This window comes from Equus caballus, chromosome 23 (genome assembly GCF_041296265.1).
Source record: "Equus caballus isolate H_3958 breed thoroughbred chromosome 23, TB-T2T, whole genome shotgun sequence".
NCBI classification, from domain to species: domain Eukaryota; kingdom Metazoa; phylum Chordata; class Mammalia; order Perissodactyla; family Equidae; genus Equus; species Equus caballus.
This window is the reverse complement of record NC_091706.1, coordinates 54,848,227-54,992,405: the sequence shown is the minus strand read 5'-3', so window position 1 is coordinate 54,992,405 and position 144,179 is coordinate 54,848,227. Positions and strand designations below refer to the sequence as shown.

At 35.2% G+C, this 144,179-nt stretch overlaps 1 long non-coding RNA gene across 1 annotated transcript; it reads left to right on the top strand.

The window, feature by feature from the left end:
* Positions 1–40,314: 40,314 nt before the first annotated feature.
* Positions 40,315–127,853, top strand: LOC138920384 (uncharacterized). The gene is made up of 4 exons (XR_011431479.1): positions 40,315–40,682; positions 74,966–75,072; positions 76,993–77,204; positions 122,869–127,853. It is a non-coding gene; the product is annotated as an uncharacterized lncRNA (long non-coding RNA).
* Positions 127,854–144,179: the final 16,326 nt, after the last annotated feature.

The following is a 144,179-nucleotide window of genomic DNA, read 5'->3' as shown; positions in this document are numbered from 1 at the left end:
GTGGTTATTTAGTTTTAAGAACAAGTTCTATGCTTCTTAAAATTGCAATAAAAGATAAAATGTGGATGAGCTTTCTCAGGAAGAATCTTGTCAATCTGTCCAAAAAATAAATAAACCAGACAAACAAAAGTGATGAAGATGAAAAGCTCAAGGGAGAAATACAATTCCACAAACCCATAGGGACATGTCCTCTAAAAAGATTATTTTAGGGTTTAGAGTTTATTTGTGAGATTTGAGTAATTGTTGAAATAATGCATGTCTAAAATTTTTAAAATAAGAACAAGAAGATTGATCTATATTAGATGTTTTTGTGAGAACTTCATGTTGTATTTCACCACCTGGTACTAGGCTGATCAGCACTGTTGATAAATATTTAACATTATAGGGCAAAGTTCACTATTTTAGAATAACAATGAGTTTTTCTCTTATTGCTATTCTCTTATCAAGTTCAATCTGTGTGCTATGGTAAGGTGGAAAAGGTATTTTTGATCTAGAAATAAGTACCACATTCTTTTCCCCTGAGGCAAATTAATTCAAAATATTATTATTTTTCTCCATAAGATTTAATGCTACGATAATAAGCAATAAAATGTCTAGAGTGAGACACTAGCACTATTATTTGTCTTTATTCATTCTCCAGGTATAGGCTAGGCAGAGAAAGAGGTCCAGAAATCTTTATAGGGGCCCAATTGAATTTTTGCCTGGATGCAAGTCTGTGCATATACAGGGTAAAACCCAACTCTGTCGGATAAGAATAACTTAAGAGGAAAGAACAATGAGCACAATTGTGGTATGGAAACAATTCCCAGAGTAAACACAGAGCTGGCAATTATTTATGTTCCTTCTAAACCAGAGTGGAGATGTCTCACTGACCATACAGAATTAAGTAGAGACTACAGAAGGCCACAGAAGAAGTGAGGATGAATTAGTTCTAAGACGAATGCTAAGTTTGATCTCCTCAAAGCAAAACATTCCAAAATTTGTGAAATGCAGCTAAAGGAGTGTTTAGAGGAAAATATATAGCATTTGAAACTTAATTTTTAAAAGAATGATGTAAAAAGCGCTGATCTAAACTTCCACCTTAAAAAACTAACAACACATTTTAGACACAAAAAATCAAGAAAGTAGAAAATATAATTTAGTAGCAAAAAGATCCCATGACATCAGAAGTTGATTCTTGGAAAAGATCAATAAAGTTGATAAATCTCTAGTCAGACTAATCTGCAGGCAATAAAAAACACAAATTTTAAAAATCAGTAATGGAAGAAGAGACATCACTATAAATTTGACGACATGAAAACATGAATAAGGGAGGAGGGAACTACAAAGGAGCATAAGGAAACTTCTGGGCATGATGCATGTTTTTTTTGACTACTATGAGTATTTCACACTGAAATACTGAAATGTATTAAATCTCAAACTTTAAATATGTACAGCTTATTGTAAGACAATTACATCCCAATAAAGCTGTTAACAATTGTAGTTATTCTTATATACGTATAAAAGCATTAACAGACATATGTTGTGGTGGGCGTGTGTTTATGCATGTGTATATGTATGTGAGTGTTGTGTATGTTAATAAATACACATCACATTGTACTGAGCGATACAACGGCATTTACCTCTGAATGATCTTTTCCGATCATTACCATGAACACACGCTTTCTCCTTAATTATCTTTACCTTATATTACTATGTAGTGGCATAGCTTGGATTTCTTATTTTCTGACCTGACAATCATCAACATAATTAATATTCCATCATATACATGATTAAAATTTTTTTTCTTCATTAAATAGAAATTTCGTAACTGCATATGGCTGTTCTAGTAAATAAGTTATATTCATTATGCATTTATGTGACACAAACAACGCTTATTTAAATTACCCTTTAAAGTCGTTATTTTTTTGATCCAATTTTATAATTAAGGTTACTGCGACTTAGAGAAATGAAGTACTTGCACATAGCTGGTAAATGTTAGCATCTGAGTCTAGTTGACTAGGGCCTGCATCTTTATCTACCAGCTTCTACTGCTGTTGCCGCCATGGCAAATGTCTGCAGTTGGGTATTTTAGCGGGGTTGCAATATGTGGAAAGAAATTAAAATCATGGAATACTGATGGAAATTGATCACATTCATGAAACATTTACAGAGTATCTGATATAGTCCATATATTGTGCTGGGGCTTAGAACCTAGAAATATGTTTTTATCTGGGTAGGCACAGAATTAGTGATAAATACTCAATACATATATGCACAAAATCTTTGTTATTTTATTTGTATATATAACTAGAAGTCCATCTTTGAACTCAATAGCATGAAGAAATTTGATGTAAACTTTCCTGGCTCCTGTTGTTTTTTGGTTGCCCATTTTCAATGCACGTGTTTTATTTAATTAGTTGATATAAATGTACTTATTTTAGAAATTGTTTCATTTCTTTTGCTTATCACTATTTTCACCTCTTGGGCCTTACAGTTTCCCCAACAGTTGTGATCGTCATTTATTTATGAAAGTCATTTCTCCAGTGCCCTTTGATTTCTGCTAGTTCTTCTCATTCATTCATGCAGAGAGCTCACCACAACCAGAAGCTACAAGCACTCTCCAGGATGAGAGGCAAAGCAAGCACGTCTCAAAGTCAGACTCTGCAGCACCTGCGTCAACAACTCCTAGGATGCCCACGAAAATGCAAATTCCTGGCTAACCTCAAACTGACTAAATCAGAACCTCTATTTGCAATGGCCAAGGACACTGTGTTTTACAAACCTTCCCCCAGATAATACTAGAATCAGAGAGATATGAGTTAGAGAAGCCCGCTCAGGAACCAAAACCAACTGACCTCAAATACATTGTTATTAACAACTCCCTTATTCGTTAATGGTGCCTCTCTGATGGGAGGTTTTTAGATCTTGTTTCCGGAAATATCTTCTTGCTTTCTCTTTTAATATTTATGTCATCTCGATGCAGCCACTCACTCTGCTGAATGCTTACCCAGTCTAATGGCTTTGGGCACTTCTCAGAAATCCAAAGCATTGCCGTTGGGTTACAGGTTATTTTTAAAGGCCAAGAGGAAACAAACAGGTTAATCCTCTCAAATCAAGCACTCGAATTTCCCTTCATCACCCCAACCCTCCCTCGGAAAGGACTTTTCTTTGTGAAATTTCACAGGTATGACAGAGCCATGAGGTCTCAGATTCGCTTTGAACAGGAAACTTTTCCCACAGCTCTAATTAAAAGGAAGTTTCAAACCTACAAATTAACAGTTTTAATATGCTGTTCCCGCTGATTAGCTGCCTCATTTTAACAGGCATTCACTGGTTACACTGCAACTGTTAATTTTAACGGCTTGATTTTTAAATTCCAAGAGGAGTAAAACTGGTTCAAAATGATTCCTATAATTTTTACCATTGGCCTAACAATCTTTATTTAGAAAATCTTCTTGAATATATTATTCTCCTCTAAGAATTTTATCTCTTTTACCTAGAATAGAATAGACATTTAGAAGCAATCTCTTGTTTTCTGCCTTTTAGGGACTAGATTTCAAACTACCTTTGCATGGTATTGTGCCTCTGGAAATTGGGTGGGGAGAAAAATGTTTTAATGACAATCTCCTTTTTAAATCAAACATTTACAGGTCTATTTTTTAGAAAACACATTGTAGTTTTTAGAAAAAGATTTTAAAAATTGAGCCACAATGTAATCAATTTGTAACGGTGGATATAAGAATATACGATAAATGAAATTGCTAGAAAAATCTCAACTAAATATGTGAGGCCAGCTCTACAGAAGTTGACTTCAGATGCCGAGTTTTGCTTGTTCATTTGTATCCTGAGAGGACGCCGAGTTCCTGCTTATCAAGGATGATACCAAATCCACAGATAATCCAAAAAATTCCTTTTAGCCTCCAGTTTTAAATCTTTTCCTTAAAGAAATCTTTCCTCGAAGCTGCTAATAAGCAGCTAGAGTCACTGATTTAAAATGCATCTCAGATAATTGTATTTTGCTTGTTTATATTAAAGGTTACTTTGCTGTATCCATTTTCTCCCATTTTAATCTTTCCATCATTTTCAACCTAGTTCCACACACCTCCTACAGGAAACCCATTTCATTCATTTCTGGTTTATTCTTTCTGTTTATTTCTGTTTGCCCTTTCTCTTCATTTCTTTTTACACAAATGAGCAAATATATACATACATATTTACGTATTTTACATATATGCTAATATACATAGATGTATGTTTGTATAATTATACATATACTATTTTATACATATATACATATATTTTATATATTATATATACATGCATTTTCTTATTCTTTCCTGTGGAAAATGTAAAGCTATTGATATTCTTTTGCCCTTTGCATTGTCTCCCTAAGAATATCTGCCTTGAAAACTCCTCCATATTCATGGACATATGCTTATACTTTTATCCAGCTGCATTGTACTTTGTTACGTGTGCTATAGTTTATTCAACCACTCTTCTACATATTGCTATTCATTTTATTTTCAATATTTGCAATTGCAAACAATGCTGTAATGAATAACCTTTTGCATACATATTTTTCCACATCATTGAAAGTATATCTTCAGGGTAAATTTAAGAAGTGGAAATGTAAGGTCAAAAAGTAAATGTACGAGAGTCCTTGTCTCCTGACCTCTAAGCTAACAGAAAATTCCTAATTTTTTTAGCGATTTTTATCAGAAATTTATTGTTATACGTTTTAATTTTTGCCAATGTGATATCTTAGAAATATCTTATTATAGTTTTTTTTTTTAAGGAAGATTAGCCCTGAGCTAACATCTGCTGCCCATTCTCCTCTTTTTGCTGAGGAAGATTGGCCCTGAGCTAACATCCATGCCCATCTTCCTCTACTTTATATGTGGGATGCCTGCCACAGGATGGCTTGATAAGCAGTGTGTGGGTCTATGTCCAGGATCCAGACTCACAAACCCCGGGCCGTGGAAGCAGAGTGTGCGAACTTAACCACTATGCCACCAGGCTGGCCCCTATCTTATTGTAGTTTTTATGTACGTTTATCGAAGTCTGATTGAGATTAAACACCTTTTCATATATTTAAGAGACATTTTGATATACATTTTTGAGAATTGTTTGTTCATGTCTTTGGCCGTTTTTCTCCTGTTTGATAGCTCTGTTTTTACCTCAATGTGTAAATGTTCTCATATAGTAATGCTATTAGCTCTTTATATGTGATATATAGTTTAAGAAATTACTCCTAGTCTTTCAATTTCCTTTTGTTTTCTTGATTGTGTGTCTTGCCATGGGAAGTTTTCTGAAAATATTCTATGTAGTCTAATTTGTCAGTCTTTTCATTCATTGCATCTGGATTTTGAGTCCTAGTTAGAAAACCACCTCCTACGCTAATGTTCTCGAAGAATTCATCCATGTTTTCTTCTAGTACTTGCCCAGTTTCATTATTGTTATTAATATTTTACATTTAGATCCCTTATTCATTTAAAGTTTATTCTTATTTATGACGTGAGGTATGGATCTACCTTCATTTTTGTCCAATGGCTAACCAGTTGCAGGGTGTTTTTTTTGAGTCCATCTTTGCTCCAGTGGCTTGGAATGCCACCTCCTATTATATACTAAATACCACATGTACCTTGGTCTATATCTTGACTTTTATTCAATTCTACTGTTTTCTTTCCTTTTTTTGTCTATTCATGTACAAGTAACATACTATTTCAATTACTGAGGTTTTATTGCATATTTTAATGTCTGGGAGGTTAATACACCATCACAAGTTTTTGTTTTTAGCTTTTTCATGGCTATTCGTGAACATTAGTTTTACTACGTTAATTTTAGTATCAACTTCTCTAGTCTGATTGGGAAATAAAACTTGCTAGTATTTTTATTAGGATTGAATTCAATTTAGAAATTAACATAAGGCTGATTTTACATTTGTTATCTTTATGTCTTTCAGTTAAGTTTTTCATAAATTTTTTCTCTGTTGAGTTTAACTTCAATTATTTAATAATCTGTCCTGCTCTTATAGAGTTATGATTGGCCTCTGAAAGGGGGGGCAGTTTTGTGATACCGAGCCCTTAGCCTTTAGGGTCTGCGCTAATTCCAGGTAAATAGTGCCAGAATGAATTAAATTGTAGGATTCCCAGCTGGTGTCTGCAAAGAACTGAAGAATTGCTTGGTGTGGAAAACTCACACATTTGGTGCCTCTTCATCTGGTTGTTCCTCTGTATCTTTTACCATATTCTTCAATAAACTGCTAAACATAAGTAAGTGTTTCCCTGAGTTCTGTGAGCCACTCTAGCAAATTGATCAAACCTGACGAGGGGGGTGGTAGGAACCTCTGATCTACAGCTCGTTGATCAGAAGCACAGGTGACAACCTGGACTTGTGACTGGCAACTGAAGTGGAGGCGTGTGGCGAGGGCAGCCCGTGGGACAGATCCCTCAACCTGTGGGATGGGATGCTACCTCCACGTAGATAGTACCAGAATTCAGTTAAATTTTCAAGCACGCTGCTGGTGTCACAGAGAATTCATTGCTTATTGTGGGGAGAAACCTCCACACATTTGGTGACCAGAAGTGTCAGAAGTGAAGTGTTCCATGTGAGTGGTACAGCAGACTCACAGGGAAGAAACAGTGGGGAAGAACAAGGCTTTTCTCTACACAGGAAGCTAAAAGACTGGGCTGTTTTTCTATTACATTTTGTTTGTAGTCTATCCAGAAGCCAAAAACATCCTGACACATTTATAAAAGATTCAATATAATACAGCTTTAATTTCCAGAAGATCTCAACACTGTCACTGGTTTGGATCTGGGTATTTGTTTTCTTCTCCTGCCTGTGGAACTAATTTCTATATATTTCAGGATAGTTTCTGCTTTCGGTGGTTAAATTTACTTAGCCAATTATTATCAGTGTTATTTTTGGAAGTGAATGCATCATATTCTGTATTGTTATTGGTTTTCATAGTAGTGTTGACGTATATTTGATCTAATAAATTAGCATATGCATCTATGAGGCATACTTGTCAATAAAATAAATTCATATTCTAATGTATGGGCTGATGAATAATTTTTGTAGAAAATATTATACATTATATTTTTTATATTCAAAGCATTAAGTCTCAACATTTCCCTTTCTTATTTTCTTATAGCAACAATCCCAATCTGTGCTAGAAATTGCCATTAAATACGGGAGAGAGGAAGTACCAGAAAATAAAAGAAATTGGAATAGTTTTATGATGAGTAAGATAGTCTTATTTTTTTGACCCAGTTAGGTAAAGAAAATTATCATTCTACATATCCTACTCAAGTTATGTAGTTCAAATGATATTTGTTCTCTCTTCTGGGAAAATTGAAGTCCATTTTTCCAGAATAAGTCCTCCAAAAACTATTTAAGTGATCAAAGCATCAAACACAAAGAAAATCTTGCATTAGCACTCTAAAACTATAAAGGCATGATGAACATAAGTATTTTAAGGATTTACTATTAGATATAGGACAGTTGGAGCTAGATTAAAGGACACAATTTACAGTTGACTCATAACTCCCCTTCCTGTGAAAGTGGGTCAACATTCCTATTAGACAGCTAGGGCTCAAGGGCAGGGATTTGTCTGTTTTGTTCACTATTGCATCTCTGGTGCCTAGGACATTACCTAGAACATAGTCATCATTCAATTAATAATTATTGATTTACTAAATCACTTACTAAATGAATAAAACGTTGGGATGAATAAATGAAATTCGTGGATTGCACATAAAAGCATTAGCAGAACTTACCAATTATCCTATAATTTTGAGTATCAAGGACTGAGTTCTGATTGAGTTAAGGTGAAGGCTTGTTCTTTCCTACCTCTCCTTTCCCCTGGGGATTAATAACAGTTGACAGGCTCTGTACCTGAGATTGAAAGCGAAGAGTAACTTCATTAAACCCAAAGGCCTTGGGTTGCAGAGCATCTTTCTAAATACAACTTTTCCACTCAGAATGGTCACATTTTACCTTTTTCTCAGTGGAGCATAGCTTAACGGACCAGGCATTCTCCAGTCAAAGAGGCAATAGCACTACGGAGAACGCCAGTTTCAGACACACTGGGGCCCAGCGTAGATCCTAGGCCACACTGAAAACTAAACATGGAAAGGGGGTCACTGACTCAGCAGTTTCGACAAACACAAGCCAGAAATCCTGTAGAGATGACTTCTCTTCCAGGAGAGCTTATTCTCCTAGCTCCTTACCCCTCACCCTACCAAGATTGTGGGATTCCTAAAATGATAATATGGAATTACATAATATAGTTCCATGGTTTGTGATCCGACTGGCAGATTCTAAGAAGAGACAAAAGACGTTGTAAAAACCTACTCACACTACTTTTGTCAAATGTATGCCTAGGGTAGACTTATTTTCAATAAAGGAGAAATAGACTTGAAACTTACATTCTTTGAACAAATGACACAATATGAATGGAAAGAATATACATACCCCTCATGAAGTAGAGGAAAGACTATCATAGAAATAATAATATGAATCACAACTAAATTTTAATAGCATCGGGTTTTCTTCTCAAGAAGGTGGATGACAACATAGACAATAAGACCTGAATGATAGATAATGAGCCAGCACACCAAGATGAAAAGGAAGATATCGGATTTACAGACATGTGTATGTATTATGCATGTAGGTATGCATGTATGTAGAGTTGTTAAAAATCCTTTTCCTTCCTTATATTTGCAAATACTTGGTTAAGTAAGGTATTCGCCCCCCCCCCCCCAAACCTCAACAGTTTATTGATAAGGTTCTGTTGTGAAAATTGTTTTGTGTTGGTTTAAAAACAAAACTATAGCCTATGCTTGGTGTCTGGGAATCTGTGTTGAAGTGAAAGCAATTTAAAATTAAGAGTGTAGCAAACGACTGTTGGGAATTCACTAGAGAATGTTACTTCATATATCTGATAAAATATGATGAAACAAATAATTCTAAAGCATAAGTATTACATTGGCAAAGTAACATTATTTGATTCCGCTTCATAAATCTCCCAGTAAATCAGGGATCCATTGTTTTAGGTATGTGCCTCTCAAATTATGAGCCACTTAATATGTAAACATTTTAGTGCAAGTGGGACTAAATGGCAAGGAGCTTTGGAAGAGTAAAGTCCGTTGGAAAGAAGTGTATTTTATGTGATGTAGGTGAGCTATTTTCAATGTGACAAATTGGCCTGGCATGGAAATATGGCTTTTTCTGTGGACATAAATGTAAAATTGGAGGTGCTGCGAAGTTCACCAATAATCATCTGTAACTATATTGCTGAAACTTCCCAAATATTTCCCATGTCAATTTTTATATTTTTTCCTTTATTGTCCAAATTCATCACTCTGACAAGAGTCAAATAACTTTCTTTATCACTGTCTTTCCAATCTCAAGCGATATATGCATCTGGAAGAGTCAGTCATTCTCAACGATCTATATTCTTTAAAAAAATCTTCCTTCACAGTGGGGCTGACATTCCCAATACAGATTTTGTAACTACTGTGTAGTCACTGCTACTGTTTATTGTGAATACCCCGAAAGTTTCATTTATAAGAAATCTTTAACATTAACAAATAAGACTGATGTCAAATAATAATTTACATACATCATTATGGCAAAGTAGTGGATTTTTTTGAGAGCTTGACATAAAAGTGAAAGTAATTTAACCGTGTGCATGCGTTTGTTTCTACATAGCTATGTTACTATAGATATATACATGGCTACGCACACATTCTCTTTTAAATAGGGTCTCAGAAATGACCAAGACTTTCTATTTAAACAATTCAATGTGTCCATGACCATTCAGGAAATGATAGAGTTATTTGAGTACCACTTCTTTTAAAAGCTTTTTAACTCAGTGACCCTTAAGGAATCTTGTTAAACCTCAGGAAGAAATCATTCAGAAAATATGGATAAAACTAGTTGAAACTCTATAGGCATTCAAATATAAGATGGTTATTCTATGCAGAAACTATGACTATGTTTTGTTTAGAGGGTTTTATTCTCTCTGTGACAATTGTCCAGCACTCTTGTGAAACAATACAAGTACTCTGTATTCAAAGTCAAGAAAAAAAGACCAAGAAATCTATAACCATGTAGGCCAGATTCAAGGTAACATCTAGAACTAACTTTGAAGCCTTGTGGAACTGATTCATAACAAAAGAGCAAGATAATTAGAGTTGGTATGATTCAGTCACCAGTTAAATCCTTTTGTGGAGATAAAACTATCCCTTTCCATTATCATATCATGGTTTTCTTTTAGTCATAAATACAAACCATTTAAATTCAACAAGTACTTATTGAGTGTGCTTATACTTATCAGATACTGTTCTTGGCGCTGGTGATATATTAATGAAGCAAATAGATAAAAGGATCTCAGCCCTTGTGAAGTTTTATATTTTCATAAAAGAAGGCAAACAATAAAAAAACATATTAAGCATGATAATTGATATTGGGAGTTCCAATGGCTTGGTGGTACACTGAATCCAGTTTTAAACAGAGAGATACAGGAAAGCATTCTACCACATTGCTAAATTCACTTATTCATTCCAGTAGATTTTTAAAAAATTTGTTAGGATTTTTTATATAAACAATGCTGTTATATGTTAATGGAGACAATTTCACTTCCTCCTTAATATTTATGCCTTTTATTTCAGTTTCTTGCTTATTGCATTGGCTAGAACCTCCAGGGTGATGTTGATTAAAATCCTTTCCTTATTCCCGTAAAGAATAAAGGTTCAATAGTTGAACATTAAGTAAGATGTTGACTCTCTGTTTTCTGAAGAGGAATTTACCTTGAATATTTGAAAAACAATCGTACCATTTTTCGAACTTTTACATCACTTTTATGCATCTATTGTGCTGATTTTTTTAATGTTAAGCCAATCTTGCATTCCTAGGGTAAATCCACTTGGTCATGTCCTATATATTTATGTGTTCCTGAGTTCCATTTGCTAATACATTGTTTACAATTTCTGTATCCATATACCTGAGAGGGATGTTGGTCTCTAGTTTTCTTATCTTGTGATGTCTTTGCCAGATTTTGGTGTTATAGTTGTGTCAGCTTTATGAAATCATGGTACTATTTCTTAGAAGTTTGATAGAATTCACCAATGAAATCATGTGACCTTGGAATATTCTTTATTGCAAGTTTTTATAATGAATTCAATTTTTAAAACAGATATAGGAACATACATATTTTTACTACTTTTTATTTCTCCTCTCCTCTAGGGCTGAGGCCTTAGCTAAACTTCCAGAGTCCTCAGTAGGACTGTCTGAGAGAAAAGGGAAGAGAAAGGAAGAAAGAGAGAAATAGAAATCATCCTCTTGGTTAGGGGCCATACTGTGTGCCAACCTTGACCTTGATTCTCTATTGCCCACCAGCAACTGGCAATAAATTCTTGGAGAACCAGTTCTAAAATCTGAGGAGATATGTCTAATTAGTTCAGCATAGCTTTACCAATGGTATTCTAGACTTTATAAAAATAAGCAATTTTAATCACTGGAGTATCATAGCATTTTTAGCTATTCAAGACATAGAGAAGACTAGCTAATACATTTGCTCTGTGTAAAGAAGGGACTCAAGCGAGCTACCAGAGATAATGCAGACTCTCATAGATATTTTAATATTTGTCTAGGACTTATCTTAAAAAACTCAGAATATGTAAAACAATGAACCAAGGAAAACAAGCAACCTAAATGAAGATTTAGGTTACAGTAGCTGAGGAACTTCATTGAAAATAATCAAACAAGGCTGATCCACATCGTATGCTCTATACTTTGCCTCTTGGGTCTTACTCAAAGCAGACAGTGCAATTTTTCTCTTCCAAGCTTGACCCACTTGTGCATGGTGCTGATAATTATTTCAGTCTAAATTCAGTATTTTAAAAAGTCTCCCAAGTTTTGCATAGTGCTCCAGAAGACAATCATTAAAAGAGGTATGAGGTGAAGTATAAACTTTTTATGGGACATCAGATAACTTACACGATGAAATATCTGTTTGAAGCCTGCACTTAAGAATGTCTGGGACATCCATCAGTTGGAGTCTATGGTCCTTTACTTTTCTTGGATTAGCTGTGAAGCCAGGAAAAAGTTATGCACTATATTGATTTGTCTTGTGAAACTAGCCAAAATTATTTCTCATAGTGGGTCATTTATTTGTAAATGGGGCAGAACAGTTGTTGAAAAAGGCAAAAGTTGACTTTGGAAAACTAATTAGTGAAAGAAAAAGGATTACACCTTCCAAAAGCACAGAACTTAAACTGCAAATGAGAAACTGTTTTCCAAAAGTCTGTATGTTAGTGATTAAAAAGTTATCTACATAGCTCCATATAGTCTTTTAAAATCAATATGTCTCTTAATTCAACAGATGGCTATGAATATTGAGAAAGGCTTATTTTAAGCTATTCCAAATTATTTTGTCTAGAACTCAATAATTATAAGCATCACATAAGAATATAGAGCTGTAGCAATAAAATTCAGTGAAAGAAGACATGATACACATTAGTGAGGTAACAACAGAGTGAGTCACGTAATGCATATTAAGACTGATCATTGGTTATTGGCTGAAAGTTCAACAGTTTTACTAACGTTAATTCTTTGCTATTAAGAAAAACTATGCTAAATATTCCAAAATATTCCAGATTATGGAAAGATCATTAACTCAAAAGTTATCTACATGATGATTATTAAGAAAAAACTTACTTTACGAATACTGAGACATTTTAATTAGATCTTTTGAAAAGTAGAAATGAGGGATATAAATAATTTAATAGTAGGTAGACGAATTAAGATAAAGTCAAAGAAAGAAAAAAATAAATATGGTTATTAAGAGTCATGCCTTTGACAGGGAGAGTAAATACTGATTGGTGCTTTTAAAATTAATAAAACACATTCCTAGAAAGACACATAAGGGGAAATGAATGTATACTTTATGGTTCATCATTCCATAAGGTTATTATTTTTGGGAAAAATAACAATTATACATATAGATAGGTATAGACATGCCCACTTATGCAGAATATATAAAATAAAAAATTAAGAATCTAATTTTAAAAACTTAAGATATACTCCAAGCAAAATAAACACCTTTATCGAGCCTACATAAGATCTTTGAAATATTTTCCAGGATAATAATAATAAGTTATTATGTAAACAGTAGTTATGAAATTCAACAATTTTAACAGCAAAGGCTCTAAACTTTCAAGCAACACATAATTTCTGTGACATACCTATTACTCCAGATCATAATAAAGGAATATTTTTCTCAAATTAGTAAAATTTTGAAATTTAGACCAAATTTTGTACATATTTGAAAATAAAAAAATTACCACTATCATTTTTTTCATTTTATAAGCATATCCTAATGTAGAAATAAATAAATAAAATCAGCAATAAATTAAAATTATAGCAAATTATGACCAAAGAGGTTTTATTAATCTTTCCAAAATGATTTTTTTTTTAAAGATTTTATTTTTTCCATTTTCTCCCCAAAGTCCCCCCGTACATAGTTGTATATTCTTCGTTGTGGGTCCTTCAAGTTGTGGCATATGGGACGCTGCCTCAGCGTGGTTTGATGATCAGTGCCATGTCCATGCCCAGGATTCGAACCAACGAAACACTGGGCTGCCTGCAGCGGAGCGCGCGAACTTAACCACTTGGCCACGGGGCCAGCCCCCAAAATGATTTTTATTAAGAAAAGTAATAATACAATTCATATATCTACATTTCATAAGTGAAATAATACCATCTTTATAGAGGCTGAAGAAACTTCTTGATTAAAAAACAAATGAAATAAATTGCGCCATACCAGGAATAGAAAGATTTTAAACAAAATGAAGACTATCCTTAAAAAAGGATCCAACTTAGTACTTGATAATGAATCAACAGAGATCTTTCCATGGAAGCTAGGATCTAGAAAACATTAAAATACACCATCATGCCTACTATGAAGGAAATAATAAAAAGGGAGATTTTTGTAAAATAGGAAAAAATTCAATATTATCAATACACAGATAATTGTTTGTTTAGAAAACTCAAGAGGATCAACTGAAAATGATCTAGAAATAACGATAGAATTAAATAAGATACGTAATACAAAGAGGTGAAAGTAGCAAAAACTGAAATGCTGAAAAAGAATATTTTATGTACAGATATTAATTATTTTATATAGGTACAATAATTTAAGGAATAGATCACCACTGGAAAAATAGACATATAGATACTTGCAATAGGAAATAATTCCCCCCAAATGCCTGGTATATTAAAATGTAGTAAATATTAAAGATAGCATCTCAAATAAGTTAATAAGTCTGGACTATATTTTCAATCAATTGTTGAGAAAACGAATCAGTTATAAAGTAAAGTAAAATGATATTCTTATGCATACTGTATAATGGATTTTCTGGGTTTACCAATTATTTTTTTTGAGTGAAGAAATATAAAAAAATTAATCCATGAAATATGTAAAAGAAATATGGTTTTTATTCATTTAATATCAAAGTAGTTAAAGATTTTCTGAGTATAAAAGGAAAGAAACTATAAATAAAATATTTTATAGATTTGAATCCACACAGTTTAAAAAATTGTGCCCAAAATACCAAAATCAATTAGGTGGGAGTGAAAACTGAGCATTTTTTCACATATTAATGGATAATAGCCTTAGAAAATAATGCTAAGGATATGTTTGCTAGTTTGCAAAACAAATTTAAAAATAGCCAATTATTTGCTAAAGAAATAAGCATTAAAATATGTCAGTATTGTTCACCTGTGAAACTGCAGACATAAAGCAACAAAAGCCAATGTTTTCAAGGTGTATGAAACTAGTACTCTCTTATTACTCTGTTTCATCAGAGACTATGTTGGTTAATTTATACATTTATCTTATTACTCCTCTCATAAATCCTACTTGTAAAGTAGATAGTAATATCCTCATTTTAGATGAAGAAAAACCAAGTTTGATGGAGTTTAAATGACCTGCTCATGGTCACGCAGCAAGTTGCAGAACCACATTAGGGTCCATATCTAACTCCAAAGTCCTTACTTTTCCGAATGCTTCCCAGATCCCCACATTAGTTCTCTGTTAATGAAATCACGAGGGAGACAACAATGAAGTGATAAAGGGTAAGGGTTTCTGACTTGAACTGCCAAATGTAAACCCTTTCACTTGATCTTTACTCTAAAATCCTATTTAGAACAATTAAAATAACAAATTATATAAGAGAACACGTTCATAACGTGGAAAAGCCATGAAGGATGCCATCAGCTGATCGGAACCCTGTCAGGAATTTCTGGAACATTTGACGGTTAATTAGATTTAATCAGAACCCTATGGAACTGAGAAGTCTCCAAAATGATAGAAATGAAAGTGGGAATTAAAATAAAATAAATAAAATAAAACAGTGAGTCTTAGAAGAAAAAAAGCATACCCTCAGGATTGAAGGTAGCAGGGAATGGGAGAAGAGACAGGGACCATACCGATTCATCAGTTTAAGGAATTTAAAAGGCTATGCATCTAAAATGGATTAATCCTCCACGTATCTCAGTTTTAAAACATCCAGCCCAGCTTTTCAAATGAAAGAGGAAATCCTGACTCAGATCACTTTCTGAAAACAGGTGGGAACAGAGGAGTGTTAGGTCCAGAGTTAAATAGCAGCCACCACAAAAGATTCACTCCCCAAACTAGCTAATCTGACACCCTGGAGACTTTCCTTTAGCCACATATTATGCTCTTGCCCTCCAACTTTGAAACCCCAAGAACAAGGACCAGGACACCTGTAACAGATGTAGCCCCCACTGAGATTGGACCAGCGAATTTCCTGTGAGCTTGGGGAAATATGCTCAAACTACCAGTATTGATTAGTATAAACCTGCACCTTTAAACATCGCACCACAACAAAGAATCACCAAGTATTTGAGGAAATCAGCCTCACAAAAGGGAGAGAGAATCAATCACAACAAAAGAGAAAAATACTACACAGAATAAAAGCACATGTCAAAGAAATAAAAGATACACACATATAATTCAAATTCGTTGAGATTATTGAGAGGTTGTAATAGCCACAAAAATCACAAGTCACAGTTGTACAAAAACGAAACAATTAGAACATGGGAAATTAAAAATATGGTGCGTGAAATTTTAAAAGCAAACAGACAATAAACAAAAAACTTGAACAGGCTGAATATTGGGGTAAACACAGCTGAAGATTGAATCTTTGATTTGGTACATGGAGTCAGTTGATTATCTCATAATACACTGTGAAAAGATAGAGAGATGGCAGCATTATGAAAGTACTAGAAGTCGGGCAATCTGTCTAACAGGAGTTGTAGGAAAAATGAATGAAGGAAATTGAGAAAGAGAAATATAGAAATAGATAATTTTCCTGAGCTGAATACAACCTCAAGCGTGGGTGTTGGTGGTTGGATGAAGGAGACCCGCAGACCTGGTGTAGAAATTTAAGACTTCTAAAGTCACAAAGCTTCATGCTAGCTTCCGATGAAGACAGTAGGCCAACAAAAGGTGACTGTCGTTAAAGGATTGAATTAGTGTCAGATTTATGTCTCTAACTCAGGATATTTGAAAATGGACAAATATTTCTAAATTCCAAAAGAAAATTGTAGATGTAGAACTTTATATTCTTCAAAAATATCATTCACTTCTGAGGGCAAGTTAATGACATTTTCCAACTTACAGGATGGTGAGAAAGTCTTCCAGAAACAATGATTTACTCCAACAAAATACAAAAAAGTTGAGGTTAAGCACTATCGGACTCATAGAATATGAAAAACAAGGTTGAGCAAGGAAACCAGAAAAAGTTAGAGTTAAATCTATATAATAGTTGAAAGCGTGATTGCAAACCTTATAAAAGTTTCGGTCTATAAAAGTAGAAGCATATTGAAAATATAATAAAAAACAGAAATTAAAACTCCAGAAGATTTCAACAAAATATGGGATATTGGAAGGAAAAGGAGAAAGTGACAGCTTGCAAAAAGTATTTTTGTTTGGAAGGAAATGTTATAGTTGCTGATTAGCTTTCCATGTTGATAGAGAAATATGTTTAAATATTAAGCAAATGTTTAATATAAATGCTATATAAATAATGGTGGAGTTACCGTGTTAGCACTGGATCACCCACCTCAAAACTGTTTTTTTTAAAGAGAAAAAATAAATCGCTGTCTTTTTAAATTGCTTATTGCTGGGGCCGGCCCGGTGGCGCAGTGGTTAAGTGAGCACGTTCAGATTCCGCAGCCCTGGGTTCGCGGGTTCAGATCCCTGTGTGCAGACATGGCACTGCTTGGTAAAAGCCATGCTGTGGTAGGCGTCCCACATATAAAGTAGAGGAGGATGGGCATAGATGTTAGCTCAGGGCCAGTCTTCCTCAGCAAAAAGAGGAGGATCGGCAGTAGTTAGCTCAGGGCTAATCTTCCTCAAAAAAGTAAAAAATAAATAAATAAAATAAATTACTTATTGCTATATATATGCAATGGAACCTGATTCTGACTGTTATATTTTCTTTTTGAGTGAAAAAAATAAGTTCACTGTTTTTCTATCATTTGAAATTTTAGCTTCAAACTTCTATTTATTTTTTATAGTTACTTTAGATGTAATAATAGGTCTTTTTTTCCTTCCTCATTGTTTCTTGTATCTCATTTCCTATTGGATATATTTTTATTGCTAAAATGCATCCTTTAGTAATATTTAAATGTCCATGTCTTTGCAGTTCTGAGAAAAATCTGTATTTTCTCCCTCACATAGTAATGACAGTTTAGTTATTATTATATCTATAAATATATAAAATTTTGTTTAAATTTTGTACTTTGAAGATAATGTCTTAAAATCAATGTAACAAATAGGAAAGTTAGGGTCTATACGATTTCTGTTATTTAAATAGTCTGTCACTTCTCATTAGGAAGCTTTTATAATTTTTCTCTTTTGTTCCAGTGTTCTAGAATTTTGCTATGATAGGCCTAAGAGTGGTTTCCTGTCATTTATCCTGCTTGGGACTTGATGTGCCCTTTTCATTTGAAGATTACACGTTTTAAATAATATTTTGTTTTCATATTTATCTCTTTTTTTGGTAAAAACATTTAAGTCTGACTCCCTTAGCAACTTTTTGTTATATGATATAATGATAATAATTATTAATAACTACAAACAATTTATCCTTTCCTTTTTTTGTGGGCTTTATGTTGGGAAGGGGGTAATCAACTGGTCTAATCCTTCTTCTTGAACTGAGTGTATCATCTGTACTACTTTCAATAAGTGGATATGTGCGGTGAAACCTTCAACCAGAGAAATGCTGTGGGGTGCCTTGTGTCCCTAAGATAGCTTGAACTGACACGGCAAGGCAGACCAACTGATAGAAACATAGAAATTCTGGACAGAAATCTAACAATTTTCAAAAGAAATAATCTCTTTAAAATAAAGTGAAATTTCAAGTGCTAGAAACAAAGAGCAAAATCAAAACCAGTTCAGGAAATGAGAGCTGGTAACGGCCGAAGTCCCTCAGGGATTTGGGACTTAGATATGGACCCCACTCCCTGGGGGCTGAAGTTGTGCCCTGGATCCCTAGAAAACGAGAGATCAGAAAGGGAATCCCTTATGTAGAATTTGCAGCTCCAAAGAATAGGGGCTAGAAATCCTCATTCTCTTTCTAGGGAATCAACCTTATTATGTCTTTGAGCCACAAGAGTCCCCTTTGAGGAATCAAGTAGAATTATTAATATGTAGAAGAACTTGGAAGGTCAAAAAGTAAAATATAGGTGAATTCAGGGTCATTGAATTCACTCCTCCAGAGTCAACGCAAACGAAGGAAATGCTCCACTCCAGGCCACAGCCACTTGCATTAAAAGAAATATAAAGATGACCTCACAAAACCATGTTACAGTCTACACAGGAAAATGAATCAACAGGTGAAAGATTCAGTAAACACAACAAACAGAAAATTAATATCCCAGGAATGGAATATCAGAAAATTCTGAAAAAACATCTAAAAGCTCAAAGTGTTCATTGACAACTAACGATCTAAAGCTATTAGTGTCTTTTATGGTTTGGTGTTCAACATTTATAGTCTTTCCTCTAGGACAAAATGAAGTTTAATCTTGATCTATGTAAAGAAATACATTTTAACAATTATTATTTTTTAGAATAGTATAAAAATTACAAAAACAATATTAAAGTCAATGTAAAGGCACAGTTCAATAATTAGAAGTAAAATTCCTTAGGCAAAGTAAAATAATAAACTACAGAAAATTATCTTCATGCTTTTGGTCCCAAGGAAGTCAAAACAATTTTTTTGCCTGAAAACATTAACATACTATTCCAACCATCCACTGTACTAACGTATACAAATACGTAAGTTAAATTATCTGATCATGAGTGGTAGATATTCAAACCATTAAAAAATTGCTTTTGAGTCTAAAAACTGGTCACATTTTATGAAAATACATCAGGTTTTTACAAAGCAGGAATTTTTTCAAAGATTTATTTTATGACTTTTGTTCTCCTATTTCATATGTCATATTTTGTGTCTGTACATACAAATTTAAAATATTTTATGATAAAGCAAATTGAAGTATGAGCAGAGAGTCTTGTGTAACTTTCCTAATAAATAGGAGGCCAATCAGGTAATATGTTCAAATCAAACTTTATTTTCTGTCCATCAAATAGGTTAAAAATGTAGAGAACACAGTTTCTAAAAAAGGTGTTTCTATGTTTTTCACAGAATGAATTTGGTTGATTGAAATGCACAGCACATTCAAATCAGAATTGGTCAAGTTTGGAGGATAGGTGGTCTAGCGTCTTTTTTTCTAACCACAATCTACAGTTAAAGGCATGTGTTATCATGATCCAGAACATACACTGACAAACACACATACATGAATTTGAAACTAATGTTCGTAATACTTTACTTATCCTTATATGTGATACTCTATAAAAATCTTTCTTCTGTTTTATTTCATTTTAAAAATGCTTAAATGCTGATTGTAATCACCTAATTGATTTTATGATCTACTAACAGGCCTTAAGAAATCAATTTTAAAAACCACTGATCTAAATTAATCTATTCATTTTACAGATAGAAGACTAAGATCCCAGACAAATAAACTCACTTTCTTAAGCACTCATGCCAGAATGTGGTAAAATTCAGTATTTTTTTTATTGCTAGTCCCTGTATCTTTCCTATAAGACATGATTCTGCTCCATTTGAAAGCATAACCATAATAAGAATATATGTAATTTAATTTGACCATTATATGGAGAAATTTCATAATAAATTTCTGAAATATTAGGGGCTGACCTCTTGCAGGTTAATAGCATAAAACTAGATTTTGTGTGAAAAGTTAAGTCTTTTGCATTTTGAACGCTAGCCACGCTTTTCAGAAAAGGGTTGAAATCACTGAAAGTTATATTCCAGGGAATCCACAAGGTCAGACAAGGTCAAGCCATCTGCTTTTTGCAGTTTAAAGTTGTGTGGCCTCAACTCATTCCCACCTCTGAGGTAGGACAAGCCTAGTTTTGACATAGTAAATGGAAAACCTCTTTCTTGCTCATTAATGTTTTCAAACATTTATTGAATTCTTGTGTGTTAGGCCAAGTACTGCGAAGACAGTGATGACCAAGACTTGAGCCCTAACCTATAGCAGTGCACTGAATTGGTCTTGCATTTCTCAAGTCAGGCTGCCCATAGAGAACATTTCCCGAATCCCAGCCCCCTCCAAATGATTCTCTCCTGTGCTCTACTCTCCTGGTGTGACACAGTTTGTCTACACATTAGCTACTCTCCCAGATTTACTTGGAAAAGAAAACATGAGATAAATGACTATGATTATACATATACATTTTGTAAAGGGATTGGGAATACTTTATGTAAAAAGAAAATACCATTCCAGTGACACAGTGTACTGTAGAGGAAGCAGGATTGTGAAGGTGGTTTTCCTGTCTATGTCTATTAGATTGCTCATCTTAAGGAACTTAAAATCAGATAATTCATGTTTGAAGAGAGTGTAGAAATCAACAGTAGGACGTTGGAAGATTCTGTGCAGGTGTATCTGTAAAGAAAATGCATTCAGTATCCCTCAGGGCGTGGACAATGGCCATCACCACTCCTATTCCAGAGTGGTTTTCATACTTGATAGTAACAAAGAAGGATGATAAAACAATATTTTAAGAAGTAGATAATTCTCAATGGGGATATTATTGAAGATAAAATATTGAGCCAATCATACAAAGAATAAAATAAAATGACAAAATAAAACTTCAGGAACACAAAAATATAATGGTATGGATATAGTAGAAAACCTAAATTGAGAAAGAAGATAAAATAATAAAAAATGACAGAAATAGAGGCTATACATTACACCGATATCATCGAAGATAAAGAGGAACATAAAGAGAAATGAACAAAAAGGAAAAACCCAATGGGAAAAATTGTTAAAAAGTTATACTCTAATCAAATCAGCTACCTGAGCAAACTGAAGAGAAGGGAAGAGAGGACAAAAGCAGAGGAGGACCGTGGATGCTAACCAAGTTACAGACCCATAGCAATTGTAGAATTGTGTTCTGAAACCTGGTAACTCGGACAGGTTTTCTCTGAGGAGAATCGAACAAAGGAAATGCAACTTGTTTAACTCATTTAACTTTTTTCTTTCCTTTTTTTAACGATAAAATATTTCAAATAGAAATAAAACTTTCATTTTCCTCATAATTATAATATCTTCCAAACATAAAAAATATTACATAACAGTAAGCAAATTTCTGTCTACTGATACAACAATCTTACCATGATCCGTATTTGCTTCAGATCGATATTTTAAAAAGATATAAAACGTTAGAGTTAAGACTGGAGGTCTGCCTAAAAGATCGCATTTGCTGCACACTCTTGACATAACCACTATCCTACGGATGTTATATATTTCATTACAATGTGTGCTTTCAATTTTACTATAGTTACATAGACTCTGATAATATGTAATATTGGGGTTTGTTGTAGCTGTTATGAAAATGTGCATAAACGTTACAATATGCTATTCATTATTTTGTAACTTGTAACATTAAGTTTTACAAAGTATCCATTGTTGGGGCCGGCCCGGCCGGGCCCGGGGTTCGCCGGTTCGGATCCCGGGTGCAGACATGGCACCGCTTGGCACGCCATGCTGTGTTAGGCGTCCCACATATAAAGTGGAGGAAGATGGGCACGGATGTTAGCTCAGGGCCAGGCTTCCTCAGCAAAAAGAGGAGGACTGGCAGTAGTTAGCTCAGGGCTAATCTTCCTCAAAAAAAAAAAAAAAGTATCCATTGTTTACTCATATATCTAGGACATTCACTTTAACTGGAGTTTTCTCTCGATATCTGAGCATGTTATTTTATCTGCCAATTTCTCTATATATGAGAATTTAAATTATTTATGTAATCTATATAATATTTCATATATACATACATACACATTCATACATATATACATACATGTACCTATATATCAAAATCATGCAATTAATTTTTTATCTTTTTTGTATTTTCCCTTTCTCATTAAGAAGAAATTCTTTTGATGCACAACTACATATGGAATTTCTGGATCATAAAGAATTTGTTTCTTCCCTTTACTAGTTATCAGCAAATTTTTATAGAAAATTCTTACTAATTTACACACCCTACTAACAGTGGGAATGTTCTCAGTTCCTCACATCTTCATTGATATTCAATATTTCCAGTCATTTATGACAATCTTCTAGATATGACATTGTCAATTATTGTTTTAAATTACATTACGGAAATCGCGTTTCCCTAATATTAGAGAGGTTGAACATTTTTTCATATTTTTATAATCACTAAGAGTTCCTTCTCTATGATGGGAGTGCTCAAATTTTTTCCCCATTTTTAAAACTGGGTTGCTTGTCTTTTTTTATTGATTTGAAGAAATTTCTTAACATAGTCTAAATACTAATCTGTTGTCAATTATAGGTGGTACACTTATCTTACACATCTTTTGCCCAGTATGTGGCCAGTCCTTACATTTTGTATAATTATATGACTATAAAATTTATATACATGATTTTATAAAGAAATATTGTTTATATTATATTTTAAAATATATATTTCTATTATGTATGTTACTATTATAAAGAATTCTTCCACATTTTTTCTAATAGTTTTAAATTTTCAGTTTTAATATTTATATTTTTATTGCATATGTAATCGATTTTATGTATGTTCAGATGAGGAATGTAATTTAGTTTTTCCATCTGGCGTACCATTTACTCCAGCGTAATTGAATAGCTCATCATTTTTTCATTGATTTGTAATGCCAGTTTCTTATGTGCGTGTCTGTTTTGTGACTTACTATACTACCCCATCTTGTAACACTCTCAACGTAAGCTTAGAATAATTTCATATATTTGAGAAATTCTTTTTCCCACTTGGTGTATGGTGTAACTTGTACAACACATACATTTTTAAATTTTGATAGGACTCACCTCTAAAATCGTATTTTATGAGGTACTCAGCTATACGAAGCGAGTAAACAACTAAAACATACGAAAAAACATTTCATTTAAAAGGCAAAGTTCTTGAGTGATAATTACATTGACTCATTGCTTGACTCAGAGACTTTTTTCTATTCACATAAAGATTCCATTTTATATATATATTTTAAATTGTTTGCATTTTGCTTTGAATTTTAAATTTATTGACTGATAATTCCCCTTAATGTTGTTTTAAAATATACTTGGACATATATAAACCTTTTTTGTTTAGTTTGCTTACGTAAATATTCTTTTTCATCATTGGACTCACCAAAAACTTAACTATCTTAATAAATTTTAAGAGAACAAGATCTAATTTTATTATTTTTCTTCCTTATTACATTGATTTTGCCATTACGTCTATCATTAATTTCTTCCTTGTGTCTTTAGGTTTGTCCATTTTTCTTTTCTTCCTAACTTCTTGAATTAAATATTTAGATCACTTTCTCCAATATTTTTTATTTTCTGATAAATGATAAGATCACCCCTAAGTAAATTTTCCTATATGTTCCACAAAATCTGTCATTTATGGTGCTGAATTTTCATTCAAGGTTATGTATTTTATAATTGCCCTTAAGATTTTCTCTGTAACTCACCTTGATTTAATGGAACAGTTATTGCTGATTCTAGAACATAGTATCCTTTTCAGCTATGTTTCTGTTACTAATTTCTAATTTTATTCCATTAGAGTCTAGATTTTAGTCTATGTAAAGATAGTTATGTTTTCTATTTTTAAATATGATGTAATAATATATAAAACAAATACGTAATTTATAAAGGTTCATGATAAACAAATACCCATAAACCCCACATTCAGCTAAAGATCTAAAACATTACCTTTCCCAGAGACTGCTGCTTCTGTCCTCCATATCCCCGTCCCCTTATTCTGTGGTAATAAAAGTTCTGTCTCCACGCACAAAGGGACAGTTAAAGATTGGAAGTTCAAATCTGCGTCAAAGCTTGATGTGGGTATGATTAGGTTCTCAGCAAAGAGATAGCAGGGGAAGTGACCTATGAATCCTCCAAACTTTTATTCAAAAAAGAACTATAAATTCTGTGTCTCCTTTCTTTTTTATCATTCCTATGGGATAGTAGAAGGATATAGTTTTGTGCTATCTTCAAAAATGCAAATTAGACTGAAGAAGTCTTATTCATTGATCCTGTCCGACTCCCTTATCAGCACAGCACTTTGTCATTGACACTGGAGAGAGAGAGGAGGAGGTGGAGGAGAAGAAGGAGAAGAAGAAGAAGAAAAAGGAGGATAGTAATAATAAGGAGGAGGAGGAAAAGAAACAGAACAAGGAGGAGGGGAAGAAGAAAAAGAAGAAGGGCAATTCCTGTCTTACGGAAGCTACTGTATTTTGGAATTCCTTTACAGCAATATAATGTGAATACTAGATAACAGCATTATCATTATTGGTAAACTTTCTTGCGTGTTCTGGCCAGATCATTTCCAATGCCTCTCACTTGAGAGATAAGCACTATCTTGAAATTTTGTTTATTGTTTCTATGCTTTAAGCTGTAGACTGTATTTTTGTGTGGGTGAGTACCTGACAAATCTATGAAATCAAGTGAAGGAAGAAGCGTTAAATTCTTTATTATTTTATTATATTTATATGGAAAATTTCATTGTCCCTTTGGTAAGCGCAAAGTGTGTTATCTATTTGACCCATGACAGTTGTTCATTAGTCTGTGAGTGTGATTTTAGTTACTGATGGAAATGACTGAATTATCGTTGTGTGAAGTCCAGGATAAAAAGTCAACTTTATTTGTATGATTTGGTCATAAGTAAGGACTGTATTTATGTCACAATTATTAAATATAGGTACTTTTATAATAACTATGAAAAACACTTTTCCCTCACTAAAAACAAAAAAAGTGGTAGAATAGCCCAAATTCTATATCTGACTCACCAGTTCAATGAGACCGCCATTTTAGGTAGTAAGCTGATGCAATCATAAGCCTCACTTTGTTTCTTTCCCTTTTCTTAGGGATCACAGTCCTGTATTGTCTAATTGCCAAATGACTGGAAATATTTTTTTTTGCATGTTTTAGTTGTTTAATTGCTTCACATAGTTGAGTACCTCATATTCTAGTTGTTTCATATATTTCTAATTGTTAAGGCAAGGGAATAAATCTTTCCCGGTTAGTCCATCTTGGTGGAAAACAGAAATCCAAGCATTTTCATTATATTGTGTATCTTTTTCTCATTGATTTATAGGATATCTTTTATGTATTATTTATAGCAATATATGATATATATGTATTGCAAGTATCTTTTTCTCATCTCTTATTTGCCATTTCACTTTTCAATACATTTACTGGGTTTGTTTTGACGTGTCCTGTTTAATAATCTCTTATTATCCAATGGTCATGAAAATCTTCTCTTATGTTTTCTTTTAGATGCTTCATTGTTTTATTTTTTTCATTCGTGTCTATGATTCATTGTGAATAAGTTTTTGTGTATTGTGTGAGGTAATTTTTTTCCAAGTAGATAGCCAACTAATCTAACATCATTTATTGATAAGATCCTGTTTACTCACTGAATTGCAGTAACACCTTTCCCACAACACGTGTGACTGAACATATGATCCTGGACTTTCGCTGTTGAACACTGGTCCGTTTGTCCATCCTTGCACAGAAAGACACTATCTTAAGTAAGGTAAGTATTTAATCTGATAATTTGAGTCTTTCAACCTTGTTTTTATTTAAAAAACTGTATCACCTATTCAAGATTTCTTAACTTCCAAATTCATTTTGGAATCACCTTGTCAATTTATACACACATACATGCATATGCAAACGGACCTGCAACAAATCTAGGTAAATTTGCAGAGATTGGCATTTTAACAATGTTGATTCTCCTCATACATAAACATGGTACATTTCTTCTTTTAATTTAGCTTACAATATTGTTTGTTTTAAATTACTTGCTCCATCCTTTGCATTTCTACAAATTGGAAGTTTTACTTAAAACCTTGATTATATTCAAGTTAAATTTTACTACCTTAATTTTAAGAACAATTTGTATATTTCTTCTACAAAATTACAGACATAATATACATTTGTGTGATCAATTAAACATGAGGGAAAGAGATGGTTTTCCAGGAACACTCACCCCTGTTGTGGAAAACATTTATCCTCATGTGCGAACCTCTGGTGTTGTTTCTTATACAAATTTAGACTAGTCTATAGATCTTCCTCAACTTAAAATGGAGTTATATCCTGATCAACCCATTGCAAGTTGAAAACATCGCAAGTCAAAAATAAGTTTAATACACCTAACCTAACTAACATTATAGGTTAGCCTAGCCTACCATAAATGTGTTCAGAACACTTGTATTAGCCTACAGTTGGTAAAATTATCTAACACAAAGCCTATTTTATAATAAAATGTTGAATATCTCATGTAATTTATTTAATACTGTACTGAAAGTGAAACAGAATGGTTGTCTGGGTACAGAATGGCTGTAAGTGGATCGGCTGTTTATCCTGGTCATCACGTGGCTATCTGGGAGCTGTGGCCTGCTGCTGCTGCCCAGCATCAGGAGAGAGGATCTTAGGCATATCGTTAGCCTGGGAAAAGATTAAAATTCAAAATACAGTTTCTACTGAATGCATATTACTTTCGTGCCATTGTAAAGTCAAAAATGGTAAGTTGAACCATCATTAAGTTGGGGACTATCTACATATACAATCTCCATTGTCTTTTTTTAACACGGATAAAGTTATGTTAATCACATTACTCTTGAATTTGCTTTGGTCACTGAAAAGCAAAACATGAGTATTTCTGCAAGTCAAGAGATTAGAGCTATGGCATCTTTTGTTGCATATCTGCAAAATTCTACTCGTAAAGTTAGTTGTACAATATAGTCAAACATTTTCCTACTGATGGACATTATGCTATTTTCAATCCAAACATAATGCACATGTCAGGATGATTCTTTCTATATCACTGATGGACAGAAGAAGCCATTTTTGTGGCTGCTATGGCATCAGAGGACTACAATTCCATAATGTTTATAAAAAGTTGATTTTCACAGTTTTTGTTTATATATGGTTACATAATTCTTTGCTTTGAATAAATGAATCTGGAAGCACTATTAAAATTTTAACTATTTTATTTCATTGCTTCGTTGTAGTTTGTGTTTGTTTGTTTCTCTGAAAACATTTTAATATATTTCCATTTGGCTCTGAGACAGCTTGATGCCTCCAATCAGACCCTTAAATCATTATTTCCTCTAATCTGAATAAACAAGGGTCTTCACTCCACTGCACACATCACTAAAGTTGGAGCTAAGTTTTTCATCAATCTTTTTATAAGCTGATTGAATTCTGCATTTTTCCATATTCTTCCTTCTTGGCAGAGCTATACATCTTCTAACCGAAAATGTTTTGTGAATTTAACTCATAAAAATAGTTTTGTTTGGAGCCTACTCAAATAAAGCATTTGCTACTTTGCTCCTTGCAATGAGAGGGAAGATGGCCTCAAAGGTTTGTCTTAATTACTCTGAAATCAACAAATCTAGAAGAGACTTATTGTTATCAAGATTTAAAAATCTTATGAACATTTTAAAAAATAAGAACAGAAGTACAAGAAGCAAATATAGTAATATTTGTGAATGAAAAAAGTTTAGCTTTTGAACCAGAGAAAGCATTTGCAAAGATGTAACAAAGTGTTATTTACTGTAGGGGAGGAAGACATTTCCTCTTCCCAAATAGGGGTTCGTCTGGCCGGAGAACGAATTAAATTCACATGAGACAGAATAGCAAGAGAAAATTAAACAAAGCTTTATGAGGAACCATGGCCCGGGGCCTTTCTTCCCGAAGGAAGAAAGGGCACCAAAGAAGTAGGGTGCACATAGTGGTTATATACCCCCAAACAGGGTGTTTCACATGTGATTGAAATGTCCCTCCCACAATAGTCACAAGATTGCCCTGTCCGCACAGCGCTTGATGGACACAGCAGGTAGTGGTCTGCTGTCTCAGTGGGCATAGCAGGAGGCAAGTCGATTGTCTGGAGCTGGGCAGTCACAGGTGAGCGCAGCAATCAGTTCCTTCCCTAAGGAAAGATGCTTAATCCTTAAAGAAATGCCAAAGTTGGGAGGGGGAGGGAAGTCAGCTACAGGAGGTTACCAGACAAGCACAATATAATGCAGATTTAAGTCCTTGCCTTTGGTATTGATTAAGAGTTGCTAGAGAGAAGGTCATCTCCTTTCTTCTTCCTGGTACAGAGAGGGAGGCACCTTTACAGATAGAGATTTACCTTACAAATGTAAATGTGTCCTAACAAAGGGCAAGTTCCATTCCTCAGAGCCTCCTTCCCTGTCCCAGTTTATCAAAAGCAATCAGCCTCAAATAATCCTGATGCCAAAGAGACATATCTTGGGGTGACCAATTTCAGGTCCCCACATTACTGAAACATATTAATACACCTTAGCCAATTTTTATAATAAAATAAAAAGTCATGCTATAGTCTTGGTTATATGTAATAAACTTTAGATTTCTTTTGCCTCTTTTAAGTAGGCATGCTTACTATAATAATTATTGTTTTCGTACATCCTCAGAACCTCCAAATAATTTATTCTATCTATTTATAGTAGACATACAAGGGATGTTGAGTTATGTAAATCTGCTTCCAGAGCAGACAGATGAAACAGGAAATCCATGAAAATAATGAGCTATTTTCTTTGATTGTTATAAAATAGTTTTGGGGTGGTGTTATTTAAGTCTCACTCAGGTTCCACTCTTTCAGCGACATACGAAAGATGAGGGCCCAGGGTTTAGGGACGTAAAGCCCTCATAATGTGAGAACTCCAGAGAATTAAAATCTTTCATTCACGATTCTTAGCTGAAAAACATCATGCACCCACCTCTTTGGCTTCTATAATGATGGGATATCTAAAACTGAGACTCTCTCAGGATTCTCCAGAAACATTGTGACAAAGGAGATGCTCTCCCAAGAACCTTGGATCAAGCAGCAGACTACTGGATACATACAGGGTCAAAGCAAAACCTTCAGACCAAGACCCCTAAATGGCATAAGGCAATGACAGCCACAGCCTTTCCTGTCTCTTTCTCCTTTGTTGTGGTTATCTTTTTCTCACTCTATTGGTCTAACGTTTGTATTGAAAACTTCTCTTTGGGAACAGGAATGTGGGGCAATAGATAGGCATCTATTTGGTGCCTGCCATTGAATAAACTGAGATCACATTAAGATGCAGATTCTGATTCAGTATGTCTGGAGACAGACCTCAGATTTTATGTTTTAACAAGTTTCCAGGGCTACAGATGCTGCTGGTCCATGGATATCACTCTGCAGAGCAAAAATCTAGAGAGAGTTTTACATTTGCTATTGTAAGCATGAGTTGCAAAAGTAGTGAAAGATTAGAGTTAGTACAGCCTGAAGTTCCTGTATTAAATTTTCCTCTCCTATCCCAACACTATTCAGGCAGAATAGCAAATATAAAAAGGAAACTAAAAATCTAGCCATAAAAGTATTCCTTTAATGAGAGTTATATCATGATTTCACATAACAAGAATTACTCTTATACCACAGAATCCTGCCCTTGACATGTTGTTCCTAATTATTGTATTAACCAAAAGAGTGACTAACTTCTTGCCAGAAAATATTGCTTTTTGATGAAGGCCTCTTAAGGTAATTATCTTGCAATGAAGGAAACTCTTTCCAAAAGGGATAGAACATTAATGATCAAAAGGAAATAGTTCCAAAATTTAATTACATTTCAGAATTCTCTGCTGATTCTGGTTAGGTTTGCAAAACAGATGCAAAATATCATTAAACAAATTGTACAAGAACCAAAAAAAAAAAAAAAAGGAAAATTGAGAGAATGAATTCAATACAAAGTCATGAAATTAATTATAGCATTGGCTTGCTAAGCATTTATGGAGCTACAGATATCTCTATCTGTTTGGTGATGTCCCATAAAGTTAACCATTTAACGTATGCCATAATTGAGTCCACAGGACTAGCTAAAGTATGCAATGAGGGAAATAGCAAGCAAATTCATAAATTCTCTGTTTATATTTCTAGCCACAGACACACTCTTTGTTTAACTAACAGGTTGTGCATGTATAGGCCATTAGTGATCATTAATTTATGAAACAGTTCTTGAATTTCACAAGTAGGTTTGAATTTCACGAGTTGCATTTCACATCAGGGAGTCAAGATTATTCACCACTTTCATATGCTAACACCTGTGATCAAGGCATAAAGGCTGATAAACTAGCATTTAGCTCTTTGTATAAACACATAAGCAGAAGGATAAGTCACGAATTTGCCAATTTCTCTCCCCTGCTGATATTAGCTGATATTCATAACATATGCACATGAAGCCTTGAACGTGTTTGTATTCTTCCTCAGAGTAAAATTTAGAATATTAAAATGCTGGTGTCACGATCAATTCCAAAAGGAAGAACTCAACTCAATATTTAGGAAAGACCATTTTGATCAATCCCAAAAGGAAGAAGTGAACTCAGTATTTAGGACAGCATCATTGTCTCCACTGCTCTTTGTTTGGCAGGGGTGGCTGTTAAAGGAAACCAGACATTCAAGTTTGTGAAGTTAACTCTACCCTTTTTCTGAATTAAAAGGGGCAACACTCATATCTTTTCTCTTAAAATTTTAAAATAGATGAGACTCTGGTATGCATAAACACTGCAGGTATGGTGTTTTTTCTTTCATTTCATGGAAAATGTAGATTTTGTTTGTTTTTACCAAAATTGATATCTTTACTCTCCATTGCTTGTTTTGTGTTTTATTCAAGACTTAAGTATAACATTGTCAAAAATGTCTTATTAATAAATGTGTAAGCCTTTAATAATGGATGCACTGTTTTTGTGGCACAAATCAACGAAAACCTCTATTTGCTTGATTGCAAAATTGAAACTCTTCAGTTGTTTTATAAGTCCTTAAAATCTATATAAACAGAATAATTAAATCAATCAAATATAAATGATACATTAAAAAATTGTATATTGCTTATATTATTACTTATATATATTGCTTATGTTATCTTATAATGCTTGTATTATTGGGGTAATTTAAATATATTTTACAAAGCTAGCCAGTTGATTTGCTAAATTTTCTCTCATTCAAATATTTACAATATGAACTAACGTTCATAGTCAATCAAATTTAGAGAATCTGATCTTAGCTGACCCTGCCTTTTCCCAGCCATAGAAGTGGCCATTCAAACTTCATATTCAAGTATTCCTTCACTAGCAGATGTTTAAAGCAGAAATTGTGTGTTCTAGGACTAGGAAAAGCTCCTAGGGGTATAAAAGAACTTTCTTTGACAAGGATACCAAAGCTACACAATAGGGAAAGGATGTTTTTTTCAATAAATGATGCTGGGAAAACTGGATATTCATATTCAAAAGAATTAAGTTGAACTCTTACCTTAAACCATGTAATAAAATTAACTCAAACTAGATTAAAGACTGAAACATAACACCTGAAACTATAAACTCCTAGGAGAAAACATAAAACAAAAGCTTCATGTTATTGGATTTGGCAATAATTCTCTTGGATGTGACACAGGTAACAAAGTAAACATAGACTAATGGGATTACATCATATTTAAAAATTTCTGCACAAGAAAGGAAACAATCAACAGAGTGGAAAGACAACCTACAGAATAGAAGAAAATATTTGCAAACCATATGCCTAATAAGTGGGTAATATCCAGAATATATAAAGAACTTCTATAATTCAACGAAAAAAAACCCCTAATAATCCAATTTAAAAATATGCAAACGACTTGCATAGACTTTCTCTAAGGAATATATACAAAAGGCCAACAAGTATAGGAAAAGATGCTCAACATCATTAATTATCTGGGAAATGCAAATCAAAATCACAATGAGATATCACTTCACATTCATTAGGATGGCCACTATCAAAAAAAGGAGAATAACAAGTGTTGGCAAGCATACGGAAAAATTGGAACCCTTGTGCACTCTTGGTAGGAATTTTAACTGGTATAGCCATTATGGAAAACAGTATAGAAGTTCCTCAAAGAATTAAAAATAGAATTACCACATGATGTAGCAATCCCATTTCTGGATGTATATCCATAAAAATTGAAAACAGGACCTCGAAGAGATATTTTCACACCCGTGTTCATTGAAAGATTGTTTGCAATAGCCAAGAGGTAGAATCAACTTATATGTCCACTGAGGAGAATGGATAAAGAAAATGTAGGATATACATACCATGGAATATTATTCATCCTTAAAAAGATGGATATCCTGCCATATGCTACAACCTGGATGAACCTTGAGGACATTATGCTAAGTGAAATAAACAGGGCACAAAAAGAAAAGTACTGCATGATTCCATTTATGAGTTATCTAAAGTAGTCAAATTATTAGAAACAGAAAGCAGAATGGTAGCTGCCAGTGACTGAGGGAAGGTGGAAAAAGAGAGTTGTTAAGTGGGTATAGTTTAAGTTTTGCAAGATGAAAAAGTTGTAGAGATCTGTTGCACAACAAAGTGTATATACTTAAGACTACTGTACTGTGCATTTAAAATGATAAAGATGGTAAATTTTATGATTTTTTTACATAAAAAATAAAATAGAAGGGAAAAATTCTTTTATTGTCACATATCAAGCCAGTCATCAGGTGGATTAACATGGGGAAAATGAAGGAAATAAACATTAACCTGGAAGAAGTAGATTATTGTCTCCGAGAAAAGAGTGAACCTTCTATTTCTTCACCGACACTCTCTAATTAAAGAACAATGGAAAAACAGCAAACATGACATAAAGCAATTAGCAAAGTAGACTCCATAGAAAGCCAAATTAAAAATTTCAAAAATATTAAACTAAATATTGCACATGTCATTATATCTCTGTTTGTACTGAATAATTAAGGTAAAATTGGAGTTTTATAAGTTTGAAGAAATTTGAATATATTACTTTTTTATAGTGTTCTAAATTCCTATGTTAGCAAAGAGATTACTGGCAATTATTTAGAAAATATAAGCTTTTTCTCTTTGATGATTTTTCACTTAGTTTAGCTCAAAATGGATATTTGAAAGGTGTAAAGATTGAATTGTTCATTGTCCCCTTAAATACTGGGAGAACACAGAGAGACTTTAAAAAAGTGATTTGAACCATGAATATGAAAAAAATTAATAGATTTAAATTCATAGCCTACTTAATTATAGAGTGGCATATGTGAATTTTTAGTAATAGGGTACACATTTATTAAAATTACTTAAGACTCCAGTAAGATTCAATTAATGGGTCTTTAATGCTCTATTCTGTCAGGACTAAGGAGACACAATGAGAGAGGAAATAAATAAAAAATTCTACTGTTTTAATTCTTATTTTATTTGACTTCTGTTTTTTCTTTGTCACCATTTCATCCTGTTTATCAGTAGGAATCTGAGTTTTGTAACAACTACCATTAGAAATTAATATGTGAGGGTGTATTTTTTTTTTGTGGAATAAAAACCAAAGTTGCTTTGATATTAAAACATTTCAAAATTAATTTTTACACATAGTGGAAAGAGACAATTAAACACTATATTTTCCCAAACTGCTAAAGGCACTTAATTGAATATATTGTATAATAGTTCAGTGTGTATACTTTTTAAGACTAAGAAATCTTAATGTATGGTAATTGTTGTTTACATTTTTGAAGTGAAGGGGATTCAGCTTCTGTGAAATATTTATTTTGTAATATTTTTAAATAATTGATAAATGTCTTTTGCAGAGTGTATTTGTTTATTTACAGAAACACCTTGTTTATCCCCTTGCTATGGAATGACCTATTCTATATATAAACTTTCTTGACACAATTTTCACAATTAAATACCAATGTAATTGATTTATTCTACAAATATTAATTTTCTCAATCTGGAGTCATATACTATAGTCTTTTGTACTGGACTTCTTTCACTTGCCAAAATGCTTTAAAGTTCACTCGTGTTGTAGGATGCTTTAGTATTTCCTTTCTTTTTAAGGTTGAGTATGCCACATGATTTCAGATTTTATCAAAGATGTGATTTTGCACTATAGCGATTCTCAATTCTGTTATATTCCTCCAAAAAGCATTGATGTGTTTGTATTAGTAGCTAATTGAACTGACTATACTCAAAGTGCAGACTGACTCTGACTCTGTAGAGGTCAGAGGCTCAGATCTCATTTCAATTCTTGAAGACTTAGTTGCAAATTGTTTTCAATTTGTCCAACACATATGTAGGTAAGGGTTAAGACAGACACTCAAAAAAAAGGGCGAGACTTCCCTGAAATTTACTAGCCCTTCTCCCCAGCCCTCTGCACCTGGGCTGTTCTCAGGATAAAGCCACCAGGAAAGGAGCAACTTTGTCTGTGATTGTTGCTTGCTCCATTGTGGTTCCCTTCCAAAATCTGCCGCTTGTTATTTCTTTTTCCAGTCTCCAGAGCCCTAGGTAGTTTATTTTTATTGTTTTACATTTTATACAGAATCCATAGCCGTTATTTTTCAGGGGAAACAGTTTGTGTGGAACCTACTCCTGCGTATTAGGAACAGGAATGGGGAATAAACCTTTAAACATGAAAAACAATTAAAAACAATTACACAGCAACAAATTTTCAAGTTTGGATAGGAGTGACTATTATTGTGAAAATAAAACAAAGCAAAAGAGAAACAAGCAAAAGGAAAAAAGAAAACAAACAACAGAGAGAATGCAGATTAAGCTCTTTAATTTTTTATGGAGACAAAGTTTGTCAAAAATTGTTTTTAAATATCTGGAACTTAGCATATTTTTATGTGTGATGACAACAACAATGAATGTTTCTCATAATCTTTCTGGCTCTCCTATTTACTCATTGTAACCAGGAATTTTTTTATTTATGCTCGTATGAGGCCCACAGAGGGATAATAGGAGTCACACTTTTACTAATACATGGTTTGTTTTGCTGAAATATTTTTGCTAGTAGGATTTTTCTTCAGAGTGGTATGCAGCCTGAGGAAAAGGAGCAGCATCATTCAAGATGATAAAGTGACATTTTGGAACAATATATAGAAGATTTAAGGCTGAAGAGATTTTAGTAAGAGGCAAGATGGAGAGAGAAGATTAAAGAAATTTATATTGTAGTCTAAGTCTCTTATCTTTCTTTATGGAATTAAATGCTTCGTGATCGTTTAAAAACATTTGCACCACAGGTAATTGTGACTGGGTCTTCTTTTTTATTTTAATGAAGGAATTGGGAGAGTGGGACTGATGTGAGCTTGGGGAGCGGAGGAGTCCAAAGAAAGATTTCTTAGACTATCAAGGTCTGGTTAGTAGCGCTCCTTTATTCAGAGAATAGCGTGGGGACAGGACCCATGGGCAATGAAGAGCTGCAATGTGTTGAGGGTTAGGGCTAAATTTATGAGGCATGGGTATGTGACTTATTTTTACTAACAAAGGAAAGATGATGTAAAAAGTCATTAAAATGGTATCAACGCAGGTGGGGTCTGGTTATTCTGTGGTTGTGTAATTTTAGATATGAACTGGGTCATATAGATCGGCATGTAGGCCAGGAAGCCTTGGGCTCCTCTCCCTGGGGCAGCCTTGATACATCAGGACTACTTGCCACCCATGAAATCATATTCTTCTAAGGTAAACCTGCTTTGCTACTTTTTGTGGCGCTCTCAGATGGACGGATATATGTAGAGGTCAGCCTCTTCCTCACACTTCTTCATTTTTCTGTTCCTGTTGCTTTCCTTTCCTCTCTTTCTGTCCCCATTTCCTTCATTTAAGGGACTTGGAGTTCTTATTTGGGGTGATATTTCTCCGTTTCTGGTGAGAATGACTAGTAGTTGAAGAATTCTAATTCCTGGGGGTTAAGCTTTAGGATGTTTGTAAGATAAACATGATGTAATGGTTATGATTAAATATTTCAGTGATATCTGATCAAATTAATGGTAATTATAGATATTAAACTACTAACAAGGCAAGAGAAAATACTATAAATTTAACTGCATTAATAATTATTAAAACTCCTTAATATTTATTCAGTACAATAATAATTACACGTTCTACTAAATGTATCCAGTAAACTTTACATTGAAAAAATTATGACAGTAAATTCTATAACCCAATTGCCAATTTTTAGATTTTTTGGCTCCTGTGGAATACCCATGATTTATCATTAGTAGTATTTTTTAAAAATTATTTTGTTGAGGTCATATTGGCTTATAACATTGTGAAAATTTCAGGTGTACATTATTATATTTCAGTTTCTATGTAGACTGCATCATGCCCTTTCATCCTCCCCCCTACCCACTTCCCCTCTGGTGACCACCAATCTGTTCTCCTTATCTATGGATTCGTTTGTTTGTTCAACATTACTAATTATTAGGGAAATGTAAATCAAAACTACAATGAGATATCACCTCACACCCATCAGAATGGCTATGACTATTAGTAAAAAGACAAGAAATAACAAGTGTTAGAGAAGATGTGGAGAAGAGGGAACTCTCATACACTGCTGGTGGGAATGTAAACTGGTGCAGCCACTATGGAAAACAGTATGAAGAGTCCTCAAAAAGTTAAAAATAGAAATACCATATGATCAAGCTATTCCATTTCTGGGTATTTATCCAAAGAACATGAAATCAATAATCAAAAAGATATATGCACCCCTATACTCATTGCAACATTATTCACAATAGCCAAGATGTGGAAGCAACCCAAGTGCCCATCAATGTATGAATGGATAAAGAAGATGTGATATCTATATATACAATAGAATACTACTCAGCCATAAAAAAGACAAAATAGTGCCATTTACAACAACATGGATGGACTTTGAGAGTATTATGCTAAGCAAAATAAGTCAGACAGAGAAAAACAAATACCGTACAATTTCACTCATGTGGAAGATAAACAAACAAACACATAGTAGTAGTATTGTTGTTATCATTATCATCTACTATTATTAACACTTCTCTCCACTCTGAGCTCTGGATTTGCCATTGCATACCTCCTTAAAAGGGTTCACCTAAATACTAGACTAGAAGAACTCCTAGACCATTTATCAAGGTTTTTCTTTAGTGCTAGCATCTCACATTCTTTCTCTACCTTTTTTTTTTTTGCATCTGCAGATGGTAAATTCCTGACTGCGTGCCTGGACCTTGCACCCATCATTTTGTTTTGGGCTGGTTACTTTTAAAAACTGCAGATGGGAAAGAAACTCTGAAAAGTAGAATTTACTTACTTTTTGTTAGGAGACATTTACGTTTGTAAGGGAAATCTCCATCTGTAAGAGTGTCTCCCTCTCTGCATTGGGAAGAAGGGCAGGAGGGGATGGGTATGACCTTATCTCTAGAGACTCTTAACAGGAAGGCAAGGCCTTAATATCTTGCTCTTGTCTGCATAATAATCTTGCTCTTGTTTAGTGTACTTGTCTGGTAACCTCATGTAACTGACCACCCCCCAGCACCAACATCCTCCTTTGTCTTTAGCTGAAGATGATATTTAAGTTAGTGGCTTCAGCTATTTACTTAATCCGATCTGATTCTTTTTTTTTTTTTTTAAAGATTGGCACCTGAGCTAACAACTGTTGCCAATCTTTTTTTTTCTTTCTTTCTGCTTTTTTCTCCCCAAATCCCCCCAGTCATAGTTGTATATTCTAGTTGTGGTTCCTTCTAGTTGTGGCACGTGGGATGCCACCTCATTGTGTCCTGATGAGTGGTGCCATGTCTGCACCCAGGATGTGAACCCGCAAAACCCTGGGCTGCTGCAAAAGAGTGCACGAACTTAACCACTCGGCCACATGGCCGGCCCCTAATCTGATTCTTAACTAAAGTTATAGGACCACCCAATAACCAGACCCCACCTACACTGATACCATTTTAACAACTTTTTTTACATATTCTTTCTTTTGTCTTATAAAAAGATAACTCACACACCTATGCCTTAAATTTAGCCCTACCCTCAACCCATGTTTTGCAGCTCTTTACTGCCCATGGGTCCTGTCCCCATGCTATTCCATACTATTCCCTGAATAAAAGAGCACTACTGCCAGATCTTAAGAGTCCAAGAAATCTTCCTTTTGACTCTTTGACTCACCGAGCCCGCATCATTAGCCTCTCACATTTCTTCTCTTACTTTTTTCTGCATCTGCAGATGGTAAATTCCTGACTGTGTACCTGGACTTTGCACACATCATTTTGTTTGATGCTATATGCATCCTTTGATTCTTGTTTGCCTAACAGACTTTTTGATCTGCTGCTTTAACCTAGCCTCATTTTTGATATATTCCTTGATTCTACTTCCCTATCAGTTTCTAATTGAAAGAGTTTCTTTGTTCAGAAATTAAATATTCCCTCATTCCTCAAGGATTTCTCAACCCTTCTTTTTCTAGAAGCTTACTCTGCAGTCACCACTGATAAAATGAACTACATTAAATGCCTACTGTGTGCCCAGTAGTGAGATAAATGATCTACACATAAAAATGAAAGCTTCGTAGTAGTCTGTCGCCACCCTCAGCCCGACAGACTCCCCAATTCTAATGAGCTTGTGTTTGGTAACAGCTTTCATCATTTTACTAGTTGCCAAGTGTCTTATGCTTCTACCTACCAACAAACCAGTTTTTCTTTACTATATGCTAGCAATAATTGTCTTCGATGTCAATCACTCTATCCTGATTCACTAAATACATGGTATTGTTATTACTATAATTATTGCTATTATTGCTATTGTATGTCATTTCTGAATGCAGAGGGGAATTCTGAAGAAGGAATATTTTGAAAAGGATGATACTGACACTTTCGCTAAAAGGAAATGAATTATGCTAAATGTGAGTCAGAAATTTTGAGTCACACAAAAAGGAACAAATTGTGTGTGCCTGTTAGAATTTTTCTTGCTGGTAATTATAGTATCATTCCTTTTCCTAGCTGCCTCAGAATCAATAAAATGAACCTGTTAGAACCCCTTGGATATACAGTCCTTTCTCTGTTGCTGGTCAGGTAAATTGAAGAGATCAGGGTAAATGACAGGCAGTCATGCACAAACCAGACTCTAGAACCTTCTATTTCCAAAGTCTACTCACAGGTGAAATACCTGAAGAAAACTCATTGGAGGTTGTAACATTTTGCCATTTGACAAGATGCACATTCTCTAGGAAAATGGTCTTCAATTAAGACCTCCCTACCTGATGATATGAAGACAACAGCGAGAGGGAGAGAGGAAGAGAGAGAAACCATATTAACTTCTAGGTGTTTTTAGGAACATTTATGGCTCACCCAGTACTAATTATAATATGATTTCAAATGTGTTAAGTTAACATTTCATGAAGTCCTCTTCATATGCCAGCCTTAGCAGGTCTTATTTTTGCTTCCTGCATATTTTCAGGCACTGAAATAAGTAGTTCATATTGCTTCTTTTCCTTTTATAACTTTTTAAATCTGTGTGCACTCAAACATTATTTCTTAACTGGATCTGTATTGCTCCCCTTCACTTTTTAAGCTCAGATATTTTAATTGTACCATTTCCAATATATTCAAAATACAAATAGCATATGAAATGTGTCAGTCTTCACATTGAATTTATAAATAAGTCTGGTCACAGTCAAATAATTTCACACATTGCCCAGCATAAACGTCAATTTAAAATATGAGGCTCATAAATAAAACGAAAACTGTTACCCAGCAGATCTAAAAACAGTTATTATGTCAGAGTTAATCTTTGCACCAGCTCATGGTCTTCCTACACACAGCTTTAAATGTGAACCCCTAAATACCAAGGGTCCTGCATAATAAATCTTACTCTGCTAACTCATTTGCAAATTTCAATTGGGAAAACATCATCATCTACCTGAATGGAATTTGACCTTCTGAAAAAAAGATAATTGTGTATTTGTAAAGGATGTCAAAAGAACATGAGATGATGCATTTTCATTGAAAAATAAGCCAGGCTGTCATGAACTCTTCTAGAATGCCCACAAATATCATGGAAGCATGACCACAGCCTACTGATTCTTCCTTGCTGCAGGATCACAGCCTACTGACTCTTCAAGAACTGGGAAGCAGTTCTGGCAGGTTTCAGACTTTGAACCAAACCACTGACATCTGACCATTCACTGCACAAAGTAGATAAAACACAAGTGGAAAACGTGACTCTACAACGGATGTTCAGTTTACAAAGGATCTGCAGGGTAAGTACATATTTTAAAGAAGAAAGCACTATTCTACATTCTCCCAAGGAAAAGTAGAAATAGACATATTTGATTGCCACCATGGGTTTGCATTAACTACTCAGGAACAAATGGAATAATTTTTAAATATGTCTGTGAGGAGTTGCCTATGTGCCAACCCTCAGTGGCCCCATATAATGATTGTCTATGTAATTATTTTTTATCAAAAATCTTTTATTTTTGTTGGTTTTTTGTTTACTTCTATACTAAGAGCCGGATTTTGTAAATTATACCAATAGTGAGTTTTCCATCTGAGGTTGCTCCGATCGTCTGCAGAAGGTATATATTTTTCAATTGTTTGGAAGTACATAGATGCCTCTGTTATAACTTTTCAAATGATTATAGCTTGATTAGTTGCAACAATTTTTGTTATGCAAATTTCCAAAGCCACTCTTATTTTAGCAGCTATGAAAATAATATTTTGTTATTTTCGGTGGTGGCTTCCCTATTTAGATACTTAAATATTTATTATTTTCTTGAATTGTAGAATTTCATCAGATTTCTCCCTTAAAAGTTATAAATTGTTATTTTGCCATCATAATCTCTTTCCAAAATATCCAATTATGGTCCTTTCTCTAAGTTCCAATTACTTCTGTGCCTCAATATCTTCATCTGAAAACAATATAGCACTTACCTCATGGAGTTTTTTTGTAAGTTAACATATGCAAAGCATTTGGGATAGTAAGTAATTTAACTCTTTTTTTAAAACTGTTTCTTATGACTTCTCTTTTAGCAATTTTCCCTAAATGCACAGTGAATATTAATGTTCTCTCTAAGTGTTGTTATCTTGTGTCACTTATTGAGATTTCCATGCACCAGATACTTAGGCATTTTGCATAAGTTTTTGTCTGTATATTTTCAAAGATCATGTCAAGTATATATAATTTCCATTTCAGTGGGAAAAAAGTTTTGAGTCTTGGAGACATTAAGCAACTTGCCTGAGGTTAAACTGTTGATACGTGGCAGAGCTACAACTCAAAACAAGGGCTAGCTGACCTCATAGCCTGGGTTCTAGATTCCAAGTGTGTACTTCATCATCTCCTCATCCTTCTTTAGTCAGTGTGTGTGTGTATATATATGTATATACACACCTATGTGTATATAGATATATATATATATATCTATATACACCTTGAGTCTATTATCTGTTTCACTGACCTGGATTTCTTCAGGGTTGGTTTTACTATCCAGTGTTTCCCCTGATGACCATGTCCATTAAATAAGTGACAAATCTCTGTTTTTATTTTATGGTAACTATGTCCTTTTTCCTTTCCCAGAGGATAGATGGCAGCTATTTTCTAAACTCATTTTTTTTTAATTGCTTTTTCTCCCCCAATTCCCCCAGTACATAGTTGTATATTTTAGTTGTGGGTCCTTCTAGTTGTGGCATGTGGGATGCCACCTAAACGTGGCCTGATGAGTGGTGCCATGTCCGTGCCCAGGATCCAAACCAGTGAAACCCTGAGCCACCGAAGCAGAGTGTGGAAACTTATCCACTCGGCCACGGGGCCTGCCGCAGTAAACTCTTGCTTTCTACAATTGTTACTAAAAAGATGCCACTCATTTTTCTGCTGGCTTTGCATTTTTATATTGCTGAACATGTTGATGATTGGTGCTAGATTTTGTTTCTTCTGCTTACTCAAGCTTCCTTAGAAAATAGGCCCTCAGGGGCACGGCGCCACGATCCTGTTTATGGTGATAACTTTGTGAGAAGTAACAGCTCTCCATGCTAATGTTGGGTGAAATGGTGAGGGCTACTGGAAGTATTTTTGAAAGCACAAGTTAAAGTTAATTCTATAGCCAGTGGGGAAGGTGGAAGGTAGAAGGAGAGTCACAATGATCCAGCCTGCAAATAATGACCCAAAACTCAAATCCTGTCAGCCACACGAGGATCATCAACAGCATTTTCCTGGATTTGGGACTGAGAAGTATGACAGGTGATCTGAGTGTTTAGTCCCTTGGATTTCAGACACTTTCAACAGAATTTTCTTCTAAGATTTAAGATGAAAGCAGAATGCTCTTCTAGAATCACTGAGGTTGGAGTCATATGAACTGCACACATAATACTTGATTGATTTGATTCTGTACCATCAATTCTAAAAATGATAAGGATTCTTTTTCTTTTTTGTGAGGAAGATTGGCCCTGAGCTAACGTCTATGGCCGATCTTCCTCCATTTTATGAGGGATGCTGCCACAGCGTGGCCTGACAAGCAGTGCTAGGTCCACGCCTGGGATCCAAACCTGCGAACCCCAGGCCACTGAAGCAGAGTGTGCAAGGCCAGCCCTGGTAAGGATTCTTAAAACAATGATTCTCAAATTCTCGACCTTGAAACCTTGGCCTCAGAATCATCTGAGGAGACACTGCTAATGAATCAGAATTTCTTGGGTTGAACTAAAACATCGCTTGAAATTACTCCAAGTGATTCTATCACACACTGAAGTCTGAGAAAGAAAAATAACCTTTAAAAACATGGAATATACTCAATTATTTCCTCTCTAGAGATACTAGAAATTTTTTTCAATTGGTTATGAGGTTTACAAAAAAAATGATTACAAAAATTCTACTCACTCTTCTATTTTCCAGGAAGTCGCAACAGGAGAATTTTATAGTAAAATATTGTGAAGTATGAAAACAGAATGTTCAATGCCTAAAATGGAGTCTTACCACTTTCGAGTAATAATCACTTGTAGAAATAAACCAAATTCTCTGACCTCACTCATAGAATTCATGTCTCTTAATGTCCTTCAGTCAGTCAGGTAGATGACAGAAATTCAGGTAGCTGAAAGAGTCTATCTTTTGCAATGTTCATTTATCATTCACAGAATAAGAAGCAATTAAGATCTTCAGTTTAAAAACAATTGACCCTTCAGAATCTTAAGAGCATATTCAAGTAGGTGCCTTTTTATGCTGAAATGCAATTACGTTGTCTCTTAAAACATCTTTGTTTTAAAATATCTTTCTCTGATAAAATTGTGTGAATATAGAACTCTACTTATAGAATCTTTTCCACAGTTTGAAAGGTAGCTGTGTATTTCTGGACCTATTGCATTAACTAACAACGTCACTGGAAACCAAAGGGCATGTTTTAACACTCCTGATTCTAGAAAATATACATACACGTATATGTATACACATATATACACATATATTTACATATGATATAATAAACCATGAGAATAATTTTATAATATTCACAAATGACATAGGAAAATGAAAGTGAAATTAATCTTTTGTTTCTGAATTTAGGTTTCAATTAAAGGACGGAAATTTTGCCCTATTTGTTAATGATGAAAGGCTTTATACAGAGTTTATATGACGTTTAACACAAATTTTCAACTTGGCTTTTCAGCAAAAGACAGTGAATTTGGAAGAGTAATATGCTGCAAGTCAGAAAACATGAGTCTTTGTCTCTTATCACTCAGACAGTTGAGCTTAGACGGGTTACTTTAAATGTTCAAGTGTACAGTTAAGGAGCTTCTAATCAGTTACTTCTAAGGCCCAAGCCAATTTAACACTGAGGAAACTTTCATTCTAATTCTGATTCCCAATTGTGAGAAACGGTGAAAACAGGTTTCCCCCGCTATCTGAAAGTTTACTTTATAGCACTTTGCTTTGATGAAAGACACCAGTAGTTCCTGTGTTTGCTAACTGAAAGAAATCTGAAGAGGATTTTCACTTTTAGGAAAAAAGGTGAAAAGCCAAAAATAGCATTCACCATTAGTTTTGCGGTGAGCCCTCAGAGAGGCAGGGCGCACCCCAGCAGTGAGAGTGGCACTGCCAAGCTCCTTGTTTGGGAACCACTCTGGCATCCGTCTCAGCATCGAGCTGCCATAGCTTTCAACTGTGTCTGTGAGCATCTGTGCTTTATCCTGATTTATTTTGATAGGTTATTTTTTGCATCTGGGAATGTTCAAAATTTTTTCCCATAAAAATTAATGGTCATTGCATCTTCACTTTATGCCATTTTGCCTTATGAAAGGTTTTATAGGAGTGCTGTACTTTTGGATAGAGAGGGGAACCTATGTTTTAGCATAGTGAGGAAATATACATTCTATGACAACAAAGAATTGTTAAATGTGCAAGGAAACTAGTAACAGATATCATATGCATTAAGATTATTCATTTAAATCTTTTTAAGCCTTTTTTTTTCTTGAGGAAGATCAGCCCTGAGCTAACAACTGCTGCCAATCCTCCACTTTTTGCTGAGAAAAACTGGCCCTGAGCTCAGATCTGTGTCCATCTTCCTCTGTTTTATGTGGGATGCTGCCACAGCATGGCTTGACAAGCAGTGCATAGGTCCACATCCAGGATTTGAACTGGGAACCCCGGGCCACCAAAGTGGAACATGTGAACTTAACCGCTGAACCACTGGGCTGGCCCCCTTTATAAGCATTTTTGATGGTTCTTTTTACTACCACATGTCTATACATTTGTCTAATGCATTAAATTGAAAAACTAAATAGAGTAAAAATTTTCTTGCTGTGTTAGGTCTAGGTCATGACGTTGGGCATTTATTTTTATATAATACAGAGCTACCTTCGTTGGCTTTTTTATAACATCTTCCCCAAAACGTACTATTAAAAATTTCAAACTCGGGGCTGGCCCAATGGCGTACTGGTTAAATTCACATGCCCCGCTTGGGTGGCCCAGAGTTCACCAGTTTGGATCACGGGTGCAGACCTACATACTGCTGCTCATCAAGCCATGCTGTGGTGGCATCCCTCATAGAAGAACTAGAAGGACTTACAAATAGGACATACAACTATGTACTGGGGCTTTGGGGAGAAAATAAAAAAAAGAGGAAGATGTGAAACAGATGTTAGCTCAGGGCCAATCTTCCTCACCAAGAAAAAAAAATCTATAAATAAATTTTACATTAAAAAAATTGAAAGTCACAAAGTGAACGAATTGTACAATAAACATCATTCATATACCTACTACCTAGCTTCTGCAATTAGTTTTTATGATATTTATTTGATTATATAGCTCTCCATTTATTCTAAGGGTGATAAATAAGGTATGATCCTTGTTTCATTCAGAGATCTTAGGTGCAGACCACAAGACCCTTTCTAACTGTTGGGTGCCAGAAATCCCCTTTCTTCCCTCCGGTGTTCTTATGGCTGGACTAATAATAAAATTGAGGCAAGACTAGATTAACAGGGGAAAAACTCAGTTCAATATGTATGTATTGGAGACCATAAAGAAATGATGTTCAGACAGTGAACAAAGCAGGCAGTTTATACATCTGTTACACAAAGAAACAATACATTTGTGAAGAAGTGACAGGACAAAGGAACTTAGATTTGAGGAACGTAGTTAGTGGGGAGCTTAAGCAGAGTTTAGGCTATAGGTAGGAAATTAGCAAGGTTCGTTTCTGCAGGCTTCTCACCCCCAAATCCCCCAGCTCTGGGGATGAGGATGCAGGGCCCCTTTCACAGGAGAGATGGATTTCCTGCTTTTGGGCGGATCAGAGACAGGAGGGTCAGAATGTCCTTTTTCTTCTCGAGTAACTTTAACTCAAAATAGTCAAAATGCCATTGTGGGATATTTTGGGGTGGTCTGCCCTGGGACCCAGTGTACATTAAAAATATAAAATGAATTTGTTAGAAGATGTTAAATGTTTCACAGTTTCTCTGGGAACATGGCAACAGAGAATTACCATCCAAGGTTATACAACCAGGAAGAGTACACACATACTACGTTGCCGACAATTTTCAGATGCAATGGCACGGCCACTGAGTATTGGCGCTGCAGCTCACATAGTGAAGATTGAGCGTAAGAACCTAAATATGGCACAATTTTTAGCCCAATCTCTGCCATTGCTGGCTTTGAAAGCTTAAGTTTATTTTCCATACACTGCCACCCATTTAACAAAATGGATTTTTCACATTGATCTCTTTCAAATCAGTGTCTATTTTGGGTGTATCTGATTGGTAAAATCCAGGTCACATGCTATCCTCAAGGGCAAGCATAGGTGAGACAGAGTTACCTGGCTCCTACGTTGGGAAGGTAGAACTCATAATATGGGAAAGTGCCACATTGTGAAAAGGCTGTTCAAAAAATATAGGGCAAACGTTCGTTAGAATCTTATCATCATGATACCATTTTTGTCCGCAAGCATTTTCTTAAAATAATTATTATTTGTTTTCTGGAATCAATTTATGTCATGTCAGTGTCTATCTGCTAATCGATCAGTTTGGTAATTCTCTTTTATCCATGCACACCTATGTAGTCACAAATTCTTGTGTTCCTCACTTCTTTTCCTTGGAAAGTTACCTTTGAGATCTATTTTAATTGGAATCAACGATTATTTTACTCTTCATCTAAAATTCTCAATTCCCAGTTAATTTCACTAACTTATACAATTACAAAAAATAGAACAGATCAGTTTCTTACAGTGTTTCTGTAATTGTGTAATTTCATTCTTTCTTCTCTTTATACCATTATGCTTGGGGTTGATCACATATTTATAACATTAGGGGAATAAACCAAATATTTATGAATGCCACTATACCAAACGGGTAACAGAGTCCTTGTATTTCTTGTACTTCCTTGAATAAATGTAATACAATGGGATAATCTGACATATCTGAAGACTGAAACAGAGCTCTATGGTTATTATGAAATAATAGCTTAAGAATGTTAATGTTTCAATTTTATTCAGAGGTTAGGAGCTGTAAAGAATGACCAAAATGCTTCCACCTAGGGTGCAGGGGATTATCTTCACTGAGTGTGTTAAAATGTCTCATTTTTATAAGAAAGAAGATGTAGCCACTGGATAAAAGAGGGGATTTATTTACCTTTTTGAGGCTTTGAAATAATGTACCATGTTTCCAAAAGATTTGGTATTTGAAACAAATCAGAAATACGAGAAGTCCTACTCTAAACATTTTAGATTTTGGAGACCTCAATAAGTACACTAGAGCCAAGAAGCAAAATATCAAAATTAATTGCTCAAGGGAATGGATGGAAAGACATGTACTTTATTCATGGCCTTGCTGGATTGATGATTGGCCCATTTTCCCCTGGTTTATAGAAATTAAAAAGGAGAACAGAATGACAGTTATTAATCTCACTGAAAGTGAGTAGTTCAAAGATTATGAAAGAGTAAAGGTGACATCAATTTGAAAAGAAAACTATTAAAGGTATTTGTCATAGGGCCAAACCAACTGTCACAAGATCTTAAAGATACTTATCGACGGAAAATCAAGGTAAAGTCCTCTTGATATAAAAAAAAGTTAATGTTGAGTAATTGAGGCTTAAAAGATGGTTAGGAAACTGGGTCTCAACAGGTAACTGTTAAAGAGACAAATTAGTACACTATTATCATGCATAGTTTTCATCTATTGAAATTATTTATTCTACGCATAAGGGACATATTATTATAGCTCTGATTAGAGAATAGTTCACTCACTACCTATCTGTTTTGTACATATATATTCCTTTTTCATTGTTCAATGATATTCTTAGTCAAAGATAAAAGCTATTGATTTATGCAAAATGGGAAATACTAGTCATTATATTTGCTTAAGTAACCAGAATTTTCTGTTTCTTACTGTATAAAATTATTTAAATTGTGTTAGATATATTTTTTCTTCAAAACTTTGGCACCTGAGCTAACAACTGTTGCCAATCTTCTTTTCTTTTTTTCTGCTTTTTTCTCCCCAAGTTCCCCCAGTACATAGTTGTATTTTTTAGTTGTGGGTCTTTCCAGTTGTGGTACGTGAGATGCCACCTCAACATGGCCTAATGTGCAGTGCCATGTCCGTGCCCAGGATCTGAACCCTGGGCCACTGAAGCAGAACGTGTGAACTTAACCACTTGGCCATTGGGCTGCCCCCTGTGTTAGATATATTTTTAATAGCCATTATTTACTAAAAATAATCCATTTCAGTAAGAGCTAGAAAATAAGTGGGAACATAGAGTATTAGATTTGACGTGCGCCTTTCTTCACAATCTACATATTTTATTTGTATTCATTGAAAAAAATATCTGCAGGCTGGCCCAGTGGCCTAGTGGTTAAGTTGGCATGCTCTGCTTCAGCAGCCTGGGGTTTACAGATTCAGATCCCAGGGGCGGACCAATGCACTGCTCATCAAGCCATGCTGTGGTGGTGTCCTACATACAAAATAGAGTAAGATGGGCACAGATGTTAGCTCAGTGCCAATCTTCCTTAGCATAAAGAGGAAAGCTGTCCGATGTTAGCTCAGGGCCAATCTTCCTCACCCAAAACAAACAAACAAAACAAAAACAAAAGTATCTGAACATCAACCTCAAAATACTTTCAATATTTTTTTACTTGAATATCAATCATGTTGAAAGACTCATATGTCAACTCATATTGACCTAGGTTGCACTGTAAAGTTATACCCTGTTTTCAGAAGCACTTACTCGTGAGTCCCTCATATAATTAGAAGAAGACACAGACTAATCTGGCGAGCAGTCACTTGGGATATCTGATCATCCTCAAGCTACCAAAAAGCCACAGGGAGACAGATAACATGGCACCTGAAGAAACATCATCTCCTAACATAGGAACATGTAACTTTCATGATCTCCTAATGTAGCTCCATTTTAACAGCATATTTACTACTCTTGTTAACTTGGGGAGTGGAAAGAAATTAACATGACCTTTATTGAGACTACTTTTCTTTTTTTTTTTTGAGAGGTAAATCCAACATTGTGAGAAAGAAATGTTAAATATTATTTTGATATTGCAATCTTATCTTGTTCTTTGAAAGCTTCTTCATAGTGCTTGATACTCATATATCTTTGCTATTGGACTTTGACAAACTCCCACCTGTGTTCCACAGGGACCTTCCTTTCCTGAATCCTCTATGGAAAGAGTGACAAATATTCTAATATACTGAAAGTGAAGGTTCTGACTGGCTCTGTTTGTCAAACAAAGAATTCTTCAAAACAATATGATACCTTAGTATGGACAAAAAGTCACTGAATCTAACGTAGTTATGGAACAGGAAAAACTTCCAAATCCAATTCTTTTTGTGTGTGTGTGTGAGGAAGATTGGCCCTGAGCTAACATTTGTTGGCAGTCCTCTTCTTTTTGCTTGAGGAAGATTGACACTCAGCTAACATCTGTGCCAATCTTTGTCTATTTTATGTGAGATGCTGCCACAGCAAGACTTTAGGAGCAGTCCTAGGCCCGTGCCTGGAATCCATACCTCCTAACCCCGGGCTGCCAAAGCAGAGCACAAGAACTTAACCACTATGCCACTGGCCTGGCCCGCTTGATTCTCAAGTGGGGAACTGTGACAACCCCTCCTGCAACCTCCTTCAAATCCTCAGAGGCATAGCTATTTGCCGATTCTAAAAAAATACAAAGTGAGTCATTTACTACATATGCTGTAGCTGAAATCTAAATTATATTGTTTTGGAGGGTGTCCTGTTTATATCTCCACTAGAACTGTAATCATTAGGGATGATGAATTTCTCATCCTTGGTCAGGGAGTCAGGTGTCCTGGGTTCTGGGTTCTGTTAATCACAAGCTTTCAGATACTGAGCTTTCTCTTGGGGACTTCAGAATCTAATCTGTCAAAGAAGGGTCAATTTGGATTATCAGATCTCTAAGTCTCATTCTTGATTAAACATACTCAGTTTATTTGGTCTGACAGAACTACTAATTCATTAAATATTTATTGAGCAGCTACTCTTTTAGAGTCTAGGGCTACAGAAGTGAATAAAGACATACTTCTGTTCTAGTGGAGCATAAATTGTAGTTCGGAAAAACCATCCTACTTACTTTTTTATAGTTAATAACAATCTTCATTTTTTTAAAAAAATATTGTATTGTTTCATATGTACAAAAGAAAATTATTTTCCGTTTTCATTTGCAAATCATCTTCAATTTTTATCACCATAGTTTTCATGCTAACTATAATAAAATTTGAGACATACACCAACAAGTCTCAAAACCTCAGTGTAGGGGCCAGCCTGGTGGCATAGTGGTTAAGTTTGTGTGCTCCACTTCAGTGGCCCAGGGTTCGGATCCTGGGTGCAGACATATGCACTGCTCATCAAGCCAAGCTGTGGTGGCGTCCTGCATGTGAAATAGAGGATGATTGCCACAGATGTTAGCTCAGTGACAATCTTCCTCAAGCAAAAAGAGGAAGATTGACACAGATGTTAGCTCAGGGCCAATCTTCCTCACCAAAAAATAAATAAATAAATAAATAAATAAATAAATAAATAAATAAAGTCCCTCAGTGTAGTCTGTCTGTATCTTCTCCTTCTCCCCGTCCCATGTATCAGTTTGATACTTGCTTCTAAGTTATGTTGTCCTAACACTGAATGTTTCTTCATCCTGAAACTAGTTACAGTGCTTCCGTCTTGTGCCAGTCACTCTTTATGGCTTCAATTCTTCTCTTCCATTTTTGCTGTTTCTGACCTCTACTAATCCAATAACAACCCAGTTGGTCTCTTTGACAGTTTATTCTGTACGCTACAATCTGAAGAACATTCTTTTTTTTTTTTTTTTTAAAGATTTTATTTTTTCCTTTTTCTCCCCAAAGCCCCCCGGTACATAGTTGTGTATTCTTCGTTGTGGGTTCTTCTAGTTGTGGCATGTGGGACGCTGCCTCAGCGTGGTCCGATGAGCAGTGCCATGTCCGCGCCCAGGATTCGAACCAACGAAACACTGGGTCGCCTGCAGCGGAGCGCGCAAACTTAACCACTCGGCCACGGGGCCAGCCCTGAAGAACATTCTTAATGCTTAACACTAATTATGTTTTCCCTAACCTCGAAAGCATCAAGGTTTCTTAGTTTCCGTCAATGTATTGTTCAAAATTCTCAGATTGGTGAAGAAAATTCAGCCTACTTGGAAGTCATTATGCTATCAGCCTTATCATATTATCTCTGTTGGAAGGCTAGAGTTCAGCTATATGAATAAAAAGAGCAAAATAACACATTCACTTACTGAATTATATGTAGGAACTAGCGTAGAAGCAGTGTTTCTTCTGGGGAATGTGCTAAAGGCAAGGTTCTAAAATTTTTGTTGTCAGATCCCTTTAGATTCTTAAAAGTTATTGAGAGCTTTTGTTGATGTTGGTTATGTCTATCACTATTTAAATTATTCAAAGTTAAAAGTTAGATATTTAAAATATTTAGCTATTAATTCATTTAAAAGTGACAAAATAAATCCATTATATATTAATATAAATAACATTTCTTTATTTTTTGGTGAGGAAGATTGGCCCTGAGCTCACATCTGTTGCCAATATTCCTCTTTTTTGCTAGAGGAAAATTGTCACTGAGCTAACATCTATGCCAATTTTCCTCTGTCTTATGTGGGATGCTGCCACTGTGTGGTTTAACAAGTCGTGCTAGATTCTTGCCCAGAATCCAAATCTGTGAACCCCAGGCCACCACAGTGGATCACGTGAACTTAAACACCACATCACTTGGCCAGCCCCCACCAATAACATTTTTTATTGAAAAATTAATGGTATTTTCCCAAACAAATGAAAAAAGTAAGGAGAAGAGCGACTTTTTTTTTGATCTCTAAAATGTCCGGCATCATAGACTACAGCTGAATTGTTGTGTCTGTTTCTACATTCAATCTGTTGTTTTGGTTGAAATACATTAGGAAAATCTGGCCTCATGCAGATATTTAGCTGGAAAATGGAGGACTATTCTAATAGCCTTTTCAGATAATTGAGACTATTCCTCTTTAATACTGCATTAAAACTTGATTATTAGTAGTGTCTTAAAGGTTAGTAGTAATATGGGATATGGAACCACATCAATGGACTTTTTGTGTGGAAGTGAGAATCTAACAAAGAGCGCGAATAATTATTATGAAAATAGTTTTTACCTGATGAACTGTCTGAAAGGGCCTTGGGAACCACTAAACAGAGGATAAGAATAAACTGATGCATCCATCAGAGTGATTAGACCCCAGGCTTCGAATTCAGAAGAAGTCCTAGTGCCTCTGCTTACATGCCATATGACCTAGAGTGGCCTCTGAAACCTCTCTAGGCAAGACTTCCTCCCTCTAAAATAGTGATGACAATAATATTAATTTTAAAAAGTTATGCAATGTAAATGATGAGAGAATGCACATAAAATGCTTTGCACTGTGCTTAGTCTATTGCAAATTCTCAGTAAATGTTACTACTATTATTATTAATGAATTCTTAATATGTGACAGGAGTCGAAAATCAGTAAATGATTGAAAATTGAATAAGAATGTAAGTTAAACAATCTTATGTTTATGATCTGTATTTTGGGAAAAGGTTTGTACCTTCTTGGCTAAGACTCTGAGCTTTATTACACTCAAAGATGAGCGTAATAAAGTTTCCAGGGCATCCATATGGCCCAGAGTAGGACTGAATTATCACAATAAAAAAGGCTCAGTGAAATGAAAATCCTAGCATGGCTGCACAGAAAATTTTGCCTCAAATAGAAACAAAACAAAGCAAAATATGTTTATGCAGTTATAAGAGGAACTAAACCAAGAGAATTTAAAAAAAATCCTCAACTCAACCAATTGCAATGGAACTGAGTTGGACAGTGTTTGCCTTGTTGAGAAAAACATTTTTCTGTCCTTTCATTACCACATGCAGTGACTAGTCCCATGTGATTAACAAAATCATCTTGAAACGCTGGCATGCATTGGCCACAGATGAAAAATTAAATGGCATCTTTAAATTCCCGCCTCTCATCTCATTTAAGAGAGAATGTTGTTGCACTTGGATTCCAGTCCGTCTAATCAGGCGGCGCATTTCCTATCACGTCCAACACCTGGCTGACTCCCGTGTGCCAACTGTGCCCAGTGCAATGATATGTCTGGAAGTAATTATTTCTATCACCCACATAAGGGCAGGGGATATGAGACACAGCACATGCTTACCTTTTACACAGACTTCATTTTTCATTTTAAATGCCTCTGTGAGTTGGCCCATGTAGACTCACCTGGGTCCCTAAAAGAGAAATTTCCAAAAAAATTGCAACTGGGATGAGGAGTATTAGATAAGGAAAGTACTGTCCCAGGTTACTCAATCTTTTCTGCAAAGCAAATATACCCATATAACTTTGATATTGACATTTTTTTCTAAGTGAATAAAGACGAAGAACAGCTATATTCACGCCATAATGGTTTGCCATATTCCTATGTTTTGAAGGGACGTTTTTCTCAGGATAAAATTTCCTATGAATAAGAAGCTACCCATGATACTGTCCTATGCTTGTTATTAGATTTGATCTAATTTTGGTGCATGTGTGAATTTTCTCTCTCTCTAATATACACATTATAGAAAGATAATGAATAGATAGATAAATTGAAATAGATATATTTTGGCATCAAAATAATTGTAAAAACTTAAATCATCCACCCTGACATTATAATGTTCAAATACTTTTCCTTTTGCTAAACCTTAGTGTTACAGCTATTGATTAAATCATCTCCTCTTTCAGGACCCTTGGGTATTCAGATTACGATATCTTTAGAGTCTTGTTCTGGCATTCAGTCAATGCATGTAAGAGAATATGTTGTATCATATTTAGCAGACTAAGCTCTCTGAGGAAAGGATTAGTGAATAGTTACTGAGTACATCTAAAAAGCAGATTTTCTCTGTAATATTTATATCTATCCTTGGAGCATATAACCGGATATGTTCAAAATACAGATGCAAAAAGGAGAGATGTCCTAAATAAAGTGTATTCATCTAATCTGCATATTTTGAAAGACAGATTCTTCCCTGCTTTCACATTTTATTTTTATATTTTAATTGGAGCTTTGCATAATTTAAAAGTGAGATGGATAATCAATATAAAGATCAATTCAGCACTAAATCCATGCATGAGACCACTAATGTTTTCTTGGCAAAATGCCGCATAAAGCTAGTTTCGTGTCTTCAAGTAAGGTAATCTGTTAAAATATCGTTTAATAATATACAAAAAGTATAAATATATAAGGAAAATCAGAGGAAGAACAACACAATCTCATGTGAAATTAAAAAGTGATAATTTTACATAATAGTATTAAATTATATGTATACTAATAACTGGAATTCCAGTAAAGAAAATACCAGTGCCTTGTAGCCTCCCACTGTATCCCATTTCTAACCTGATGTTCTCTGCATCCTTCAGCTACAGAGCCACACATCCCAAAGCACTCTCACCTTGATTCATTTTTAAAGAGAGTCAGTGGCCTCCTGTTTCAGGCAGACATATAATGGGGCATTCTGCTGCTAACCGCATAGGGAGAGGCCATTTTGACATTAGCTCCCATCTTCTCTGACCATTAGAATTCTATATTCACTGACAGGAGAAGGAATTCCATGACAACAAATGCCATCAGCTGACTTTCATCTTAGGAATCATATCTCAGGAGATTTGAGTAGGGAGATCACACTCCAATTTGAAGTAGATGCCCCTTCTTTTCACATATTACACAGAAAAGTATATATATAATGAAACATCATTTTGCTATTTGTAAAAGCATGGTGTAGAAGGAGAATTTCTTTACCAGTATTCTAATATTGTTGGACTTGAGTACAAAGTATAAATTCAATGTATCAAAAAAGTGTCATAGCTATAGAAATGGAAATAAATAGTGGTTTCCAGGGGTTAAAATGGAATACAGTGGGAGGAATGTGCTGATTAATGGGCAACAAGAAGGATTCTTGTGGCATTGGAAGTATTGTTCTTAGTCTTGACTGGGGTGGTGGGTGCACTAACCTGCACAATGTGATAAGACTGCGTGGAGCTAAACATACACACATACAAATTCAAACTAGTACAAGTAAAAATGAAGAAGTCTGAACAAGATCAGTGTATTGTATCAATGTCAATATCCTCGTAGTGAAATTGTACTATAGTTTTGCAAGATGTTACTAGGAAGGAAACCAGAGTAAGAGAACACAGGATATCTCTGTATTATTTATTACAACTGCATGTGAATGTGCAATATCTCAAAATAAAAAGTTTTTAAAAAGTATAGAAGAGTTCTGGTTTCTGGCCCAGGATGTAAGAAACTTGAAAGGTCTCATGTCTATCTTCACAATAAGAAAACATATAAGCAAACTGAAAATCAACAACTCTTCTTATATCCTTTAGAAAATAGAGATCACATGGCAAACTGCTACCTCCAAAATTAAGGAGATAGACAGGCAGATATAGAGAAGTACAGCTTCCAGAGCAGGAGGCCAGGGTCAGAAACCATTGCTGGAGCCACTACAGGGTTAAGAAGACTTAAACTGCAGTTGATGAATTTCTAGACGCTCTACGTGGACAAGATTGAGAATTAAAATTCCAAGGGGACACCCAGTCATAGTGGCTGTGTGTTGGTGTGATGCTGAAAGCTATGCCGCTGGTATTTCAAACACCAGCAGGGTCACCCATGGTGCACAGGTTTCAGCATAACATCCAGACTAAGACATACTAGGAAGAATGACTTGGCCATCCATTTCTGAAAAAATTGGTCATAAAAACCTTATGTACAGCAGTGGAGCATTGTCTGATACAGTGCTGGAAGGTGAGAGGATGGTGTAAAAATACCGAGCAGGGTGCCACTTTGCTGTACACAGGGTCACTAGGAGTCAGAGTTGACTTGACGATACTAACAAGAAATGAACAAATAGAAAGTGCTCTAACAGAAAAAGCAGACAACACAAAAGAACATGTGGGTAATGTAAGCAAAAAGATGGAAACTTTAAGAAAAAATCAAAAAGAAGGGGTATAAATCAAAAAACACTGTAACAGAAGTTTGATGGGCTCATCAGTAGACTGGACATGATCAAGAAAAGAATCAGAGAGCTTGAAGAAATATCAATAGAAACTTCTGCAACTGAAATGTAAAAAAAAAAGAATGAAGGAAATGGGACAAAATATCCAAGAAACATGGTACAACTACAAAATGTACAACATATGTTAACAGGAATAATAGGAGTAGAAGAAATAGACAGGAAATGTTAGAAGTAATAATGGCAGAGCATTTTCCAAAATTAACGATAGACACCAAACCAAAGATCCAGGAAGCACAGTAAACACAAAGCAAGATAAATATATATATAAAAAATCTATACTTGGGCATATTATATTCAAACTGCAGAAAATCAAAGACTAAAAAATATTTGAAAGAAACCAGTGGGGGAAAAACATATGCAATATAGAGGAGCAAGAATAATAATTACATTGGACTTCTCTTCAGAAAACACGCAAGAAAGAAGAGAGTGGAGTGAAATATTTAAGGAGTTTAAAGAAAAAACTACCAACCTACAATTCTGTCTTTGGTGAAATTACCCTTTAAAAGTAAAAGAGAAATAAAGGCTTTCCCAGACAAACAAAAATTGAGGGACTTTATTGCCAGTAAACCTATCTTGCAAGAAATGTTAAAGAAATTCTTCAGAGAGAAGGAAAATGATATAGGTCAGAAAATCGAATCTACATAAAGAAAGGAAGAGCATTAGAAAAGAAATATACAAAGCTAAAATAAAATCTGTAGCTCTTCTTATTCTTATCTTGCAATTTATTCAAAATAGTAATAGTAACAATATATTAATTGATTATGATTGAGTGTGAATGACAGTAATTCTATAAGAAAGGAATTGGGACTACTCTGTTATATGGTACTTGCACTACACATGTAGTGGTATAAAACTATTTGAAAGTGGATTTGGACTACTTATTGATGTATATTATAAACTCTAGGGAAATTATTTAAAAAGCAGAAAAGAAATATATATATAGATTTTCTAAGAGAGGATAGAAAGTAGAATCATATAAAATGCATAATTATAGCCCTGATGAACACAAATGCAAGAATCCTCAACCAAATATTAGCAAACCAAATTCAACAATACATTAAAAGGATCATACAACATGATCAAGTGGGATTTATTCCAGGGGTGAAAGGATGGTTCAATATCCAGAAATCATCAAAGTGATACATCACATTAACAATACTTTTAAAATATGAATAATTAAAAAAGAAGAGGCAGAAAACAATGGGAAACAAATAAACAAATGAAACAACAATAACCAAGAATAATGAATAGAAAACAGTAACGAATATGGCAGATATTAATCTTACTATACCAATATCACTTTAAATGTCAATGTCTAAATACACCAATTAAAAGACAGAGGTTGTTAGAGTGCATAAAAAAAACAAGAACCAACTATATGTTGTCTACAAGAAACCCACTTTAAAAATAAAGACACAGAGGGGCTGGCCCCATGGCCGAGTGGTTAAGTTTGCTCCACTGCAGGCAGCCCAGTGTTTCGTTGGTTCAAATCCTGGGCACGGACATGGCACTGCTCATCAAACCATGCTGAGGCAGCGTCCCACATGCCACAACTAGAAGGACCAACAATGAAGAATATACAACTATGTACTGAGGGGCTTTGGGGATAAAAATGAAAAAAAAAAGAAAAAGAAAATCTCAAAAAAATAAATAAATAAAGATACAGAAAGTAAAGGGATAGAGAAAGATAGACCATGCTAAAACTAATCAAAAGAAATCTAGAGTTGCAGTATTAATTGTAGGGAAAGCAGAATTCAGGGGAAGAAAAATTATCAGACATAAAGAGGGATATCACATAATGATAAAGGGGTCAATTCTTCAAAAAGACGTAGTAATCTTTAATGTGTATGGATCTAATAACAAAGTGTCCAGATTCATGATGCAAAAACTGAGAAGAGCAGGGAGAAATAGACAAACTCATTGCTATGGTTGGAGACTTCAACACCCCTCTGTCAGTATTTGCCAGATCTGGCAGGCAGAAAATCGCTAAGAACGTAGTTTGACTCAACAGCACCCTTAAGCTACTGGATCTGATTGGCATTTATAGAATACTTCATCTAAAAACAGCAAATTACACATTCTTCTCAAGCTCACATAGAGTATTTACTGAGATAGACTGTGTTCTAGGGCATAAAACACAACTTAACACATTGAATAGACCAGAAATCATACAAATATGCTCTCAGATCATAATGGATTTAACTAGAAATCAATATCAAGACAGGCAGCTAAAAACCAGAAAATAATGGAGGGGTTAGCCAAGACTTCTAAATAACCCAGGGGACAAACATAAAATCTCGAGAGAAAGTTAAAAATATTTTAAATAAATGAAAACACAACATATCAAAATTTGTGGAATGAAGAAAAAGCAGTATTGGGAGGGAAACTTGTGGCAATGAATGGTTTATTAGAAAAGAAGAAAGATCTTAAAATCAGTCATCTAAGCATCCAGCTTAGAAAACTAGAAAAAGAAGAGCAAATTAAATCCAAAGTAAACAGAAGAGAAGAAATAATAAAAATTAGAACATAAAGTAGTGAAGTTGAAGACAGTAAATCAGCAGAGAAAATGAACACAATAAAAAATTGGTTCTCTGAAAGTCTTAAAAACATTTAAGTTAAATTAAATTAAAGAAAATTTATAAACCATGCTAAGTAAAAACAAGAGAAGACAGGAATTAGTAATATCAGAAATAAATGAGTGGTCATCACTACTGATTCTATGGATATTAATAGCGTAATAAAGACATATTATGAACAACTCTATGTCCACAAACTTGGTAACCTAGGTAAAATGGACCAACTCTTTGAAAAACACAATATAGTAAAACTCATACAAGGATACATAGATAATCTGAATAGTCCTTCATCTTTTAAAGAAATTGAATCAATAATTAATGACCTTTCAAACCTACCAAAGCACCAGGCCCAAAGGGGCTCACTGGTGAATTTTAACAAACATTTAAGGAAGAAATTATACCAATTCTCTAGTCCCTTTTGGAAGATACAGTCAGAGGGAATACTTCCTAACCCATTCTGAGGCCAGTGTTACTTATATAAATACCAGAAAAAGACATTACAAGAAAAAGAATACACACAAATATCTCTCATAAACATAGATGCAAAAATCCTCAACTAAATGTTAGCAAATTGAATCCAACAATGCTCAAATAAACATACCAAAGAAGAAAAATCACCTGGTCATATCAATAAATGCAGAAAAACCATTTGACAAAATCCATCACCCATTCATGATAAAACTATCAGCAAACTAAGAATAGCAGGGAACTTCTTCAACTTGATGAAGAATATCTACAAAACACCTCTAGCTAGCATCACACTTAATAAAGAGAAAGTAAATGTTTTCCTACTAAGATCAGGAGCAAGCCAAGGATGTGTCCTATACTACTGCTTTTCAACATTGTACTGGAAATCCTAGCTAATACCATAAGACAAGAAAAGGAAACAAAAGGGACACAGATTAGGAAGGAAGTAATAAAACTGTCATTATTTACAAATGCCATGATTTCTCTGTAGAGAAACCCCAAAGAATCAATGTTGAAAAACTTCCTTGGGGCTGGCCTGGTGGCCCAGTTGTTAAGTGCGCACGTTCTGCTTCAGTGGCCCAGGGTTCACCGGTTTGGATCCCAGGTGCAGGCATGGCATTGCTTGGCAGGCCGTGCTGTGGTAGGCATCCCACATATAAAGTGGAGGAAGATGGGCATGGATGTTAGCTTAGGGCCAGTCTTCCTCAACAAAAAGAGGAGGATTGGCAGCAGATGTTAGCTCAGGGCTAATCTTCCTAAAATAACAAAACAAAAAAACCTCCCGAAACTAGTAAGTGATTATAGCAAGTTTGTAGGGCGCAAGGTCAATTTACAAAAGACAATTGCTTTCTTATATACCATTAGTATACAATTAAAACTTTAAATTAAAAACACAATACCATTTAGATTAGCATCAAAAATACGAAATACTTAGGTATAAAACTAAGAAGACATTTACAAATTCTTTATGAGAAAAACTATGAAATTCACATAAAAGAAATATCAAAAGATCTAAATAAATGGAGAGATATCTTCCACATCTGAACAGGAAAACTCAATATTGTCAAGATATCGGTTCTTCCAAGCTTGATCTATGGTTTCAAAGCATTCTTAATCAAAATCCAATGAAGTCATTTTATGGCTATCAACAAACTATTTTTGCGGTTCGTATGGAAAGGCAAACAACTCAGAGCAGCCAACCCAAGAATGAAGGGCAAGAACGAAATTGGGGGACTGACATTACCCACCTTAAAGACTTACTGTCAGCAATAGTAATCAAGAGAGTATGGCACTGGTCAAAGAATGGACATACAGAGCAACAGAACAGAAGAGAAAGCCCAGAAATGGACCCACCTAAATATGGTGAACTAATCATTAACAAAGCAGCAAAGGCAATTTGATGGGGAAAGGACTGTCTTTTCAACAAATGGTACTGAAATAACTTCCACATGCAAAAAAAAAAACAAACAAAAAACCTAGACATAGATTTTACACATTTCACAAGTTAACTCAAAATGAATCATAGACACAAATGTGAAACAGAAAACTATAAAAATCTTGGAAGACGACACCAAAGAAACTCTAGGTGACTTTGAGTTGATGAATTTTTGGATAAACACCAAAAGCATGATTCTTTCATAAAAAGAAAAAATTGATAAATTGGACTTCATAAAAATTGAAAACTTTTTCTCTGTGAAAGACCATGTTAAGGAAATGAAAACACAACTCATAGACTGGGAGAGAATCTTTGACTAACACATATCTGAAAAAGGACTGATATCCAAAATATACAGAAAACTCTTAAACTAAGCAATAAGAAAACAAACAATCTAATTAATTAGTGGGCAAAAGATCTGAACAGATACCTCATGAAAAAGATATACACGTGGCAAACAAGCATATAAAAAGATGCTCAATATCAATGACATTAGGGAATTGCAAATTAAAACACCAATAATATACCACTACACACGCACTAGACTGGCTAAAATCCAAAACACTGACGATGCGAAATGTTGGTAAGGATTTGGAGCAACAGGAACTTGCATTCATTGCTAAGGGGAACAGCCACTTTGGATTGCAGTTTCGCAGTTCCTTACAAAGCTGCATATACTCTAACCATATGATCCAGGAATTATACTTCTTGGTATTTACCCAAATGAGTTGAAAATAGATGTTCACACAAAAAGCTGCATGAGTGTTCATAGCAGCTCTATTCATAATTGCCAAAACTTGGAAGCAATCAAGATATCCTTCAACAGGTGAATGGATAGATAAACAATGGTACATCCAGACAATGGAATATTATTTAGTGATAAAAAGGAACGAGCTATCCAGCTATGAGAAACACGCAGGAATCTTAAATGCATATTGTTAAGTGAAAGGAGCCATTCTGAAAAGGCTGCATACTATGTCATTCCAACTGTATGACATTCTGGAAAAGGCAAAACTATGGAGACAGTAAAAACATTAGTGGTTGTCTGTAGCATGGGTGGAGGGAGGGATCAGCAGGTGGAGCACAGGTGACTTTTATGGCAGTGAAACTATTTTGTATGACGCTATAATGGCGAATGCATATCATTAAACATTTGTCAAAGCCCATAGAATGTGCAGCACTAAGTGAATCCAAATATAAATTATGGACTTTACTTAATAATAATAATGTGTCAATATTGCCTCATCAATAGTAAAAAATGTACCACACTAATGCAAGATGTTAATAATAGGGGAAGCTGTGTGTGGGTGGGGTAAGGGCGTATTTGTGAATTGACTGTACTTTTTGATCAATTTTTCTACAAGCCTAAAATGGCTCTAAAATGTAAACTCTATTTATAAAAAGTATAGCAGCTTAAATTTCACATTAATTAAGTTAAAGGATTATACTCTAGCAACTATTTGGTTATACATATGAGAGCTCTTTATAACAGAATGTGAGATCCTGAGGAAAATATTTTATTTTTGTCTATCCTCTTTATGTACATAAACAGATTAAGCAAACTGTAAATCAAATCACTGCCAAAAAAGTAAAGGCTTGATATTTACTATTGTGGATACAGAAGAAAAGGGCACAGTTTTCCAAAATATACATCATAATATTTTTAAATTATTACTATTCTTTATGGTGAAACATTTTCTCAGAAGAACGTGTTTAGTTTGATCATTTAAAACATTGGAAAATGGAATTAAAAGCATCACATATGGTGTATAGAAAAGGATTTAGAAACACATTTAGTCTTATAAAGCAAGATAGACATTTTTATTCCTAAATCTTTTCTGAAAATGCAAGGCTCTATTTCAAAGACACATCAGGTAAAATGGTATAGATTCAAGTCCAACACATTTTCTCACAAATTACTTAATTTCTTTTCTACTTTTTGTGGGCCAAGAGAGATGCCATTTACTAAGAATTTAATTTATGCCAGTCTCTAATGTTAAGTAATTTAATATGATTATTTTATTTCATTACCACAAAAATTCTGAAATATCAGTTCCGTCGTTTCCTTTAAGGAGATAAAAACGTTCAGTGACTTTGTGAGCATGAGATTTGAATATAATTTATTTGATCTTTAAGAGGTTGTAGTTAACTATTATTCCCTGCCTTCTTAGTAATACATTTATTTAACTAATAATGACTAATTTTAGATGCTTCATGTACAACAAATTACATTTTGGGAATTTGCCATGGGTTAAATTTTTTTTGTACTAACCTAAAACTCAATGAAACTATAAACCCAAATCAAATTAAGAGATTCTAGAAACAACCACATTTAAAAACAAAAATAAAAAATTTTACAAGAAACCTGATTTTATATTGTTCACCTTATGAAGGATATAAAATTGGGTCTGTAACTTCACAATAAACAAAAATCAACTACAAGTGGATTAAGGATATGGATATTAAAATTTTTTTTGTGTCAAATTTTAGAGGAATACAAAGCAAATTATTTCCGTATTTAGAGTGATAGTCTAGTTATCTGTTGTTATACAGCAAACTACTCTAAACCGTAGTGGTTTAAAACAGCAATTTATTTACTATATGACCCAGCCATCCCACTATTGGGTATCTACCCAAGAACTTGAAATCAGCAATTCAAAGAGACTCATGCACTCCTATGATCATTGCAGCATTATTCACAATAGCCAAGATGTGAAAGCAACCTAAGTGCCCATTGACTGATGTCTGGATAAAGAAAATATGATATATATACATATACATATATATATATATACAAATATGTATATATTTTCAATGGACTACTACTCATCCATAAAAAAGAATAAAGTCGTCCCATTCAAAACAACATGGATGGACCTTGAGGGTATTTTGCTAAGTGAAATAAGCCAGATAGAGAAATACAATCTCTGTATGACTCCACTCATATGTGGAAGATAAATAAACACATGGACAAAGAGAACAGATTAGTGGTTACCAGGGGAGAGGGGGTGGGGAGTGGGCACACGGGGTGAAGTGGTGTACCCATAATATGACTGACAAATAATGTACAACTGAAATTTCACAAGGTTGTAAACTATCATAACCTCAATAAAAAAATAATTTATAAAAACCCCACCAATTTATTCTTATCTCTCATTGCTGGGTCATCTCACTTGAAGTCTTTTACGTGGTTATAGTGGATGGGCAGATAGTGAGTGGGCTGGAGTTTTCTGAAGGCTTGATTTGGCTGGACACCCAAGATGGCCCACTGACCTGGACAGCAGCCAGTTCTGACTTTGGGAGGGAGCTCAGTAGAAGCAATCTCCCTGACTGCCTACAGGTGGCCTCTCCTTGTGGCGTGGGCTTCTCAGAGCCTGGTGGCTGGGATCTGAAAGTAAGTTACCCACAGTGGGAACATTGTAAGAGACTCATTCTGTGTCCTAGCCACAGAAGTCCCAGAATGTCACTTCTGCTCAGACAGTCACTAAGGCCAGTCTAGATTAAGGGGCAGGGGAATTATATTCCACCTCTAGCTTGGAGAAGGATGAGGTCACATGATAGAAGATTATAGGGGATGGGCTTCTTGTCGTGCTCATTTTTGGAAAATGCAAGATGTCACAGACAGAGAAGGAGTCCTTACCTCTGATAAAATAAATGTACTAATCATAAAATAATGCATACAACTATTAAAACTAAAACTTTATGTTCATTATAGCGCAGTCACATTGGAAAATAATTTGTTGTTATCTTGAAAATTGGAACTTTCCCACACATATACCCTACGACTCAGCAATTCTTTACTTAGGTATATATGTTTGCACATTAATAATTAGGAGATGTGTCCAAGAATGTCATTAGGAGCCTTGTCCATAATAGCAAAGACCTTGGGAAAAACTGAAGGCCAGCTATTAAAAATGGATAAATAATTTGTGATGTATTCATTCACACAATGAAATGCTATAGTAGTGGAATGGGGAAATATTAGTATGAATACAGTATTGAAAACAATTAAGTTATTCCTACACAGTATTCCTACACAGACTACACAGTATGATATCAATTTTACAAACTTCTAAAACAAGGAAAACTAAGGAACATATTGCTAAAAGCCTTAGTAATTAAGATAAATAATATTTTAATGTAAAAATTAAAAAAATAAAAATCAGTGTAAAAAAGTCTGTGATAAAATATCAAAACTTTAAATACAAACAAAATCAGATTGTGCAGTAATATGTCTAACCATTATTGAAGACCGAGGCAAAGAAAAATCTTTAAATTGGTAAATTAGATACTGAATTGGTAAATTTCACCCCTTGCTTTTTAAACACAATTAAGTGTTTTTAAGCACAGTTTGGTAGTATCAATCGAATTTTAAAATGTGTGTTAATTTCGACAGAGCAAATGTGCTCCTAGGAGTCTGTTATGAAGAAATGCTTGCATATGTATGCAGAGGTATACATGCAGTGTCATTCTTTGTGGTAGATACACTGATAATAACTGACACGTTATGCATCCTTCATTATGGAAGAAAATGACTTATGGTATATAAAACCAACAAATTAGGGTATATAAAACAATACCTAAAGCATATTATGAAATATAAACATTATCATTTATTATTATTATTTAATAATAAACATTATTATTTAAATATTATTATTTTAACATTATATAAACCAATATCTAAAGTATATTATTAAATAATAAAATTCAAAATGTGAATTATATTGTCCTGTACTTCTTTTTTATTTATTCATATACAGAAAAATTAACTAGAAAAATCTACATCAAACTTTTCGTAGCTGTTACCTATGGGGAAAAGATTCACAAAGTAGGGGAAAGAGGGATAGTCTCAATCTCCTCAGTGGCTTAAATCTCGCTGGAACTTTTTAACAAGGGGAATATATTACTTGATAATTAAAAAGAATAACACTGAAGAAATTGTAAAAAATGATTGCAGCTAGGAATACTGAATTAGAAACAGTATTTTTCTTTTGCTGATTACTTAAGATCCAATGACGTTTCATGAAAATCATATTACTTACTAAATCCACTTCATTTACCAGGTTTGGTTACTTTTCTTGTTTAAAAAAAATCAAGCTTCTGGCACATTACCATTTTTTCCCCTAAATTATTTTAGTCAAGGAGAAGAGGAAACCTAAATCTGAGGAGAAAAAAATCCCCAAGATTTAAGGTCTTTTTGTAATACAGTTTGCTTTAGACCTTTAAGTTCATAATTTCAATTGTTCATTTAGGCCAATAATAATAATAAAAACAACAACAATCTCATAAATTTATATTCTGATTGAAATGCTAGAGGTTGCATTCATACGCTTTTAACAAGATAGAGGAAAATATATATAAACATATAACTGGGAGAAAATATGAGAGTCTCATGATAAGATGGAAATCATTCTGTTCACTGAAATTTCTTTTAGGAAAGAAGTATATTTAAGCAAGTGTAGAAAAGGAGACGCCAGTCTAAACTTGGTAGAAAGTGGGACCCCAGTCATTTTACATACATAAAAGGTAAGAATATCCTCGTTTCTACAACAAGTCAGAGAGGAAACTAGAAGGAGGGGAAGTGGGCATTGAATTAGTGAGATGGGAAAGACTATAACTATATGATACAATCATATTCAGAGTCACTTTTTCCCGGGGTATAAAAATCTTCAATAAAATTATCAAATTAATTTCTTTGGGGGAATTGGTGATAGAGCTGGAATCTACATCCAGATTGATTTGGGGGAGAATAGAAGAGCAAATGCAAAGTGATGCAGGAGCACCAAGAGAGAGAAAAACAGGAGTGATTTATACAATTCATAGAATCTACAAGATTGTGTAATGTCGGTTCACACCAAGTTTAACTAGATCTGCAAAGAACAAGGGATTCCTGGCCAATACTTGAGTTATTATGCTATTAAAAATGTTTATATACTATGCACATATATTAGAAAATACCAAAGTGATATGTCCATATCTAATTAAAATAACTATGTGATTCCTGGCTGTCCCAAATATTTTTAGTACGTAAATTTTTAACTGTTAGCTGAAGTCGACAAAGCCACATGGTAAGAAATGAATCCAGATCAAATGGAGGTGATTAGAAAGAGGATTTAATGGATGTTTGTATTTCTGTTTATTACTTCCTGAGGAGCTGCCATCTTCATCTCTGGACCTTGACTCTTTTATATGGATGACAGAATTCTACCCAAGGACCAACACCATCCCTCTGTGACCCTGGAGTCCGGGACAACACTGAAAAGAATGTGTTATCTTCAGGCTTCAGCACAAGTTAGCAGATTTAGGGAATATGCTAGAAACATTTAAGTTTTCTCAGATGGTCACAGAGTTTCCTGGAACCATGTTGATTGCTCATGGCCTCCTCCGAAGCCTCTTATAATGCTTCCAGGTCATATTTTATGCTGCATACCAGGCATTCGTGTGCTAGGCAATACGATAATAACAAAAGTTTGCACTTAGAGCTTCTGAATTTGAATTCCTACTTTGCCATGCGCCATCTTTGTGACCATGCACATAGGACTGTACTTCCCTAGGTCTTAGCTTCCACATCTGCAAAACAGCGACGAATACCTATCTCACAAGGATGTTGTAATAATTAAACAATTTCATAAAACTGTTTTACACAGCATCTAACACAGCAAGTAGTCAATAAGCAGTAACTATTATGTATTTGGCCAACTTAAGGCTGGTATACCCAGCCTGTGAACCCATCCTTTCCTGCTTTTCTGTATCAGAGACAGTCTAACATTTTTAGAAGTGTCGTACTAAAACTACGTTTTACATCACAAACCTTTGTTCATCTATCTATCATCCATCTACCTAGCTACTTATCTCTCATCTTTGTCTCTCTCTGTATTTTAAAATTTCTATTGTTTATCTATCCACCTATTTACTGTTTATGTATTTAACTCATAAAACTCAAATTTAAATCTGTACATGTCTCATTCTATCCTTTCCAGACTCCTGAGAGGTGAGCTGCTGTTCTCAGGCTCATATTTCCATGCCTATCCAGCTTAATGCCAGCACATGCAGAAATAAAGAAAAGATGCCAAAGGACAAATGAAAAAGTTTAATTTGGAAACATTTCCTTTGGTCCAAGTCAATTGAACTGTATTTGGAGTGAAGTTTGTGTTGAGAACATTCACTTCAACAGCAAAGAATGTTTTGCTCATTGTTTCTCAATTGTTTCACTTGGAAAGAAAAGGAGGAAAGGCTCTTTCTCTAATTTTTTCCAGGCCATCAAAACTTGAATAAAGTCTGTGCACTCACAGGTATAGATCTTGGGTTGACCAGCTGTTCCCTGCTTGGTGGCTAGTTGGGTAATGATTCCCTGGGTTCCATCAACCTGAAACACACTTAAAAGAAATAATGCTGTCAGATTAACATGGCACCTGCCTTGTCAAATATGTCTCCAGCCATCTGGAAGGCAGTATAACCAAGTCCTTGACTCAATATTTCACTTACTCCAGTTTTGCTGTAAGGACCTTAAAAAATAAACTCTCAAAAAAGACTTTGCTTAGAAGTAGTATATAGTTTCGTTTTTAGAAACTACGATATGTCATCAAAGATGCCATAAAAACGATGCATAAAAATGTATAAAATAACAGATATCTAAATAATACTTGTGATGTTATTCAGAGAGAGAGGAAATATAATTTTCAAGGGTATTCTAGGTTCTGAAATACGTTTTCATTATTTCTCATCCAACATGTTCAACTGTATTTTAGATAAACTTTGTGACTAGTCAAGCAAATATCAGTTTCTACCTATGAATAGTGCAGACATCGATTATTTAAAATCTATAATAAAATATAATTTTTCAGGACAGGGGGTGCTTATAGAGACAGACAGAGATAATATGCCTAAAATTTTACTAATTTTAGCTTGTGTAATTCTATTTTTATTAGTCAAGTATTCAGTGAGGATATCAGCATTTATATATAAATTAAGCAATACAAATTTCTGATATACTCTTCCTCTTTTTGTGGGAGAGAACATACTACATCATTTTAACAGAGGAATATTTAAGGAAAGCATAGTTTTACATTCTTTGAGGTTAAATAAGAAAAATAATTAGACAGTTAAAAATGTTAATTTATTCATCACATTACTTGGAAAAAAACCCCTCAAAATTATCCTAAAACATTTTGGATTTGTAATATATAATTTTTGCCTTTCAAAATGAAATCGTCAAAAATATCTTTTTGATATGTGTTAATAAAAATTTTCTTTTGGGGCAAAGGACTCATTGGTAATAGCATAAACACCTGAAAGTAGATTAGACATTATAATAGGTGAATGCTGCTGCTGCTGTTATGGTTAAAATGGATGCTCGTCAGCTTCATATCAATGAATTAGCAATAAATAACGTATATTGTAATGAGGAGTGAACGTACTATTGTCTAGTATAGATACATACATGTAGTATAAATTGTGTGCCCAAGATAAAGAAAATACTGCGAATCACACCCACTATCTATTGTCACTCTTGGCAATATCACAATCAGAGAACAATTTGTATTTTCAAAGTTATCTTCAGTGAGGCACTCCTACTTCCATCAATTTTATCTCAACCGATCACCACATTCTGTGGATGGCTGTTCTGATATTAGAATCCTTTTTCTTTCTCTAGTCAAAATGTTTTATATATTTTTTGTCATTTTATGAGTTTCCTGCTTTGGGAGTAATTTTATTGTCAATTCATGAGAACTTTGAAATGTCACAAAACTTTTGGAAAATATAGTACTAATAATTAAAGTTTAACCAGAGGTACCTCTCATGGTATCATTTGGATGCGCAATTTCTTCATATAACATATGTGAAGGCAAGGGGAAAAAAACACATGTATATGTATACAGCACATACTTATATATATGTCCTATATATATGCACACACTGATATATGTCATAGTAGTAGTTTCTATAACATACAAATACATTGGAAAATGAAACGCACAGGAACATGAAGCTATTAGGTAGTGCAGACTGTCATTTTTCACGTTAACAGAGTATTTTGTCAGCCTCATCCAGCAAAAATTCTGATGTATGAAACAACATTGCTAACAGATCTGTCACCCTCTGTCCTTCCTTTTTACTTTGCATATACATCTCACAATTCTCTAGAGGGCTCGCCTCCCCATTTAGCCCTTCCCAAAATCCCTGAGCTGCCTTTGTCATCTGGCACCTTCATGAACAACTGTGAATACTGTGTCTTTCATCTCACCTGATAGGTGAGTCATCCCCAAATCCAAGGTACTGTTAGAGGATGTAAGGGATGCTCTGTGGGGAGGAAATCATGAGAGCAGGAGGATAGCCTTCTGCTCTCAAGGGAGAACACTGAAAGGGAAATCAATCATGTGAATTAAGACCTTTTGATGAATAAATAATTCAAACACGCTAAATTAATTAACCAATTTCCAAGTTAGGATTATTATAGCATTCTAGAGTTAGCTAGAATTGCACCAGTCGAAGCGTAATCATTTGGTTTTGCTTCATTTGAAAATCAAATACAAAATGACTGTGCTGGATTGAAGGCTACCATATAAGAGAATAGAATAGCCAAAACCAGGTGGTTGGGCACTCGCTTTCCAATGCACAAACCAAAGACTAAAACGAATGTTTCTTCCTAAACACTCTGACCACTGTATTTAATAGTGTTGACATTTACATAAATGGATTGCGGTATAGTTGTCGAACATATACTGGGATGATTCCATAATCCTGTTTTAATTAGATGGATGTTGTGAGCATAGAAAAATCACAAGCTGCACTCCCTGTGGTGATGCCATACTGGCAAGGAATCAATCACCACGGCTCTGGTTGCCATAGAAACTGATAGCTCCTGCACCACCATCTAAGTGGCAAATGATTGGTGGTGTACTCATAACACAGGGAGAGCAATGAGTTTTTCTATCCTGTCCAGCAGCTGTGCCAGAGAGTTAATTAAAAGCAGAGAACATGAAATAAATCTAAATCTGTGAAGAAATGAAATGTACAGTACAAATTGAATTCCCGTGTCGAACAGAAATTAATATGCAGCGCAAACCACAGAGCTGCCTGAACAAGCAGCAGCTGGGAATCTTGGGAAATGGTGCCTCTGAGGCGGTTAGAGCTGAAATGTGGAGAGGGCACCTCCTTATCTTATTACCTAAACAAGCACTTTGTTCAGAATTTGTGTTGACTGATGCATGCAAATTGCAGCCTGAAATGTTAAGAGTTCCCATTTCTAAGCAGGAAGGACAAAGCTTAACTAAGATTTAATTAACAAACTGTTAGCAACTGCAGTTTATCAGCTGTGAACACAATGTAAGTAAATGTTTCTACTCCTGTACTAGAATTCACCAGACAACCTCTGTGAAAGTCAATGTGTTTTTATTGATAAGCCACAAATTCAGAATTCATGTTTCAAATATCGCAAGCCACCGAGGAGCAAGTACCTGAAATGCTTTCCCAAGAAATAAGAGAAGCTCGACATGGAAATAAAGTTTATTTTCTTTTTTCCATAGAATGAGCTACAACAGATCAGGCATAAAATATTTATCTAGAGAGAACCACAATTTCTTGGTTCAGTCCACCCCTATTCTAGAATTTCAGTGTTATCATTTGGAAAAGTTAGTGTTTGAGTGACCTGTTCTCTGTGTGAAGCCAACCACTCCTACTGGGCAAGTAGAACGACCCAGGGACCACACTATGCATCTCTACAGCTGCCGCATGTGTGAGTTTATAGGAATCAGAGGAAAAAATAACACCCTAGATCATGCAATTTACCCTTCTACCCCAACTAGGACAAAACCAGATCCTCAAGGAGTGACTACAGAAAAGCAAAAAAATGCTGGTAGAACTTCAGAGTTAATACCATTATGACATGCTCATATGCACTTAATGTCCTTTTAATGAACTGCTAGAATTTTCCTTTTATCAAGATGTATTTTCATCTGGTTAGTCCCCTATTTCTGATGGCAATTGAACTGCTCACCTAAGGGGAATTTACATAATCCTCCCATCACCCAATTTAAGGATGTTTTCCAGTGTGATAAAACAATAAGAAAGCAAACACCATGCTTCCATATACTTGTCTACAATGATATGTCTGTATGAATCAGATTTTTATATGTAGTTAAGAACTACTTGGTTTGAAAACATCACATGAATGTCCACGACACAAGGAGCAAAATTCTGAAGTAGCTTTTTCAAGGGGAGTTTTGTACACTTCGCAGACTATGAATAGGCTTCCAATGACTGGTAGAGTCAATACTATTGTAAGAGGAGGACTTCAATTTGACGTAAGGCGGGAGGCATGAATGAAAATGTGATTGAAATCAAGGGAGGGGGTGTTTCCAATATTATTCTAACTGTACCATTTTAGACTTTGAATATAGTCAAGTTAAATACACCACTCTTATTCTCATCTCTGAGTGGAAACACTGATAATCAGTAATAGGAAAACCATCTGATGTCTTCATGGGAGTGAGTATCTGGATGCATGAAAAGAAGAATTTTTAAAAAGTATGTAAAGTGCCCAGAAATACTAATATCTGGTGTCACAAATGTACAAAATAACAAAGATTTATGTAGTTAATGTGTAAGACTAGAAATTTATATGGTAAATATATCTTTAAGTAGACATTTCAAAATGCAAAAGTTCAAGATTTCACAAAATTTTTTTTTAATATTTCTTTCTTTTTTTTTTTTTTTAAAGATTGGCACCTGGGCTAACAACTGTTGCTAATCTTTTTTTTTTTTTCTGCTTTATCTCCCCAACCTGCCCTCCCCTCCCCCCGCACACAGTTGTATAACTTAGTTGCAGGTCCTTCTAGTTGTGGGATGTGGGATGCCACCTCAACGTGGCCTGATGAGCAATGCCATGTCCACGCCCAGGATCCAAACCCTGGGCCGCTGCAGTGGAGCACACGAACTTAACCACTCGGCCACAGAGCCGGCCCCCAAAATTTCACAAAATTTTTAATGCCACTCAAAATATCCCTTCAAATTCACAAACATAGGAGGTTTCAAGGTAAATGTATATTTTCAAGTATTCTGTGTAATTAGACCGTATTATCTCTGGTGTTACAGTCATTTAATGGGATCTTATGGATCATGAAATGTTAATCTCCATAGTTAATATTGCTGAATAAAAATATATTTTGTTTTTAAAGATTGGCCCTGAGCTAACATCTGTTGCCAATCTTTTTTTTTTTTCTTCTTCTTCTCCCCAAAGTCCCCCAGTGCATAGTTGTATATTCTAGTTGTAGGTCCTTCTAGTTCTGCTATGTGGGATACCACCATAGCATGGCCTGATGAGCGGTGCTAGGTCCATGCCCAGGATCCAAACCCTGGGCCACCAAAGCGGAGCACGCGAACTTAACCACTCGGCCACAGGGCCAGCCCCTGGATAAAAATCTTGAATCCATGTCCTGTCTTTCCCATTTTCATTGCTCTGACTTACATCTCTATAGTCCCTCACTTGGATTCTTATTATTGCCCCCTAACTGATCTCCTTGGAGCACCATTTTCATTTTTCAGTGAAGAGAAGGGGATCAATATGTAGAGTTTAATAAATTTCTCCAGGTATTTTGAAAATTGTGTGATGTTTGCCCATCCTACCCAACTGAGAACTAGGACTCTAAAAGAGTGATTCTCAAACCTATTTACTTACCAAATCAACTAGAAAACTTCAGAGTGTATGTGAGAGAGAGAAAGAGAAAAAGTGAGAGAGAGAGAGGAGAGAGAGAAAACAGGTTCCCAGGATACTGTAAATCCTATTAGTTGTTCTGCATAGCACCTGAACATTCAAAGTTTTAATAACTTTTGCAAGTGAATCTAAAGTACAAAGTCATTTTAGAAAAAGAGGCAAAAATTTAGCTGCAAGCAGTTTTGACATCTATTTATCTTTTGACCATTTTTATTGATGACCGTTTCATCTGGTGAGAGCTATGGTGAGGTTCCATAATTTGTATAAGCAATGCTGATCTTGTCACCCTCCTAGTCAATGACTTTAACCATTTTTTGTGATTCACTTTATGAGAATAACAATAAGCAAAGGCTGTTTTTCTCAGAAAAATACACATACATATTTATATACAAAATTTGCAAAAATATTCCCAGGATGTTACTGATTCCCCTGATAAAATAACCTCTTTTTTTACTCTATGTTGCATATTTGGCCTTCTCAGAATTTCTTCTGACATACTTTTACAGTAGGTATTTGCTAAATGGTAGTTGTTATTATTATCATTGTTATTATTTATTATAAGTTGCCTTATATAAAGACCTCAGTTATAAATATCTTTAGATCTAAGTATTAGGAAAAGAAAATCTTTGTTTCTCCTGGAAAACAAATCATATGCATTTGTAAAAGAATGTGAAAGTGCAACTATGTTATTCTCAGTTTCAAGTGAAGCCCCAAAACAGTATATGCCATATACTAAATTGAAATACAAGACCACTATGAACGACTTGCAAAGTAAGTTTGGAGAAAATGTGTTCTGCAACTCAACCTCCTCATCACAACAAGGATATAAAGACGTTAGCAAGTGGGATGTTAAAGGATGATTCTTTGGAGAGAGTTGGTTTTGTGAGACCTCATCTTGTAAGTGGGTTTCTCCCTTCATCTCAATTCAAAGAGCAACTTTAAGAAGACCTCTTGGAGAAATTATGATGTTTTTGCTGAAATGTGGAGGCAAAAGTCAACTGATGTCCTACCAAGCTTAGCAACTCTCAAGGAGGAGCCTGGAAGGCTAATCATTCTCACAGTAGAACAACAGAGAGATCGCTATGTAAGGCTAGATGTTGCCAGAGCAAAGTATGTATGAAAGTTTCCTGTGGACCAGATTTAGACCACATACAATGGAGAGCTTGTGCAGGGCTGTCTTAAATATTGAGCAAGAAGATCACTAGAGGGGCAAGGGTCAGGGAACCTAATATTTCTTTAATGGAGGAATAATATACTGACCACAACACACTGTTTCTTTCCCAGTGACGCAAGCCTTCTGAGAACCCACAGAACGTCCTACAAGAAAATGCATCATTTTGAAACACATGTGAAATTCAGAGATCTTGACACAGAATTACAGCTTTAGTCAAGTAAGAAATTCTTTGTCTTTCTCCCCTGTTCTCCAGCATGCCTACCTCAATTGAGGCACCAAATAACATCATATGTCGAAAGAGTTAGCTATGAATTAAAGCAACAAACTCTTAAATAAAATATGTTCTGGTGAGGGGAGTAGCTATGACTTTGAGAAAGCTTGACATATTGATTCTTTTAGGCACTTAAATTACCAGGTTAGACATTTAAATTACTGACTGGAGGACCTTTTACCACCTGATAGTGATTCAAAATTAGTGTGATTTGCCCCAAATTCCATTCAGTGGAAGGGAAAGAACTTGCCCCACAGAAAAACAAAATGAAACAACTTGTTGCTTATAAGTGAACCTACAAGTCCTGCTTATTCAATATATTTATACAACTTTGTTCCTATAAACAACGTGAATCTTTAAGCTAATTATACCTTTCTTCATTTTGCTTTTTGGGAACCTCAGAGCCAAGTATGCATATTAATTTATTAATATATAGGCTTTTATGGACTGTGTACCTGCATATGATCTTTTTCTTTGGTCTTATCTTGTTTCCATCTATATTGTCCAAATTCTAAGGTTGTCAATATTTCTATTTTATTGTAGTGCATGAATGTTCATAAATTGGCCAAAATATTTTGGGATAACCATATGTGTATATTCTGAGTATGGGAAAGGGAAGAAAAGCAAGATCAGAACAGACTGGAACTAGGGGAACTTGAGGGCCACCAGAATTATCTAAAGCATCATGGAAAATTCAGGCATTATTAGGCTGAAGCTATCATCTAAAGAGACTCCCTTTCCCTGGTAGGTTGAGCGTGACAGGTAAAATATAAATTACAGTCACTATATTTAATCATTTAGCTAATATTTGTTGAGGGTTTATTCTGTGTCAGCCATAGCATGCAGAAAAATCACACTTGGTCTCTCCACCATTCACTGGGAAAGATAGCGGCAATGCCAGTTTCACAGGTTTATACCTGTACTTGCACAGGGCTCATGCTCAGACAGACGCTGCACTTGGTTTAATGTTTTCCTGTTGCTGTGTTGAAATCCTAATTGTTTTTGAACAACAGGAATCTTTAATTTTTCCCAGCAACTTAAGTAGCTGATCCTGGATAGCGGGCTGTACGTTCTAAATCTTTGCCTGTCTACAGATTGCCCCAAACAGGCTCAAGTCTCATCTGGATCTGGCATTCACATTTTTTATGTCTGTGAATGGATTCAGCTTTCTTTGCTAAGACACAACGCTGGCCCATTATCTTGTCCCTATCAGAAATAAAAAAGAACAGCTTGAAAACGTACACAAATCCTCTCTTGTGTCAGCAAGACTCCAGAGTAACTTATTTAAATAATTAGTTTGTAATGTGCTTCTCTTTGAGAAGAACAAGTCTCATGGGAAAAAGAATTGGAGAAATTGTGAAGTCTGTTCTTAGTAATCTGCAAGAAAGGGCACCGTGTATTGCTCTTATTATGCTTTTTGACTTCTGCTGGGTGGTGGTGCTCTGTAGCTATATCCTTGAGCACAGAAATTTGAAATCCTAGGCGACAAGAAATGCTCCTTTATGTTTTTCTGCTATTCTGTTTTTTTTTTTTTTGCTATTCAGTCATAATTAACACATACCGGGGACCCATAAGACCTTCAGTCTTGCTACCCATCTATGTATTCCTTCCTTGCTGGGCCTGACCTTTATCTTTGCACCCTTAGCACCTATTGCAGGCGGGGCCTGTAATCCAGAAATTATTAACTGAGTGATTGAAATAACCTTTCCATGTTCAGGACTCAGATGAGCGCTTTACATGTGCTATCTTATGGAATTAGAGAAGAATGATTTCATCCCACTCTGTGAGCTTTTATAAAGTTTAGAAAGCTGTATTTGATCCCTTGTAACATTCTCTCTAATGTCTTTGCAATGGGTGTTTGCTTAGTCATGCAGTTCTGGTCCATCAAGTCCCTTCAGAAGCAGCATTGGTGAGAGGAAGATGTCAACCTGTAATGCAGGCCTGGCACAGCCTTCACCAGCCCTCCAGAGAGCTCTACAGACAGTGGCTCACATGTGGTTGCAATCCTTCGTCTCACTCGTCACTGGAGGCAGGCCGCCTTGGGAAGTGCTTGACCTTTAGCCAAATCGTCTTTGCAGGTGAGGCAGACGCTGAAGGAGTGGAAAGCTGAATGCTCTCTCCTGATGTCACTCCTTGTAGCTGGGCGACAAGGTCTTCCTTAAAATGATATCTGGGTGGCACATCCCCATGTCTACCAGAGATTTCCATCATAATACCACCTGGTCTACCTTCCTAGATTAAACTATCAGAATAATTAAATTCTGAAAAAATAAAATTCTATTTGTATAGTGAAGTGAGGTATTCAAAATAGGTGCTCCATCATGAAAATGAAAGCAGAAATTATATTCTGTGAAGCACTGCGAAAAAGGTTTCACATTATAATTCCTTATTCTAATTATGGGTCTTTTCAACATTATATTGTCTATTTTCCAACAGTCTGACTGAGGCATCTGTGAATATAATATTATTGTATCACTGACTATGTCATGAGAATCATGACATAGTCTGGTGGTATCTGCTAGATCTTATAGACACTACACAATCTTTTTCGTTTCAAAATAGAACTGCTGCTGGCCTTGTTAGTCACAAAGAGATATAATATTTGATTATGAATTGGATTATTGTTTCTATTGTTTTATTATTTTTTCTTATCCTCCAAAGTTTATGTTATGCTCTATAATTAACTTTTTTTTTTTCTTTAGGAAGATTAGCTAACTAACTGTCAATCCTCCTCTTTTTGCTGAGGAAGACTGGCCCTGAGCTAACATCCATTCCCATCTTCCTCTATGTTATATGTGGGATGCCTACCATAGCATGGCTTATCAAGCGGTGCCATGTCTGCACCCAAGATCCGAAAGGGGGAACCCTGGGCCACCGAAGTGGAAGGAGTGCACTTAATTGCTGCACCACTGGGTTGGCCCCTATAATTAACTTTTTAAAATTGCTTGCTTGAGTAACTTTTTTATATAAAACCTCCAAACATTTTAATATAACTAATTGTTTTCTATCACACCTCTATCCTCAATACACAGAAAAGTTCACATATTTGTTAAATGACTAAAAAAAATTGAATAAGTGAATGAATGAGTTGGTATCACCCTGGGACATTCTTAAACAAGCATGTAAAATAAATAGAGAAATGGTGCTGCAGTACAAAACTGAACTAAAAAGGCTCAAATTCTCCTGCTCTCTAAACAGAGAAGACAGTCTACATACGGAGCTCCCACAGTGGAACACACATGCAAACGGCCGATGTATGCATTAGGAGATGATAATCATGTGCTAAATATGATTTATCCACATGCCACTATTGTAAGAACTAAAGGTGGCACAGTGTCGGAGTTTCCTAATGAAAGCTTAGAATTCCACAAACCGATCATGGTAGCACCATATCTTCATTAGTCGATCATTTCTGAGGTCAGCGTGCTTTAGGCTTTGTCAAACGAGAATCAGTTTCTAGGATGGGAGAGTGATAGGACAAGGGGAGGTGACTAAAAAGCCATTTCATCTGGAATATCATCTTAGGAAAAAAAAAAAAAACCCTATATGTTGGCCCTATAACTCCAGGAGAAGTCCAAAGGAAATAAAAGATTCAGACAAAATTCAGTTAGATCATTGCACATAACTTTTCACCCTAGGAATATACAATTAACAAAATAAAACAACTTAAGTGGATGATGGTAGGACAGTGTTCAATAAGCTAAGATGAGGTGCACCTACTAAAAGCAATGTTTAAAAAAGTTTTAAAGACTTTTGAGAAGGCTTATGATATGTTTCAGTGCAAAGTAATCTGGTTTCAAATTGTTGTTAACAGTCTAAGTTCAAAATATTCTTCTCTCTATTTCTCTCCGTAACCAGAAGGAAATACACCAAAAATATTAGAGATGGTATTAATTTTATTCCCTTTTTATTTTCTTTTCCACGGAAATATTTTTTTCTTTTTTTGCTTTTATAATCAGGAAAAGAAAGCTTATGTATAAGTAAACTATTTGCATCTTTTGCTCCCCTCCTCTTATGGCAAAACCAAAATTTACAACTTATTTCTTGATTAAGAAAAATAAAATGTGTCCTGGTATTAAATGCTATGTACTAATTCAACATTTTAATTTTCTATTCTCTGCAGTGGTTGAATCAAAATGCCAGTGTAAGCTTCCTTATAGCTTGTGTGAAAAAGGCAACATATTATTCTAATTAAATAACCATTTGGAAAGTATTAGCTGATCAGGAGGGTCTGGGCATATATTACGAAATTTTTTCATATTAACAAACTCATTCATGTATTCAACAAAAGTTCACTGACCGTGTACTGCATGTCAGGGATTAAACTAGTAGCTTTGGCAGGGAAAAAAGTATAGGGAATGTAATCGCAAGTGAGGGTGAGGTTATGGCAGATGACGGACAAAAATCCAGGCCCACAACCCTCATTAACTTTGTCTCTGAAGTGCTGGCCTTTGTTGCAACAGTGTGTGTGTTTCTAAGATTTGTGTTGTTACAAGCTCCTTGAAGGCTGCTTGATATAGGCACCTTGATTATGGAGCTAATATTGATGATATATCTAGTTATTACAAGGACTGTCTGTTTAATATCTGTCTTCCCTACTTTCCCATATTCTGCCCTCTCTCTCCACACAACCTAAACTCCATAAAGTCAGGAGCTGGATGTTTGGTCTGCTTAATCCCTAGAGCATAGAACAGCCACTTGTTCCACAGTAAGACTCAATAAATACTCCTCTAGGTATTGACGAATTGATTGAATGAATGACTACAATCTTCTCTCTGAGGCTTAGACTTCAGCATGATGTCTTTAATTTATGGTTATAACTGCCGTTTCCGTTTAATAACATTGATTTCCCTAACCACAGTCAGCTGGATACTAACATGCAGAGGGCTTTTGGGGGTTATTTTCTATTGGCTGCTCAAATTTAAAATTTGTCTAGACTACCTATATATCTGTTAGCACAAATTTAAAAGGAGGGTTGTATATTTTCATAAGAAATCCTCCCTTACAACATCTCCCATTTTCATTGTAATCTGCAGATGGCATTCTTTGATCCCTATAGTCTCTAGATCTATACAAATGATATACAAGTTTTAGCACATTAGCATAAAATGTAAAAGATATTATACCTCAGTGTGCATTTGTAGTTTTCAAATTTTTTCTGAGCATAGGAGCTCTTCTTCATCAAAAGAAAGCCAATGGGAAACTCTCATATCTAAAGCCCTGAGACTTCTCTCATTGAAAGGTTATAAGGAGAAGATATATGATCTCTCATCCTTTTTTCTCAGCTCCTCTTTTTCTTCCTCTTCCTCCCCTCACACCATTTGCTAGCCCCTGGTGTGGCTCCTTGGAAATTTATGGCTTCTAAGAGTTAGAAAACTGCTGTAGAATGTAAGTTTTGATAGTTAATATGAAGTGCTTCTTCTAATGAGAAGGTTGCACCAATATATCTGGCAACACAATCATGTTAAAAACTGTCCCATGAAAACACAGCAGGTTCTAACTTCACTGCTGTTATATTTAGTGATGTGTGGAAATAACTCATTTCTTTCAGATGTTAAAGAGAAGCAGTTTGGCTCAGCACATTAAGCAATTGGATGGCGATTCATGGGCTCAGGGTTTTCAAGTTGTCCTTTTGCTGACGTGTTTGACATTGGCAAAGTCACTGCTTCTCGTTACCTTGGCTTACTCCCCAATAAAGTAGGGCATGATTATGCTGACTCACTTCACTTTCACAGTGTTTGTTCGCTAACACTGATAACGCACTATTCCATTTAAGGAACCAACGACAACTGTTCTAAGGAGCAAGTAGAAGTGGTCACATTTGTAGCTAAATAATTTGAAGAAAATTTACAGGCTAAAGGGCTTCATATACATATTAAACAAAAACATTGGCTAATTTAGGTAAGATATTGTAATAAAAATGATTTTCAGTGCAGGTGCATAAAGTAGCTTAAAATAGTTTTAATTTTACTGTAGATTGGAGAGAGGACCGGAGTTAGGGTTTGGGGCAGGAGGCAGTTGGGTTGTGTGCTATAATTCTAACAAGATGAGTGTGCACTGTTTTTAGGACCTTGAAAAAAAGGATGTTTTTATTTGTTGAAAGTTTAAAAAAAATATATCTTGCTAGTTCTACCTGCTGGAATGGGAAAACTAATATAGACTAATAAAAAAAGTCTATCCTTGTCAATCTGATGTTGCTTTTGACTACTAGTAAATTGAGTGCCTTAATTCTCTGCTTGAGAAGGAACAGCTGCCACAGCTGTAACAGAGAATACTTCTTTTTAAAACTTGCTAACTAAACTGGCTGTTCAACTCGTATTCAAGGTAACCACATCACAGGCCCTAAGCAACAGCTCACTGCCTGGTTCTCAGTCACGTGTAGAGCAATCTGAGATTAATAGCTGAATTTTCTTAGAGAAGAACTTGAACCTCATGGAAGGTCTTCATTTAGTTCAGAATGTTTTTCTTTCATTTCAGTCACTTTGCATTTTTATCAATTCTCCCACGGAGTGACTCAGATCATTTCACCGAATGATCTTAGCAGATAAGATGAGTCAATCATCTTTGGGAAATTCATTAAAATGGAAGCCACTAGGGCACCATTTGCTTAGGTGAAGTACTACTCACGCAGGCTCAAGGAGTTAATGTGCTTACTAAAGTGCTCATAACATAGTTTCTTTGCCCAGAAAAATCTCTCCCCAAAACTCGTTAATTCCTTTAACATGCTTGCAATGCAAGTATTTAAAAAAATGTGAATACTGATCCACTGGATAAATTACAGATTGTTCAAGGTGACTTTTTATTACATTAAGGGCTCTGTCTGGGAAGACCCTGATTGGAAGAGAAAACTACAAACATCTCAAAAACAGCAGAGGTGAATTGAAGTCATGACCATGGTCAACTTCATTCATTTTGTACATGTTGACTATTATGTGCCAGGATGAGGATGTAAAAGTGACCAAGACGGTCTTTGCCTTGAAGTAGTCCATGAGCAAGTGGGAAAGACACATTAACCTTGGACAAGTAGCTCAATTTTATGCTTCATAAAATGGAGGCAATAATATACACCTCACAAGTTACTATAGTGTAATAATGAAGAATGCAGGTGCTAGCCAGAGTTAGATAGACCTGAACTCGAATCCAGATTCTATCCATATCTTGCCTCAGGATGATCATGGGCAAGTTACTAAACTCATCCAGGTATGAGTTTCCCTGTCTTTAAGATTAATTATGGGGGCCGGCCCGGTGGTGCAGCCGTTAAGTTCTCAGGTTCTGCTGCTTCAGAGGGCCAGGGTTCACTGGTTTGGATCCCGAGTGTGGACATGGCACTGCTTGTCAAGCCACGCTGTGGTAGGGATGCCACATATAAAGTAGAGGAAGACGGGCACAGATGTTAGCTCAGGGCCAGTCTTCCTCAGCAAAAAGAGGAAGATTGGCAGCAGATGTTAGCTCAGGGCTAATCTTCCTCAAAAAAAAAAAAAGATTAATTATAGCATTACTTGGGTGAAATGGTAATTGTGTGGAGTTAATGTGCTAATATACCAAGTATATGACACTGTGCTGTTCCTGGCACACAGAAAGCTACCTAATCATAGACACAATTATACTTAGATATACACTGATTTTATATATATTTAAATCATTAAGTCATGATGAAATATTATTGTCTCTCTCACTTAACATATAAACTACCAATAGTAATCACACTAAAATACTTATAAAAGACATTTTGAAAGATAACTATGTACAAAATAAAACATTCATAATATGGGCAAAAGCTATGATATTTAAAGGACGTCAGTAACTCCAGTTACGTACTTCAGTTACTTCTAAAACCTTATGAACTGGAGAAGAAACCAAAGATCACCTCCCATTTCCCTACCAAGGCTCACACACAAGCTTCAATCTTGTATGAGATAAGACAATTACAATTATGTTCCCCCATGAAGCAACACCGCTGTTTGTTAATACATCAATAAGGAGCGCTCATCTGACATACAAATGAAATGGAAATACTTCTTTCAGTAGATAAATCTTAAAGTGCCCCCAAAGAGCCCCGATTTCCCAGCTGTTAGCATCCATACCTTTGTCTAAGCCCCTCTCCTTGAGTGTAGACAGGAACTGTGACTTAATTCTATCCAATAAAATATGGCAAAGGTGAAGGAATTTTGCAGACGTAGTTAAGGTCCTAAATGAGTTAATTTTGAACTAATCAAAAGAGAGATTATCTTATGTGGGCATGACTTAATCAGTCAAAAGCTCTCAAAAATGGGACTGGGAGCTACCTGAGGTCAGAGACTCTCTCTCTAAAACTGGGCTGGGAGAAGTAAGCTACCATGTTGTGAGAGGGCCTGTGAAGAGGGCCATGTGGGACAGAACTAAAGGTAGATTCTAAAAGCTGAGAGCAGTCCAGTCAACAGCCAGCAAAGAAAAAAAGAGAAAAAAAGGGACTCTAGTCCTATAACCATAAGGGAATGAATCCTGCCAATAACTGAAGACAGGTTGGAAGTACGTCTTTCCCCATTGGAGCCTCTGATGAGACTGCAACCCCAGCCAACACCTAGATCGCAGCCTGACAAGACCCTGAAACAGAGAACCAAGCTAAGCTGTGCCTAGACTTCTGTCTGGAGAAAATACTAGTTAATAAATGTGTGTTGTTTTAAGCCAGTAAGTTTGTGGTCTTTTGTTATTCAGCATAGAAAACTAATATCTCCTGTAGAGAGAAAGGTTTTGAATTCAGGGTACAGAAAGATAACACAACACAATAATAAATGATGGTTTTCTTTTATGTACTGTGATCATTTGTTCCCTGGTGGAAGTGGAAGTCTTTCTAGCACAGAACTGGAGATAAACTGAGACGGAGTCTCCTCTCTGAAATTTCTTTAATAAAGAAATTATTCACTTAAGATAAGGGTCATTGAAGTAGTCAAGTGTTTTCTATGTACTGTATCCACTAACTGCATCATCAGGAAAAATCATCACTAATTTTGGAGAGAATGTCCTTTGCTGGCTAATTTGGTATTGAAGGAGCAGAATTTTTTTTTCCTTCAGGAATAAAAGAAACCAGATAGAGAATTTCTAGTTATCATCTAAAAAAAATATATTAGGGACATGACTATAAAAGAAAAATCTGTCTGTGGGCTGTGTGTGTAGGTGCTTTGGTATGAAAGAAAGGATAGAAAGTGGTTTGGGGGCATCATAGTCCTTTGCAGCCTGAGGGAAATGAAGTGGGGAGTGACCCTATGAAAAGAAAAGGGAAGCAGAATGATTTCCTACAGGTCTATGGGGAGGACTATGGGGCATAATTGGAATGTCAGATGGGTCTAGATGCCTAACTGACAGGACAACACACTGGACCACTTTTTTTTTTTTTTTGGTGGGGAAGATTCACACTGAACTAACATCTGTTGCCAATCTTCCTCTATTTTGTATGTGGGACACCGCCACAGCATGGCTTGATGAGTGATGTAGGTCTGTGCCCAGGATCCAAACCTGCGAATCTGGGCTGCTGAAGCAGAGTGCACCAGACTCAACCACTAGGCCATGGGGCCTGCCCATGGACCACTTTTAAATCTGTAGGGCATAGGAAAAGATAACAGCTCCTCCTGCAGTTGGTATGTGGAAAATTTAACCATTTACACAAAGTATAGATTCGTGATAGATTAGAGATGAAAGGGAGTTTAAGGGTCCTAGAGTCTCATCCTTTCTTTTGCTGGTGAGAAAACTACAGGCAAGAGCTGGTAGATGACTTCTCTATTGTCACTCAGCAAGTTATTATCAGAGCTGAGAATGGAGCAAAGTACCCCTGATTCTCGACTCTCAATTCAATATCCTTTCTGTATGCTTCTGCTTAAATATTATTAAACAGACATAATGTGGTGAATAGGTATATATTTAATAGAATATATATATAAAAAATATATATAGATATAAAATTAGATGTTTAAAGTACCTTCTAGAATATAAATATATATTAAATATATTTTTATTATTAAAACATTAATATATATTATATATTAAATATATTTTTTATTAAAACATATTAATATATATTATATACTAAATATATTTTTTATTATTAAAACATATTAATATATATTATATATTTACCCAAAATGTACTTTAAACATCATCTAAACCAATAGTCCAATGCTCTGGTTTTATAGGTTGGAAAAACTGAGAGCCTAAGAGATTCAATGACAAAGCTGCTGTCCCTAGACATATACCACAAAGAATTTTGCATAATGAGTCTGAAGTAATTTGTCTGAGTTGTTTCATTTTTCTACTCTATCTCTTTTTAGTATTTATGGTCAAACAAATATTGCAGGAGTTCCCACATATGCAGACCCCTCTGCAGTATTCCTGATTTTTCTTGCTCCACCTATGAAGCTCCTGTGGTTCTATGTCATCCTTTAGCTCATCAATCTTCTTCTCTCACCTCACAAATCAAAATTACCAGTCCCCTTTCCTAGTCCTTCTGAACCTTTTGTCGAGTCATTGCTTTCCAATCTCCAATGAAGTCATTCTAAAGTGTTAAACTATTACTATCATCCCTCCCAGAGATAGGTCCTTTTTAAAAGCAGTCATGAACATGCCATGTCCCAATTTTCTGAAATAATTTCCAAAATTAGAAATTTTACATAGTTGGGAAAGTGTTTCTGGAGAATATACCAGAAGCTTTTGGACAACACCATACAATCACTTAGAAATTTAGACAGATCTAGTCACTAGGAAGTTACTTCAAAAGGTAAACCAGAAGTAAACTGAGTACATGGCAATAACATCCTTTAAAAAACCCACTGCCTTGTAAGTCATAGGCACAGATACTTTCTGAACTTTTCTATCTTCGGTGGAGAACCTGACCTGAATCTAAAGTGCTTAGTCTGGCTATGGAAAATCCCAGCATACACGTGGTTTAAACTGTTTTGTTGGTCCCCCACTATTTTTAATGATATTTTTCCTTACCTGAACAACCCAGAGGCTGAGCAAATGCAATCCAAATCCTGGGGTTCTTTTTAAACTCAGCTCGATTCTCACCTCTCTCTCTCTGCTTCTTCCCACCCCCCACTCAGCTGCCATGTTCAACAACACTTCAAAGGTGTGGCTGGCTTCATTTCTAGGCTTAGATTCTGTTTAAAGAAGCAGCTAAATTGGAATCAGTTTATCACCCTTGGCTAGGATTTTTAACAGAATTTAAAACCGGAGAGGAACCCCACCACATCTGAAATGATACCAAGTATCTCAGCTGGATGCTGGATCTTCAAAGGAAGCTGTGGGCCTGGATGAAGCTCACTTGTCACTGTGAGCTTTGCATCTTGAGCCTTCAGACGCACAGCTCCACAGAGACCCAGGGCACTTTCAGAGTTTTTATTTTTCTTTAAAAAGGAAGAAATTAGTTAGGCTTATTTTTACATATTTCTCCTTACACAGTGATGCTTTTATTAAAATTAAAGCAAATGGAGAGAAATGAGTACTGGAAGATACACAAGCACAAAAGAACCTAAAATTAATCTTCTCTAATTTATTTGGAATAAGGTCAGCAGAGGTAGCTCTGAGAGCATATACACTAACCATCAAACAAACTTATGGGGCAAAGAAATCACCAGCACAGAGCTCCTTCACCTAATTGGCTGTGGTATGACAGATGCAGTCAGCTGAAAGCAGAACCATTGTTGTGAAAAAAGCAGAAGTCCTTTTCCATGTCTTCTTATTTTATCTCTCGTTTCAAGCTTTGACTAATATACATCTTACATTTCACAGTCTTTATGTCCTATAATCAGTGGCTTGAATGCGGTATTTTATCCTGTGGAAGAGTGATGCTATGTTTTAAAGGACTTTTCACTTGAAATGAATGTTGAATGATGGTCAGGTGTTCTTCATAGGGTAGGATTGGAAAACTCCAAGTAAAAATGGTAGCATGAGCAAAAGCACAGTGGCATGAAATAATGTAGTATATTTCTGGAACTGCATGCATTTCAGAGTGGCTCGTGTGTAGGATGGAGTCAGAGGTGACCCACTAAGAAATAAGACTAAGGAGCAGGAAGAAGGATATTATTACTCAGTTCAGATTGGTTGACTGAGCGTGGGGAGTGACTACAGACAAGGGAAGCATATGAAAAAGGGACTCAAGGACTGTGAGGGCAGCTTGAGAGTTCAGTAGGCCAGAAGAAAAGTCAGCAAGGAGAAGAGTGGACCCAAAAGCCAGGAGAGGGAGAGACTTGAAGGTGAATCAGGTTGAAGGGATGATCGAAGGACATAATAATACAATGGGCAGTGATGTCAGTATTCAGGGATATGAGAAAGTGAAACAAAGAGTCAAGTACTGAATAGGTAATCTGCCATTTTAGGAAATTAAATCTGAAAACATGGAGACTGCACCAGGTGAAACATTTATTTAGAGCCTAACACATGCAAGCAGGGGAAGTTCCTCAAATGTGCATTTGTTAGACTACATGGTTCAGAGAAAGCCCGTGGCTTTTGAAGCCCAGAGATCCGTGTTGATCTTCTATCTGTACTTCTGCATCTGTGGGATCTTGGGATATTATTTAATCTCTCCAACCTTTGATTTTTATGCATATAAAATGAATAATAATACCATTTACCCTATAGAATATCATGAATATTAAGTAAATTTATGTGAAACATTCAGCACAATTTTGGCTCATTTTGGGTACACAATAAATGTTAATTTTCCTTCCTGTAGAAAATCTTTTTGAGGTATGTTTGCATTCTGCAGAGCTTACAAAAGGATTTTGGGAGGCTGGTCCTGTGGCATAGTGGTTAAATTTGGCACATTCCACTTTGGTGGCCTGGATCCACAGGTTCAGATCCTGGGTGAGGACCTATACCAGTCATCAGCCATGCTGTGGTGGTGACCCACGGATAAAATAGAGGAAGATTGGCACAGAGGTTAGCTCAGGGCAAATCTTCTTCACCAAAAACAAAACAAAACAAAACAAAACATAAAAGGGTTTTGTAGTAAAACAAGAGTCAACATCACAGGCATGAATATCTAAATACCACAAGAGAAAAAAGAGCCAGGGACTGCGTTAAGGGTAAAGCCAACTGTGGCCAAGCAGGATAGACTCTAGTAACATTAAGCCCAAGGACAATTGTGAGAGACATGAGCAGAGAAACTGTTTTCTTGATAATTAGGGCCTACAGTCCTTCTAGATGGATACACAAAAAATGTTTTTATGAGTTTATCATCCTTTCTTTATAATAGGGTGCTGTTTGAAAAAATACTTCCTGCTTAACCCAGTTATGCACAATTCAAGTAACGATTTCAACCATCAAGAAATTGCACTGAAAGTCTCTGCAACACATTTTGCAAAGCTTAACCTATGAAGTAATTAGCAAAACAACTTTATTTTAATGTCATTCAGTTAAATCTAGCTCTCATTATTTGTGTTCCTACTGTGTACTAAACAATATGTGAAGTGCCGTGGATTGAGGATGCTTAAGATGTATTCCATTCCCTCAAAGATCTCACAATTTAGTAGCCTATTCCTCTTTATGTGGATTTTTCTTATCATGGACTCATGGGCTATAATAACTTTACATACCACTTGTTGGTCATGCTAGGGAAAAAGTAGAGTTAATAAAATGGACAAAATGTCCTACTATTTTACATTATTTTAAAAAACCAGTCAATGTCCTTTTCTAAAAGAAGTTTATCTTGTCTTGAACTATATCTGAGTGTCATAAATAAGAAAGAACGCTGAATTCCAGAATCAGTTATTTATTTTCAGTGCAAGAAATGATTTTACTAAGCCCAGAATATCTTGGTATCAAGAAAACCTTGATGCAGCAATATAATAAACTCTTTAAAGGCAGGTATTATTTCTTGCTCTACTTTCTCAAGAGTAGGGCTAGACTTTCCAAGGTGGCTCACCAAAATGCTCATAACCCTTCTCCAAGGCTAGTAGATAGAGTGATAAAACTCTCTCTCTTACTTCTAAATGTGCATTTCTGCTCCTGGAAAATACCTTTGACTTCTTATTTCTACTCTCTCATTTTCCATACCCAAATTGATGTCTCATGATGCTAATTTTGAAGCATTTCTTGAATCTATACGTCTTTCATCTGTACTCTTTGTCTGGACCTTAATTATCACCCAAACCATTGTGATCGCCTCCTAAACCGACTTTTCCTCTCCCTGTCCTGCTCTATTGGCAAAGCGATCACTCAAATAAGAAACTGACCATGGGATTCATTTGTTAAAAAGCTTCAGTTGAGCCCTATTGTCTACAACATAAAATCCAAATCTCTTTGTTTAGAATGAAATGTCTTGCATAAACCATCCCTTGCCTACACGTTTGGCCTTTCTTCATGACACTCTCTTTAGCTGCCACGTTGAAAATCTGCATTTCACTTTTCTCTATCTGTGCTTACTCTGAAAACTCTGTTTGAAATACTCTCTCCTTATCTTCTTCTCCTTCACTTGACCACTTTCTACTCATATTTCAAGAATAACTTTATGTGTCATTTCTTCCAGGAAGCAATCTCTGATAACCTTCCTTCAGACAGGGTCAAATTCTATTGCTCTGAGCTTGAATCTCCCTCTGTGCATCCTTGTATCATATTACTTATTATTGACATTAACTGTATAGATTCTGGGCTCCTTGATGTCAAAAAATCATATGTTCTTAGTCTTTGTGGCATTATCTTCTCTTCTGCCTGAAACATGATCATCACTCAATAAATATTTCATGAAGCATACCAATTTCCCCTTTTTTTCCAAAATGAGTACAATATATTCACCATACTTGCCATTTTCGTACTAAATAAATTTGACAGGTCTGACACATGATAATCTGTGAGACTTACTGCTAGCTTTCTCAGCTGCTCAGATTTGGTCATTTATAAATATTCTGTTTTCTAGCCCTTAATTACTTTTATAATTTATTAGAGAATTTTACTCCAGAGTTTTCAGGTTTCTTTGGTAGCCTGTGGAGAGAGACTCAAAAAAGCCACTCAAAATGACACTAAGCCACTAAGTTATTGACAGTCTTTTTTAATTACAAACCCTCTATGCATTCTATTGACTCCTTCAAAGAATCTTAACTATGTGAAATAAGTAAAACTCGCTTTTGTAACAATTACAGTAATGTGATCTTGATAAACTTATCTATACTACCTTGGCATCCAATGGCTAAAATCTTTCTTTCAAAGCAATCAGGAACCAGATGCACGTGATTTGATATTGGTTTACCTCTCTTGAAATTGTTGCTGAACATGAACTTAAGCACAAAAACTTATGAATAAATTCACAGTATACAACTTTCTTAATTTCAACCATCTATTAGCTCTCTAAGCCCAGCGTGCCCTATACACTTCTTCCTTACATCCCTAACAGAACTTTTGTGGAGTACGAAAAGATAGGAGCACCAACAAATGCTAGCTAATAGTTTTGAGTTTGCGTCTTCATCGACTTTGATAATCTAAATGTAAAGTTCATTTGAAACACGATAGTATAGCTTCTACAAAAACTAATAAAAATATTTTAAGGTAACCAACACTTATGGTTAGATCTCACGGGAGATTCCTTGAATGGGAAGCATAAATAAATGCATGTTAATTTAAGAGTGAGTTCAAGGCAGGGACATTTGAAAGAACTATGCCCACATTGCTTTCTAACACACAAAATGAAAGCATGTTTAAAAAGTATTCTTATTTGCTAGCAAAAAAGCAGAAAAATATTACAATATGACTCTGTAAGTTAGGGGATTTTGAATTTTTATGTCTACTACCTCTGTATCAAGTAGAATTGCTTTCTCATTTAAGATCGTCATAGACATCAGAAGTGGTATTTATGCATCAATTTTCCTGGCAACAGTAAGTTATTTCAATGTAAAGTTGATCTGTTTGACCTATGTTTTTAATCCAATCTTTCCTGTGGGACAACAATGTTAGGAATAGACTACTAGCACTTAGTATTTTGCAAGTATTCCCACTCTCCAAAAAGATAATAATCTGATCAAAGAGGGTTAGACACTTGAGTTGAATAATAGTATTTAAAACTACTGCAATGCAGGCAAAGTAGAGCTGAAAATGTGTTAGGTGATTAAACTCACTGGGAGACAATGATTTTTCTCCCAATCTCATGGCCTAATTCTAATCCATTGAGGAAAAAATAACTCCTTAGCCTTATAACAATGCACATCCCAGCAGTGACCTCAGTGATGGGAGGAGGACAATAAGGTTAATATAAGCAAAAGGTTCTAAGAAAAGGGACTTTGGGGGAAATTCTAGCCATCTGTGCCTTGCAATAACTAAGATGTACCCAAGAAACCAAATAACTCATGTGGAATTCTGACAGATGGAAAAAATAGAATAAATACCCCCCCACACTAATGATGTTGACAGTTATTAGTTGAAGCTCTGTGATTTGGGATTTGACATGTCATGTTCCACTGCTGCATAGTTATGGGACGCTAACATTTCTTTAGGTGACATTGACAGCACGATGGGAAAACTCAGAAGATGATAGCTGCCCCTACTGTATTATTTATTATAACCTACCATACATTTCAATTCAGTAGTTTATGCATCTGGACGCAGGAAAAGAACCTGAAATCCCCAAGGACACCTAAAACCAAATAGATAAACACAAGTTGGAATGTGTATTACGTTTGCTTTTATATGGATTGACATATATGAATGAATAAAAATTCAGACTAACCTACATTTCTCATGTCCATGGGTTTAAGAGATATATATTATGTTCTTCATAATCTTTGCTAAAATATATGTGTATTATAGAAAATTTGAGTTTTACATAAAAAAATTAAAAATAATCTTTTATAATCTACTACTCAGCAATAACTGCTATTAACTTTGTAAAAACAGTTTTGGAAATGTGACATATGTAGGAAAAAAAATTATAAAACAATTTTCCAAAAGCTCTCAACCAGTAACTGATGCAATTGCATATATAGATTGTACAGCTCCCTTACCCCTTAGTAAGAGGACAGGAATAACTCTAAGGAATGTGTTTTACACTGGTTCACAAAGTGTTTTCAGTGGAATTACTCTCCATCACACAGAGTTTGATAATAGATAATTTTTTGACTATCTTGCTTTCACCTTTCTACTCCTATACTGGCAGTTCCTTTATCTTCTAAATAAACTACTAGCATTTGAAATCTTGTATCAAGGTCTGGGTCATCCAAAGCTAAGACAAATCTAATACAGAAAAAATACATTGGCCCTGTGAGAAGATTAATAAAACTGATGCATGATTTGAAAGACAGATGAAAAAGGAGAGAAGATATAAATACAAGTCTCATGAATTTAAAAGAGGATATTTCTATAAATATTATAGATATTAAAAAGACAATGCAATAATCTCAGAAATTTTATGACAGAAAATTTATCAACTTAGATGAAATGGATAATTTCTTAGGAAAATAAGCTTATTAAAATTAACACAGGAATATACAGATAACCTGAATAGTTCTGTATCTGTTAAAGTGATTGAATACATAAATAAAAACCTTTTCCCAAAGGAAACATTAGGTATGTATAGCTTGCCAATTAATTTTACATATTTTTTTAAAATTATGTTTCAATTTCTCACCATTCACCAAAATAAACTCAAAATCGATCAAAGACCTAAAGGTGAGACCTGAAACCATAAGGCTTCTAGAAGAAAATGTAGGCAGTACACTCTTTGACATTGGTATTAAAAGGATCTTTTCAGACACCATGTCTTCTCAGAGAAGGGAAACAATAGAAAGAATAAACAAATGGGACTTCATCAGACTAAAGAGCTTCTTCAAGGCAAATGAAAACAGGGTTGAAACAAAAAAACAACACAGTAATTGGGAAAAAATATTTGCAAGTCATACATCTGACAAAGGCTTAATATCCATAATATATAAAGAACTCTCACAACTCAACAACAAAAAATCAAACAACCCGATCAAAAAATGGGCAGGAGGCAGGAGACATGAACAGACATTTCTCCAGAGAAGATATACGGATGGCCAATAGGCACATGAAAAGATGTTCATCATCACTGATCATCAGGGAAATGCAAATCAAAACTACACTAAGATATCACCTTATACCCATTAGAATGACAAAAATATCTAAAACTAATAGTAGCAAATGTTGGAGAGGTTGTGGAGAAAAAGGAATGCTCGTATACTGCTGGTGGAAATGCAAACTGGTGCAGCCGCTATGGAAAACAGTATAGAGATTCCTCAAAAAATTAAAAATAGAACTACCATAAAACCCAGCTATCCCACTACTGGGTCTCTATCCAAAGAGCTTGAAGTAAGCAATTCCAAAAGTCCTATGCACCCCAATGTTTATTGCAGCATTATTTACAATAATAATAATAAAGCCAAGACATGGAACCAACCTAAGTGCCCATCAACAGATCTCTGGATAAAGAAGATGTGGTATATATACGATGGAATACTACTCAGCTGTAAAAAAGAACAAAATCGTCCCATTTGCAACAACATGGATGGACCTTGAGGGAATTATGTTAAGTGAAATAAGCAGATAGAGAAGGACAATCTATGTATGACTCCACTCATATGAGGAATTTAAAAATGTAGACAAAGAGAACAGATTAGTGGCTACCAGGGGAAAGATGGGGTGGGGAGTGGGCACAAAGGGTGAAGGGGTGCACCTACAACATGGCTGAGAAACAATAATGTACAACTGAAATTTCACAAGATTGTAACCTATCATTAACTCAATAAAAATTTTTAAAAAATTATGTTGCAAAAAATACAAAAGTACTACTTTTCTAATGTATAATCATGATGCAAATGTCTGACTAGGGCATTACATAAAGGAAAATTACAGGTGAACCATTCTCATGAATATAGTGAAAAATATCTCATGCTAATAAATACACATAGTAGCTAGTTGAATCCAATGATACACAAAAAGTGCATCATGATTAAATTGGATTTTCTCCAGGAATGCAGAGTTAGCTTCATATTTAAAAGTCAACCAATGTAAATGACCATATGAAGAGTATAAGGGGAAAATCAATTATCTGAATAGAAGAAGAAAAGCAATGGCTGGGTTCCAGGATACAGCTTAGTCACATGTATCCTGTGTAAGTCAGCATATGAAACATCTGGATCCATGTTTCAAGGACTTCTAACTTGAAAAAAACTTCCTAAATGGGTTACATAATTTTATACTATGTATTCAATATTTGTAAGCTTGAGCAAGTCACTTCATTTCTTTGTTTCTTAGTTTTCCACACTGTAAAACAGCAATGCACAAAAACTTCCCACTCCCTGAACGTACATCACATCATTTTAAGGATCCAAATTTCGTAAAAGCTATATTAAGACATTTTGAAATATATGCTAGCATATACCTTTATTACTGTAATCTAATTTTTATTAAGGTCTTGATTATGATGCATAGAGATTAACGCCACTGTACAAAATCATATGGTCAGATAGTGCAATATTATATGGAGAAGAGTTTTCAGTAGAAATATAATGGTTCAGTTCTTGAGTTCTACGATTGCTTCAAGGTTTCAACCAGAATTTTAAGCTCAGCAAATAAGGCCCATCTTTATTATTGTCTTAAATTTCCTCCTTTGCAGCTAGAAGAAAGCAGGAGGAAGCCAGCTGAAAATAAGTCAGTGTAAATGCCATGCATTTTATACAGTCTGATCTGGTTCTGCTTTGTGTTTGACATACTAAATCCTGGGCGTGTTGCAGTGTTTTAAAATACTATGTAACCCAAACAACTAGACTTCCTGTCGATGCAGTTGGTCTATTGAGAGGAAAGGATTTGAGGATTCACTCTTTGTTTTAAAACGTGTATAAAATAAAACTCATAAATATAATTCACAAATCTACAAGTATTGTTTGCAAATCTTCTAGCAGTGTGGGTCAGATAAAGAGGCACAAACATAAGCGCAATACTCTCCACTAGGCGCTGTCCTTTTCTCCTTCTTGGGTTCACAGTAGTCTAGTCATATGTCTGTAAAACTATACATCCACTATGCTTTGTTCATCTGTTGACGTGCCATCTCCCTTTTTAACCTGGGGGAACTTTGTAGATAGTGAATTACATCCTTGTTCTCACTGCTCTTGACTCCCAATTTGGCACGGAATAAATATCAACATATTTATTTTGAATGAGTAACTGAAGCAAGGATTTTTCTATTTTTTAAAACTATTGCACAAAGATGCTATCTCTTTCCCAATGCAATGGAACCGGTATTGTGATCTGATTAGAATCCAGGTCTCCAAATTACTAAGATTCTGTTTAGTTAGAAATCACTGTGTCTCCTCTCCCAACAAGAAGAACAGGAGCAAAAACAAGAACACTGGAAAAACCTTGTTTCGTCTTGTTTTTGGATTGTGTCTCATGAAGAAAATTTCAAGAAATTAAAAATAATAAATCATATTTAAGTAACCAATCTTTCAACTTGTTTGAATAATTCAAGTAATGGAATAATAAGTTTGTGAATTTGAGCTGAGTTTGTTAACATTTATTGCAAATATAGATTGTGTCTAAAAGGTAAGTGAAAACACAGACAAACCATGCAGTTGGGAAAGACAGGGAATGTCTTGGGGTTAATGAGTGGAACAATTAGGAAGAGTGGGGTGAGCGTTTGGGCAATCATTAAGTAATCAAGTTGAAAAGGTAAGCTGGGTCATTTTTTGAATGTTGGTATAGGAAATGACAAAATCATTAAAAAATTTTTGAGGAAAAGAGTGATACATATAAAACTGAATTTAATAACATTAATCTGGAGAATGTGTAGAGTTTGGAGAGTACAAAGAGACTGAGTGTGGAAAGAAGAATATTTTATTTAAACTATAAGGTGGTACTGAATTAATTTAGAATTGTGGATATTACAACAGCAATGAAGAAATAGTATATACAAGACCAAGAAAAACTGACTAGGTACTAGGGCTAATGGGTAAAAAGAAAAGAGATACAATATCTACTTAACTATATTAAAACATTTGGGTAAAGCATTATAAAATACTCCTTTTATGATTTAATACATAATGAAACCAATCTGCATATTTTGGTATGATTTGGTACCTTATTCACTACTGTATATTACCTATCAGAGGATTCAGTCATTTCTGTTTTCACGTTAGACTTTTTTGATAAAAATGTGTCTTTCAATATTTTATTACTAAAGTATCCAGATATGCCGTGCACTTTATAAAATGCTTTTGTCATTGCGGTCATCTATCACAATCTTTTCCTTACTTAGTTGCTATAAAGAAGAAAACTTTTGGAAAAAAGGAAAGCCTTGACGGTCTCCTGGCCTTTAGAATTGCTCAACCTAGGAAATTATTCCTGGTGTTCTGCTATTTTGTAGCCTGCTTTGGAAGTAATTCCCTAAAGATTTCTTTCCTTTTTGAGCTCTGCATACCATCTCATTTCCCGCCTTCCTGAGTGCTGGGCAAAGCATCCTTTACTTTTAAAATTGGTTATCTAACACCATAGCTCACCCAAAGACAGTGTCTGCATTTGCAGTATACTACACACGTAAATTAAAAAAAAGGAAAGCCTGGAAAATCAGTGTGTAATAAAATCTATTCTCTAGTCTGCCTAATTTGTACACCAGAAACTTATCATAAGTTTCAGTTGGACTGACCATATCAACAATTCGTCCTCTCCCATTCTTATTCCCACTGTCCTGTAAAAAAAAAAAGAAACATTAAATTGCTGAGCCCATAATACCCAGAGACTTGGTTATTGGAAGCCTGCCTCATGGAGGAAGGCGTGCTTGCTAGGGCCATGTGAGCTCTCTCCTCGCCCCTGCAGTGATTTCCCTTGCCTGAGGACACTGTAATGCTAACAAAAATGCTTTAGTGATTATAGTTAACCCTCAACACAAAGTTTTGTAAACACTACGTATAAGTTAAGAAAATTTACATAAAACGAACTTCCAATATTGCTGAGTTAATGTGTTGGTGAAGCCTTAACCAGAAGAAAAGCCTGTTTTGACCCCATCAGGACCTTCTGTCTTGTGTCATTCATTTATTTCTCTGTGGTTGCTTTAAGTTCTATGGCCCATGCTGAGCCACAGCATGACCTAGTCTGTGCCAGAACAACCATCTCTGCTTATCACAGCATTTGTGCTTATTTGTGACTTCTCAATTTCTGTCTGCAATTAGTAAAGTTTGCACTGCATATAAAAAGTTTTCAACAAATGCATTTCTAGAATTTTAGCTATTTTTGTTGCAATTTTCCCATTGGAGAGATCTTTACAATGCTTATGGAAGCTTGTCTTTCTTCAGTGGCTGTTTTGCATTGTACCACTTGGCTTGCAATTCAAATGTCAGGTTTTTTTCTGACCTCTGTCATCTTTGATTTTGTTCTGCAATAGCAGTAAATTTTTAGCAACATATTCAATTTTCTCATGGCAAAATAACAACTACTTAGATGAGCACTACTTGAAAAATTTCTCCTAGAGTCCAGAAATAATTGACTCTCATTACCCCTGTGTCCTGTTTTCTTTTCTAGATTATGAACTCTTCAAGAGCACGGTGTGTGTCCTCCCTTTTTATCCTTAGCACCTAATGCAGTGCCTAGCAAATAATAAAGGTTTTTTGAGTTGATGAATGAATTTACCACCAACAAACATCCTGTTCATAATGTGTGCTTCGCAGTCACCCAACTGGGAGAGGATTATTGGTCCAGATACCTTTTTGGATTTCTTTTTCTACTTGTCTGACTCCATGATACTGTGCCCATCTTATTCATCAATATGCACATAGTATTCTGACCAGTTTGATGCAAATTCATTGTATACTGATTCAAAAGGTTCTGTCTTTCTGAATCATAAAAGTTGGTATTTTCACTTCAGAATGACCTTTTTGGCAGCTATAAACAATTTTGGACATGGTCTTAAATGCCTCTACTGGAAAATCATATCGTAAGTGATTTTTTTCAAAAGCCATAATCTTACTAATGTTTTCAGAATCATCAATACATTAAATTTACAGTTAGAATATGATATTTTTAATGTGAATGGACTATAAAATAGCTACAGGTGACCAGTTTGGTATTTACAGTCTGTGGCATTTCCAGAGAGAAGAATCTTTGTTTACTGACTGTCTGACAGTACGGCTTCTTCAGATGAGGTAAACATCATCTGTGGTTCAGCAGGAAGCACACACCATACCCAGTGCCTGAGCAACTGCTATTAGATGATCATTGATTATGCTTTTAGTCTTTTCAAGGTCAGGGAAAAGTCTGGCGAGGATTATACAGCAGATAGCAAACTACATCCTTAGTAGAAAGGTCTTTGAAAGCATTTTCTAGCTTTGGCAGTGATGTACTATACACTGCAGGCTTACCATGTCTCTTTAGCAGGTCATATATTTTCTTTTATGCTCAGCTGAGTAGAGCTAAGATCAATTTTTTAAATCACATTGCCGTATTATCCATCTCCACAATTCGAGACTAGGTGGATAATTGTTTGCTATTTTTGAACAAGCCTTTCAGTTATACAACTTGGGAGGGAAGGAGAGGTATGACGTACTTATTTCCCGTGAAATGTTGGCTTATAAATTAAAATTAAATCAAATCATGTGTGTAAAAACTCTACACTCCAGAGGAAAAAAAACCTCTTTTATATTTGTAGAGGTATGTAAAAAAAAAAGCATAATAAGGAATACCTGTTGAAAAATTAGCTCTAGAAGAAAACCAGTTTTTCTATTTTAATCCAAACACTAAAATGGTATAAAACTATGTAGGACACTTATGAAATGAGAAAAGAGTGCATTAGAAGAATAGCATTTTCTATCATTATTATTGCTATTGCTATTAAATTTCCTAGTTTAGATATTATTTTTTTTGTACCAAGTGTAACTACTCTGAGTGAAGGTACATCTTTGCACTACTTTTGCCACTCTCAGTGAATCTATGTCTTTTTTCAGAATAAAAAGTTTAAAAAAATCACATTTGTGGATATGAAAAGACAAAATGTAACGTTGATTATATCATGGATTTCGCTGATTAAAATTCTGAGAAATTTCTTAGTTTGCACTTTTTACATAGAGTAAAACTAAACTCTTTGGAATTGATTAGCAACTAGCAGATATTTAACATAAATTGGTAATAATGGTGCTAAACAATTTAAAGCCATGTTCTTTTTTTCTTAGCAACCATGAAAAAGGTTCTACTAACAGTAGTGAAAAGTTGGTTTACTAAAAAATATATATATAAATTCGTTTATATTCTTGGGACGACTGATTAGCCATGTTAGAAAACATAAATGCATCTTTATCTCACTCTGCATGCCAAAATATGTCCCCAGTGTCGCAGAAATTTAAATATAAAATAGTGGAACCGTGAAAGTAGTAAAAGAAAAAGGAAGGGATGCTTGGTATTCTCGGAATAAAGTCCCTGAAGCCATAAACAAACAATAAAATGATAAGACTGACTACGTAAAAACTGAATACCTATTTATGGCAAAATCGTTCAAAACCAAAGTCAAAAGGCAAAAGAGAAACTAGGAGAATAATTTGCAATGCACTTTGCAGACAAAGGGCTCATATTCTGAAAAGAAATATCTTTCATTATCTGATCCATAGCTTCCTTGTCAACATCAATTTCTAACACGCTTGCGCTTGCTCACTCCTTTCCTGTCTCACTATTCCTTGTCTTCCTTAACCATTTCAAACACCCTCCTACCTCAGGGCATTTGAAGTACTGTTGCCTCCAACTAGAATGTGCTTCTTTCAGATATCCACATAACATGTATTCTCACACCTCTTAGTTTCTGTACATGTGTCCCCTCCTCAGATACTTTCCTGATTATGAGAGCCGTTAGCTATACACATATATATGTATGTTCATATATACATATATACATATATTCATATGTGCTACTCAAAGTTCTTGTAAATAGGAACATCATGTTTTTATTTATCATATTGGCAAAAATGAAAATTTTGGTAGTACACGGAGATTTAGAAGATATGGGGAAACATAAAATTTCTTAGAGAATGATGTAGAATACTCTATCAAAATGCATTCTTTTACTTTTCATTGAGAAATTACAAACCTAAGAATTCATCCAACTAATATAATCACATGTATATACAAATGCATGTTAATTTTATTATTCTTACTAGTAATAGTAAAATTGAAGCCGTCAAAATGTCTGTTCAGGGCCAATTGAACAAATTGCTAAGCATCAAAAAATGGTATATCACACAGCATTTATAAAGAATGAAGTAGGTTCATAATTCTGTTACAAAAAGTGAACAAGTTGAAGCAAGGAATGCAATATAAAATCCAATGTATATAATTTGGCTCCATTTATGTAACAAACAAAAAAGTGAAGTTGATTGTTACAACATTGAAAGGAATGGAACAAGGCGTCTGAGGTAAGAATAAGACCCAATTTTAAAATACCCTTTTGCACTATTTATTTTATCATTTTATGTGTCATTGAAACAACATCAACAGCCACAACGAAAGAGAGAGACAGAAATGGGGTTGGGGGGTGGTGTGTGTGCAAACTACCCTTGGGCAGGAATCAGGCTGGCAAAGGGGCAGGAGTTTGACTATAAAGGACCTCAGAGGTCATGATAAGATGTCTGTCTATCTAAAGGGAGGGGAAACCACGGAAGCAACTGAACTCAATGCAAACGTCCAGCCAATTTTGGCAGAGCGAGGGTTTGAAACCAGTTTTTTTTTTAATTCTTCTCCACATCCCAAAGAAGACCTTTTAAAGAGCTTGAACAATATGATTTGAAAACTTTGTAAGTGAACTAACTTCAGCGAATGTGTATCATACCTAATGTTACATAGGAATGCTATACCGTTTACCTGGGGGTATCATATCTACACTGGAGAGTGGGTTTTCTGAGAAGTCAAACATATCCTTTAAAATTAAAATCTAAAAAACATAGATCGTGTGTCTAAATTACAGATTTCTTTAAAAGCTAAATACACTTATATAACCCCTCTTATCTCAGATGAGGTGTTGTGTTTGTAACCTCTCTAACTTGAATACCTAGGATGTATATATTTCTACAATGTATTCATTTCTGTGTTTAGTTTGACACATTAGGAACTTTGCCTAAAGTGAGTTGTAATGAGAATTGATAGCACTAACATGTACTCTGAAAATATTATAAATATAAATAGAAAAATGCATGTTATCAAAGATTTTTTAAAAGCGAAAGAAAGAGTTCCATGACAGCTGATATGGACAATTCTAAAATCTTGCTTTGGGAAACTCTGTCTCCTCTATTAAAATTAAGAAAATATCAAGTAAGGCTTTAAAGAAAACCACTAGCTTTCTCTTTTTTGAAGTATTTCATTTTGTTACTACATTTTATTATGCTACACATTTACTGACTTTTGAATAAAGGTGATGCTAGAAGGTATTTTTTTCCCAAAATTATTACTCCATCAAAGATATTTTGAAATTTGTTTGATGTTCATACCCTTTTTGTGGCTATTGTCATCCTCCTAAGTTACACGTGGATTATTAAAACAGCCTTCTAATGAGAATGGTAGTCTCGCTTCTAGTCCTTTCAACTCATCCAAGCCAGCTAAAGTTCCATTCCATTTCTGTGTTAAAGCACCTTAAATGATGCCCCACTGTCAAAGGATAGCGTCTCAAATCTTTTGTCTGCCACTGAAAGCCTGTAAGATTGTGAGTATTATAATATAACTGGATCACTCTACATACAGGTAATTAGAGCAAAAAGCTCCCAGTTTGTGAGATCTGAGGCCTGGAACTAGATCTTGCCATTGGCAATGGGGCAAAAGCTAGAGGAACTGAACTACAAACAGGCATATAAAAAATTCAGACCAGAATGCCAAGCCTGTTATTCCTCCTCCTCCTAAAAAAGCCATAGAGACCGGGTCAGAGGTCTACGTGGAAGCATGGAGGGACAGAGTAGTGGTAGTAATCTACACAAATTGTTTGTCCTTAAGTGGTAGTAAAGGTGGAAGGAACTTTCAATACATTAATAGGATTGCTCCAATGGGTTAGTGGAAAATTAAAATGGGAGATCCAGAAATCTTAGCAGATGGTCAGAAATACAATCCTTTTAGAAATAAATACTATATTTGAGTGGTACTTCAACATTTGTATTTTACTTGTCCTTTTATTTTTATATGTAATACAATAGCTAATATTTATGTGAAAGTTAGTTATGATATACTAGGTGCTTTTCATGCATTATTTCATTTCCACCCTCAAAGTAATCCCTTGAGGTAAGAACTACTATTATTATCAGTTTATGGATTCAGAACAGAAAAAGTAAATGACATGCCCAAGGTGACACTGTTAGTAAGTGACACTGTTGGGAATGGAAGCCAAGTTTTGCTGACACCATAGTCTATGCTTTGGGCTCCTAAGCTACTTCTCCTACCAATGACTGTTGCATATTCCCAGTGCTACACAACTATGAAGATATTGATAGGAGAAGAGAAACCAGAAGCCCAATGCTTATCGATATAGTTGCAGTTGCTTTTCTGAAGGGGAACTGAGACTAGACCTGCCGATCTTCAGAGAATAACCAAGTCTCTTTGAGGAACTGATGTTTGTTTCGTGAACTCTCTTTTGCCCTCAGTCTAGTTTGCGCCCTCAGCTAGACAATTTCCTCCAGTGTACGCTCTTCCGCCAGCTGGCTCATTCCCACCTACATTCATTTCTTTTTTATTGGTCTACTTAACACTTGCTAATGTTCTAATAAGTAATTTATTTTTGTTATTTGAGTCATGTTAGCTATCTTACAGAACAATTTATTTTATGTAATGAACAATAAAGATATTTGCAGAGCAACTTTATCTCTGGCTCTTTCACCACAAGAATTTGAAACATTAATTTTTCTTTTAGTATGTGATGGTAAAACAATCAAAATAGGAAAAAAAATGTAGTTTAATATATTAATTTCATTTGCTCTTATTTAATATTTGAATAAGGAAGGAAATATTATCCTACGTTAGTGTTTAGGTCTCTGCATTTTAAAATTGTTTTCAATGCTTACCTTATAGATGGGGAAATATTTTAGCTATAATTGATGCTCTTAACAATTACAATCTATTAAGACTCCAAGCGTATCATTTCATTATACTTGATTATTTGGTTTTAGTCTGCTGAGCATTAATGAAGCTTTTAATGTCATTGGTTTTTACATCCTTATAATGAGCTCCTTTGTTTTACTACACAAAATTATCTTTTTATTGATGTGCTGAGGTAGATACCTATAATAGAAGATCACCAAAATAAAATGAGATTTTGTGATTCAACTCTCACATTTTGATTTCTTCGGTGATTTTGTTATCTCACTTTCTTGTTGCAGGTGTTTTTGTAGATAAACACTTGGATTAATTCGGAAACCTTAGAGCTCCTCGCCCGCTGCACATTCACAAGTCTAGTATCAACAAGGTACACTGTAAGGACTCATTCTCTCATAGATGGAAATGTCTAATGTAAGAATCAACTAAATTAACCAAGAAATTATGTTTTAAAGCATCAAAAAGACAATCAAATGAGAAAAGATATATGATATGAGTGGGGAAATATATTAGGGACTAAGAGCTGCAGAGAACTAAACCCCAAAATGAAAAGGTTGAAAATGACCTAAGGGGAGTTGAGAGTCATTAGAAGACTTTGGAGGGGAAAAGGAGATTTCAGAGAGGAGAAAAGAGATGACTTGAGTGGCAGCACGCCATTTTACATATTACCTAACCCTCCCCTCAATGAACAAAATGGGCTGTTAAGATAACTGCTGACGGCTTCCTTCCACTATATGATCATACTCAGTGAAATATAGGCAGATTTGGAGACCAGCCAGCATCATTTTCAGTCCCATTCTCCAAAATGAAAATACTTGTTCCTAATCGGCTTACCACACAGACTTTTTGTGTCCTTATCCTACCTTCTCTCTGACCGAAGACCCTGAGATTTGAGCACACGGAGAGGAATTAGTTTGGGATTGGTAAAAGGATGAATGATAATTTGTGTATGGAAAGAAACAATATGGATCATGTGTGGGTAAAGATAAATTCTTGCTTGAAGGGTAATGAAATACAGGATTCTTGCAAAAATTCCCGTAAGGCAGTTTCTAGTTTATCTGAAAAAATAGCAAAATGCACAAATGTACAGGAAAGTGGCTGTAAAGATTTAGAAGAGTAGCACAAATTTGGGAAAACATCTAAGCTGGGGTGATTAGAGGAGGATGCAATCAAGGAAAAGTAAACAGATTTTCTGGCTGAACTGAGGACTCATTGGCATCTGCAATTAAATCTGCATGGTGACACTAAAATCTAGGTTTTAGTGGTTTTCCATAGGAGTGCTCTGGAATAGGGTGGCAGGAAAGGCAGATAAAGAAAGAAATATCAGAACTGATATTATTAGATATAATCTGGCTGAAATGATGGAACACGACTTTAGGATGAAAAGGAGATACACATAGGGAGTGAAATGGAGTGTGGAGGTGAGGAGAAGAAAGGCAATGAAACATTGGGAGACAATGTGGAGTAAAAATGAGACCTCTGAAAATTCTCTCTAAAAGCAATGAGAAAACTGGCAAAAAAAAAAAAAAGTCAATCAACTATTTCAGAACTCTGGTAATTAACCAAACGCTTGTATTAAAAAAAAGGGGTGCATTTATTTAAAAAAAAGTCTGAATCTCTGTAAGAACTGCTAGCTTTGTGGCATTTGAGCTTTTTCTATTCCCACCTCCTGCTCTCCAACATTGTGGTGAAAACTAACCACAGGGTAGCCACTGGAGGGTGCAGAAAAGGGCTAGATCTTTTCCAATGACATATTCTCAAAGAATTTGACTTGTCTAGTAGTTTCCTAGAAGTAGTCATTATTTGACTTGTCTAGTAGTTTCCTAGAAGACCCCACTTGTAAAGGATTTATATTGACATGACTTGGAGTTCATCCAGTGTGAAGAGCTGTTTCCCTGGGGATGAGGTGGGGGAGGGCATTCGTCATAAAAAATTACAGGCAATTGTTCAGTTTCATGGTTTTTTGAGATAGTGGATAACAGTTGTGGCAAATAATTATATAAAGAAAAAGCTTAAACAGTAAAGCTGGAAATGAGATACCCATAGAGCTTTGAAAAGCTCTGAAATATTACTGGGACTCTAGAAGGCCACATACATGTGTAGAGCACATGCCCCAGGTAGTGTTCTTTCTTTCTCAGGAAAGACACAAGGAGACCCTGAACTCTCATGTCTGGCTGAACTTGTGGCTCTGTGCAGGCAGGAAGTGAAGGCAAAGAAGGAACTCATAAATACTTGGCTGAGAGTTGAAGATATGCCCAACATGCATGCAGAGCCCCTTGGCAAAGACTAATTGCATTTTTGCCAAAAGTCAGTTGTCCATATACAGTGAGGATCTACTCCTGGACTCTGACATGAGCCATTGATATATATGTCTATCTTTGTATTGCTACTACACTATTCTGATTACCATAGATTTATAAACTTTCCCACTTTCTCAAAAATTGCTTTGTTGTTATTTGAGTACTTTTTATTTCCATGTGAATTGAAAATCAGTTTTATTCCATAAAATCATCTTTTTTTTCAAAGGAATTGTGTGGAAAACTGATATCTTAACAGCGTTGGGCCTTCCAACGAATGAACAAGGAATATATCTCTATTTATTTAGGTTTTAGAATCTTTCTTGGGAATGTTTTACATTTTTCAGTGTCTAAATCATCCATATATTTTATCAGATTCAAATATTTTAAACTTTATGCTAGCTTAAATGGTATTTTTTTAATTTCAATCTCATACCATGCATAAATACAATTGATTTGTGCATAGTGATCTTGCACCCTCCAAATCTTGCTAAATTCATATATTAGTTCTACCTGTTTTTTGGACAGTCCATTGGATTTTCTGCCTGGATGATCATGCTGTCAGTGAATCGAAACAGTTTTAGTTCTTCCTTTCCAATCTGGATCTTTCCTTTCTTTATTTTCCTTTCCTATTTGCACTGTCTAGAATATCCTGAACAATGCTTAATTAGAGCAGTAAGGCTGCATGTCCTTGGCTTTTACTATCTTAGGGAGAAAACTTTCAATCTTCCACCAATAAGTGTGATGTTAGCTCTTTAGAATATTTTCTTTTTCAGGTTGAGGAAATACTCTTCTTGTCCTAGTTAGTTGAGGGTTCTTTTGGTTTTGTTTGTTTGTTTTAATCAGGAATGAGCATTTGATTTTGTCAAATGTTTTTCTGTGCCTATTGATAATAAATATTTTGTATTTTTTAGTCTTTTATTACATTGACTTTTGAATGTTAAACCAGCCTTGCATTCTTAGGATAAACTACACTTTGTCTTGAGGTATTATCTTTTTATATGTATCTGGATTTGATTTGCTAATATTTTGATGAGAATTTTGTTGTCTATGTCCAAAAGGATAATCTATAGTTTTCTTTCCTTGTAATGTCTTTCTGTTTTTGGCAATATATAATGCTGGCCTAAAGAATAAGTTGAAAGGTATTCCCATATCTTTAATTTTCCGGAAGAGTTGTATAGAATTGATATAATTTCTTCCTGAAATATTTAGTAGAATTTACCAGTAAAGTTACCTGTCCCTGATGTTTTCCTTTCAGGAAGGTTTTTCCTTAGAAATACAATATATTTCATAGACATAAGTCTGTTCTTGGTATTTATTCACCTTGGGTGAACTTTGGTGGTTTAGGTCTTTTACAGAATTTGTCTATTTCATCTAGGTTGTTGAATTTATTTCTATAAAGTTGTTTGTAATATTCCATCACTATCCTTTTAACATCTATAGAACAATATTCCTCAATGTTATTGTAATCATTCCCTTAAGAAGGCTTTTTAGACTTTTTTTCCTAATCGCTCCCCCATAAAATTTTGTTTTTAACTTCACAGATATACTATATATCTGTTTATGTATTATATATAATCTGTGCTTTACATAAAAAGAGTAAGATATTTTTCTCCCACAAATCAGTTTTACCCCGTTGGGGGAAATATCACCCACTTTGAAAAATGCATGCTATAGAATCTGTAGTGATCTCAGTTCTCTCATACTTGATATCAGTCTATTGCCTCTCTCCCTCTCTTTCTCTTTCCTGATCAGTCCGTCCAGAGATTTAATCTTTTTTCTCTCTGTTATTAGCAGATGATTTTCCTTAACATTGAAACTTGGGGAAATTTTCAGTCATAATCAAATTACTTTCATTTTCCAAGAATAATAATAGTAATGTACATTTGCTCTTTTTGTTAGCTTTATATTTAATGTTTCCTTTTTTTCTCAGATCTGAAATTTCTTCTATTTGTTATTCACAAAGAAACTTTCTGTAGTTTTTCTCATGTTTGCTGTGTTATTAATTGCTTCAGAGATTCTTATCATTCATTAAACACTTTTGAAAAGACATTAAAATTTATATTAAACTAAGAAACTAACTGTGGATATGTCTTAGATGGCATACTTTTTAAAGAACAAATTATTATCTATATAAGATAGAAAAGGTATTACTTTTAGACAACGTACAGTAGTACTCTCTTTTCTCCAAGATCCCTTTACACACCTTCTTTCATCTTATATTCATCAGTAATAGATTATAATAATTCAATGCCCATTAAGGTTCACAGAAAATAATGGCAAAAAATATAAAAATTAAAAACAATAACTATTACCTTATTGTGCCTTAGCACTTACAGCATACTTTTATAACTTCTCTTAATCGATTGTCACTAAAACACTCTAGGTTAGTATGATAATATCATTTTTTCAAAATAGGTACATAAGGATTCGAAAGTTTATGTGACTATAGATGCCTATAAGGCCTTTTCTAGTAAGCTTAGAACACACGTGATTATAAATACACAAAGCTAGGTATCTGCAAACCCAAATGCCTAGGTTTGCAAATACACTTCTTTTATAACAAGGGATTGGTTATTGTGCCTAGCTCAAAAGATATTTATGGCTACTGCAGGAAAAGATAAATACTAAATATTTCTATTCTTAAAAGCTCCAAAGGAGGGAGATAATACAAAACTTTCTCTGCCGTCTGAAGTCCAACTAATAGCTGATTTTATCACCTCCTTCTTCTTGGTTAGAAATTGAAGGAGAAATTGCATCACATACTTGGATTCAGTGATGAAACAATGCCCAAAGCTCATTTTGACAGGTAATTCTCAGTTTTTCAGAAAATGTAACCGTGATCCAAACAAAGAAACTATTGGAATTTTAGGGTCCCAGGACTAAAGATATGTATATCACGTTGCTATCAGAGCACTCCCACCTTCTGAATTTCTTTCTCAGTAGCATGTCAAGTATGGAGGCAAGACCCATGGAAAACTATAGTGTTTAAACATAAAAAATAGAGTATATGTAAGGAGAGTCTCTGAAACTCAATGACTGCTGAAATGAGCATCACTTCTATTAAATATAAAATTTCTCGTTTGCTTATATGAGAAGACATTAGTGTTATTCATTGAGAGGGAAAAAATATTTGTGTGCTGAGGATATGGTTTTAGTAAGGGAGGGACAATGAATAATTCCAATAAAAATTTTTTTGTGGTTGGGAAACCTTGGGCAAGTTACATGGCCTCTGTAATCCAATTTCCCCACTCACACAGTATGAGAAGTAAGTGAGTTAATACTAATAATTTGCTAAAAACAGTGCTTGGCACATAGTGAGTGTTTCGTAAGTCAATTAACAAATATTATTTCTTAAAGCTTAGCATTTTTACAATTTGTCCACAGCCTAGAAACCAAAGATTAGGCATTTATCTTAAACAAATTATAAAATCATAGGCTAAAAGAGGCATAATGTTTATCCATACTCATTTCTCTGAGAAAGTTTTGATGAGGTTTCCCCAAACACATGAAAGCTACTGTTACAGACTAGCCCAGGCCAATTGTAGTCAGAATAGGTTATGCGCATTATGATTCAAACAGTCTTCAAAGCTTGGTGCTGAAAACCACAAAGGCTGATTTGTGAATTACGTTTCATCTCTTTCATAGGTCGTCAAAGGGAATCTGCTTACCATAATCACTTAGGATCCTGGTCTAATGAAACAGCCATCATCTTGAATGTTGTGCCAGAGCTAAGAAGGTCTCTGGAAGGTTATACCCTGTCACATCATTCCACTCACCTCATTGGCTAAGCTTAGGGGATCTGGGAGTTCAGTCATCCGTGTTCTCAAAGTGAATGAGAACCAAATATCTGTGAACAGCATTCACAAATATCACACATGCCTGGTGTGTGGACTGTGGGGTAGGAATGGGAATCTGGAAAGGAAGCAGCCAATGTGCTTAAGTGGAGCGATTGCTTTAGTCCTGGATTTGCACAGTATTTCTTTTCCCATTCCTATACTCCTCCTGACACCCCGCTGGCACATACAGTCACACATACTTTATGCAAGGCAAGCATTCTCATTCAATTATCTACCTTTTTGCAGAGAGAGAGAGAAAAAAAGAAAAACACCAGTTTTAATCCGGCATTTATTTGTGCCCCTGGATCAGCCAAAGTTTGCAGCTCTGTGGACTGGAGTTCTGGTCACAGTGGTTTACAGCATGGCATCATCAGTTACTCCTTGATGTATCTTATGAATAAAATCTGTAGAACCTTTCTTTGTCTAATGGGCCAAGGTGTAACTACGGGAGCATCAAACTGCCTTTGCATTTAAAAAAAAAAATCTAACATAGAAGGGGAGAGGAAGTATTTTCACTAAACTGAGCTTAAAAAAAAAGAGGAAAGTCCCATGCATATATCAGCCTTCATCTCCCATTACTCCCCTCGGCTCCCAGCAGGAGACCTCATACCTCCTCAGGACCACTAACCACCCTGATTAGGATGCATGGGGCCCTCTGCTGAAGTTGCCCCTGCTTCAGACAGCTCTTGCTTATTTCACTTTGTTTCAGTTATATAAAACCTTTAGGGAAGAGAGAAGGAATTTCTTGCCTGTCCAGGATCCTAAATCCACAGAAGGCCAGGACCCATTTATTAACACACTTTGGGACACGCAACAATGGATTGGTCACTATCGCATAAGCACAGATGTGCTGCTTTATCTCAAACGTTACCCTTAGTAACAAAGACATTTTTTTCCCAAGCATCTTTCATGAAAACAACTATTGGAGGCAGAAGTGGTCCTATTTAATTAACTTCTTACTTCCGACCCTCAGGCACAGGAGAAAATAATGAAAAATCACCATGAAACAGTTGGTGACCACCTACTGATTTTTTTTTGCAATATTTCTAAATGTTTTCCTTCTATGTAAAAGCACATTTTTCCCAAAGCATTTCAGTTATCAGAGAAATTCAATTCTATTAAAATAAAGGAAGATAGTAGAAAAGTGTTATATTGTTTACTTTTTCCCTGAATTGTCTTTTTATGTTTATTTTTATGCTTCCCATTCACTCTAATTCTATTTGATTCAGTTGCATATGTTTCCTGTTTTTTTATAACACTCTGAATTCTGCTTTACCCTACTCAGTTTTCATGCATTTATCTCTCCTCTCCATATAGCCATATTGTGTCATTAACATAAAGCAGCAGAGTGATGAAAGTAGATGTTTTTACCTCTTCTCTTAATATCAGAATGCAACTGAGATTCAGTTTATTTATATTTGCTCATTTTTCATATTTATCCAATGGAATTTGAACAGAACGCTGATACTTAATGAGCTGAAAACCAATTTTCGAATTGCTTAAATTGGAATAATACATAGTTCTTAGGTTGCATGACAATATTGGTATGTCAATACATGATATCATTACTAGTGCGTTTTATTTGTTTTTTTAATTACAATGATACATTGGTAAATTGCACAATGACCCTGACAAAGTCCCTTTTCAGCTATCCTTTCTCTCTTTGCTGCGAAATTGTGGTGAATTGTGATGAATAACAAGAGATGAGGACCAAGAAAATGATCCACTTTAAAGAAATGAAAGTAGTTAACCTGTTAATGCTATTTGTTATTTTTAATTTGTAGTTCTTGTACAATAAAAACATTTTATAATAAGTGTTTCACAGAAAACTCAAATACTTGATAAATTTTCCCTATGAATTCTTTTATCTGTTGGTACCTCGAGTTGGTGCCTAAAAACAAGAAACAAGCTATGCCTCCAATTGTTATGTTAAGGTCAAAAGACAAGAGTGATATCAAAATTAGCTTTTTAAAGTAAGAGAGTTGTCATGGATGTCCTGTATGTGAGGACAAACTTCCACAATTTTCCATAGATGGGAGCTAAGTAATAATTTTCTTGCGTGTGCAAAACTTGGAGCAGGTAGCAGGTCATTTAAGATAAGCAAGCATGAAGATGAAGTTCCTACGTTAGTTGGGTGGCCACAAAGAAACTTATCAAAAGATTCAGTTAAGGTTAAGATTGTTAATTTCAAAATGTGAATATGACTCTGAATTTTAAGGTGCCAGGAGGCAGTATCAATAGTTTTGGGAAAATTCTGCCTATGAAGATAATACTAGCAAGTGAAGACACAGAATATGATTACAATCATGATATCAAAGAGAATATATTTTTATTACATCAATTGAAATTGATCATGCTGTTTCATGTACCCATGACTCTTTATAAGCTATCCCTTTGGCTAGATACTCTTCCTTGATTTACCTACATAGGGAATTATACTCAACCTTCAAAATCCGTTCAAATCTAATTCTTCTTGAGGACTTTCCCGAGCCCAGGTTAGAACTGATCTCTTCCTATGTTATGCTATCACTGAAGCACACTTACCTGTTTACATTTCTTCCTTGTCCAACAGTGAACTCCTTCCTGACAGCAAGGACTTCTTCCATTTTCTGTGTGTATATTACTGGTCTTGGTAGGCGTTAGGTATGATGTAAATGTGTGCTAGATGAATGATTCGTGTGATTTTAGTCATTATAATTCATAATAACTTCTTTTGGGTAAGAAATAGCTATCGGGACCAATTGCCTTCTTTTATTGCTTCTGAATTTAAGATGCTAAAAGCAACGTTTTGCATACTGTGTTGACAGGAAGGCACAGATCCAGGTCATTTAAGACACTTTGACAGGACAATGAAATAAGAGGATTGATGGTAGAGAAAAGATTACATCAAGCTAATGAAAGAAGGTGATGAGGAGAGGAAAAAAAGAGCACAAACCTGCAACTGTAGACGTTTAGTTTTATATGGAAGAAGATAATGAGGAGGATAAGTTAAGGAGATAGCAATCTCGGTTAGAGTTTTGCACAGCAAAGAGGAAACCTATTGGTTTTGAAAGACCAAAGAGAAATATTATTTGGACTTCTACTCCATCTGCTTCCTTCTCTAACTGCCATTGCTGGCAAAAGTGGGAAAGTCTCTCTCAGTGACTGCCTCTTAGTAAGCTTTCTACTTTCTCACCCACTATCGTCACTGCCCTAAAGTTACCTCTCCCGATACACTGTGAGTCATTTGAAGTCAGTACCCAGGCTTTATCTTTCTTTCTATTTCCTTGCCAGAAAATCATAATTTACTCAAATAAATATGTAAAATTTTGGTTAATTTTAGAAATACGTATGTTTTTGTATTAGCTAAATGGAACCTGACCATACATAAAAATCTATGTGGAGCATGATAATGCCAACAAACTCTCTTGGCTTCATGTGAAACATAACAAGCGGTAATGCAGCGACTTGAGAGAAACAGAAGACCTACTGGATGTGACTGGGAATGTTATAGAAATCTTCATAAATATTGTTTTTGCAATCTCCTAAGAATCCATCTTAGGGAAATAAGTCAAAATAAGAAATAAGGCAAAAGCTATATTCTCAAAGATGTTCACTGAAAGATTACCTTTAATAGTGAAAGTTATAAACTAAATTTCAACAAAAGGATAAATTGATCAATTATCCCTCATTAATTCAATGAGGTATATCTACATTCATGATACAGTCAGGAAGATTTTACAGATATATAAGAAAGAGTTCTTATAAAATTTAAACTTAAAAAAGTGAACGAATAATTCAGATGCTATATGACCGCAATTATGTTAAATATATATGCACTAAATGGAGAAAAGGATAGAATAAAATATTATTATGTTAATAATTTTAGGCTGTTAGGAATATGGCTGTTTTTAATTTTAAAAAACTATTTTTAAGGTTATGGTATGTAAAATAAAGATAAGAGAAAATTTGAGTAGGTTTTTTGTTTCTTTCTTTGGCTTTTTGGGTTTTACATCTTGAGAACTTAAGTGTGATGGCTTTAAAGGACAAAAAATGGTTTTCCGCTCTATATAATTCACATAGTCAACATTTCTTAAATATTTACTAATACCTACTATGTCCCTTGAGCATTTCTATTTTGTTTTTTTCATATGAGCCATGTCTTAAAACAACACAAATCTTAAAATTATGTAGGTCAGAAGTCCAATACCTCAGCTCAGCATCATCCAGGGCTTCAGAAAATCAATGATGTATGTATATTGTCAACGGTCAGTTGAGATATGGTGTGATGACAGTGACCCCACAACACGCAGCTGCTGTCATCATTGCTGATATTTTTAGCAGAGGCACCAAGGATTGAAACAGCTTGGAAGATTTAAGTGCCTTGGTCTCTCAAAAGAGTGTTGTTCAATGAGGCCTTATGGCAAGGTCAGGGTTAAGTATCAAGTATAGCTCGACAGTTACAAACAGTAGACACTGAGGCAGTACCCAGTGGACTGGACTGTAACATTAATAGCCAATGAAAATGAAGTTTGGGAATTTGGTAGAGCAGAGACTTCAGGCGAATGCAGTTAAGGGACACTCACTCATCTAGCCCTCTGGCACAAAGACTTCCCTCACCTTCAAGGCCGTTCTAACGCTAGTATTCTCCCCTAAAGAATATCTTCTATAAATGTTGAGAAATCTGTCAATTTTTCAAGCCAATCACAACTTCCAGCAAAAACCAAACTGCTTTTCATCTTTAAATGATTTCATAATCATGAAAAAATAAATGTTTGGAAAATTCACTAGAAGGCAAGGTGAAGAAATAATTAAATGTAAAAGATTAGGTTAAAGTACTGAATTCTACCCCTTTTTTATATTTATTTTATTTTACTTTTTTATTGTGGTAACATTGGTTTTCAACATTATATAAATTTCAAGTGTACATCATTCTATTTCAGTTTTTGTGTGGATTACACCATGTTCACCGCCCAAAGACTAATCGCAATCCATCACCACACACACGTGCCTAATCACCACTTTTGCCCTCCTCACCCCGACTTGCCCTCTGATAACCACCAATCCAATCTCTGTTTCTCTGTATCTATTTGTTGTTGTTTTTTCTTTTATTTGTGAGTGAGGTCATACAGTATTTGTCTTTCTTCCTCTTATTTCGCTTAGCATAATACCCTCAAGGTGCATCCATGTTGTCACAAATGGCCAAATTCCATCCTTTTTTTATGGCTGAGAAGTATTCCATTGTGTATATATACCACATCTTCTTTATCCATTAGTCCCTTGATGGTCACCTAGGTTGCTTCCAGGTCTTGGCTATTGTGAATAATGCTGCAGTGAACATAAGGGTACATGTATCTTTATGCATTTGTGTTTTCAAGTTCTTTGGATTGATAACCAGCAGTGGAATAGCAGGATCATATGGTAGTTCTATTCTTAACTTTTTTGAGGAACCTCCATACTGTTTTCCATAGTGGCTGTACCAGTTTACACTCATACCAGTGTTACAGGCTCTTAACATCAGCCCTGATATCAGTTCCCCACATTGGACCCAGCGTATCTGGGGTTAAAACTAAAACCCACCACCCCCTTTCCTGCTTCTCTAGCTCCACTCACATGTAAATACCTGTTTCTTTAAACTTGGACTCTTTGAGCTTTACAACTAAATGGGAGTTACAAATTATTAAAAGCCCAGGTGGCCTGGAGTTGGAGGCACTCTAAAGTTTAGCTAATCATGTGTCATTGAGTTTGCCAGGAAAGCTGCTGTCTCAAGAGTATCAAGGAGCGGAGGCTTCCCAGACCTCAACTCCTCGACTCCCGGCGCTTGAACCCGCCTCAAACAGGAAGACGAGACAAGAGACAACGGCGAAGGACACCCACCTGCCATCCTCCTGTCTCTCCCTCCCCCGGCCTTGCTGCAAGCAGCCTCTCAAGGCCAAACCAGGCTGGTGGGAAAGCACCGAGCTGCACAAGCTACATGCGCCCCCTCCCCTACCCAAAACCCCAAATAAAAATCCCTACCCATTCCTCATCGGGGAGCTAGCAATTTTTGAGGCATGAGCCCTTGCTTTGCTCCCTGTGCCTGGCATAGTAAAAACCTTTCCTCTTCCACTCAAGACTCTGTTCTCGTTATTTGGATTGGCATCAGGTTCAGAGACCGAACTTGCGGTTACACCAGCAGTGTATGAGGGTTCCCTTTTCTCCACATCCTCTCCAACACTTGTTATTTCCTGTCTTGTTAATTATAGCTATTCTGATGGGTGTGAGGTGATATCTGATTGTAGTTTTGATTTGCATTTCCCTGATAATTAGCCATGTTGAACATCTTTTCATGTGCCTGTGGGCCATCTGGATATCTTCTTTGGAGAAGTGCCTGTTCAGATCTTTGCCCATTTTTTAATTGGGTTGTTAATTTTTCTGTTGTTGAGATGTATGAGTTCTTTATATAATTTGTATATTAATACTTTATCAGATATACGGTTTGCAAATATCTTCTCCCAATTGTTAGGTTGTCTTTTCGTTTCGCTGATGGTTTCCTTTGCTGTGCAGTTTCTTAGTTTGATGTAACCCCATTTGTTTACTTTTTCTATTGTTTCCCTTGCCAAGTCAGACATTGTACTTGAAAATATGCTGCTAAGACTGATTACAAAGAGCTTACTGCCTGTGTTTTCTTCTAGGTTTCATTATTTTAGGTCTTACATTCAAGTCTTTAATCTATTTTGAGTTGATTTTTGTGTATGGTGTAAGGTAATGGTCTACTTTCATTCTTTTGCATGTGGCTGTCCAGTTTCCCTAAAATCATTTATTGAAGAGACTTGTCCTTCTCCAGTGTATATTCTTGGCTCCTTCGTGGAAAATTAGTTGTCCACAGATGTGCGGGTTTATTTCTGTGCTCTTGATTCTGTTCCATTGATCTGTGTATCTGTTTTTGTGTCGGTACCATGCTATTTTGATTATTATAGATTTGTAGTATATTTTGAAATCAGGGAGTTGATATCTCCAGCTTTCTTCTTTTTTTTTTCAGGATTCCTTTAGCTATTCACGGACTTTATTGTTGCATATAAGTTTTAGGATTCTTTGTTCTATTTCTGTGAAAAATGTTGTTGGAACTTTGGTAGGGATTGCATTGAATTTGAAGATTGCTTTAAGAAGTATGGACATTTTAACTATGTTAATTCTTCCAATCCAAGAGTAGGGAATATCTTTCCATTTCTTTGTGTCTTCTTTAATTTCTGTCAACAATGTTTTATAGTTTTCATGTACAGGACTTTCACCTGTTTGGTTAAGCTTATTCATAGGTATTTTATTATTTTTGTTTCAATTGTAAATGGGATTGTATTCTTAATTTCTTTTTCTGCCCATTTGTTGTTAGTATATAGAAATGCATCTGACTTTTGTATGTTGATTTTGTATCCTGAAACTTTACCATATTCATTTCTTATTTCTAGAAGTTTTTTGGTGGATTCTTTAGGGTTTTCTATATATAAAATCATGTCATCTACAAATAGTGACAGTTTCACTTCTTCATTTCCAATTTGGATCCATTTTACTTCTTTTTCTTTCCTGATTGCTCTGGCTAGGACTTTCAAAACTATGTTAAAATAAGAGTGGTGAAAGTGGGCCTCCTTGTCTGGTTCCTATTCTTAGCGGGATAGCTTTCAGTTTTTTTGCCATTGATAATGATATTAGCTGCGGGTTTGTCATATATGGGCTTTATTATGCTGAGGTGTGTTTCTTTTATATCCATTTTATTCAGAGTTTTTATCATAAATGGATTCTGCATCTTGTCAAATGCTTTTTCTGCACCTATTGAGATGATCATGTGATTTTTATTAATGTGATAGATCTTGTTGCTTGATTTGCAGATGTTGAACCATCCCTGAATCCCTGGAATAAATTCCACTTGGTCATGGTGTGGGATCTTTTTTTTTTTTTTTTTAAAGATTTTATTTTTTTCCTTTTTCTCCCCAAAGCCCCCCAGTACATAGTTGTGTAGTCTTCGTTGTGGGTCCTTCTAGATGTGGCATGTGGGACGCTGCCCCAGTGTGGCTCGATGAGCAGTGCCATGTCTGCACCCAGGATTCGAACCAACGAAACACTGGGCCGCCTGCAGCGGAGCGCGCGAACTTAACCACTCGGCCATGGGGCCAGCCCCGGTGTAGGATCTTTTTAATGTATTGTTGTATTCTACTTGCTAGTATTTTGTTGAGGACTTTTGTGTAGATGTTCCTCAGTGATATTTCCCTGTAATTTTCTCTTTTGTGTGTTGTCCTTGTCTGCTTTTGGTATCAGGATAATGTTGGCTTCATAGAATGAGTTAGGAAGCTCTGCCCCCTCTTGAATTTCTTGCAAGAGTTTGAGAAGGATAGATATTAAGTCTCCTTTGAATCTTTGGTAGAATTCACTAGGGAAGCCATCTGGTCCTGGACTCACATTTCTTGGGAGAACTTTGATTACTGTTTTGATCTCCTTGCTGGTGATTGGTGTATTCAAATTCTCTATTTCTTCTTGTTTCAGTTTTGAAAGATTGTATGATTCTAACAATTTATCCATTTCTTCTAGATTATCCAGTTTGTCAGCATATAGTTTTTCATAGCATTCTCTTACAATCTTTGGTATTTCTGAGATGTCTGTTGTAATTTCTCCTCTTTAATTTCTGATTTTATTTGAGGCTTCTTTTTTCTTGGTGGATCTAGCTAAAGGTTTGTCAATTTTGTTGATCTTTTCAAAGAACCAGCTCTTAGTTTCATTGACTTTTTCCATTGTTTTTTCAGTCTCTATTTCATTTATTTCTGCTCTGATTTTTATTATTTCCTTCCTTCTACTGATTTTTGGTTTTGTTTATTCTTCTTTTTCCGGTGTCTTTAGGGACACTGTTAGATTGTTTATTTGAGATTTTTCTCGTTTGTTGAGGTAAGCTTGTACTGCCATAAACTTCCCTCTTATAACTGCTTTTGCTGTATCTCTTAAATTTCAGCATGTCGCATTTTCATTTTCATTTGTCCCCAGGTATTTTTGATTTCTCGTTTGATTTCTTCATTGCCCTAATCCTTGTCCAGTAGCATTTTGTTTAACCTTCACATATTTGTGGCTTTTCTGATTTTATTCTTTTAATTGATTTTCAGTCTCATAACTTTGTGGTCAGAATAGATGGTTGGTATTATTTTGATCTTCTGAAACCTATTAAGACTTGTTTTGTGGCCTAATATGTGATCTATCCTGGAGAATGTTCCATGCGCACTTGAAAAGAATGTGTACTCTGTGGTTTTTGGATGTGTTGGTTTTTGTTTAATGTGTCCTTTAAGCCCAATGTTTCCTTATTGATCTCCTGTTTGGATGATCTACCCATTGGTGTAAGTGGAGTGTTAAAGTCCCCTCCTATTATTGTGTTGTTGTCTATTTGTCCTTTTAAGTCTGTTAATAATTGCTTTATATATTTAGGTGCTCCTATGATGTGTGCATAGATATTTATAAGTGTTATGTTCTCTTGTCGTATTGTTCCCTTTATCATTAGGTAGTGCCCTTCTTTGTCTCTTGTTGCAGTTTTTGTTTTAAAGTTTATTTTGTCTGATATAAGTATTGCTACCTCAGCTTTCTTTCCATTGCCATTTGCATGGAGTATCTTTTTACATCCCTTCACTTTCATGAACTCTACCTCTAAATTTGACTCAGGGGGATAGGCAATGATTAATTTATTGGTCTCTATAACTTTCCTCAAATTATACGGTAGCAAGGAACATGGGTCATTTGGTGGTGGTGGCAGTGATTTGGGTGTGTCCATGTATGTGACTGTAAGTGTCAGTTGATGTTTGCACCTGCAGGCATCTGTTTTATTAAGTAGGACCTATCCAGACTGGAGAAGGGCCACACTATTACTTTTCTTTTAAAAGCTTCAGATTTTCCTTCCTAGCTGCCAGGATCACCTTTCTTTACATTTTCAACAAATTTTCAAGATTTCAGCCCCTCATCCAACCAACCCTTGCTTTTGCTCTTCATGTCACCTGCTGTCATAATTGCTGGCCGTGCTATACTTCTATTTATTAGGAGGAAACCTGGGGTTGTGCCCATGGAGAAGAAATAGTGAGAAATGTGATAAAAAGGGGAAAGATTAGAATCTTCCAAGCATCCTGGCAAGTAAGGCGTTTGGAGAAACATTGTCTCCAAATCGTTGTGGGCATCAACTAATTATAAAGGCACTGAGGACCTGAGGTAGTGGTGGATGCCTTCTCAAGAGCGGCAGGAGCCTTTGGCTGCCGGCAGCCCTGTGTGGTCTTGCAGTTCAGAAAAGAGGATGAAAAAAACACGTGTGGGAATCTGCGGACAGAGTGAGCTTCAGTACTCTGTCTTTGAACACTTTGAGTAAGGACAAGGACTCAGATGGCAGCCAAATGTATTTTCTCTGCTTAACTAACTCGTTTCAGCCAGATCAGTTCCTACTGTCTTAATTACGCACCTCACTCCACACAGAAAAGACGGCACAGCAGTGCTGCTTCATGTTTATATATTCTGCTCTGTCCCCTTTGGGTAGTAAGACCTGTTTTTGATACTAAAACTGATTTGTATCTTTTTCTTTTTCTTAACCTTGACTCTACAGTCTGCTCGATGTCTGTGGCGGTACTCGCCTCACCAGAGACGCCATACCTCACTACCCAGACAACTCCTTAACATTTGCCATGCCAGGAATAAAAACAATTGGGATTTAGCTCTCTCACCATGACCCTATAAAACCTGACAGCCAGATGGTCAAGCACGTTCAAATGACTGCAGTTAAACACAAGCAGAAATATATATATTAGTCTGAGGGAGACTTTTTCATTCGAATTAAAAAATGCAGCTGGCAAAACCTGGGAAAACACTGCATGGCAAATCTCCCCCCACTTTGTAATAAAATCAACATTCACAGACAGTTCTTAGGTAAGAAAAGGAAGGAAATGCACTTGTTTTTGATGCATGTTTGTTCTGATCTGAAATATCTTGACACACGCTTGACAGCTCTGGCTATCTTTGGCTTTGGGGTGATGCTCTTATCTTAATCCCTGATGCCGTTCAGTGTTTTGCAAAGAAAAGCATTCCTAATTTCAGATTGCACTAGAAAATGCCAGATCTCTGGTGAGCATACGATCCCACATTTTCCCCTTTGACTTCTGCAGATTGCATCACCTTTTAGAGTTGACAGTAATTTGCAGAATGCAGCAAAAAGGTTGGGCTCAATGCTCATAAAGAATGAATTGTGCCAGTCTAAAGTTATCCAAATCCTTTAAAAGGGAGCCACTCTCCTTCCTGACAGGTGTTAGACATGTTGCCATAAGAAAGCTGGGAGGGCTATAAACAGCAGTTAAGCCTCAGCAAATCGTTTCTATAAGAGCTAAATTATAATGACAGAATACAAAAGAGGGCAAAATATAATGGCAGACAATGTTATATGGTATCTTTATGTGTTTCAGAATTTTATTTATCCACAGTAATTCAAGGGTTCCCCAGCTTTTAGAAGAAGCATGGTATGATCGGCTTCAGGCATTGGTAGACGAGAATAAAGCCATCTTTCAGAATAAACATCATAGGTGTCTTACACTAATGATTTTAAAATGACTTGAACCTTTTAAAGTACTACATAGTAATTAGATGCTGTGATTATGTATTTTTGAGGCTATATTTATACATTTCTATCTGGTACTATGAGCTAGGAGCAAAAATAAATTGGCCCAGGAGAGAAAGGAGTAATAAGATGAAAATGAACAGTCAGTTTAACCTCTCTTTGTCTCAGCTTTCTTGTCTTAAAAGGATTATGATAATTGAATCTACTTTAGAATTGTTGTGAACATTAAATGGTAATTTGTAAAATTAGCACATAGTAATAACTATATATCTGTTAGCTTTTATTCTTCTTCAAATGACCCAGTAGATTTTATTTCCAAATTGCTGATGGGCCATATCATGAAATCTGTGAAAGAAGCAAGATCTTCACACAGAAGCAAGATCTTCAAATGGAAAGAAGGAAAGGTCTGGGGTGGAGCCATGACTTCCTAGGCCAAAGAGATGATTTCATTTACCCTTGTTCAGAGCCAACTTTCTCTGCAATATTGCTTACTTCTCCGAATGGTGAAAAATATTAATTACTGTTTTTAAAAAATGGAATTAGATGCTTTTAGAAATAGTGTATATTTTACTTTTAGCAAAGAGAAGATAAGTGAAAATTTTGTATGTTTAAAGAAAAGTTATCTCAATTTTAAATAAGATATTACTATGTACATATACACATCAAAGCTTAGCAAGATGGTATTTTGCAACCAAAATGGAATTTAACATTGAATGTTAATCCGTGTCCAAGAAGGTTATGGGAAGTTGGCTGAGTGTAGGTAAGGAGCAAGAAGAGTAATATGTGTTTACATCAGGAATCTAATTTTTTGTACAAAATATTTCAGAGTTTTGAAAATATCTCTTGAGGAACACTTATTGCAGGATTTTTTTAAGTTCAATGCTAAAAGTAAATGACATAGAAGCATAACCAAATTAATTTTTCAAGCAAATGAGCATGAATAGATATACGGGAGATTTAGTGTCTCATGAGGGAAAGAAGGTGGAATAATTGTAAGTAATAAAATAACCAACTGACCATTTGCTGTGATATTTGCTGATGCCCATGGTGGAAACTGACTTAAAAACATCAGAAGTAGAAGTATAGCAAAGAAGGTAGGAAGTAGAATTCTGAGACTTGGCAAAGAAAACACGTGGAAACAAAAGAAATAATGAATGAGTAAAATGCCCATAACAATCCATGACCACTCCTAATATTTTGAGGTGTTTCAGTCCATAGATAACCTTCAATTTTTTCCCACATTCAGGAATGCAGCCTGGAGAATCCAAAGTACAATCTCTATTATGTAGGCTGTCAGGTGAAACTACAGCTAATGAGATTAAAATAAATATAAATAAATGCTGTGGCAAAAAAAATTCTGACATTGTATTTATGGAGAAAATATGTATACATATTGGTTTGAATCTTGACCATTTTTTCAAAATAGAAAATATAAGTATACATGTAGGATGCCCATTCACAGAGCATACCTGTCATTTGTGCGTTTGCTCTCAGACCAACTCTTCACCCTTCCAGTGCCCTGTGTTGAATGGCAGGGGCTGACATTTCTCATGCTCCTCCCCATGTTCTCTGGCTTCCTGATAAGTTTGGCCAATAGGAGGCACTGAGAGAAGACTAGAGGAGAAGGGTCCCTTCCTCTCCTTCTCCCTGCACGCGCAGCTCTCTCCAATCTCTCTCTGCCCACTTTCCCTTAAATAGAACTTTAATATTGTGAGTCACTGATTTGCTGGTTAAGGCATGTGAAAAGGTGAGATACTAAGCAATTTAAATAAGGCCTTGAATAACCCTTAGAAGTCATTAAATAACTATTTTCTTTCTTTCTCTCCTTCCTTCTTTTCTTCTTCTTTCCTTTTTTCTTCCTTTCTTCCTCCCTCCTTTCCTTCCTTCGGTCCTTCCCCTCCCTCTCTCTCATTCCTTTCTACCTTTCCTGTCCTCTCTTCCCCTCCCTTCTTCCCTCTCTCCTTCCTTCCTTCCTTCCTTCTTCCCTTCTTTCCTTCCTTCCTTTTCTTTTTCTAAAGAATAGAGGAAAACATTTCAAGATCTCCGGGAAAAGGACATTGTTAGATAGACTATGGATTTCCAGAACCTGCAACCACTAGAAGTTCCACAAAAACAGATGCTAAATTTGCTAAAGACACTTTTTTTTTCCCTCATGTGCGTGTCCTTAGGACTCTGGTGAGACTAGAAGTAAGTTTTATTCAGGATGGCACAGTAGGAAGTAGACTTTTGTAACCGCTGAAAAATAAGTAAGAAAAAGCGGGAGGAAATCTCAAGTTGGCTTTCTGGTTCATAGACAAGGATGTTGAACTTCAAGTGTTTAAATTAATATCCAATTCTGCCAATTGTCTCCAAGTCATTTGGAAAATTTAAAATATGCACAGCAAACTTGTGCTTGTTTTAGATCTCCTGCACTGCAATTCTCTCAGCTCAGAATTCTCCTCGCCTCAGGCCCTCCTAAGGTGGCTTATTCATTTCATTCAGGTTTCAAATTGAATGTCATCTCCTCCCACAATCCTTCCTGGCCTTATAACCTAAGTGTGTATCCATCTATCCCAAGCTTGAAGACAGAGAAATCTTGATTTTCTCTGGATTTTTCCTGTAAATATGGCCACATAAACAGAACTAAAATTTTTAAAACAAATTAAAAATTAGATTGAACAAGCTTACTTGAGTGTGTGTTATTTCACATACGCTTGTTAAGTGGGCCTATTTTACTTTTCAGCTGGTCCAAATGTTTTAGAAAGGCAAAGATAAAAGAAAATGAAAGAATAATATTCATTTCACATCATTCTTAGGTTAAAAATGAGAATTGTTTGACAGACTTTAAGTCTATAAGATCCTGAAACGTTGCCTCTTCCTAATGTCACATCAGATGAGTGTAAAATCTGAAAGCAGAAATCGGAATCTGTAACTTCATTTTGGATGGAAAGCTGAAACTTATTTGTTTTTCATTACAGAGTAACATATGAGAAAAAAATTCACAATAGTCACTACACATATATATATTTATTATATATACTCTATTCATTCTATACAAGCAACTCTGCTTTAATTGTAAATAGCCTGTTATGCGATTCAAAGAAATCAGAGATAATCGTCAGCTTGGAATGTAAATTTTCATGTGCTTTTATGTCAAGAGAAAAGAAATGAGGTTACAACATATTGGGTTCTTTCTTTAGTTAAGTGTCAGGAAGTAGTGGACTTTCACTCTAATATAAAAGTTTTCTATAACAGGCTGTCCATAATAATAAATCCTTGGTTTGAGAGATCACAATGTTAAGTGTCTAAAGTATGCTGAGTGATGGAATGAGTTTCCTGTGTGGAATAAATAATGTTTGATTAAATCCATTTTTTGCTTACAGGATAAAATATTGTGTCTGACAAAATTAAATTTCCTCCACAGCCCACACATTATCATAATGTGGATTTTCCAAGCCGCTTTTATACGTGAAATAATATAAGATGTAATGAATGGAAGCAAGTACACGTTATTTCAGTAGCAATTCTCCAGTGCTTTCCAGAAGTTTTGACGGCAGATCAGCTCTCTATGGCTGAAAAAGTTGTTGATGATGACCCAGTGGGATGTTATGACATATTCTCTCAGATGAAAGAGTGACCACAGAAAATTGAAAAATGGCCAGAAGAAGATCTTAACTTTATTCCAATTTATCATATCTATTAGGGTACCAAGAGATTAACTTAGAATATTTCCTTTAAGAAAGGACCCATGGAGAAAGTTGCTATTAATGCAAGTCAATCAGGATATAGATGTAGCAAAAAAAAAAAAAAAAAAAAAAAAGGAGAAGTGAAGAGCATAGATTTCTAAGAAATGTGGGGGAAAAAAAAAAACCTCATGACAAATTTAATTTCAGAATAAATCATAGCACAGAGCCATAGAACAAAGCTGAATATGTATGTTTACATCATATTTAATTATTGTCAATGATATATCTATTTCTTGAAAGCCTATATTTTAAAATTAGATTTTTTTAGGTATAATGCAAATGGAGTAAAATAATCTTTTTGCTTGTTGATTTTGATTAATTTTGATAAATGATTGCAGTTGTGTTACCACCACTACAATCAGGATATAGAACATTCTCATCATCCCCAAAAGACCGCTATCAAGTCATTCCCCTCCAGAAGGTCACATAAACATGATTATAGAGCATGCAGCTTTCTGAGTCTGGCTTCTTACACTTACTGTAATTCACTTGATGGACATGATGTAGTTGCATATATTAGCAGTTCATTGCCTTTGGTGCTGAGCTGAGTTGTATTCCATTGCGTGGATGTGCCACAATTTGCTTATCCATTCACCAGTCAATAGACAATTGGCGTGTTTCCAATTTGGGGCAATTATAAATAAAGCTGCTGTACACATTTGCATGGAGGATTCTTTTGACAAATACTTTCACTTCTCTTGGGTAAATATCTAAGTATTGGGCTTTTGGTTCATATGGTAAGTGTATGTTTTACCTTAGAAGAAACTATCAAACTGTTTTCCAAAGTGGCTACATCATTTTGCTTTCCCACCAACAATGTATGTGCGTTCCGGTTGCTCCACATTCTTGTCACCATTTGATATTTTCAGGTTTTTTATTATCAATGTTATTTTAGCCATTCAATAGATATGTCTTGGTATCTCATTGTGATTTTGGTTTTCATTTCCCTAATGATGTGATGATGGGCATCTGTTTTTATGTGCTTACTTACTTTTTGTGTGTGTTTATTTGAAGCATCTGTTCAAATTTCCTACCCATTTCTATTTTGCGTTATGTATCTTCTTCTTATTGAGATGTAACAGTTCTTTATGTATTCTGGGTACCAGTCCTTTATCAGTTATGCGTTTTGCAAACATTTCTCCCAGTTTGTGGTTTGTCTCTTCATTTTCTTAATAGTATCTTTCAAAGATCAGAAGTTTTGATTTTAGTGAAGTCCAATTTATCATTCTTTTCTTTTATGATTTTTGCTGTCTGTGTTATGGCTAAGAAATCTGTGTCTAACTTAATGTGACAAAGATTTTATGTGCTTTCCTCTAGAAGTTTTATAGTCATAGGTTTTACATTTAGGTTTATAATTCATTTGAGTTAGTTTTTTGTATATGGTGCAAGGTATGGGTTATGGGTCATGTGCCCAGAGGACTGCAGGATCCTCCCCAGGGATTGTCAAGGCCTCAACAAATGCATGGACCCTGAAGAAAACAAAGTATTTTAAAAAAGACGTAAAAATGCTCTATGATGTATAAAATTCTCATCAAGTGGCTACAAAATGGTAAATTCAGATAGCTGTATAATTGATGCATGAGGAATTAGACATATTCTGTTAACACAGTTCCTAATTTCTCTTTTTCTTAATTTTATTTTGATTCCTATTTATATTCTCTCAGCAGAAGTGTTTCAGGTCAAAAATTTAGAAATATATGTCAGTACATTGAATCTACAATTTGCATTGTTTTTGACACAATCTGTCATAGTGGTGATAGGAACTTCAAATCATGGTTCTGCCTGTTGGATTTTTAGTCAAGATACCCCTGAAACACAGAGTGGGTCTAGCATAAAACTTACCTCATCTGAGGGTTTTGCTGCTTCAATGAGAATATAATTTATATAAATTAAAGCGCTTGCAAACTCTTTAAAGGACAACATACATGCTGTTTACTTTTATAGAACTTCTTATGTTCTTTCTTCTGATTTCAAAAGTAATTCATGCTAATTTTAGAAGTTTTATAAATGAAGTACCTAAATTTCTATTATCAAAAGGTAATTTGTGTTTACTTTTTGTGTATATTCTTCCAGTATTTTCCTAGGCATATATACCAATATGTATATTTCTCATAGTAGAATATGATCCCACTTGTTTGTTTAATAAAAGCAAGCATATCTATGTATGTACATGTGTGTATAAACTAGTATTTCATATTAATGCATTATATTGTTTTTTATTTGTTTTTATAATTTACAACCTTTAGTTATTAGCATCCCTCTATATGAAAAAAATCCGTGTAGTGTAAATTCACAAAGAACTAAGTATTATGAAGCCCTTTAGTCCTGCAAACTCTAAATATATGTTTTTTTCTTTTTAGTAAAAAATTTATGGAATTTTTATTTTATTTTTTTGTGGAAGATTAGCCCTGAGCTAATTACTGCCAGTCCTCCTCTTTTTGCTGAGGAAGCCTGGCCCTGAGCTAACATCAGTGTCCATCTTCCGCTACTTTCTATGTGGGACGCCTACCACAGCATGGCGTGCCAAGCAGTGCCATGTCCACACCCAGGATCTGAACCGGCAAACCCTGGGCCACCAAGAAGCGGAACATGTGCACTTAACCGCTGCACCACCAGGCCGGCCCTGATTTATGGAATGTTTTGATTACTCTATCAACAGTTTCTAAACCACAATGTAGTCAGAATTTCTAACTAAATCAAAAGCTTACATCCCTTCACTAAAATTCTCTACGTAAGATGGCCTTTATTCTTCACTTTAGAATAACTCTGGTGTTTTAAGTATTGCTTCATTATAGAGTGGCTGACGTTATAGCCTGTCTAGAAAGGAGGCAGGAAATCCCATAGCTACAGGTAACCTGCAATCTGTTAGTATACATGCTTCCAATTCATTTTCCCAAGAGAAGGAGACTGATACTGGTCTAGAGTAATGCAGATGGTTATATTTCCTCGTGGAGATAAAGCTGTGTCTACGCCAGTGGAACATGACTGAATTACACATCCAACAAACTGAAAATTTTTGTTGTTTCTGTTAATTGCTTAGTCACATAGATATTTGTAATTCATTCTCATAGACTTAAAGAATTTTCAGTTTTTATATTGAGATGACAGTGTCAACAATGATCAAATGTTACTTTAATTCACCATCACAAGTCTACTTATAACATCTTCACTTTATGTTTTCTTTTAAAAGTCTGATCAACACAAAAAGTTTTCATAGTAGAATATGATCTTATTGTTTGTTTAATAAAAGCAAAGGTGTATACGTATACGCATAGGTATTAAAAATATATATAATATAAAATCATTGCAAAATTGTGGTATGGGTTATAAAATTACAGTATGGGTGAATTGTGGGTTATGATGAATTAAGGAATTAATAGAACAGCTTGAAAGCAACAACTTTTAAAATCTTTTAAAGTGCCTTTTTCTCAATTATAGACCTAATTGAAATTTTTTAAATATTTATTTTGTCTTCTGACTCATTATAAAACAATATTCTTTGGTGACTGCTAAATTCAATTTGCTAGACTTTCAAAGAAACTGGTGTTAACAATGCATTTGTTAGGAAAAAAATACAACAGAGCTATGAGATGAGAAAAAACATCCAATTATGTACCAATTTTAGTTAAATACACCAATGAGACTTTTTTCATGATAAAGTTTGAAGAATTGGTAATGGAATTATATAAAAGAGTTAGCGATGGCTATTCTATTCAGAAACTCAATGGAAACTAGTAAAATTAGAAGGTTCTAAGAAATTTCTTCAGTAAGGCAATCATATTTCGTACTTATATAAGTATTAATTTTTACTGAAAGTTGTCTTTTTCAAAGAATAATAGTTTTACCATCACTGTCTGGAAACTATCCTTTTTATAAAAGAGAGAGTGCAGTTACTGGGAATATAGGTTGTGGCTACCTGTGGCCAGCTCATAAGGAGTCCCAAAATGAAGCTAAAGAAACAAATAGACCATTTACTTAGTCAAAACTCTGGTGAAGGAAAAGGGATATACTCAAACACCAAAACAGATGACAGGTCTGCGGCCGCTGGAAAGCTGACTAGATGAAGTGGGGGACCAGATATCACACAGGCTTTGTAGATTGGGGAGATACCTGTGGATGAATTCATTCCTTCATTTATTCATTCATTAATTCATTTATGTATGTCTACAAATATTTACCAAGCATCTGATATATACATAAGAATGTGTTTTGGTGCCAAAAATTCAGAGATAAATAAAACAGAGCCTGAGACTTCAGAAGGATCATGAGATGTAGTTTGGGACACAATAAATGCAGTGACAAAAATAAGACAGCTATTATGGGAGCACAGAGAATGTGAATCTCCATTCATTTGTGTCAAGAATATCAGACCTCCTCTAAGATGGTCCTAGTTCTAATAGAAAATCACACATACACATTTGTGTCTATTATTGTACATATGCATTTCTCGTTATTCCTTATAAAAGAGTACCTAATGCCTTTAACTATCATACTTTTTAGAAGCGAGAACACAAGATTCTAGCCACTGCATTCCATGTGTCTACAATTAGGTGGAGTCACTTAGGTATAAGGACTCAAGATAATAAGTTTTCAGGGGAAAACCAATGAGATGAAGCTCAATAAAAGATCTTGTGTCCCGATTACATTTAGTAGAAATTGTAGTATTCTCAATATGGCTTCAATATTAAGGAGAGTAGAGGATTTTGGCTCTTTCTTACAGTATTGGTCATGACATTGAAAAATACTAGAAAAAATAAAAGTATTACATGGTATAATCTTAGTTCCTAAAACTGTCTTTCTCACTTTACCTGTCATTCACTATTCAAACGAACATAATTACTCCAATTGTTAAAAATGTATGAAAAAGTATGAAATAAAAATATCATTCAGAAATTAATAAAATTTAAAATTGTGTTATGGCATAATTTCAACAAATGTCATTTCCAGGGAGAATAATTATGGGGACTCAGAGATGTATAGGAAACAAAAAAGAAAAAAAGCCTTGGGCAGTCCCAGTCATTGGAGGAAGTTCAGTGCAAAAATATATACTGAGTACCTCCTGTGTGTCAGTCATTTTTTTAAGACATGAGAGATATCAATATATGTAAACAAGCCTAAAAACCCAGAGAGAAAACATCAAAGGAACAGCGAAAATGAAAATGAGGAAACAGGCTATGTATTAGTGAAGAAAAAAGGGGTAAATGAGATTAAAGAGCAGAAGAATCAAGAGAATGGAAAGGGATTGTTTGTTTTTTTGTTGTTGAGTTATATGAGTTCCTTATATATTTTGGAACGTAATCCCTTATCAGAATAATGATTTGCAAATATTTTTCCCAGTTGGTGGCTTGTCTTTTCATTTTGTTGATTGTTTCCTTTGCCATGCAGAAGCTTTTTAGTTTGATGTAGTCCCATTTGTTTTTTTTTCTTTTGTTTCCCTTGCTTGAGTAGACATGGTATTCAAAAAGATGCTGCTGAGACTGATGGCAAAGAGCATACTGCCTATGTTTCCTACTAAGAGTTTTATGATTTCAGGTCATACCTTCAAATCTTTAATCCAGCTCAACAACAAAAAAACCAAACAACCCAATCAAAAAATGAGCAGAGCATATGAACAGACATTTTGCCAAAGACAATGCACAGATGGCCAACAGGCACAGGAAAAGATGTTCAACATCACTAACTATTAGAAAAATGCAAATCAAAACTACCTTGAGATATCACCTCACACCCATCAGAATGGCTATTAGTAAAAAAACAAGAAGTAACAAGTGTTGGTGAGGATGTGGACAAAAGGGAACCCTCATACACTGTTGATGGGAATGCAAACTGGTGCAGCCACTATGGAAAACAGATTTCTCAAAAAATTAAAAATAGAAATACCATATGATCCAGCTATTCCACTTTTGGGTATTTATCCAAAGAGCATGAAAATTCTAATTCAAAAAGATATGTATATACCCCTATATTTATTGCAGCGTTATGCACAATAGCAAAGACTTGGAAGCGACATAAGTGCTCATCAGTGAATGAGTTGATAAAGATGTGGTATATATACACAGTGGAATACTACTCAGCCATAAGAAAAGACAAAACCATGCCATTTGTGACAACATGGATGGACCCTGAGAGTATTATGCTAAGCAAAATAAATTAGAGAAAGACAAATACCATATGATTTCACTCATGTGTGAAAGATAAACAAACAAACACATAGAAGAGGAGGACAAATTGGTGGTTATCAGAGGCAAGGGGGGGTGAGGAGAGGGTGAAAAGAGTGAAGGGGCACATCTGTATGGTGATGGATGGAAACTAGACTTTGGGGGTGAACATGATGCATTCCAAACAGAAGCCAAAATATAATGATGTACACCCAAAATTTACACAATGTTGTAAATCAGTGTGACCTCAATAAGAAAAAATAATAGAAAGGGAAATTAATAATTAGTATCTAATAATTCAGGCAAAGAATTAGATAATTCCACCAAAGTTCTGTACATCTTAAGAATAATAACCATACTTTTTCTTCTAAAAATGATATGTTAACTACGAAAGTTTTAAGGAATACTAAAATAAATTTCCCAGATCTCATAACCCATCAAATGTAATATTTGATGATGATCTTCCCAGATAAGTGGAGTGTTTATGTCTGTGTGTGTGTTTAGAGTAAGTGAAAGATAGTGATAAAGATAGTTTTAGAGAGTAAAATTATACGGTAATTGACATTTTTCAAATAAAAAATAATTAAATGTGTTTCTTTAATATTTCAACAAAAGAAAGAACAAATCTTGGGGTTGGCCCTGTGGCAGAGTGGTTAAGTTCGCGCACTCTGCTTCAGCGGGCCAGGGCTTTGCCATTTCGGATCCTTGGCAGGGATCTAGCACCACTCATCAAACCCTGCTAAGGTGGTGTCCCACACCCCACAACTAGAAGGACTCACAAATAAAATATACAACTATGTACTTCAGGGCTTAGGGGAGAAGAAGGAAAAATAAAATTAAAATTAAAAAAGGAACAAATCTATCTGGAAAGATTGTTGTACTTTGGTTTTATTTTTATGAACAGAAATATTAATTACTGCAAAATTAGAGAAATTTAAAATGAAGAAAATATTTTCTTCTTTAAAATGAAGTCATTATTTTAAAAATTAAGACTTTTTTCCCCTAATTTTAACTACATCTTTCCATACTATACAATTTCTATTTTCTGTTCTAAATGGTCAGGACATAAGTAAGCTTAACTACTTTCCAAATTCCACTCTCACTAGAATTTCAACTTTTATTATTATGTTACTGATTTTACATGTCAGAAATTAGAACATTTATATTCAGTTCTTTTACCATAATTCTTCTAATTTTTTTCTCTGTTATATGTTTAAACAAATCAATACTGGCCACCAAGAGTTTAACGTTGCTTCTTTATTCTTGAGTTCTGTATTTTTATTGATTATTAGGCTGATTTTTCAAGACAGGTTCATAGGTACTTTATGTGCTGAATTATTAAGTATTTAAGAATATTATTTGCTATCTTGAAGAACTCTTTCCTTAACTCCCCCTTCTTTGCCATTCTGCTGTTAATCTGTCTTTTCAAGGTCAATCTCTACATCTTTCAAGGTAGACCTTATCACCTCAATTTTTTCTCAATGCAAAGCAATCTGATTTTTCTTACCTTTCCACTGAAAGTATTTTCATAAACTTACGATTCTAGATTCAAAATCTAATGAGCAATCTTTAACCTGGCTCTTATTTGAACTGGTATACCTCTAGATAGGAAAACGAAACAAAAACATCTCTATCTTATGTTACTGATCTTAATTAATAGCACAAATACCCTCTAATCACTTAAAACTGAAACCTAAAATTTATTCTTGATTCCTAGCTTTCCTTCACTTCCTCGCATTCAAAACCTATTTTCCCAACTCTGTCAAATCTTCTAAATATTTCCCCTTGCTTCTTCTTGTCCAACAGGCCAACTATCTTTAAAGTACCATCTAAAGCAAATGTGTATGCATGTCAAACGTGTGTGCGCATGCAGGCATACACGCTTGACATGCAGACACAAACACACACACACACACACACACACTGAGCAAAGTTCAGGGTTGGTCAATGTGCCCAGAACTTTTCAATCAGGAAACCTAGAAAGAACAATTAAAATTCAGCATAAAGCTACGTTTTGTACTTATAGTTGACAATGGGCTGCTTTGTTTCTTATGTGTAGGGAGAGGAGGGTGCATCATGATCTTTTCAGATTTTAGAATCTCTGAATGTGTAAATTGAACCCACTTATTTCAATCCGCATGAAGGATGTCTTAGTTCCTCTACATTTTTCACCTGGAAAGCTCCAGCAGAATTTCATCTATATCAGTCATGGTCTAGATGGCTTCCAGAGTCCATAATTATACCACCATGATCCTGTTGTGCTGATGTTTAAAATCTTTTGATTCCATCCACTTCGTGATAAAGTAAAAGCAAAATACAGGACCTATTATTCACATCTTTCTTAGTTTGACATCTGTCTACTTTTCCTGCCTTATTTGCGTACATACTATGGCCCTGCTAATCAAACTAGTTACAATTCTCCAAAAGTGCCCTGCTTGCTTTCTCCTCCACCTTTTGCAAAAGTTTCCTCCGTCTAGAATGTGTTTTGTGCTTTTTCCTGGAAAACTCCAACTCCCCCAAGATTTAATGTTTTCATTTTCTTGATTTTGAAATTTCTTCATTTCCTTCATCCCAAACATGAAAAATATAAGCTTTTTGAATTCTTTGAAATCAGAGTGAAGTATTCCCTTCTCCATGTCCCCATTCTGCTTAATGTAATTCTGTTATAGAGTGTTTTGGTTTCCTAATGCTGCTGTAAAAAATTACCACAAACTCAATGGCTTATTATTTATTTATTACACTTTTGGAGGGTCAGAAGTCTGAAATGGGTTTCTCTGCACCAAAATCAAGGTGTTGTCAGGGCTATATGTTCTCTGGAGGATGTAGGGGGAGAATACGTTTTCTTAGCTTTTTCTGCTTTTAGAGACCAACTGCATTTTGGCTCCTGGCCCCCTCCTCCGCCTCAAAGCCAACAGTATAGCATCTTCAAATCCCTCTCTGACTCTGACCCTCTGCTTCTGTCATCAAACCTTTCCTCTTCTTATTCTGACACTATCTTCTCCCACTTATAAGGACCCTTGTGATTGCATTGGGCCAACCTGGATGATCCAAAATAATCCTTCTATCTCAAGATCCTTAACTTAATCACACGTGCAAAGCCGCTTTTGTCATATAAAATGACATACACACTGATTCTGGGGATTCAGATATGAATATCTTTGGGGGCCGTTATTCAGCCTACTGCATATAGGATTAACTGAATTGCTGTTAAATGTCTTTCACCTTCAATCAACAGTAAAGAGTATTCAAACAATTCTCTGTTAAAATAAACAAGGATGCCATCAGACTGATGTGACTCTAACGCCCTGGAGGCCTACAAAAACAAACCAAAATCTAAGCCTGTAAATGCCTCAAGATTACAAAATCCAAATGCTAAGGACAGTCAATCACAAACAGCCAACTCGACTTAGCTAGAGCCTATCAATAATTTCCTTTCTTTGTTTCCATACTTTCTCGTTGTAAGTCTTTTCTTTGGCCTCTATCAGCAGAGCACTCTTAATCACTTCCAGTTTGTCACTGTCTGATTAGAATCAATTTATGCTCAAATAAACTCTTGAAATTTTTAATATGCCTCAGTCTATCTTTTAACATCTCTGAGAGCTACATTCTTCAAAATTCCTTGGAGCACTTTAAAAATTACAGATTCACAGATCAAATCACACATTTAAGATTAAAATCTCTGAACTTGGTGCTCAGGAATCTTCATTTTAACAGATTCTATAATAATTATTACACAAACTAAAGTGTAAAAATCACTGCCAGAAGTCAGGGGCTGTGTACTATTTTTCATTTTATCTCAAGCTTCTAGTACAGTACTGATGCATACCAGACCCCAATAAATGTATGATCAAATGAATGAATGAATGAATGAATGTGATAGATAATCCTTAAAATTATTTTCTACTCCAAAATAGACTCTTTGATTATAAGGTGAAAGAGAGGAAAAATTACATTTTTTAAAGAACATAGATTGGGCAATTTCTAAGTTACCTTCCACCTGAAATTTGCTTCTATGTATAATTCATGTAAAAAGAATTTTCAGGATAGTCCTATTTGATAAGGGAGACGGCAGTGCAATACTTTGAATAAGATATAGCCATCTCCCAGCATTGTCACCCTCCCTGCTGGGAAATTTAGAACAGAGTCACAGAGCAAGCTCAGACTGATGCACTTACTTTTAAACACTTTGGCAAGAAATAATTTTATGATCAAATTAGAGATATGAATATGAAAGTGATGTGAAAATCATAAAGTAATGGATAAATATAAAGGATTTTTATTCGAGTCGAAACAAAGTTTTAAGTTTGAATTCCTTCTTTAATTCAGTCCTGTTCGGAAAATCACTGATGTTGCTCCCTGTGACAACTATGGAAGTGTGCTGCTCAGATCTCCTTTCAAGATAGAACTTGCTGTTCAGCTGCAAGAAGAGCAACTATATGACAGCCTCCAACTATAACACGTTCAGTACCCACCATAACTTTGAGTCAATGCCATGTTCTTCTTGGGAAGCTCCCAGCCAGTGACGAAGCATGGCAGAGCTGCTAAGGCTTGGCCATTTCTATCCAACTTGGGGCCCCTTAATAGGCAATCTACTTTGGAGCTCTCCATGGGCTTGGCTGAGACTTTGCTAAATCTGGATTAATGTCTGAGGCTCTTCATGCTCAGTTTTTCTTTCTCTCCTCTTTCCCTCCACAGGTATCAGATCTTCTTCACAATCTGATGGGTCTTCCTACTCCATCCTGGCTTCCTCCCATTTTATCTTTCACTGCATTGTTCCCCCCTCCCCTCCTTGAAATAACTCTTGTACACCTAACTCTGTCTCCGTGTTTGCTTCCTGAAGGATCCAAACTCACACATTCCCCTACCTAAAACAGTCCCTTCCACCTTCCACTTTAGCTACTCAAGCTGTATCTTAATTTCTGAATTCTGGTCAATGCTAGGCCTGCTTTATGTGCGTGAGACACGTGCAGTTGCATAGAATCCTGTGCTCAGAAGGGCCCAGGCTTTGTTTGATGCTCTTCTGTTGTCATTTGAAATTCTTAATAATTTTTGAACATGGGACTCCACATTTTCATTTTGTACTGGGACCCCAAACTGTAGCCACTCCTTCATCATCTTCTCCATCAAAAAAATTTTTTTATAAGACTAAAACATAGTGTTTACTATTTTCTCATGAATATCTTAGTTCTTTGAATCATTTGTTTCATGTTGGTTTCTGACGTTAGTGTCTCTTTTGTATTAAAGTTATAGCCTTCTTTCCATTTATACTTATTTTGGGTGGGAGAATGTGTGCTTGTCTTATCCTGTGACTAGAACATAACCTGTAAGATCACATTTGAGCCTTCTTGCTATTGCACATAGAATTGTCAAGTGAAGACACAGAAATTTCTGTAAATATTTTCTGAATAAATGCTGCAAAATCCCCTTTATGTGAAAGGAAAGGGCTCAGATTTAATGGTGACAAGTGTAGATGTGCTAACAAAATAAGACTTAATGCTTATAACTCATCCAGTCTTCCCCTCTACCTCATTGGGAAGTGGGGAAAAGTTAAGTTATCCATCTAACTAAAACTCAGTTGCTTCTGATTTAAACGCTTTCATTTCATTTTAAAACAGCTTATCTGAGATAAACTCCCAATCATTGAAAGTTCTGTTCAAACTTTCTTTGTTTCACCCACCACCCCCAACCCTGACCCCCCGGGAGAGTTTACTTTGTCCTTGTGGATATAAGGGAACAGCCCTGTTAACCTAAATAACAACAACAAAAACACAGGTATGGGCCAGGTACTAGACTAATCATTTTACTTTATAATCTCCTTTATTCTTCATAAAAAGTCTATGAAGGTGTTACTATTGTTAATGTCTCAAGGGAGTGAGTTATGGTTTAGAGAGTTTAAACAATTAGCAGATAGAGTTGAGGGACTGCAAAGCAAGACCCAAGACCGGGTCTTAACTGTACATTTTTGTCTCAGACATCAGTGTTTACCTGATAGTCATTTAGCAAAAGGTACATCTTTCTCCACAGATGTGTTTCTTTCCAAACACAACTGGGAATAACATCTTGAAGCTGCCCATTGGTGTCCACACGTGTGAGAACATAAGACAAATCTCAAATCGGAAATTTAAAAGAAAGGCATTAGTTAATTGGGCAAGAGATATTTCCTACTTTCAGACCATCAAAAGCACTGCATTTTTCCCTTGTGCTTCAAATTACCTGAGAGACTTATCTACTGAAGACAGACCGAATCTGAACAAATGGCCACAGCCTTGAGCGCTTAAAAAGCTGATATGCAAAGATGGCTGGAATTCAAAGTAGTCAATGCAGAATGTGCTGCAGGAAGCTTTCAAAGTACAAATTAACCCATTTATTATGTCTGTGATAATCAAAGTAGCATGTTTTGCCTTGTATAATATTTCTCATGTTTTCCGTAAACCATGGTTTAGCATCCTTTTGGAGGATTAAAACTAGAAATTATTCTTAGTGCTAACAAACATTTTGGTTGAGTGGTATAACTGTTGTATTGGGCCTTGCAACTTGGCAGCTAGTCTCTTCAATTACACTTTTTAAGTAGGACAAGACTGAAAGAAAGCAAACCCTTCATCCTGAGTCCTGCAATGGGATTGGATATGCTGTGGTATCTCCCCGAGGCACATTTCCTTAAGCAAACGTGTGTTTTTGCAGATGGTTACTTCTGGTCACTTACTGCTACCGCCAAACAATTACATTCTCTTTTCTGGTTCCTACAGGCCAGCTATCTAAAATTAAGTTAGAATGTGCACATTTTTGTAAGGAGAGCAGACTTGATTTAAATAGACCATGATAACTAATCATTCCTTCTTAAAAACATGCTGTGGTCGGCATAGACTCGGTGAAACCTCAGCAAGAGTGTTTCAAGTGTCATGATTTTTGGTTTTATTGTTACGTAAAGAATCCCAAAATTGAATTGTTTCTCTTTTTCATACAATAGGGGAAAATAGTGGCTCACCTTTTCTTGGATTATACAACATCTTCTTTTAATATACTAAAGCAACACCTTTCTATTTTGAGTATGTGTAGGCTTCCCACCCCATTCAAGCTGGATTCAAAGATACTTTCCATATGCAGGCTTAACCCTATCCAGTATATGGAGTATGGAATTGACTATTTTGCAGGTTAAAATTTGTCAAATATTGATGGTGACACGTGATTCAACCTGCCAGTACTCAAGGTAATCCTGAACAATACAGTCCACAATTGAGTACGCTCTTGAGTTAGTCTAGGTGTCAAAGACCCAGGACCTCCTGTTCCTGGGATGAGTTCCTTGCAGATGTACGCCCAACAAGTCAGTCTTTACCCATCCGGGTGTCATGCTCTCCAGTGATATTGCATTTCAATTTCCCCAAATTCTTCATTTATGTCTTTTAGTTCCTTCCTTGATTGTATCTCTTGCATTATCAAATATACTTAATAACAGACTTCATGTATTTGCTAGTGATCAGAGATATCCCAGAACATTTTCGCCAAAACTAATGAATATAAGCATTTTTACAAAATGGGTGGCCATTTTTTTATGGCAGCTCCTTGAACTGCAAACTGGGTACAAAATGTAGCTGGGTATTTTTCACTAATTTATAAAGTTCTATTAAAAATAAAATAAGAAGCAACAATCAGGTTGAAACAGGGACTGTATTCAGAGCATTTCAAAGAATCAGTTGAATCGATTTTTCTCTATTGTCACATTTTCTTTTCTGGTATGTAGTCATTATCTTAACATATTCTTTGAAGTACAAGTCTCTGAGCAAGAAATTCACCATTTAAATCAGATAACTTTCATAAAGTTAACAAAATTCTTAAGAATGAGGGAGAAAGAGTACATGAGTCTCATATACAACTTGTCCCTATCCTTACAACTTCTACAGTCAGACAATTTTAGACTCTAAAAACATTTTAAGCTTCTGAAAAAAAATCAAAGGAAACATCTTTTTTGCCCCAACTTCAATTGTTTTGATCACTTACATACTTTTGCTTTTTTCTCTTTAACCATTCTTCCTTCTCATTCTTCCTCCACTCTCTCTATCTCTCCTTCTTGCTGGATGTGCTCCCTATGTCTCCCTTCTTTCGTTTTAATGGTAAGTATCAAACAAAATATCATAAATGTTGGGAAGGACTGAGAAGCCAATTTCAAAAAATTTCTGGGTTAGAAGCATGCTGACAATTTATGGAACATTTAAAAAGTATCTTTTCCTCTTTGAATTTTCTTTTGATTTATTATTGCTCATGATGTAAAATAGGAAACATCCAACTCCTTTAAAAAGCATTTTAAGGAAAAATAGTTAACTCAAATTTAATGGGCAAAATTTTATTCCAGTTTGTTCTTGAAAGGTTGTTGGATACCATAGTCTTCTCTGGATTCTGCCCTAGAGCAGTGGGAGATAGTCTGTGCAAATAGCAGGGGTCGGAGTGCAAGTCTTGAGTCTTTTCCTCACTAGTTGATTAACTCTGGTAAGTGATCTTTTGTAGATGGATGGTATAGACCTGGCAACACTCTCGTGAGTATTAAGTGAGATGACTCAAACACAGTTCCACAAAATCTAGATAATTAATACCTGTCCTGTCCCTCACTCTATGTAATCAGTTTGTTTGTGTGAGTGTTCCTGATAGGGTTATAACAATTAAGGAGAAAAGGAGGGCTATGTATTTATTTATTTACTTGCTTATTGTCTAAATTGTAAAACTTTGATGTCGTGATTAAAGATACAAATTCCATTTTTTGGCTATTGCTTTAAAACCCACAAAATCAGTTTAAATATTATCTCTCTCATTTTATTTAAATAGAATTATAAAGTTGAGAGGTTAAATATGATTTATTAAGGGAGAAAGTAGGTCAGAGAGGTTACATGTTATAGCTAGTGATTGACAAGCTGGATCCAAAAGTCAGGTCTCTTGATTTCTATTCAAATCCTGTTTCTAATACATGCTGTCTAATTAAAATTAGAAACAAAGTTCATCATAATATATGATAGATGGCACTGTTTCATGGTTGTCAACATAGCATGATAACTAAGAGCATGGACTCAAGATCCAGATTTTGAGTGTGCAAGTCTCAGCTCTGCCACCGACCAGTTGAGTAAACTTGGATAACTAACTCCTGTTTTTGTGCTCCTACTTCTCTCATTTGCAAAATGGGTAAAATGGTAGTTACTACTTCATTGGGTTGTCATGAAGATTAAGTGACTTAATGTACGTGAATTGCTTAGCACAGGACTTGGCACATAGTACTTGCTATACGTGTTTGCTGTTATCATTATTTTTATTGTATGAGCTAGAAAGAATTATAATAAGAGCAAATCTGATAGTGAATAATGGAAACCCATCACACACAAGCTATAATCAAATATCTCATTTTTGTTTACTTTTCTCAATGATAGATGTGTGTTAGCTACATTTTACAGATGTGGAAATTTATACTCAAAAAACTAAAACACTCATTCAAGTTCATGCAGCTAATACATGTTAGTAAACAGTTTAAATGCAAATCTCTCTGCAAAGCTTTTGTGCCTGCACTATACCGCACCATGTCACTTAGAGATCATCTATATTTTACCTTGCACATGAGCAAACTAGGGCCAAGGGAGAGGACGTCGGAGTCCTAGGAACACTGTCTAGTTAGTAACAAGCCTAAACTAGGACCCAGGATTCTTAAATCAGAGTTTAGTGCTTACATGATACCAGGCTAGGACCTAAGTAAGTGTTTTATTTTAATCATCCGTGATCTCACGTTATTGTCACTGTTTTATATGTTAAAAACTTCTTGTAGAAAATAAGGAGAAAGATGCATTTTTTAAAATTAATGAGGCATTTGTTCTCTATATCTACAAATCCTAATAAAATGACAGGCAGACTGATACATAATTCATAGAAGCTAACAAATTACAGTACATTTGCAAAAATGACCTGTTCTTTCCTGCTTATTTTCTGTGTGGGACATTAATGTCACACATAACAGTGGTAAATATAGACTGCACAGTACAACAAATATTGGGATAATGTAATGATATAACCCATGCCAGAAACTCTAGCAGAGCAATTAGAGGGCTCACACAGTTTTAAAATGAAGTCAAAGGATCAACTAAGCTTTTATTTCCGGAAATGTTATTTTATGCTTTATATTCTTTTTAGAGTAAGGATTCAAATCTTTATTACTAGAAAGACCAATCAGCTATTCCAAGTTCAATTCTTAAATCTTAGCGAATGGACGTTGTTTGGGCTTTCCAGAATCACATGAACACGTTAAGTATACAGACTTAGACTGCTAAGCTCCACACCAGTAAGAACTGCAAATTACCATAACCCTAAGTGTAACATTCAAAATGGCAGATTTCCTGATCCGCTCCTTGAAAAGCCTGCAGTGGCTGTGAGGGAAAAGATCCCAGAGGAGAAGAAAAGCCTTCTCTCCAGGTGTAGGGGTACAGTTCGACCTTCATCATTGCTTTTCAGTCCTGGGATGAAAACCCAGTAATGTCCTGGCTAACAAGATATATTATGGATACCTCAGACAAAGTGATGGGTTGTTGGACATTGGGGAAAAAAAACACAAATAAACACAAATAAAAACAATCAGATAATAAAGAAAACTTTTTAAATGATTAGATAACTGGGATCGATGTAAGCATGTATTAACAAAGCTTGTAATAAAGAAAAAGCATGCAATTGTTATCTTTCTCACGTTAGCCTGCATAGCATGTGGTTGAAGAAACACCAGTTGATATTCTAAGCTATAGACTAGGATCCTCCCACATGTACGGCACTGGCTATGTATGGATGTTCATTTCAGTGTTGTTCTTTTCCATGCGTGGTGCTTATCTGATGAATATGTTTCTTTTTATTTAAGATGATATTCGGCACAGAGATTAGAACTGAGAGACTCTTGGCATTACAAAGACAAGATGGCCATAGATTAAATCAGAGTTCAAATACTACAAAGCGCAGACGTTATATCTGCATGCATTAAAAACGTGGTAATTGTTAGACATATTAACAGGGACGCTATCAAAATGACAAAGGCAGATTTCAAAATTTGAAAGTCTAGGGTATGTTTTGTCATATCCAGCTTCAGAAACATCCATTGCCCAGGACAATGTGAATGTCTTCTGAGGCAAAAGCACACAAACAGTGTCAACCAATAAACATTAATTGGTGTTATTGACATTCAAGAGAAAGTGCTAGGTGATGTGAGTAAAGACTGATGTTAAGTTTCCTCCTCTCCTCTTGAGGCTCTACCAGTCCTTTGGGAAGATATAAATATGTACTAAAAATAGAGTCTAGTGAAACCAGGGCAGCAGCCAGAAGTCCTTTTTCTAGCTCCTCTAAGGAAAACAGAATGTAGTGTCAGGAAGTTAGGGTTGGATTCTAGTACGTTTAGCTCAGTGCTTCCAATAGGAGAACATACAATGTGTGGGGGGTGTTCCTTTGGGTGAGGAGATGGTCTATTAATTTCCTATTGCTGCTGTAAAAAAATAACACAAACTTAGTGACTTAAAAACAACACAAATTTATTTTTTTACCATTCTGGAGATCAGAAGTCCAAAATGGGTCTTAGGGGCTAAAATCAAAGTGTTGGCAGGGCTAGCTTCTTCTCAAGGCTCTGGGAGGGACTCCATTTCGTTGTCTTTTCTAGCTTCTCGAGGCCACCTGCATTGCTTAGCTCATGGCCCCTTCTTCCATCTTCAAGGCCCATCACTCCAACCTGTGCTCTGTCATCACAGCTTCTCTCTGGCTCTGATCCTCTTGCTTCCTTCTTTAAAGGCCTTTGTGATAATATTCATTTTATCTGGATAATCCAGGATAATCTTTCTATCTCAAGATCTTAACTTTATCACATCTGCAAAATTCCTTTTGCTATGTAAGGTAATATATCGGATAGGGTTCCAGGGGTAAGGATGTGGACATATAATTTAGGGGACTATTTTTCTGTTTACCATAGATGAGAACTCGCACACAGTGGTATAAAGTTAAGTGCCTGAGTCCTATACTGTGTCACTACTCAGAAGGTCTAGAAGTCATGCTTTTTGAGAGAAAGTCATTTCAATAATAAATATTTTTCAGCAACTAATGTATGCCTAACAAAGTGCTCTATGCTGGAAATAAAAAGTTGTATAGATCCAGTTCCTGTTTTTAAAGAAACTTCAGTCTAGTACGGCTTTTTAACCCTTTTTGGCCATGATCCATTGCACAAGGTACATTGCACTTTACAATGTGGTTCACAAATGCATCCTGTGTATTTGTGTGTATCTGAAACAAAATTTCATAAAACGATCCTCAGCCTACTAAGAATGTAGTATTTTCTATTCTATCCTTTTTATTTAAAGAAAAATGTGGTGTCACAACCCTCTCACGTGTTTTTATTGATAAAACAGACAGGTAATTAAATGTATAAAATATCTACCGATTTAAAGGTAAAACAAATATATGCATAATACTGTAACAGTGTTCAGATGCATTAAAGTGAAACTTAAAAAGTGAATAAACAGTTGCAGTCAGAGCCAATGGATAGGCTAATCCAAGCAAAGGAGGCAAAACCCAAAAGCATTACCCAAAATGGCATATTCAGGAAATTTCAGTCCCAAGCGTTCCAAATGGCTGGAAAATAGGGTGTAATTGGAAGCTTGTCAAGAGATGAGACAGATAAGTAAGCTAGACAGATGAACTAATCATAGGCCTGTCTGAGAGCCTTTCATTCATTCAGCTCCACCTGCTGTGAGGTCCAGTAAGATCTCAAGTGGGAAAAAGTGATGAATGAAAAGATACAGAATTTGCTCTCATGGAGCTTATCTTTAGTATTTGACTTATCCTTTAAACAATGATAAGAAATTCAAACTTGGTCATATGGGCAAAGGTTAAGTCACTGAAAAATCTTATGCAGAAGGAAAACATAATGAAATTTGTGTTTTTGAAGATAACTATATTTGAGAATGGATTTGGTGTGTACAGGTGAAAACTTCATGTCTAGGGAGAAATAGAACTCAGGCTGCATCAGTGGCATGGTATCTTAGAGGGGATAGATTTTTGAAATGTTAACAAGGTAGAATTTATAGGATTTGGAGATTGAATATGAGAGTTGTGGAAAAGGAGAAACGGAGGATAATTTCTGTATTTTTAAATTTGGTGACTGAGTGGAAGGAAGCACCATCCAATGAGGAAGGACATACACATTAAAAGCAATTTTAGGATAACGTAATGAAAAATCAAATGGATATATACAGGAAATGGGTCACAGGAGAGATGTGGAGCTCAGATTGTGTACTATTCAAATACAGATGGCATTTTAACCCACGGAGTTAGGATAAATCACCCAGGAAAAGTACATAAAGAAAGGAGAGAAGAAAAGATAGAGTCCTACAGACAGCAGCGTTTAAAGGATGATCAGATTAGGATTACACAGAGAATTTTGTAATGAGAATGGAACTATAATG